Source organism: Desmodus rotundus, chromosome 2, assembly GCF_022682495.2.
Source record: "Desmodus rotundus isolate HL8 chromosome 2, HLdesRot8A.1, whole genome shotgun sequence".
In the NCBI taxonomy this organism is placed as follows: Eukaryota; Metazoa; Chordata; class Mammalia; order Chiroptera; family Phyllostomidae; genus Desmodus; species Desmodus rotundus.
Window position 1 is genome coordinate 146,461,909 of NC_071388.1, and position 114,710 is coordinate 146,576,618.

The 114,710-nt window shown below is 38.3% G+C and overlaps 1 protein-coding gene across 6 annotated transcripts; it reads right to left on the reverse strand.

Annotated features, from left to right (window-relative positions):
• Nucleotides 1-37,642: 37,642 nt before the first annotated feature.
• CYTIP (cytohesin 1 interacting protein) lies at nucleotides 37,643-102,406 on the reverse strand. Of its 6 annotated transcripts, none has more exons than XM_045187427.2 (11): nucleotides 102,268-102,406; nucleotides 100,692-100,793; nucleotides 93,729-93,832; nucleotides 63,671-63,830; nucleotides 57,049-57,098; nucleotides 56,773-56,827; nucleotides 53,282-53,384; nucleotides 52,973-53,066; nucleotides 50,135-50,204; nucleotides 43,629-43,695; nucleotides 37,643-41,025 (listed from the first exon to the last, which is right to left on the reverse strand). In XM_045187427.2, exons 4-11 carry the CDS (start codon nucleotides 63,824-63,826, stop codon nucleotides 40,559-40,561), a joined length of 1,062 nt encoding a protein of 353 aa, XP_045043362.2. In that variant the 5' UTR covers nucleotides 63,827-63,830; nucleotides 93,729-93,832; nucleotides 100,692-100,793; nucleotides 102,268-102,406; the 3' UTR covers nucleotides 37,643-40,558. The 6 variants fall into 6 exon arrangements, with proteins under 6 accessions (XP_045043362.2, XP_045043364.2, XP_045043363.2 ...); XM_045187429.2 differs by lacking the exon at nucleotides 102,268-102,406 and adding an exon at nucleotides 101,942-102,223; XM_045187428.2 differs by lacking the exon at nucleotides 93,729-93,832.
• Nucleotides 102,407-114,710: the final 12,304 nt, after the last annotated feature.

Consider the following 114,710-nt stretch of genomic DNA (forward strand, 5'->3'; position numbering starts at 1 on the left):
TGAGGTTGCTGTGCTGGCTTGGCCTCATCTTCCTCACACTGGCTTCCTTCCTTTCACCACCTTGCCCTTTTTCTGGGTCACTGCACATCACAGCCCAAAGAGGCAGCTGGGGCATGATCTGGGACTGCCCCAGCCACCTGGGCAGGGAGACACAGGGGAGGCACCGCTACTTCTGTGTGAGGAGAGGATCCAGCAAACCAGAGAAGTTGCAGATATGATCCTAATCCCTGTATTATGTTCATGGTTTCTTTAATGCTCTTTTTAATTTCTACCACAGACAAAATAGGAAATAACAAGGAAACAAAAAACCTGAGAAGCTTTGCAAATATCATCTAAAATCACTTTGAGACTGAGTTATCAATTGAAAGAATTAGTCCTTTGTGAACAGTGATTCATCTCAGTAGGCAAGAGCTGTGCGTCTGATTTAAAGGTTGGGTTGAGAGGGTCAAAGAAAATACGAAATCCGCATGTGATGGCGCTCAGAGAGGAGAGAACGGGGGTGGAGGGGGGCGTGATGACTCACGACACACGGCTCAGAAGGCCAGGGTCAGCTTGAACTCCCAAGAAATAGCTGTTGAATTGAATTTAAAACTAACGAAGTAGAACTTTAATTTAGTACTTGAATAGAAACTAAAATAATTCTAGATAAGAGTACATGCTGTGAAAAATAGAGAAAGAATCAGAGAAGGTGTCTGGTGTTTCCATTGAAAAATTAAAGACAAACATAAACGTTTTTTTGGATTTAGGTGACTAAAACAATATATCAAGTAAAGTCATAAACAGTGAACTAAAAATTTTAACAAAAGAGAATAGAAAAGAGGAAACGCTGACCTTTCTATGGGTCAAATGCATCGCTTTCTTTAATAGTCATCATAACCTAATGAGATAAATATCATTACCTCTAATTTATGGATTAGGAGGCTGTGATTCTAGAAGATTCATAATGTCCATGCGGTCACAAAGATAGCTGTGTTCCTACAAATGTTGATGGAGAGTCTACAAAAGTAGTTATATGCATTTTTGAAATGCAGTTTATTCTATTTCTCTCTTCTAGAGATTAGGCCCTGAAACTCATGTAGAGATAAATCTTTTAACCACTTTTTAACACATGACTTCTTAAACTTACAACATTATGGGAAGTGCGTGTGTTCTTACTACCTTCATGAGCCCATGAATATTCTACAGGAAGCACTTTGGGAAAGACAGAGAAAGGCTGTAACATGTAGAGCTAAATCAATAAGACTAAATTTAATATAGATAAATTTAAATCTAACATTAGATACTTTGAAAGTCTGATTATGCAAGGACAAAATTCAATCCCACAGTGTCTTTTAAAATGCTCAAGAGAAACACTAACATGAATCAAAAGATGATAAAGTTAAAAGTTAATGAAACCCTAAGCTACATTAATAGAGGTATACTGCCCATATCAAGGGAGGTTAAGGTATAAGTCTGACTCTAGATGAAACCTTGAACTAGAATGCTGATAAGTTAAAAGAGAACCAGACATAGACAATGCAGTTTAAAGTCTGGAAACTATGTCACATGACATTACTGGGGAATTTGGACATATTTTTATTAATGTCATTAGTTGGCTAGAGTTTTCGGCTGCTGGGATGTGGTAGATATCTTCCCAGAGTTAAAAGATTGTCATAAAAATAATGGTGCAGACTTAATTGGTGTGTTTCTATAGTCCTAAACTAAGACTAACAAATTATAGTTGCAAGAAATTAAGTTTAGGTGTAACATATCAAATGATTCAATGAGCTGTCTCAGAAGAAAATGGGCTCATGAAAGAGGAGGCTGGTTAGACAAACTCTTGGAACTTGCCAAAAAACAGAGTCATTTTTCCAGTTTCCTCACTTAACAGGCTTCACTCTGAAAATGCATTAGTGAAAAAGACAGTCTCAGAAACCTCACTGCTGTGTTTAAAAAAAAGAAATAGGAGTTTATTTACTGATGTCCAGAATTTAATGACGCCCTCAGTTATCAAACACCTGTTCTGTTGACCCCGCACAGTCACTGACTGCTCGGAACTGAGCTTTGCGGCTCTCACCCATCCCACCACCGACTAATTTCTTCCCTTCTCACGGCCTCACCTACTCGTGGCTCCTAATGCTTTAAGGCAAGAAAACCCACCCCATGCCTTCTCCTCACCAGTTTCTTTCTCTGCTGTTTGGCTTCTGACATCTCTGCCATCTGATGATTTTCTCTACGACTTAACGTAAAACCTCCTGGGAGATCCTCGTCTTGGCTTGGCCTGCCAATGCCTGGTACAGTGCATCACTGCTAGATTTCTCTCACAAGGCTGTGTTACAGCTGCTTCCTCAGGTAGTTGCCTTTGGACCAGCTACCCAGCCCCAGTCTACTCAGCTGGAATCCGAGTGATGTAGTCACATGGTACAAAACATTGCAACCTAGATGAAAAAGTTCTTAAGGAGGGATATAAATGGCAGACACTTTAAATGTCCTGTCCCATATCACCATCTGTAGAAAGGGGCTTCTGTTTTATATGAGAGGTTAAATGAGATCTCTTTGATAGTCCCTTCCAATGCCAATATTCTATTACATTAAAACACGACTCTAAGCCATTATTTTACTTCATATTAATACATTAAATTTTAGGTCTTATGGATGTAATAGGTTGACTAGTACCATATTTAGTACAGGGTAAAATTAAACATAATATTACTTCTTCCAACAGCAGCCTCTCATCCAGATCATTTATTAACAAGTGAGACCAAAAAAAGAGAAATGAGAATAAGATATAAATATACACAGACACGAGAATCAATTTTACATGTTCCACCCTGGCTCTTACTTGCTGAATTGAAGCAGATTTGAATCTTTTTCAGACTCGGTTTCCTCATTTGAAAAATAGAGAGACTATCACCTGACTTCAAGGTGTGGGAATCAAAATTTATAACATAACTATGATAGTTCTTTATACATTGCAAAAAGATCTGTAATACCCTTAACCAATAATTCAGAAATAAAATCACAGAGCTTCTCTATGTTAGGCTAACAAAGTAGTTTCTCTCAGGCAACTGTAGAGTACTTTTTGGTACTCAGAATACAATTGAGTATTTGGAATTTTCAAAGGGGCAAAAAGTCTCTGGCATCCTTCTCTCTGATGAACTTGCCACAGCCACGGCTCTCATCCTTTCCTTCCCTATATTTCTATCATCTGATGCCCCTTAATGATTCATAAGTATAGAATCACCAATTATTCTATATTTCATATTAATCTCTATAAACCAAATTGAGTTACAGCTCATTCAATAAATCTTGGAGGAAATACCTAAGAGACTGTCATTTCTTGTTCTCTAGCATAAGCAAAGATAATAATTAAGATCACATGACATATCACTAAAATAGATTTCCCGTGTGGTTTCTGTCATACACGCAGCTAAGCTTTTTTTGTTAATGTTTATTTTAATGTACTACATATTTAGCCTCTGGGACTCATTTTGCTGAGTAGCTGGGAAGCTGCAGTAAATTCTTGGTTACTAAAACGACAAGTGGATGAGTTATTTAAATACCTTTATGTTCATAACAATAAATTTGTTTGAGACCAATCTCTCTGTAGTGGCTAACTCATGAAGAGCTCATGATCTAAGTGGAAGATGCCCTGCACCTTTTCTCCCCCTCAATGCATGTCTCTTTTTAGGTATTCATTCGACATTTATTGAGCATCTACAACGTGCCAGGCACTGTTCTCAGGGCTGAAGACACTACAGTCAACAAGACAGATGAGTATTGTGCTCTCACAAACTCACACTTCTGCTTTAGGAAGGCACACAGTAAACATGGCAATACATTAATAGATAACTCTAGATGGCGGTAGGTGTTACAAAGAAAAAATGGGTAGTAAAATATAGAAAAGCATCAGTGATGGGGACGAGGGAGAGCTTGTTTAGATTGGGTGTTTATGGCGGGCCCTGAGAAGTAAGGAACTGAGTGAGGAGAAGCTTACCACTCGAACACTGGAACTTCCTTCGTTAAATGGTTAAAGCAGAGGGAACCACAATGGTGAGCATGACCCGTTTAAGGAAGAGAGGCCAGTGTGGCTGCAGCGCAGAGTCGGAATGTGGTTGGAAATGTGGTCAGTATGATAGACAACAGCCAGATTCTGCAGGGACACGTGCACCAACATGAGGAGTTTGATTTTCATAGAAGTTCAATAGGAAACAATTGGAGAGTTTTTTGGAAATGGCTGATAGGGTCTCATTTACATTTTTAAGAGTTATGCTGGTTATTTGGCAGATGGAAATGGAAGTAGGGAAATCATCTAGGTTTTTGCAACATTCGGTAATGAAGACAAAAACTGCTGGTGGTTTGGACTGCTGTTGCAGGAGGGAGGAGAGAAGACGCAGTGACTGTGAGAGGTGGTCAGATTCAGGTTATCTTTTGGAGGTGAAACCAATTTTTTTTTGATATGACATTGTGAAATAAAAAAGAATTGAAGCAAAGCAGCAACTTCTGTACTTTATTTCTCAGTCTATTTTGTCCTGGTCTCTCCATTGCATGGTAAGAATTCCAAGTTGATATTAGAAACAGAGTTTCCATGTAACAGAAAATATGAGAATGAGAAAGGATATACCAGATATTAGAGAATCACAGAACAATGGATTGGGTGGCCCCTGCAGAAACAAAAGTACTGTCCCTGGCCCTGTGGTCAATGTAGGAAGACCAGGGATTCTGGGTTTGTGAAATTTTCCACCTCCTTCCTCTATTATAACAGGTTGCCTTACTTCTGTCTTTACATTTTATACAAGACTATGAAATGTGCGCAATAGTTCATTAAGCACCACAACCCTATTATTTAATTTCAATAAAACTTGGTCAGCATAGATGTAGACAAGAGAAAACAAAATCAAAGTGAAAATATATGTAGAAGCAAAGAGGATAAATGAAATAGAGGAGAAAAGCCTGAAACATGCCTGGAATTACAAAGAAAATTCATTTCTAATCATCAGGTCCTATGTACTTTCAAACAGAGGAAGTTTTGAACTGAGTTCAAAAGGTGGCCAGGACTGATAAAGTGTCCTTGTTAATAGAAAAAACTTGAATTGAGTACTCGAGGGAGGCATATTTGGAAGTCCTCTAATGAGCTGCTCAGTAGAGGGGGAAAATCTGAACTTAATCTTTTGGTTTAATAAGTTATTTCTCTTGGTGAAAGTGGAGTTGACTGAACCGACTTTTATGGAATGCTGAAAGAAAAACTACAAAAACTCCGGGCTCCCAAACACTGCACGTCAGGCCTTTCCCTTCAGTTTGCTTCATCCTTGCTGTTGACTAATCTAGGAACTGTATATTAGGCTGACAGGCAATGCAAAGGTCTGAATTCATTGCAGAGGGAATTTGAAATCATCACATTACATCTTTCAGAGATTTGTATTCTGGAGGTGAACAGTAACAATCAAGAGAAAAAGTCCACAACCTCTATTTTTATTACAGCGATAATACCCCGGACCCTTTGTACTTAGTGGAAAAATAGTATGGGATCTCAACGCTAAGTCCTTAAAGTGAAAATATCATTACACAAGGCCTCCCATGGAAAGCTTCTGCCTTGAACTTCATGGTCCTTGGTATTTTGGTAAACCTAGATTCATAACCTTATAAATGATGCAAGGGAATTTCAATACAAACATCATGAAAATAGACTTAGGTTGCAGAAAATTTTATAAAGCCTTACTTCTATAATTCTCAAGGCAATTGTAAGCATCCAACTTTACCAGCTCATTACAAGAAATAGCTCAGTTTAGCCATGGAATAAGGAGCTGAAAAAATTTAAAGTTTCAGAGCTCTAAACTCTTTTAACTCATTTTTTTAATGCTTACAGAAGATATTTTGTCAACATGAATAAATAAAACAAAGTGGTACTTGAGTTAAAATTGGAGGTCTCACTTCACTAAGTATTTATATAGAACTTTTCATGGTAAATGGCCAAGGTAAATTGGATAATGGGTCTGAAGGGAAGGACACATTAGTTTTGGTGATATGAAAGTAAAGAACATGTTTTCCTTTTTTTAATAATCAGCAAGTATCAGTGAACATCTCTAGAAACAATATTTTTCATTATCAGAGGAAAAAGAACTAATATATATGGATGGTTACAGGAAATCTGTAAACAAATAACGTCAAAAGCAAGATCATGCATTATAGCTTAATTCAGGTAAGTAGGCCGCTTTATTGGAAACTCATGTGGTATTAAAAAAAAAAAAGCATGAACATCGTAGTAAAAAAACGACATGTTTGTAGACATACTTTATCACTTACCAGCCAGGTAATCTTGGGCCAGTTACTTTACCTTTCTGACTCTCAGTGTCCTTAACTGTAAAGTTAAGATTCAAAAATTTATCTCATGGAGCTATTGTAGGACATAAGATACCACCTTTGAAGCACCTGACCTATGGTAGATAGTATCTAGAGTACCTTCACATCTAATTCACGGTGCCATTGCTAATATGTAACAAAATTTTATCACTTTGTATTTAATGGCAACCAGACTCTATTCAAGAAATAAGAGAACTATAAGAATTCCTTATTTATTTTCCTTTTAAATACTGCATCGTCCTCTGTAATTACATCAAGCCATTTTATCAGGTGGCAATGAATTAACCACCTCTTGACACAAATACACTTCTTGTTGGCCTGGATCTCAGGACAGAAGATAATGGGAAACTTGCCCCTTTTTTTACAGGCTAAAGATAAAGAGAATAAGTTAGAATAAGAGGCTTACAAGATCAGCAATTTCTCAAAGACATTTTTAAAGGAAAGATCAGAGTTTCTACAGAAGAGCACTAAATGTAAATTTATTTTAGGTAAATTTTATTAGTTTGGAAATAATGACCTGACATACATTATTAGCAATATAATGTAATGTTATATTAGAAATATTATGAGCTCCAGCCAAGATGGAAGCATAGATAGAAACTCTTCGCTTCCTCACATGACCAAAAGAAAGATAACAACTAATTTAAAAACAAAACACAACTAGAACTGCCAGAAAGTCAAAATGCATGGAACTCCAACAACCAAGGAGTTAAAGAAGAAACATTCCTCCAGACTGGCAGGAGGGGTGGAGATGAGCAGCCACGGTGGAGATAACACAGGGCAAGGTGGCAGGCCATGCAGGTGATGTGGGGGCTGGCAGATAGGGTGCTCCCACATTTGCATGTGGATAAACTGGGAGGAACAACAGAGGAGCAAGATAGGCCTTGGAACCCAGGGTTTCAGTGTGGGGAAATAAAGCCTCAAAACCTCTGGTTATAAAATTCTGTGGGGATTGGGAAGGCAGCAGAATATCCCAGTCTCACAGGAGAGTCTGTTGGAGAAGCCCACATGGTCCTAGAAGGAATACAAACCAACCCACCTGGGAATCAGTACCTGAAAGGGCACAATCCACTCATGGGTAGTGAGGAAAATGATGGAAAGTGGGGCGAGAGCTGAGCAAGCAGCATTGCTCCCTCTGTGACCCCTCCCCCACAAACAGCACCACAACACACTGACGGAGGTTTCCCTGCCCTGGAGAATACCTAAGGCTCCAGCCCTTACAACATAACAAGTGAGCCAACATGAAGAAATATGGCCCAAATGAAAGAACAGATCAAACCTCCAGAAAAAGAGCTAAGCGAGGAGGAGAAAACCTATCAGATGCAGAGTTAAAAACACTGCTAATCAGGATGCTCACAGAAATGATTGAGTTTGGTCGCAAAATGAAGGAAGAAATGAAGGCTATACAAAGTGAAATAAAGTAAAATATACAGGGAACCAACAGTGAAGGGGAGAAAACCAGGACTCAAATCAATGATATGAAACAAAAGGAAGACGTAAACAACCAACAGGAACAGAATGAAGAAACAAGAATTCAAAAAAAAATGAGGAGAGGCAGGGGAACCTCTGGGATCATTTTAAATGCTTCAACATCAGAATCATAGAGGTGCCAGAAGGAGAAAAGGAAGAGCAAGAAATTGAAAACTTACTTGAACAAATAATGAAGGAAAACTTCCCCAATCTAGTGAAGGAAATAGACTTCCAGGAAGTCCAGCAAGCTCAGAGTCCCAAAGAAAGTCGACCCAATGAGGAACACACCAAGACACATAATAATTAAGTTATCCAAGATTAAACAGGAAAAGAAAATCTCAAAAGCAACAAGAGAAAAGCAGAGAGTTACCTACAAAGGAGTACCCATAAGACTATAAGCTAATTTCTCAAAAGAAACCTTTCAGGCAAGAAGGGGCTAGAAAGAAGTACTCAAAGTCATGAGAGGCAAGGACCTACATCCAATATTATTCTATCCAGCAAAGCTATCATTTAGAATGGGAGGGCAGATAAAGTGCTTCCCAGATAAGGTCAAGTTAAAGGAGTTCATCATCACCAAGCCCTTATTATATGAAACGTTAAAGGGACTTATCTAAGAAAAAGAATATGATCAAAACTATGAACAGTAAAATGACAACAAACACAACTATCAACAACTGAAACTAAAAACGAAAAACAAAAACTAAGCAAACAACTAGAACAGGAACAGAAACGCAGAAATAGAGATCACATGGAGAGTTATCAGTGGAGACGGAGAAGGGGAGAATGGGGGGAAAATGTACAGGAAATAAGAAGCATAATTGGTAGGTACAAAATAGACAAGAGGAGGTTAAGAATAGTATAGGGAACAGGGAAGCCAAAGAACTTATATGTACAACCCATGGACAGGAACTAAGTAGGCGGGGTGGGGAATGCTGAAGGTTGGGGTGTGCAGGGCGGACAAGGATAAAGGGGAGGGAAAAAAAGGACATCTATAATAGCATAATCAATAAAATATGCTTAAGAGTTTTTAAAAAATATATTAATGTCATCTGTAATTGAAAAAGATTTCAAAAATAAGAAAGTAATGATCTGAGTTATAAAAACTCAAGTAGGCTTATGTAAAAATAAAGAGAAGCCTTGGCTGCTGTGGCACAGTGGGCTGAATGCTGGCCTGCAAACCAAAGGGTCACCAGTTCAATTCCCAGTCAGGGCACAGGCCAGGGTTGCAGGCCAGGTCCTCAGTTGGGTGTGCAGGAGAGGCAACCACACATTGATGTTTCTCTCCCTCCATTCCCCTCTCTCTAAAAATAAATAAATAAAATCTTTTAAAAAATAAAGAGAAACTTGAGAACCAATAAAACAATTTCTCAACATTTACCTTTTTAAAAGAGTTGGGGAGATAGGTGACAAGTGTGGCAGTTTTAAGCATAATTAACATTTATTGAATCTTTATTATGGACCAGGCACTACACTGGGAGCTTACATTAACGATTTCATTTCACCATCCGACAACTGTGAGGATGCAACATTTTGATCTCCAATTTAAAAATAAGGAAATAGTTCTCCAGGTCCATCCATGCTGTCACAATGGGTAAAATTTTCTTCCGTTTTACAGTCAAGTATTATTCCATTGGGTAAATGTCCTACAGTTGTTTTATCCATTCGTCTACTGACGGGCACTTGGGCTGCTTCCATATCTTGGTGATCATAAATAACGCTGCAATGAACTTATGGGTGCTTATGTTTTTTTCAAATTAGTGTTTCGGGTTTCTCTGGATAAGTTCCCAGAAGTCGAATTGCTGGGTCATAAGGCAGTTCCATTTTTAATTTTTTGAGGTATCTCCATACTACTTTCCACAGTGGCTGCACCAATCTGCATTCCCACCAATGGTGCAAAAGGATTCCCTTTTTCTCCACATCTGATGTGGACACTGGCCCACAGTGTCCGCAACGTTGTGGCCGAGAAGAGACAAATTCACACAGTACTGAGTCCTGCGGAGGAAAAGGGACAGCAGGACCACTCTCTCAAGGGGAGAGTGCCCCACCCTTGCCTTGACAGGCTTTTATTGTATTTCTGGGCACATTACATTGAAGATGGTCCTCATTTACTATGCACAGGTTTGCTTTAGGTGGTTACTTTTTACAGAAAACAAAGGAAAGGATGTTGCTAATTACATAAAAGGAAGGATATTTGCAAATGTAAAGGGAAAAGTGGTTAAACTGGTTACACTAGTCCTTGAGAGGTTTAGCATAGACTTTAGGAAGTTACTTTAAAGATAGGCAGTAAACGTTTGCTGCCTCAATTCAAGGTGAGGGAGTTTTAGCAAAAAGCAAGTCTCAAAGCTGCCTAGGTACAATGCAGGCTTGAGTCCCCACGGGAGAACTTATCCATGGGCCTGGGTCCTGTGTGCCAGACCTCACTTTCCACTGACCTTTCCAAGTGGGAACTGGGCCCAGGCCATGCCGAACGGTCTCCTATACACATCCTCATGAGCACTTGTTGTTTGTTGATTTATTGATGATGGCCATTCTGACCAGGTGAGGTCATGTCTCATTGTGGTTTTAATTTGTATTTCTCTATGATTAGCCACGTTGAGCATCTTTTCGTGTATCTATTGGTCGCCTGTGTGTTCTCTTTGAAGAAGTGTCTATTCAGATCCTTTGCCCATTTTTAATTGGATTTTATTGTTTTTTTGATGTTGAGTTTTGTAAGATCTTTATAAATGCTGGATATTAACCCCTTATCAGATGTATGAGCAAATATGTTCTCCCATTCAGTCAGGTGTCTTTTCATTTTGTTGCTGGTTTCCTTTGTTGTGCAAAAATTTTTTTTAGTTTGATGTAGTCTCATTTGTTAATTTCTTCTTTTGTTTCCCTTGCCTAAGGAGATATGTCAGATAAAATATTGTAAAAAGCAATGTCCAAGATTTTACTGCCTATGTCTTCTTCTAGGATTTTTATAATTTCAGGTCTAGCATTTAAGTCTTTAATCCATTTTGAATTTATTCTTGTGTGTGGTGTAAGAAGGTGGCCCAGTTTCATTTTTCTGCATGTATATATCCAATTTTCCTGACATAATCTATTGAATAAACTCTCTTTAGTCCATTGTGTGTGTTTGCTTCCTCATTATGCTAAGTGAAATAAACTAGTCAGAGAAAGACAAATACCATATGATTTCACTCATGTGAAATCCAAAGAACAAACTGAACTAACAAGCAAATAGAGACCAACTCATAGACAGCAGGCTGACATCTCTGGTGGTGGAGGGATCTAGCAAAAAGGAAAAAAGGACTCACGGACATGGGTAATAGTGTGGTGATTACAGGGGGAGGGGTATAAAGGGGAACAAATGGTAATGAAAAAATATAATAAAAAATAAAGACAAGAAAATAAGCCAATATTATAGAATTTTCAGAAAGAGAACACCATCACCTGACTCCAAAGTCTAAGTTCTTAACTACCTCAATCCACTCATTAACAACACTGGTAAATCTCACGAATTTCTGCCCCGACATTACCACCTACCAATCACAGCCTGCTGGTGTTTAGCCATATTTTATGAGATTGAATTCTTCAAAAGGAGCAGTATGATATGGGATGCAGTCTTACACTTTATTCTTTTCTTAAAGAGCCCATGAAAGTCTCCATTTCGGCTTCCTACTTTTTCCCCAAATGAATTTATAAACAAAACTACTCCATTTTCTTTTTCTCTTGCAAATAACACTAGGTATGAATTTCAGGAAACGGTCCAATTGACTCTCACTTTCAGTAAAGATAAGAATTATTTATTGTTTTCATAGCCAGCATTTATCGAGTGCTTACGATGTGCCAGGCATTGTGCTAAGCTCTATACATAATTTACCCCATTAACCCTCGCAGATCTCTACAGGTAGATGCTACTATCATCTCCGTGTACAGCTGCAGAAACCGAGGTTTACCGCACATCACAGTGTTAGAAAAAAGGGACAGCATTTGTTTCCATAGTTATGTGACTACAAGCCCAAACTTATAATTATTACAAAATTAGATTAATACCACACTCCACTAGCTATTTTGGGCAAGACATACAAGCTCAATGAGCCACTGTCTGCTCACAAGAAAAACGGGAGCAATGATAGGACTGGCTCTGCGAGTTAGATGACCATGTGGGGTGACTTGTGGAAAAGTTTGAAGAGTGCTAGAGCACACACAAGAAGTGTGCATTTATTACATAAATGCTAAATAAAATTTTAATTCTACCCAGCAATGTTCTCACGAAGCCCCAAGCTGCCATAATGACCAGACAGAGGAGCTTCATGGAACAACCTGAACCTGATTACATACTGCTAAAAGGCTACGGTTGGTGGCGGTTATGTTGCTTGGATTTGTCCATTGGCTCAAACTCCACTCTCCACGTAAACTGGTATCTGAGTTCTATGGAGAGAGGAGGCTGTTGCTGAAACCTCCCACAGTGTTTCTGTACCCAAAAATATCTATAAGGTTTTCTCAGATTGAAATGAAAAGGCAAGGTGTCACTTTTTTATTATCGAACTAACATGGGGGAAAAGATTCTTCTAAAAATGTTCTTCTGGGAAGAAGTTACTAGTGTATGCAGTTTTTATCTTGCTTTGCTGTTCAGGTTGGCCACCTTAGATGGCATCTCATATCACACCACGTCAAAGGATTATCCTGCAGGATTACGTTGAAAAAAAAAAAAAAAGCAGGCCTTGCATTTAGCCTTATCCTTCTAACATTGCTTGGTTTGGAATTTCAGGAAAATATATCACATTAGAGGCATATTGATACTGTACTTTTCCTTGGAATCTACCAAAAATACAAAAAAAGAATTAAATGGGGAAGAACATTACAAGTTCTTAAAAAGGCCTCTAAAACAAATGTACAAACAAAAAGTCATGGGGCACACCCCACAATTTTCTAGCAATTCAGTAAAATGTGAGCCAAAATGAGAGAGAAAGCTATAAACTTATACATCTTAAAATAAGCCGGAGAATCACTGAAGACTTTTTCAATGGCAATTTTGTACAAAACAAGGAGGAATAGGGAATGGCAGGCCACAAAAAACCTCGAGGTATAGCCCTAAAAATGTCAAAGTCAACCTGTTGTAAATAGTATAAGACGAATTGCCACTGAAGCTGAATATTTGACCTCAAAACACCATCTGGAGGTAACATGAGGAGAAAAATAAAATGGGAACAAAGCCTAAACTTGCAGTTAAAGACAAGTGCAACCGAGCAGAAATAAATCCGGAATGATCACTTTTAAAACTGTGGTAAAGCAAGAGGCTCTGCTGAAACCCAAGACGACCTCTGACAAGTTCACCTGCCCACCCGGAAGTGGAATGTGCTGAGAGGTCAGAAAGCTGTGCGAGTTGATGAGGACCTCTGAGGCAACATTCCTGATCTAAAGCCGTCCACGGCCCCCGCTCCAGCCGGCGTTGTTTGTCCCCGCTGCTCCTCATCAAAGTGCAGGTGCACGGAGTTTCCTCATTCAAAAAGGCTAATAAACAAAAAGATTCCAATGTGAGACTCTCAACCACAAGCTACAAAAAATGTTTAAATGAAAAAAAGGGCGGGGACTATCAAGTTAAACAACATGCTAACAACTAGAAGAAAATTAAGCTACACTACTCTATGCTCTTGTGAAATTAATGGCATCAGGAACTCTAAGGGACTCCATGAAGAGCTACAAAGGATCAAGAACACACCAAGGAAGCAATTCACCCTGGCTAATAGTCACCAGAAACAACAAATTGTATCATTAAGATCTTCAGATAATGGAACCATCAGATACAGAATAAAAATAACTATGTACTAGGTATTTTTCAAAATAAAATATTATTTTTTAAATGAGCAGTAAATGAGAGAGTATTAAGAAATGATGAAAAATGTAAAAAGAACCAAGTAAAACATTTAGAGAATGTAATTATTGAAATTAAACATTCAGTGGGTGGATCAAGTAAGAGATTAGACACAGCTGAAAGGACAATATGAAGAAATTATCAAGAAGTAGTTAAATGTGAAGAAATCAAGATGGAAACACAGTGAAACTAGGAGATGAGAAATGCAAAATAAAGTTTAAAACACAGACTCATAGAATGGAATTATCTAACATGCATCTAATTACATAGTTAGGAGAAAATTAGAGAGAATGAAAAAGAGGTGATATTCAAGAGATATAGCTGAAAAGTTCCCAGAAAAAAATAATAAACTGATAGCAAACATCTCAAGAGCAAAAACTGAATAAAGAAAATCATGACATAAAAGCTTTATGTGCTGAGAGAAAATGCTACATGCCTGTAATTATGAACCCAGAAAACTTTTATTTCAAAAAATGGGAAAAAATATTTTTATGTTAAAAAGAGAGTTTACCATTAGACTTTCATTAAAAGGTTTTCTAAAGAATCAATATTAGAAAGAAAAACAGTAAGAAATTAGTAAAGAATAATTTTACTTTTTTGATATGGTCTTTAAATACTGAGAATAAATACTGTCTTTACAAAATAATCATTGTTATTATATTTAACTTGTATGGTGAGCAGACAGGATTAAAATACTGCAAAACAACACCATACAAGTCAGTAGAAAGGTGATTAGAGAGTTAATGGGTATATCTTTACTTTCTTCAAAAGAGGAGGTAACTGTTTTCATTAATTCAGAAATTTCTGGGTTATTGAGTTCACATATTACAAGTTTGAGGGTGTCCATTAAAAGAACAGAAATAGCATATATATCCTTCAACCCAACCCAACAGTGTGAAAACCAAGAACAAAATCCATTTATTTAAACAGAAGCATTTTTAAAAGAATAGAAAAAACAAATCAATAACACAATATAAAATAGTAGGACAAATATTAATAAATGAAAAATCAAAGGACTGGCAAATAAAATAAAACTAAATATTCCAAATATAAAATAGACTTTCTAAGAATGGACTTTTTAAAAATGTATTGAGTTTAGAAACAGAGAGGAAGGGAGAGAAAGAGAGAGAAACACTGATATGTCGTTCCACTTAATTTATGCATTTATTGGTTACTTTTTGTATGTGCCCTGACTGTATTGGACCTGCAACCTTCGTGTATCAGGACGATGCTCTAACTAACTGAGCCACCCAGCCGGGACTAAGAATGAACTTTTTAAAATCCAGCTATATTTTGTTTATAAGAGGTACATCAAAAAATAAATATTCAAGAACATTGACAGTGTGGAAAACATAGGCCAGGCAAGTAATAACAATAAATGCTTCTGTGATATCCATATTAATATCTATATTAATACTAGAAATCTGAACTTTAATACAAAAAGCATTATAGAGACAAAGATATTTCTTCATAATGATAAAATTTTCCAGTCATCAGAAAGATACAGTAATTCTAACCATTTATACATCTAATAAAATAGCTGTTAAATATATAAACCAAAATTTTGTTTAGACATAAGAAATTGACAAATCTAAACACCTGTCTCAATTTAATGGCCAAGAATAAAAAATTGAATTACATAAAAATCTGCAGCCAGAAATTAGAGAATACACATCTGTTCGAATACATGTGAAGTAAAAAGAAAAAAAGTTGACCGTGTAACAAGGTAAAAGCAAATCTCAGCTACTTTTAAACAATATGTATATGCAAACCTTATTATTTGCATTGCAATCAGTTAAAAATAAATAACAAAAAGATTAAATAAAGTATCCCTTACATTTGGAAATAAACACAATTTTCTATAGCTCATTTTCAAAATAAGCAACCCATGACGCAAATTTAAAATATTTAGAACTAAATAATAATTTTTAAAAATACATATCAAACATTTTTCATACCCCATGGGATGCATCCAAACTAGTAATTTGAAAGAATTGCATGGCCTGAAATGATTACTGTAGAAAATGTAAACTTATCATAAGAAATTAGAAATATTATAGTACACTATGTTTGAAGAAAGTGATAGGAAGGAGAACATTTTAAAAGAGCAGAAACTAATAAATTCAAAGACAAAAATACAATAAATTCACAAAGATAAAATTTACTTTTTAATAAAATAGACAAGTTTCTATCAAGGTTGAAGGAGGAAAAATAGAAAGCGATAAATAAACATATTAGGGTTTTTCAAAGGTAACAACTAAAAATTCAGCAGAGATTAAAAAATAAAATAAAACATACTATGAGGAATATTCTGCTAAAATCTTAAAAAATTTAAACAACATAAACAGAGTTCTAGATGTACATAAACTGTTAAAAATGTCTGAAAAGACACACAATTCTTCAATAATCTTAAAATTAGTAGATAAAATCAAAAATAAATTTAGTTCTTTTGCAAAGCAAATAATGGTCCTAAGGTGATTTTACAGTTGAGTTCCACCAACCCTTCAAGGAACAAACCCTGTCAATCTTACCACATGGCTGTAAAAGGAAGGAAATATTACCCTTTGTGACAGCAGGGATGGACCTGGAGAATACCATGCTTAGCGAAGTAGGCCAGTCAGAGAAAGACAAATGCCATATAATCTCATTCGTATGTGGAATCTAATGAACAAAACAGAACCAGAGGCATGGATACATGGAACAGACTGAAAACATTGGAAGGGAAGGGTTGGGGCATCTGGATAAAAAAAAAAGTGAAGGGATTAGCTAAAGAACATACATGCATAGCCCCTGGACACAGACAACAGTGTGGTGAAGGCAGGGGTCAGGGGAGCAGATATGGGAGACATCTATAAAAGTGTCAACAAAAAAAAAAAATTTTAAGTATAATAATAGCCCTGGCTGGTGTGGCTCAGTGGATTGAGTGTGCTGGCCTGAGAACCAAAGGATCGCCAGTTCGATTCCCAGTCAGGGCAAATGCCTGGATTGCACACCAGGTCCCCAGTAGGGGGCATGGCAAGAGGCAACCACACATTGATGTTTCTCTCCCGCTCTTTCTCCCTCCATTCACCTCAGTCCAAAATTAAATAAATAAAACATTTTAAAAATAAAATAAAGTATAACAATGATTTTTTTTAACTCTTCAGGACAATAGAAAAAGAGTGAACACTACTCAATTCAAACCCAAGGCTAGTTTTACCTCGGTAGTCCACAAAGCTACAATGAGACAAAGGAGGATGATTCAGATAAGTATATGGACCTTCACCAGTACTGAAAAGTTGGGATAACCTTAAACTTCAAATGGGATAGGGAGCACAGAGTGCAGTGGAGGAGTGGTTGAGTATCTGCAACCAACAGGCAAGCAATAAGAAAATCAGAAAACCATTAGCATGAGCGAGGGCAATACCAATGAACAGGGGACTCTCATTAAGATCAAGTTAATATGCTAATCAGAAGAAACAAGTTAAAATATAATTACTAATTTCAAGGTGATGTCATTAAATTTAACGGGTTTTAGACATTAAAAACCTAATTCTGAATTTTACAAAAATAAGTGGATTACTGAATAGAAAAATAAACCTTGATTTGTAAAGGAACACCTTTATAAACAAAACAAAAATGGAGAAGAAAAATAGAAATTGGGAGGAAAAAAGAAAAAGACTTGGAGAAGAGACTACTAAGATTTTTAAACTACAAAAAGTGGGAATGTAAGAAAAAGAGAAAAAAGAGATGGAGTAGAGGCAATAACCACAGAAAAAAATAGAAGCACACCATTATTGAAATGAAGAAGATGAATTTTTAAGATCAGAAGATCAATTTATACAAGTTAATAAAAACACATGTCAGTCACTCTCCTAGTCTGATTTATAGAGAGAAATTTTTAATTTTAGGAACACGTGTTGCAAAAATCCCATCAAAGGAGAACAAACTGGCTTTGGATTGTTTACTCTCAGGACTAGAAGCCAAAAAGCAAATATTCATTACCATCTTGAGAAAGGACTGAGATCCCACAATGCACTATGCTACCAGTAGCAGAGCATTCACCTGAGAAAGCAGAGACATCTTCATATGTCAAAGGCTCAGAAAATATAACTCTGATACAATTTAAAACATCACATAGCCAAGTATCCCATCTGGCATAATTCAGTTTAAGTAAATATATTAAATACTAAGGATTTTAGATATTAACACCTACAATTTAGTATGTAATTTTTCATTATTTTTAAAAGTACAATTAAACATATAAATGACCAGATAAAGGCCTATAACAAAACTCACTAAAGTGTTAACAGCAATACCTCTGAGGAACTAAGAGTAAACTGGGAACATTTTTAATTTGATTTAATAAAAAACATAAACATTGTTCTGTCGCTGCAAGGCTCGTGAATGTTGTCCTTTTCGAGGACATTCAGTAATCCGTGTGTGACTAAGCATCTTAGGTTCTCTCTTCTGGCACCTCACGAGGGGATTCTGCTCTCATAAAGCTGACATTTTCAAATTCTTCTTTATTTCCAAAATAAGCCCAAAGGACACAGACATTTCTATGGTTTTCTAACCTGATAGCCAAGTTTTTGCCTCTTCCATGTTTTGTGATACATACAGAATATTTTTTATTATTTTTAAGGCAAAATGTCAATAAATATCTTTAGACCATTTTTACTATTTTCTTTCAATCTTTTATACCATCCTGCCCAGTTTCAGCAACAATTTTTTTAAATAGCAAGTACGATTGGGAACAAAAACACCCAAACCTTGAATAGCATACTCCTCACCTAGAAGGAGCAGAAGTCGCAGGCACAGCAGACGTGAATGAACGACGGAACAGAGAGCTCGAGTCAGTCTAGTGAGGCAGATCAGCACACAGCTGTTAAGAAAGCCTGTACTGCAGCCCAGAAACATGAAGTACATGTGGAGAAGCAGGGAAAAATAAGGCTGAGAGGGAGATCACGACTATGTTGTGGACAGCGTTTACAACTCTGCTAAAATTTTATCGTCAATTTGGTCAATAATGAAGTATTATTGCTTGGGAAATGACATGATCGGCAGTTCATTTTAACCTTAGGAAGATTAATTTAGCAAACGTGTAGGGTGAGAGTGAATAGGCAGAATCTGGAGTGAGAGAATGGATTGTTCAGGGAGTTTCTCCAATAACTGAGATTTAGGTCAGAAGTTGCAGATGATTGAGCTAAATACAGCTGGTAAATACATTTTCTTTGGCTTGCACTGTGTTTTCTAAAATTTAAGATTTAGTTGTCTACATTTTAGAACCCAGTAGACGATATACAACTTAATGCAAAATAAAAATAAAAACCGAAAACCTGGAAAAAAATCCACTAGAGCAGAGTGGCAGGCAGCCTCCAGCCGCACAGCCTTCCTCGGTGCCGCCTCTCACTGTGGTCCTCACACTGACGCTCTGTTGATTACAAAATGATCTGCCTTTTTCCTGGCCCACACCACGCATTTGTGCATTCTCCTTGATCTTTGTAATCATAGGAACAGAAAAGTTCGTTTATTCAAACAACTGACATACAGAGAATGGAGGGGAAATGGAGAGGAAGGATTAGAGAAGTAGATTAGGAGCAAGGAATTCTGGTCTGAGGAAATGGCTGAGGGACACAGACATGGTATTTGAAGTTGTGGCAGAAGATGAGAATCCCAGGGGAAAGAGTATCTGGAGGGAAAACTAGAGAGCAGGGGACAGAACTTAAGAAATGTCTCCATTTATGTGGCTGAAGGAAGAATTAGGAAAGGAATAATCAAGAAGGCAGGAGTAGAGTATTTCATAAAGGTAAGAGTCCTAACACAGATATCATCAGCTAAGTGTTAGAGGTTGAAGACGACAGGTTTAGTAAAAAGCCATAGCGTTGTTCTTTAGGAGGCTGTCAATGACAAGAATGTCTTCTATTTGAGTGATGGTGCAGAAACTTGATCACAGAGGATGAACCAACTAGTAATTGGGTTAGAAGAAAGTGAGGACAGTAAACGGGGGAAACACTTTTGCAAGAAGATGGATTGCTAAGAGAAGGAAAAAGATACACAGCAGCAGATTGAAGGGAAAATCAGTGAAGAAAAGATGTATATATACACAGATGCATGTATATATGTACATATGTATCTACACACAGGTATATGTACGTATATATATATATACATGTAGATATACATGCATATTAGAGGCATGTAAAATTATGACAAATTTCTCTAAGTCTAGAACTGGCAACTACAACTCATTTTGTTGTTAAGGGAAGAGTCACTAGAGTGGCTCTTCAATTAGCTAAATGTAACACACATGACAGCCGACTGCCCAGACGTAACAACAGGACCTTCCATCAGCTAACAACTGCTGTCCTTGGTTTGCACAGTTCGACACCTTTGGATGAGAGTCAAAGAGCCAAAAACGAAACACCAATCCCTTTGTTTAAACTCTAGAACTAGTTATTCAAGACCTCTGAAGAATTGAGATTGTCCTTAATTAGTTCCACTAACAGGAAAATCTCATAAAGGAGCTTTCGCCAGAAGGTGAGTAGTCTTAACTCATGGTCTTTGCTCACTACCAGAACCTTGCTAAGCGTGCACAGAGGGTTGCTCCAGTGTGAAAATGAGACTACAGCTCCTTCCAGTTCAGCCATCCAATCACAAAAGGAGTCTTGAAGACAAAAGACTGCACTTGTGAATGAAAACTAGAAAAAACAAAAACAAACAAACAAAACCCCCTGCCGTCTTGGGAGCTCCCATTCTCTTGGCTAGACTGGCTTCTTTCCAAGAAATACCAAGATTTTGAAGGCTCAGGACCAGAAACTGTGTCAGTGCCCTGAACTCTGCAGGGCAGGATTTCAGTGATGACATTTTGTGACAGCAATAGAAATAACTGAACCTGGGCCCACTGGTGGCTTTCCAGATTCTCCATCTCTCTTCTCAAAAGTCTGGAAGCAGAACAAAATAGGTCCCCAAAGTTCTCAGGGATTTAGGGAGGAAGATGGAACAAGGTCCATGAATGATAGTCTCCTCTTGTTTAAGTTGAGCGAATCAGGAGCTCATAAATTAATTCATCCATTGAAGAGGTATAATCTTTTTTATGCTTCTTTTATAATCTTCTTTTTTATATCTTCTTTAAAGCAGATCTAACTTGTTAAATTCCAAATAAGAAAAATAAAAATGTTTTATAGGTGTGGCAGAATAAATCTGTGGATAAGCAAAAAATATGAGAGGTCTGAAAAACGGATTTATCGCAGTCAGTACCTCTACTCAGAAATAGTGCAAAGGGAAAGAGACACAAAAATCACTGCAGGTAAGAGAACTAAGAAAAGTTTTTTCAGATGGGTTCCACTTCATTGGAGTAAGAGTCAGAGTTGTTCACCAAAAATGGAAGAATAGTTAAGGTTGGAGAGAGTAAAGATTTCACACACTATGGTGAAAAATCTAACAGGAAGTTACTAGGAAGTAGCTTTCTTCTAAAGTCATTTTTAATAGTTTTGACATTTCTCAATTTTTCTTATACTTCTTTCCTTACCACTCAGAGTTCAACCCTTTACCAATACCAGAGCTAGCAGAGAAATAGTAAACTTCTAGGGCAGTGTTTCTCAAAGTGTGGTTCCTTGGCTACTCCTGAGAGACCATCTTGGGAAGCTTGTTAAAAAGGAAAATTCCTGAACCCTGCCCAGATCTGTTTGACAGACTCGTTGAAATTTGATGCCTGAGGATCTGCTTTTTAGTAAGTCTCTTAAGTGATTTTTTGTTTTTCCATTTTTCAAATTTAATCTTTCCTATATATTTTTCCATTACCAATTAGTCCCCTTACACCTCCCCGCCAAGGGGACTCTTCATGCAGCAAGCCAGCAGTTGTCTGAAGACTGCTGTTTCAGAACCTCTGTCTTACTTAGCTCATGTCTGGTCCAGTGAGGTGTAAGCGTGACTACTCACCCACATCCTGTTTTTAATCAGTGGATCTGCGTGTAGTTTTGAAACTAAAATAAAAGTGTCGTGCACTGTGGTGAGGAAATGACAACTGTGTCTGCAAGGACAGCTAGTAAGGATCAGACCCAAACTCATTATCATCTTTGATGTTTTACCAGTTTTTTTATTTAAAAGAATACTTAAAATTTACTTAGTTATTGACGGTCAAGGATGGTAGAGGCACTATAATGAAGAAATTGCATAATTATAAACAGTGTTGTTTAGTCAGTTATTTTCTTTCTCATGTTGTACATTATTTAGCTGAAGTAGTGATGAGATTTGAAGATATATTGACCTACTAACTTAATTCTGTGCATTAAAGGGTCAAGGCAATTACAGAATTTCACACTCCAAATAGTGCAAATGCTAGCCCTCTTTGCACTTTCTCTTTGGCGTTGCCAGTTCATTAGTGTTTGCAGATTCAGAAAGGAAACAAGTGTGATAATAATGCAAGATACTCTCTTCAAATGGCCATTGGGAAAGAAAGTGGGTACCATCCAATCTTCTCTGCTCTTTAATCTGAGCATGAACAGTTTCATCAGCAATCAATTTGTAATCTGACCAGGATACTCTAGGGTCATAATCAGCAAACTGACACTGTTGTAAAGAAAAGGAAATATTTCTTCAAAGCAAGGTGAATTGCTTAGATTAACAATTATGTAATTTCATTTATTACATCTGATTTAATGTTATAAGTGAAGTTCTTTGCACTTTTTTCCAAAAGAGTTTATGAAAAATAATGATCACTTTTCTAAATCCTGTCTGAGTTAGATGGCTCTTAACATATATTGCATATCCTTTTTTCTCCTCGTTTCAGGAGAGCAACAATATATATTGTTCTTTCGTTCAATTACAGTTGTTCCCATTTTTCCCCAGTTGCTCTCCCTTGCCCTGCGCACACCCCTGCTCCCACAGTCAGTCCTGACCCTGTAGTCCATGTCCGTGAGTCCTTTATACATGTTCCTTGACTGGACCCTTCCCCTATTTCCCCCATTCTCCCCTCCCCCTGCCCTTCTGTTTACCATCAGTTTGTCCTTTACTTCCATGTCTCTGGATTGATTTTGCTCCTTTGTTTTATTGAGTAAGTTCTGCTTATAGGTGAAATCATATGGTATTTGTCTTTCACTGCCTGGTTTATTTCACTTAGCATAATGCTCTCCAGTTCCACCAATGCTGTCACACAGGGGTAGTATTCCATTGGGTAAATGTACCACAGTTTTTTGATCCACTCATTTACTGATGGGCACTTAGACTGTTTCTAGCACTTGGCTATTGTCAATAGCGCTGCTATGAACATTGGGGTGCATAGGTTCTTTTGAATTTATGTTTCAGTATTCTTAGGTTATAATCCCAGCAGTGGAAACTGGGTCAAAATGCCTTTTATTTGTAGTTTTTTGAGAAAATTCCATACTATTTTCCACAGTAACTGCACCAATCTGCATTCCAACACTGCACTAGGGTTCCCTTTTCCCCACAACCACAACAGCATTTGTTGTTTGTTGTTTTGTTAATGATGGCCATTCTGACCCATGTGAAGTGGTATCACTTTGTGGTTTTAATTCTCATCTCTCTGATGGCTAGTGATGTTGAGCATCCTTTCATATGTCTCTGGGCCCTCTGTATGTCCTCCTTGGAAAAGTGTCTGCTCAGGTTCTCTGCCCATTTTTTTTTAAATTGGATTGTTTTTCTTCTTGGTGTGGAGTCATGTGCGTTCTTGTATATTTTGGAGATCAAACCCTTGTCTGAGGTAACATTGGTAAATATGTCTGCCCATATGGTCAGTTCCCTTTTTATTTTATTGATGTTTTCTTTAGCCATGCACAAGCTTTTTAATTTGATGTAGTCACATTTGTTTATTCTTTCCTTTATATCCCTTGCCCTAGGGGACATGTCAATGAAAGTATTGCTGCGTGGGATATCTGAAATTTTCCTGCCTATGTTCTCCTCTAGGATTTTATGGTGTCATGACTTATAATTAATCTTTTCTTCATCTTGAGTTTATTTTTATGTATGGTGTAAGTTGGTAGTCTAGTTTCAGTTTTTTCCATATACATGTCCAGATCTCCCAACACCATTTATTGAAGAGGCTATTTTTTCTCCACTTTATGCGATTGCCCCCTTTGTCAAATAGTAATTGACCATAGAGACATAGGTTTATTTCTGGACTTCCTATTCTGCTCCATTGGTCTATGTGTCTGTTCTTATGCCAGTACCAGACTGTTTTGATTACAGTGGCTTTGTAATATAGTTTGATATCAGGTATTATGACCCCTCCTACTTTGTTCTTCTTTCTCAAAATTGCTGAAGCTATTTGGGGTCATTTGTAGTTCCATATAAATTTTTGAAATATTTATTCTATATCTGTAAAATATACCATTGGTATTTTGATAAGGATTTCACTGAATGTATGAATTGTTTTGGGTAGTACAGACATTTTAATGATGTTAATTCTTCCAGTCCATGAATATGATGTATACTTCCATTTACTTGTGTCTTCCTTAATTTCTTTCTTCAGTGTTCTGTAGTTTTCTAAGTACAGGTCTTTCACCTCCTTGGTTACATTTATTCCTAGGTGCTTTATTTTTCTTGGTTCTATAGTGAAAGGGTTTTTTTTCCCCCCTTATTTCTGTTTCTGATAACTTGTTGGTGTACAAAAATACCTTTGATTTCTGAATATTGACATTGTATCTCACTGTGTTGCCAAATTCATTTATTAGGTCAAGTAGTTTTTGATGAAGTCTATGGAATTTTCTATGTACACTATCATGTCATAGGCAACAATAACAGTTTTACTTCCTCCTTTCCAATTTGGATGCCTTTTATTTTTTTCTTGTATGATCTCTGTGGCTAGAACTTCCAATACTATGTTGAATAGAAATGGTGAGAGTAGACACCCTTGTCTTGTTCCTATTCTTAGGGGGAAAGCTTTTAGTTTTGCCCATTGAGTATGATGTTGGCTGTAGGTTTCTTGTATATGGCCTTTATTATGTTGAGGTATGTTCACTCTACTCCCACTTCGCTGAGTGTTTTTATCATAAATGGGTGTTGTTCTTTATCAAATGTTTTTTGCAGTATCTATCGATATGATCATGTGTTTTTTGTCTTTCATTTTGTTTATGTAATATATTATGTTTAGTGATTTCTGAATATTGTACCATCCTTGCATCCCTAGGATGAATCCCACTTGATCATGGTGTATGATCTTTTTAATATATTGCTGGATGTGGTTTGCCAATATTTTATTGAGGATTTTAACATCTATGTTCATCAGCAGTATTGGCCTGTATTTTCTTTCTTTGTTGTGTCTTTATCTGGTTTTGGAATAAGGATGATGTTGGCCTCATAAAAAGAGTTTGGGAGTCTTCCTTCTTCTTGGAATTTTTGGAATAGTTTGAGGAGAGGAGTTAGTTCTTCCTTAAATGTTTGGTAAAATTCTCCTGTGAAGCTGTCTGGCCCAAGATTTTTATGGGCCTGTAGTTTTTTGAACACTGCTTCAATTTCACTTGCTGTTATTGGTCTGTTCAGGCTTTCTGCTTCTTCTTGATTCAGTTTTAGCATATTATATGTTTTCAGAAATTTGTCCATTTCTCTCAGGCTTTCAAATTTCTTGGCATATTGTTGTGCTTTCTGACAATCTTTTGTAGTACTTTCTTACAATATTTTGTACAGTATTTTGCCATGTATAATGCGTGCATTTTTGTCCAAATTTTTTAGGGGAAAAATTAGTATACATGGGTAGTACTAATTCCATATCTATATAAATGTTTTTAATTCTTTTATTTATGCTTATGCATTAAAAGTGTAATTCTAGAAAGCAATAACAAAATTTGTAAACAAAATAATACCCTGGAATATGATAATTGGTTTTGTTTCTAAATATAAATAAATAAATAATTGAATTTAAAAATTAAAACAAAAGATTTTTTTTCCTGAAAGTTTGGTCCAAAAACATGGGTATGGATTATTCATGACAAAATGCAATATTTCTGTGCTATGGGTTGTAATTTCTCCTCTTTCATTTCTGATTTTATTTATTTGAGTTCTCTCTTTTTTTTCTTGATGGGTCTGGCTAAAGGCTTGTCAGTCATGTTTATCTTTTGAAAGAACCAGCTCTTGGATTCACTGATCTTTGAATTGTTCTTTTAGTCTCTATGTCATTTAATTCTGCTCTGATCTTGATTATTTCCTTCCTTCTACTTCTTCTGGGTTTTTTGTTCTTGTTCCTCCAGTCTTGAAGTTGTAGGATTAGGTTGTTTATTTGAAATGTTTCTATCTTTTTTAGGTGGGCCTGTATCGCTATGAACTTCCCTCTCAGGACTGCCTTCGCTGTGTCCCATAGGTTTTGGGCTGCTGTGTGTTCATTTTCATTTGTTTCTAGAAACTTTTTGATTTCCTTTTTGATCTTGCTGTTGACTCACTCATTGCTTAAGAACATGTTATTCAGTCTCCATGAATTTGACTGTTTTTGAGTTTTTTCCTTTAGGTTGGTTTTTAGTTTCAAGCCATTGTGATCTGAGGAAATCCTTGATATGATTTCAATTTTCTTGAATTTGTTGGGGCTTGTTTTGTGTCTTATCATGTGGTCTATCTTTGAAAATGTTTCATGTGCATTTGAAAAAAAATGTATTTTGCTTCTCTGGGATGAAAGCTTCTGTATATATCAGTTAAGTCCATTTCATCTATAGTGTTGTTCAATGCCACAATAGCCTTGTTGGTATTTTGTTTGGAAGACCTATCCATTGTTAACAGTGGGGTGTTAAAATCCCCTAGTGTAAGTGTGTTGCTGTATATACCTTTCTTGAAGTCCTCCAATATTTTCCTTATATGTTTGGGTGCTCCTATTTTGGGTGCACATATGTTTACAATGTTTATGACTCCTTGATGGATTCTTTTCTTGAGTATTATGAAATGTCCTTCTGTGTCTCTTTTTATGGCCTTTGTTTTGAAGTCTATTTTGTCTGACATGAGTATTGCTACCCTGGCTTTTTTTTTCCTGTCCATTTTCTTGGAATATTTTTTTCCATCTTTTCACTTTCAGTCTGTATAGGTCTTTTGTTTTGAGGTGGGTCACTTATAGGCAACATATACATAGATCATGTTTTCTTAACCATTCATCTACCTTATATCTTTTATTGGAGCATTTAATCCATTTACATTTAAGGTTATTATTGATAGGTACTTATTCATTGTCATTTTTTCCTTTGTACTTGTGTTTTTCTCTCTCACTCTTTTTCTTCATCTTCTTACAGCGGTCCCTTTTACATGTCTTGCAATGATGGCTTGGTGGAGGCATATTCTTTGAGCCTTCTTTTGTCTAGGAAGATCCTTATTTGGCCTTCCATTTTAAATGAGAACTTTGCTGGGTAGAGTAGTCTCAGTTGCAGGCCTTTGCTTTTCATTACTTGGAATATTTCTTGCCATTCCCTCTGGTTTGTACTGTTTCTCTTGAGAAATCAGCTGCTAGCCTTATCAGAGCTCCCTTATATGTTACTTTCTGTTTCTCCTTTGCTGTCTTTAAGATTTTCTCTTTGTCTTAGAATTTTGCTGCTTTAATCAGGATATGTCTTGGAGTCGGCCTCTTTTGGTTTATCTTTATTGGGAACCTCTGTGCTTCCCAGACTTGCATGACTTTTTCTCTCACCAAGTTAGGGAAGTTTTCTGTCATTACTTTTTCAAACAGGTTTTCTATCACTTGATCTTCTTCTTCTCCTTATGGTATTCCTATTATACAGATGTTATTACACTTCATGTTGTCCTGCAGCTCCCTTAACCCCTTTTTGTTCTTTTTGAGTCTTTTTTTATTATTATTTTTCACTCTGGGAATTTTTTCTATCTTGTCCTCCAGCTCACTGATTTGATCCTCTGTTTTATCTAACCTGATTTTAATTCCTTCCACTTTGTTTTTCATTTCATATATTGTATTTTTCATTTCCTCCTGGATCTCATTGATAGTTCCTATGTACTTTTTCATGCTGGTGCAGTTTGCAGTAAGTTTCTTGAATGTTCGCTGGAATTCCCTGAAGTTCTCACTGAGCTCCTTGAGCATCTTTATAACCATTATTTTTGAACTCAATGTCTAATAGTTTGGTTGCCTCCATTTCATTTATCAGTCTTTATTCCTTCCTTCATTTTGATTTGGGGTTATTTCTTTGTCTTCCCATTTTAGGTGACTCTTCTCATTTGTTTTGGTTTGTTATATTGCTCTACTTTGAGTTCCTGTCTTCATGGCGTGATCTTCTGTGGTAGGAGACGTGTGGGACTCAGTGGTGCTCTGTTGATCACCTGAGCTTGATGCTGCTGCACTGCCCTTTATGCCTTTTATGTGGGTTCTCTGGTTGTAACTGGGTTTTGGTTGTTCTTGGGTCTTCTTTGGTGGGTTCTTCCCTCCAGCTGACTGACTGAGAGTCACTCCTCCCTCCACGTCTTGTATACTGTTTTACAGGTGCTGCCAGAACAAAAACCAAACAGCCCAAGAAAGAGACTCACACCTGCAAAAATAAACCCTACCCGCAATTACAATGTCAACAGTAAATGACCCAATATTAATAAAGTTGTAAAGAGATTAAGACTATTATAAGAAAGGAAAAACAAATATGAGAGGACTAGCTGAAAGAAAAGATATTTTGTGAGGGTAGAGGGAGGGGCAATAAGAAGAGTAGGGAATAGAGACAAAGAAAAATGGGAAAGAAAATAAAATTTACTTAATAACTAAAAAGGGGAGGGGGGAAGGTGGAATGGAGTAAGAGAAGTGAAGCATATATTATTAGGTATTAAAACCAAAATTAAAAAATAAACATATTATATATTGTATATATTATATTTATATTCTCTCTATATATATAGATAGTTATATATTACATATATTCTTTCTCTAGAGAGAGAGGGGGAATATATATATATATATATATATAGAGAGAGAGAGAGAGAGGGAGAGGGAAACTGACAACCACAACAAAAAGATTATATATATATGGACCAAACTGCAGAAATTGCTCCACCACAGAAATATCAACAACCAATGAGCTAAGAATTATATAAGTGGGATGGGAATAAGAGGGCAAAAGGAAAGACAGAAGAGCTTAAGAAATGTGTAAAGGAAAGAGAAGTTATTTTGAGAGGATAAAGGGAGAAGGAATACTAAGAGTGCAGGATGAAAATCAAGCTAAGACGGGGAAAAATTGATGTTTAAAATGAAAAAAAAAAGAAAAGGGTAGGAGGAAGGCACAAAAAATGGAATAGGAGAAGGGAATAGTGAAATTTGAGATTTGCAATACAAAGATACTCACTATCTAGAAATAAGATTGAAGAGCTGTAACAACAACCACTTATCCACAAACCACAAGCAAGGATTGATAAAGATGGAGAGAGAATAAATATATTTTAAGAATGGGAGAAAGAATGTGAGATGACTAATGACAATCACAAATGGTCTTGAGAGGCTGGAGGGGTAGCAATAGTAAGAGTGCAAAATAGAAACAGTCATAGCAAGAGAGAAGATAGAATTTAAAACAAAAATATGAAGAGAGAGGAAGGAAGGTATGGAGTAAGAGAAGAGAAGAGCAATATGTGAGATTTGAAATAAACTATATTATAAAACCTGGTGCTATATTATGCCCAGACGTGAAGGACATGAAATCAATGTTAAACAGCTTTGCAGGAGAGAAGATAATGCCCTGTTGTGCCCGTCTCTATTTTCTCCACTCTGCTGGGTTTAGTAAATTGGGGCCTAAGGAGCTGTGTAGCGTGTAGTGGCTGGAGAGTAGTGTCTAAAGAAGGGCCCTATCAGTGCTTTTTCTTCTTTCCCCTAAGGAAATGTACACAGCAGGAAATTCCTGAGCCGGGCCTCACCAAGCCAGAGTCTGTAATCCTACAGGTAGGGGTTGGGTTTGTCTGTGAAAGGTTCTGGCTGGCTAGAGCAAATCTCAGGCATTCAGCTCCTGCCTTCCAGAGCTGAGCCTGCGGCTCTCTCACAGGAGGTTTGTCCCAAATTCTCCACTCTAAGCTGCCCTCTCCTCCAGAGTCATGCTGGGTCAGATCATTCCCTTCCTTCATTGTATTCTCTGCCTCTTGAGTTTTCGGTTAGCAAAGCCGCTGTGCCCCTCCTGCATGCATAGGTGTATGAACCTGTGGCCCTGCCAAGCCTTGGGACTTGCCTCAACTCACCTTTTAAAAGAGTTTCTGTATGGTTCCCACTCTCTAGCACTGGTCTCTGGGGATTCTAGTCTCCCCGTGCTCCCTCTCCCCCCAAAACACAGTCTCTCATAGTCAGGGCTGGCCACCCCTTTCAGAGCCTCTGACAGTTTTAGATAGAGTTTCTCTCTGAATCTTCCCCAAATGGCCTTGGGAAGAGCCTCACGGCTACACTCTAACCTCTAACACAATGTAGCATATACAGTACACAATGTAGTGGCGGGTGCTAACCCCTCTCCCTTCAGAGATTTTCAGCCGTGGGCATGCCTGGTCCTGCCATGCTGTTTCCAGAGCCTGTACCTCCCAGGCCTTCTCTCACCACCCCAGTAGCTCATGGGTCCTGAGCTGATGTACAGCTTCCCCAACTCTGTGCAGCCAGCATGCTGGGCTGGGCAGCTGTGGTGGTCTGTTTAGAAAGCCCAGGCCATCAGCACGCTTGGGTTCCCCACTGGCTGTCTGGTTCCTGCGTACTTCTGCTCAGTCCCCACTTTCTCGTCTGTGGACATGCTCACTCACAGATGCTTTCACTCACTTTCTGCTCTGTGTTCTGACTTCAAATCTAGTCAATGTCTGAGGAGATGAACGGAGCTGCCAGCTACTCTGCCACCATCTTGGATCCTCCAGAAAGCTGTCTTATTTCAGGATCTGTAAGGATTTTTAGAGAGAGAGAGAGAGAGGAAGTAAGAGAGAGAGAGAGAAAAACATTGATGGGAGAGAGAAACATTGATTGGTTGCATCCCGTATGGACCCTAACCAGGGATCTAACCTACAACCTCAGTATGTACCCTGACCAAGGTCAAACTTGCAAACTTTTGGTGTAGAGGACAATGCTCCCACCAATGAACCACATGGCCAGGGCTATATTGCATATCTTTACTTTAGAATTTACCAGACTCTAATATAAGTATTTGTCTTCTGACAGAACTCTTAAGTATTGTCATGAGGGATTTTTATTTGTTTTGAGTTTCTAACACAGGTCCCACTGATCAGAATTGGTTCAAAATCATTCATTGACTTTTGGATGATTAAGGAAACCAAAAAAAAAATTGAACATTTGTACTCGTTTGCCCACCAAAAATCTTGTCCCTTTAATAAATATTTTCTTTATCTAGTATGTGCATATATATATAAAGGAGAATTGAGCATGCCACCAGTAGTGAGTTAAGTTGTGCACATAGGAAAGGCTAGTAGACAATCTCACAAAATATATCACAAAATGGCATTCATTACCAGGAGGAATTTAGTAGTGGTAGGTTTCCTCCTCACTGTTACACATTTAGAAACTTGATTCTGTCAGCATCATTATTGTTCATTTTAATCTGTTTTTCCTCTCTGGTAGCTTTTAAGATTTTGTCATTGACTTAAGCTTTTCATGGTTCTACTATAATGCATGAGTATAGCCTTATTTTTATTTTCCCAGCTCAAGACATAAATTTTCTGACTATAACAATGCATGGGTTTCTATCAATCCTGCTAATTCTCAATCATCGATTCTTCAAATATTACCTCTCTCTCATGTTCTCCTTCTCCCTCTCACCTTTCCATCCTTCAAGAATGTCCATTGGATGTGTACTGGACCTTTTCATTCTCTTCTCCACACTCTTAACCTGTTTTAATACTTTCACTCTCTTTTTATTTCTCTCTACATTAAGATAATTTCCTATATCTTTCAGTTCACAAATTTTTCAATATGTATGTATCATGTGTTGTTCCACTCATTAAAATTTAATTTCAAGACAATATATTTGTAATAAAAATATATTTATGTTTATTTAAATTCTCCAATTTATATTAATATATTTTACTCCACTATGGTTTCTATTACTTCTTTTTATTATCTTTAATCAGCTTCCATGTCCTTAGTTTTAATAAACTTTATTATTTGGAAAAGATTTAGATTTACAAAAAATTTGTAAAGATAGTACAGAGGGGTTCCGTATACCTTGCACTCAGTTTCCCCTATTATATTAGTATGGTGCATTTGTTATAATTAATGAAGCCATATTGATACATTATTATTAACTGAAGTCCATGATTTATTAATAATTTTTCTTACTTAATGTCCTTTTCTGTTCCAAGATGCCTTTCAAAACACCACATTATATTTAGGCATCGTGTCTACCTAGGCTTCTCTTGGCTATAACAGTTCTCAGACTTCACTTGTTTTGATGACCTTGACAGTTTTAAGAAGCACTGGTTGGTATTTTGTAGATTTTCTCTTGTGATTTGTCTGATATTTTCTTGTTATTAGACACAGGTGTGGGCTTAGGAAGGAAGACCATAGACATAAAGTGCCATTCTCTCTACATCATATCAAATATACATTATCAGCATGACCTGTCACTGTTGATGTTGACCTTGATCACCTGGCTGAAATAGTGTTTGTTGGGTATCTCTGCTGTAGAGGTACCTTCTTTCTCTCCTTTCTATGCTGCACTTCATGGAAAGAAGCCACCATGTTTAAGTAATGGGGAACTATACTCCATCTCCTTGAGGGTGCAGTATCTACAAAACTTACTTGGAATTCTTCTGCATAGGAGATTTGTCTCTTCACCCCATTTATTATTTATTCAGTCATTTATTTATATTATTATACATGGACTCATGCATGGATATTTATGTTATATTTGGGTTATGATCTAATGCTCTTTTATTTATTTTGTTGCTCAAACTGTGGCATACATGGCCATTGGATGCTCATTCAGTTGGCTTCTGTGTCCCTTTGCTATATCCCCATCATTGTGAGATTTTGTTTTGTTTTTGTTTTTTAAATGCTTCCTTATATTCTGGCACTACAAAATACTCCATGCTCTTCTTGTACATTTTATGCCCCAGTCATAGAATCCGTCATTTCTCCAAGGAACCCTTGTTTCTTTTATTGGAGAGTAGAATTAGAAACCAAAATCTTGTTGTTAGGAGTACTCATTGCTACTAGGGTATCAATGCTTCTAAGACTTCTCAGCTGACAGAACAAATTAATATATGTGTGTTTATTATCCCATATATATAACATATTTACAGATATTTTTCTATGTAATCTGTATCTACATTAAAATAATATTGAATGCACGCTAATGTTTTCAACTCTAATCCATTTCCATATGGATTATTCTAGCCTCTCCCCTTGCTTGTCAACTCCCACTCCAACAATAAAAACCTAGCTCCCATCATCAATCATTCATTTACCAACAGTTGAATTCCAATATAGAGGTAAAATAGGATCAGAATGGTTAACTGGAACCCCATGGGAAACAACTTTTCTAATAGAGTACAATGTTTATGTTTAAGACTCTAATCATTTTCAAAGTTACTTAGCTAAGCTCCTTTTCCTTCTACTTTCTTAAGTAGGTTGTTTCATAATTAGTAATACAGTTAGTTTGTTTTTTCACATTTTGCATTCCATCCTGGGATTCCCCCAACCTACTAAGTGGGTTTTGGTAATTTGCATATATTAAGAGTCATGCTTTGTACCACAAAGTTCTATAGGTTTTCACAAATGCATAGGGTTATGTATCCATGATTACAATATACACAATAGTTTTACCACTCTTTTCTCAGTCCTTATACGCTGCCATAACACACCACAGACTGGATTGCTTCACCAACAGAAACTTACCTTCTCACAGATCTGGATGCTCATTCGGGTTCCAGTCCAAGATCAAATTTCCAACAGAGTTCAGTTTCTGGTGAGATTTTTCTTCCTGGCTTTCAAATGGCTATTTTGTCTCCAAATGACCATCCTTAACCCAAAGATTCTGCTAGGCAGTTAGCTTCCAAAACTGTGAGAAAATAAATTTCTGTTGTTCAAGCCACTCATTCTGCAATATTTTGTTTCAGTAGCCCCTGCAGACCAAGACAACTCTGTAAAACTTGCCAGTGTTCCATCTATTTAACCTTCTACACACACACACACACACACACACACACCACTCTACCCTACACTCAAACCCCTGAAGACAACTGGTTTCCTTACTATTCTATAGTATTATCTCCTCTGGAATGTCATATGAATGCAATCATACAATACAAAGCCCTTTCAGACTAGCTTCTTTCACTTAGCAGCAAGTATTTAAGATTTATCATGTCTTTTCCTGGCTTGATTGCTCATTTCTTAGTGATTAAGTAATATCCTATTGTATGGATATACCACAGTTTGTTTATTCATTAACCTATTAAGGGATATTTTAGTTGTTTCCAATATTTGGTCATTATAAATAAAGCTGATACAAATATTTGTGTGTGGGTTTTGTGTGAAAATAAGTTTTCAAATCAGTTAGGTAAATAGCTAGGACCATGACTGCTATATCATACTAACCATATGACTTTGTAAAAAACTGCCAAAATGTCTTCCAAAGTGGCTGCACTGTTTTTTATTGCCACAACAATGGAAGAGCTTTCCTATTGCTTGGCATCTTTGCCAGCAGTTGGTATACACAGCTTTCTTGTTGTTGTTGAGATTTTAGTCATCCTAATAGCCACATAGTAATATCTCACTGTTGTTTTAATTTAAAAATTCCCAGTGGCAAATGATTTTGAGCTCTTTATTGAACGTATTCACCATCTATGTCATCTATGTATCTATCACCTTTGGAGTTGTGTTTATTCAGATCTTTTGAACATATTTTAATTAGGTTGTTTGTGTTTTTTTATTTTAAAGTTTCTTTTCATAGTTTGAATACAAGTTCTTTTACAAGTGTGTTTTGCAAATATTTTATCCAGTCTGTGACTTTTCTTTTGATTCTCTTAAAAGTATCTTTCTCCAAGCAGAAGTTTTAAATTTTAATAAAGTCCAATCTATCAACTTTTTTTTCATGAATCATACTTTCAGTGTTTCTAAAAATTCATCACCAAATCCCAATGACATCTAGACTTTCTCCTATGTTTTCTTCTAGAAGTCTTATAATTGTATGTTTTACATATAAGTCTATGATTCAACTCTGAGTTAATTTTGTGAAATGTGTAAAGTTTTGCATATGGATGTCCAATTGTTCCAGAATCATTTGTTGAAAACCCTATCCTTTCTTCATTTAACTGCTTTTACTCCTTTGTCAAAGATCAGTCACTGACTATATTTACGTGGGTCTATTTCAAAGCACTCTGTTATGTGTCAAATATCTACATATCTATTTGTTTTTGCCAAACCATGCTGCCTTAAGTTTGTAGATTTATTGAAAGTCTAGAAAGTGGGCATTGTGATTTCTCCAACCTCTTTTTCCACCTTCTCCTCTTCCAGTTTTACATTGGCTATATAAGGTCTTTTGCCTTTCCATAAAAAATTTAGAATCAGTTTGTCAACATCTACAACATAGTTTGCTGGTATTTTTATTAGCATTTTACTAAATCTATAGGTTAAGTTAGGGAGAACTGACATCTTAACTACTGAATCTTCCAATCCATGATCACAGAGTATCTATTTATTTATTTATTTAGATTTTCTTATATTCATTTCATCAGTTTTAGTGATTTCCCTACATAGATCCTGCATACACACACACACACATACATATTGATTGTATCTAAGTATTTCATTTTGAGGGTAAATGGCATTATTTAATTTCAAATCATAGTTGTTCATTGCTAGTATACAAGAAATCACTTGACTTTTGTATAATAATCTGTATCTTGTGACCTTGCTATACTTACTTGTTAGTTCTAGGATTTTTGTTGTTTTTGGTTCTTCAGGGTTTGCCACATAGAGAACCATGTCATTTGCACAGAAAGACAGTTTTATTTCTTCCTTCTCAGCTTATATGCCTTTTATTTCCTTTCCTTCTCTTAGTGTATTAACTAGGATTTCTAGTGCAATGGTGAATAGAAGTAGGGAGAGGATATCCTTGGTTTGTACCTGATCTTAGAAGGAAAGCATCCAGTTTCTTACTATTATGATATCAGCTATCAGGTTTTTTGTAGATGTTCTTTATCAAGCTTTGAGAGATTTATCCTCTATTCTCTTAGGAATAAAGGATAAATCTCTATTCTTTGTTCCTATGTTTTGTATTTGTTCAAACTGCTTTATTTCTTAAGTTATGACAGTTCTGTTATTTGCCATATCTCCAGACCTTTGCTCATCATAATTCATTTCCTTTTATGCTTTGTAATTTTGATTATGAGTTTCATTTTGTTTGTTTTTTTGGAATTCCTGTCTTCTGCTCATAAAGACACACTAATATAGAAACGATAAAGTCCAGCATGCCAATCACTATACATTCAGATTCCCTGAGCAGTATTTGAAAGCAAGTAACTAAACCCTAATATTCTTTTTTTTCTTTTTTTACTTTATTTTTATTGTATACACTATTCTAGAGGTTCCCATTTCCCTCCCCTTTGCCCACCTCTCCTTCCCCCTCACCCCCCCTTTCCTCTGGCCGTCACCACACCATTGTTATCTTTGTCTAGGGGTCATGCCTATATGTTCTTTAATATTCTCTTAAGATCTTCTGTCATTTCATGCACTGGAAGACAAAGTTGGGAGTTATTAACAGATCTGGATTCAGTTTCCTACTCAGCTTTTTGGCTAGTTATACAATCTTGACCAGGTTATTTAATTTCAAAGATCTATAATCTCGCCATTTCTTTATAGAACAATTTAAAATGGTAACATTTACCATTTATTTTTTTAATTACTTTATTGTTGTTCAGTTACAGTTGTCTGCATTTTCTCCCCACCACTGCCACCCACCTCAACCAAACGCACCTCCCTCCCTTGCTTCCACCCCCTTGGTTTTGTCCATGTGTCCTTTATAGTAGTTCCTGAAAACCCTTCTCCCCACTGTCCCCTCCCCCCTCCCCTCTGGCTATTGTTAGATTGTTCTTAACTTCAATGTCTCTGGTTATATTTTGTTTGCATTTATTTTTACTCAAAAAAGTTTAGAGACACTTATTATCTTTATATTATCAAATTTGTGAACTCCTTGGATGGTGCTGATCTCCACCTCCTGATATTCATGCCATTGCCTAATCCTTGCTTCCTGTAGCTGACAAAGAGGACGTGGCAGCTAATAGGCTGTCCCTCTGCAGTTTTGGCAGCTAATAGGCTGTCCCTCTACAGTTATGTTCTGCTATGTGGCAGAAGTGATGGGATGCCACTCCTGTAGTTACACTGCTATTATTTAAGAGTTTGTCTTGCTTGCAGTCTTTGCTTCCACTGTTGGTTTTATAGCAAGCTGCTATGAATCTTATGGCTACAAGAAAATGATTCTGACAACCAGAGGGAGTTTAGTAGTAAATCCTTTTCCCAGTTAATCCTCCAGGCAAGAACTCAATCCTGGGTGACACCTTGATTGCAGCCTTGTGAGATACTGAGAAGATCCAGCTACTCTTTGCCCATACTCCTGACCCACAGGCTTTGAGATAATGTTTTAAGCCTCTAAGTTTGTAGTAATTTGTTAAATAACAATAGAAAGCTAGTGTAAGTGCAAAACCTCAAATAATAGGCAGTACCTTCTGAGAACTATAAGAGGTTCAAAGAGGTATCAAGCATTCAACCCAGATTTTTAGTTTTTATTTTATTTTATTTTTTACAGAGAGGGGAAGGGAGAGAGAATGAGGGGGAGAGAAACACTGATCCATTGCCTTCCATAAGCACCCTGACCGAGGATTAAACCCGCAACCCAGGCCTGTGCCCTGATAGGAATCCAACTTTGACATGTTTGTTTGTGGGAAGACCCCCGCCAACTTAGCCACACCAGCCAGGGCTTACCCTAGATTTTTAAAAATTTGCATTTAAACCAACCATTTCATTTAAGGTAGGTGGGGAAAGAGCTACTGATAGAGATGAGAGAGAGAGAGAGAGAGAGAGAGAGAGAGAGAGAGAGAGAGAGAGAGAGAAAGGTCTGACACGGAACAATAGCATACTTTATTTCAGAACCATAACAAACTTTTTATTGCCCATAGTTCTGTAGGAAATGGATATAAATTACCAGCAATTTTGTGATCTAAAGAATTCAATCATTGTTATGTGTTATTTACTGTCCTTGGATTATATACATCCATAAATACTTATGCTTTATGATCAGTGCACATAAACTGTGTCCACATTTGATTTCCTCAGCACAAATGATAATTTTAATACTGTTTGCATCAAGCAACTAAGACATAAAAGTATTACAAAGTACAAAGTGATGAATAAAATTTTATCTCAAAAAATATAATTTCCACCTGTTTGACATGGTGATGCTCCTTTAACCACATGACCAAAGCAATTTCCAATATCCATGATTCAAATCTGGTTTAGCAGTGCTGTCCTAGAACATGCATTTCCATAACAAATCATCAATTAATGAAATTCACCAGCCTTACATATATGACAAGTTTGGGGGTTAAAAAAACACTTCACTTTTCAATTCTTTTCTTGGCAAATTGCATCAAAGTGAGTCATTGTTGCATCAGATCAGAGAAATGAAAGCCAAAGCCCTATTGAGACCACATTGAGTCTGAAAAATTATTTTGTGAAAATTTACCCACATTTCCACTAAATAGCTAGTTTTCTCACAACTTGTGAACACACAAAATTTGTCATACCCTTCTTTCCTGTACTTTGGTTTAAAAAGTGCTTTTCTTTATTTCCAGAACAAAGCTAACTCTTGACACTAATTCTTTGTATCACAAACTATAGCGGAACTGGCTCTGCCCCCTTCCTGTGCCTCCTTGGGCTTGCTGTTTGCTATAAGAAACAAGCATTGCACTACATTCAGTACTAAAAGCCACAAGAAAAGTAAGTGACCTGTGGTCTGCTCTCCCAGACCTGGGGTAGTTCTCAAATCATTGTTCACATTGTAGAAGACTTTAAAGTCATCTTTCTTCAAATATATGTGATATTTCTTCCCCCTGAACTCCATGAAGTAGGATTAACAGAAAATGCTGTATTCATGCAAGCGTATCTTTAACATGATAATTCTAGTCTATGATAAGAAATAAGCACTATCAGTCAGCACAACCCATGTGCAAGCCTTTGTTGAAAATAAATGTATTGCTCACCACACAGTTATAAATGTGCCTATATTGGAAAACTTGTTTATGGAGACCAGGAGAATCACCCTAAATGTGTGTCTGTTTTCCTCTTTACCAAAGACAATATCCTTAGTCCAAGCAGTATCTACAATTGCACATTTTATGTATTCTTGCAGGGGTGGGGGGTGGGGAGTCCTGTGGCCTGTGGTGATAACTACACATAACCGGCAAAAGAGTAAATAATATCTAGGGAGACAAAGATAACAGGCTAGAGCCAGGAAGAACTGGCTTCCAATTTCAGCCCTGACACTGGCCAGGGGAATTTCTCCGAATTTCTGCTTCTTTATCTGTATGCCTAACCCCTATCTACACGGTTATTTCAGGGATCACATGAAAATCATTTTTCACCTACTGGGCACTCCGTAAACGGCAGGCAGGACTGCTATTGTTCTGTGAAATGTGGTGCGCTCTGCTTTTCATATCAGTGATTCTCAAGCAGAGCCCACAGGATGTTTCTGAGTTCAAAGAATTAAGAGAGCAGGTCTCAGTTATAAATTTCTTTCATTTTTATTTTATTATTTATTTCTTACCCTACAGGCTCCCTTACCCTCTCCTCCATTTTTTCTCAAATGACTCACTCTTCACTCAGTTTGTTTAAGTGTAGCAGTTCTACTCAAAGTCAGCTGTGAGATGTCTGTGTTTCTCCCAAACATGCGTGTGCGTGCACACACACACAACTTAAAGCCAGGAAGGCCTACTTGCTGCATTGTCTGGTTTACCTGCTCTGGAGTATATGGAGTATATGAGCAGCTGTATCACCAGAAGAGAAAAATTATGGACTTTAACGAGCATTGAATAAAAATGTGATTGACTGCTAGAAGTAATGTCATACCAACATAATTAATAGGCTAGAGAGTGTTAAAGCAATTACTATTTAAAATACATATATAAACTGAGGAGTAAGGTGAAAAAATCTACGGGAGGAAAAACCTTTCTTGACTCTAAGTTTTCAAATTTTAGATTTGTTTTTTAAAAATATCACAAAGCTGTAAGATCTTGAGAGGTCTATTCTTGTCATCAATATTTAGGCACAATAAAAAGTGAATTGAGTAAGAATACCATTCCCATCCATTTTCTTTAGGCTACCTATTTAAAAAAAACTTTATAATAATCTTCCTCTGCACCCACCTTAGACAATTTCTTTCCATGGATCTCATGAAACTTAAATCCTCATTTTAAATATAGTTCCTGCGTTATTTCCACAGTGGATGTGAAAAGGGCTGATGATCATCTTTGTTTACAATCCTTGATAAATTTCAACAGAAACATTCAAAATTGCCTATTTTTAAACCTCCCCAGAGTTTACTGAGTTTAAGCTAACATAAGTTTTGATACCTACCTATTAATCTACAGAAGGTATTCCAAATAATTATGTTGTCATTCTCTTATTTACACTTGACTCCAAAGTTCTCAATTTTTCACATGGACAATCTACAAAATAAATATTACTCTCGCCTTCACAGGCAGCATTAGAATGAGCAAGCACTTGTGCTAGTTTGTCATTTTATCTACTTACAACTTTATTTCCTTACTGTCTGCTTACAGCTTGAGCTGTTCTGGTTGAAAAATCAAGAAGCAAAAGTAATGATAGAAAAACTTTAAATAAAGGTCACTATTGCCATGAAATGGGAGGTCGGTTTTGCAATTCATTTGCACTTTCCCACTCAGCTGGGTGGAGTTGACCTAGAGAAGTCCAGAAATATTTATGAAATAAGCTCATAGGGAAGGCATCCCAGCCTGTCAGAAGCGACTCTCTTCCTCTTCCACAGGGCGGTGAAGGCCAGGGATGAATTTCAAGAGTTGTTTCCGGACACTGCCCTTTCTGCTTTTTCGGGGCAGGGTCCCAAACATGCTTGAGAAGTTGCTCTCCCACAAGGGGGACATGGACCCACTGCTGGCGGTGCTAATGTTCCGGTTCTTCCTCGAAGATGACCTCTTCAGAAAATCGTCCCCATCCTTGAGGAGAAAGCACTCGTCGTCCGTGCTCGTCTGCCGGCTGAAGGCGCCCTTGCTGGAGTCCTCCGACACGCACGTCTGGTAGCCGTCCTCGCTGTCCAGCGTCAGCGAGCTCAGCCAGCTCTTACAGCTGCTCTCACTGGACAAGCGGTGGCGGTCCGGGGGCGCTGGGCCTGACCCGGGCAAGTTCCCAAACAAAAGTGATTCATCCGTGTCCATGTTGTCCAAACTTGGGCAGTTAGCTGCGTCACCTGGAATGCAGAAAACAAAGTCTGCTGTGGGATGGCTCTGCCATCACTTCCTACAAGGAAATATACCAGTTTCCCTTCAAAGGGTATAAGAAATAGTAACGGCAAATAATAGTTTTCACTGAGCCTGACTTGCAGGAGTGAGTGACTGGTGATGAGGCCATCTGATAACCTTATGGGAGGATTCCCCGAACTATTGTTCCTGGCGAACCTGCCGTGGAAAAGGGTTCTATGATCAGGAAAATGGTGATGCTAGATTAAATAAACTTAAACAAGGGTCTTCATATGAGAGCAGTTCAGTTCTTCTGACTCTCTGCCAGTGTGACCTGTGCATTTCTAAAAGGAGCATTCCTTAAACTGAAGTGACTCTTCAACCTTTGACTAAAATTTACAGAAATGGGGTTCCAGAGAATATCCTTGGGGAAATGATGTCTTATGGATTTTCTCCATTTATTTCCTCTGATTTTTAACTACTATCTTTTAACAATTGTAAAGTTATTATAGTATCATTTGAAGTGTAGGGGAAACACAGTTATAAAACCTGAACCTGTATGTTCATTATAGAGAATTTAAAGGTGCTTAAAACAGAAAGGATATCATCCAACCTCAACACTCCAAGTTTCTTATTAGAATCTGTAATATTTGAATGCTCTGGAATGGTGCTGTACCCAGAGAACAGCCCTGCCCTCAAAAAGTATTAAGTCATTTGAAGAAACTGAATTTTATCTGCTTAGCTGAATGTTTTCACAACCTACGTCTGGGTTCTCCAAACTTAAATTTTGATTGCATGCTAACATCCTGTCCTCTCGTGCTTCTACACTGGCTGGTATACTGCTAAAAGGAAGGGGAGTGTCTGTAATACTGGCCTGAGAAAGCCCCCTGGATTCGAGTCACAGATCTAAAATGTTGGAGAAAAAAATAATTCCAGAAAGTTTCAAAAAGCAAAACTTGAATGTGCCATTGCACCAAGCACTATACTGAACCCACATAAATGAAGTGAATATAGGCATACCCTGCTGGAGCATATATATAAATATATGTTGTATGCAAATTCTACAGCATTTTGTAGAAGGTACTGGAGCATCCTCAGATTTGGGTATCCACAGGGGTGGATCCTGGCCCCAATCCTCCATGGATGCCAAGGATGACTGCAATTAGACTTCGACTACTTCAAGAAAAGTAATAGAACACTGCTCATTCAGAAACAGTTCCACTTTGTGTTGATTATTTCTACTGCTGCTCTCCTGTGTCCTTGGCTGACAGTGTAAAAGGAGACTTTATTTTCCTTTTGATCTGCAGGGTGGAGAATGACCAGCGCTCAGTGACTAATCATATTTTTTTTCCTTTTTGTTAATACAATCTACTTTATTTCATCTTGCAATGAGTTGATTAGAGAGCAACTGTTTTGTAGAATCATGCCCTGAATATTTATTCTAGGTCTAGAAAAAACTAAACTAAAGAAGAACTCCTTCAATCTCTCAAAAAACATGTACAGCAATGGCTTCATGAGGAGTCAGTCTCCTTGATTCTGAACTAAGGACCTCATCTCTACAAGGCCATTCCTATAGACTCCCAGAACGAAGCCCATCTCTACTCCAGAATGCTCAGAAGTGGAAGCAAAGTTTTTCCAAACCTTCAAGTCTACAGGAATCCAAGAGGTAGATAAATGTTGCACCTCTGTCTTGCTAGCAATCTTCACACCCCCCAAAATATCTATTATGAATTTTTAAAATAAGTTAAATACATAAAAAGAGAAATAGCTCATACATATGTTTGATTAAAAAACAACTTCAACACAAACCTCCAAGACATACATTAGTGTCTAATTAAAAATTAAATGTATCTTTTTCTGTAAACAGATTTTCATGTTGACAGACACCTAGGTTATAAATAGTGATTGTAGGCATGGTATTATATGAAGAAAATAAAACCTATATTTTACACCCACTTAGCTAGTGGTTTCAATGAATTATTTATATATATAAGTTCATTCTTCCGGTTACACTATTCACATAGCTAATGTCAAATCAAAAATTTTAAATTCACCTCTTCCTTTTAGATTGTACACATAGAAATAACCAAGAATTTACTGTTATAATGACCATTCACATTTCTGTCTTGGGTTTGGAGGCCATGAAGGAGCATTTCTCTCCACCAATGTAAACTACACAATTTGAACAAATGATAGGAGCTCTGCTTCAGAAGTGTGCTATCATTCCAGCTCAAGAGTTTCTCAGAACTCTCAAGCCCCTGAGCCACGAGCTTGCTCAGGAATTTCATTCACCTGTTGAAATCAGGCAATTGTTCCAACTGCTCGTCTAGAATCTCCAGGTGACTCTTGCAAATGTGGGCACACAGGTGTGTGTATGCATGGTTTCATGTGCACAAGTGTTGTGTGTATGGAGGAGGGGATGTGACTTGACTTATTCTCCTCTAAATATATACATTTCATTATATGTTTCATTACAAAAAAACACAACCTGGTATTCTTTATCCATGGCAGACAATTTTTTCTTGTAATGATGATAATCTCAAAGCCACTTAGAGGCAGAAATACTGAAAGGGTAAAATGTTAGTGTGGTTTCTGAACAGGAAATCATATTTACCATGAAGCAGGCGCTGTTCCTGTAACTGCAGAGTTCTGAACTCCACCCATTTCTTCTTCAGGTTTTGCTGAGAAAAAAAATTGTGCAAATTATTAGGAAACCTCAGTGAAGATAGCAATTTACTTCTAGGTGTTGAGATTTGTCATTAAAATTTTTCCTTTCTCTCTAGCACTAAAAACCCCTCCCGTTCATTTGAAAGATTTTTTTTCTGTATAAAAGGGGGATATTGGGAATACTATTTTCTCAAGAAATAATCTAGTAGCACCAATAAGCTGAAACAATGACGTCATTTCAATAGAAACAATAAAAACAGTAGACAGTAGAAACACTGGCATGTATTCATTTTTCATTTAAAAAGTATTATAGAACCAATCCAAGATTGCTTGGATCTGTGTCCATTTACTCTCTGTTCAGACAAGGATCTCCATTCTGGGCTCCCCTCATAGGCAGGATGAAATGCAGGAGAAAGACAAAAACAGAACCTAATCGCTGGAATTATCATGAGGATTAAATGAGTTAGTAGGTATAAAATGATTAGAACAGTGACTAGATCTTAGTAATTGCTCAGTAAACACCATCCTCATCCTCTAAGCCTGGAGCACTAAAGGTCTTTTCTGTTAGACATATTGTTACTTTCTACAATGAAAAGGGGAAGAAAATCTTAGAGGCTTCCTTGGAAGGCTAAACTTAGAGGTTTCCTTGGAAGGCTAAACTTAAAACATGGCTAAGCATCCTTCCTCACAGCTCAACTCATGACGACAGTAGCTCAGGGTGGGAATAAAGTGGCTGATGTGATGATCAGGACGGCAGGTGAGGCCTAGACCAGCCCACACACTGGGTGGAGGTGATGGGAACTGAAAGCCAAACAGGCTGAAGGCAACTGACAAGGCAGTGCCAAAGGCTCCTTCTCTCTCCTTCTCTTTGTTCTCTACTCCACCCCTTCCTTTGCTATTTCAGGTGCCCACAGCCAGCCTAAGCAGGCAGGCACAGCTCAGCTTTGCCTGCGGACACCAGTGCCAGAGGAAAGGCAGCCCAGTTGGAAACAGCAGATAAAGTATGAAAAGGAAGAGAAAAAGAAGTACATTTAGAAGGGGAAAGCCTAAGGAAAAGAAAATAAATGCTTAAGGGGAAAATGGCTGTTGTCTCAATTCAGGGACTAAACAATCACAGAGCAGGATTTTCCAATCCTTGGTAACGGTAGCATTCAGCAGCAATCTTATGGTTGCTAAAATAATATGCAAGCAATAAATTCAAGCCATAAAATGCCCAGCTCCACTAATTTCTTGTTCTTTCTGTAGTACAATGAAGTCTATATGGCTATAAGACTGCCAGGCTACAGATATCACAGCTGTTATCTGGGTGAACTTTTCATGGGTCACATGGAGGTCAGAGTTAGGGAAACAAGGACTATAGAACTAACAAGATCTGGCCTATATACCAACTCCTTTCTTCTTTCTCAGAGAGGTTTATCTCCTGCAAGTGTATAGTCAATTAGGGGAGCACAAAGCTAGCTTGACAGTCAAAACTAAATACATACAGAGGACAAGTTGTATTTTTGCACCGACTTATCCAGTAATACAAAGTCAGGGCTTGCCACATACTTAATTTTGGGGGGAAAAAAAACAAAGCTTTTAAAATACCTAATCTCTTGATCTTGCCCAGTCATCTAAGGATGCCGTCACTTAAACCAAGAAAATACCAGTGTAAAGAGCAAATATGTCAAAGTGACTAAGAGTTTTTAGTCTGTATGTAAACTTCCCTATTTTTCCCAGTCTGGTTCTGGCTGCTATTAACATCACAGCTGTGTATTTGGACAAATTTAATCTCTCACCATTAGAAGACAATTAAAGCACATGGGAGATTCAACCATACTGGCCACACCCTTCACTGTGCTGAGGTCAGTGCCTGGTCCTTAGCAGCAGCTCTGTAAATACTGGCTGAATGAGCCTATAAAAGAATGGCTTCCTGAAACAATTTTCAACTATCACAAACTATATATTTTTAATTGGCTATATTTCCAATGTGTCCAATCTACATGAAACACACAAAAAGCTAAATATACCCATGGCACTTTGCTATTTTTGTTGCGCTTCCATGGATAACATGCTATTTAATTTTCCTAACTGTCCAAAAAAAGTTCCAGATTAGAAAATAAAGGTTCAATGTAGCAAAATATTTCCCAAGAGCTACAAACCCAGTAAATAACAGAGTTAGAAAAAAGTAAGTCCCCCAGCTAGCCCGTTGGATGTCCTATTTTCATGCTAAACATTTGAATCATAGGTCATGAGAAAGGGAATCCCTGAGAACACGATGAGACTTTGAGGAACAGAATGCACACTTACGTAGGACACACAAACTAAATGTCATCGTGTGAAGGGAAAGCCAGCCGGGTCCCCGTGATAGGTCAGACCCATGAACTGGAATTCTCATAATTTCAAGATTAGAGAAGGGAGAGAAATGCAAGATGGTAAGCAGGAAAGAACCCAAAGGTCTGCTGGACTCGGAGAAACAGAAAGAGGTAGCAAGAAATTTGGATCTTATGGTGAGGTATATAGTTTAAATGCACTTATGCAGCACAGGCCAGAGACAAGTCTCCTGCTTCAGAAAAGAACTTTGGCTGAAGCTCCACCAGAATGAAAAGGAGTCTGGGAAAGAACCTAATGGTGGCTGTGGCTCATGGAGAGCTATGGCTGTACCTAGGAGGGACAAGAGCACATAAGTGCAGCCTCATGACCTGAGCCAAGCAGCACACTGACCCTCCAGGGAAGACATCCAAGCTGCTAGACCTGGTTCTGGATTGGGAGCCTTGAAGTGTATAGTGGAGGCAATTGCCCCACTATCATGCTGAGTGGAAGAGAGAGGCCACCATACAGGGGAAGTAGGCAATCTAAACTCCAAAACACCCGCTGGAGTTTAGTAACAAGGACAACAAAATTGATAATCAGTACACAGATTCTCTCCAAATAAAATGAAAATAAGGGTGTCCAAAAAAGACTCTAAAATCAGAGTATTTACAATCCTCTGAGAGAGAAATAATATCAATGTTAATAAGAAATTTGAAACAAAAAAGAACAGATAAAAATGAAAATAGCTATTTGAAAATCAAAAATTAACTTTTATTAGAAAGAAAACATTCTATACAGAATACAGACAACATTACTGAAGCTAGTACTATGGAATTCAAAAAGAACATAAAAAGATATAGTAATACAAATATGAAAGAATGGTTAGGAAGCTTGGAAGGTAAATCAAGAGACTCTAAAACACTATGTCTAACAGGAACTGCAGAAGATAATTCAGGGAATGGAATGGTAGAGAAGGTACAGTTGACCCTTGAGCAATGTGGGATCCCCTTCTACCCTGGCACAGTGAAAACATGGCATATAAACACTTAACTTTGGACTCCCCACACTTAACTGTATAGTCTACTGTTGACCAGAAGCCTTTCCAATAACATAAACAATCGATTAATGTTTATTTTGCATGTTATATGTATTACATATTATATTCTTACAATAAAATAAGCTAGAGAAAATGTTATTAAGAGAATTGTAAGGAGGAGAAAATATATTTACAGGGCTGTGTTGTATTTATTGATGCCTTAAATTTACATCATCTGTTTACAAGATGAAAAAAAAATCCATGTGTAAGCGAACCCATACAGTTCAAACCCATGTTATTGAAGAGTCAATTGACTGTTTGAAGAGATGAAGCTGATACTTTCCCAAAACTAAAGAAAGTCACCAGTGTGCCCAGTGCCCAGATTGAAAGGGCACTGAAAATTCAAAGTTCTAAGCAGTATAAATTTAGAAATGAATTCAGACATAATCACATTGTGGTGAAACTGTAGATTGGTAAAGACAAAAGAACAGCTTAAAAGCAACCAGCAAAAGATAAAAGATTGGCACAAACTGAAATACTGTTTTTTAACTTTATTTATTTTTTAAATTAATTTGAGAGAGAGAAAGAAAGAGAGAGAGACCACTTTGCTGTTCTACTTATTTACGCATGCATTAGCTGTTTCTTAAATGTGCCCTGACCAGGGGTTGAACCCACAACCGAAATACTGCACTCAACAAGCTTCTAGAGAGAATTACCAAGAAATAAAAAGATGAGAAGGCATGAAAAGTAGTACAAATAAAAATGGGGATGTAACCAGTTGTAATAGAAAACAAAAACTGAGAATAGAATTTTTATTATAAATGCATGTAATAAATTGAAAGTTTAAAAATTTTTTAACAAAAACATAATTCAATAACACTGGATCCAAAAAATGCCCCCAAAACAGAAAGGCTGAGCAGTCTCATAACTAATAAAGAAACTGAAACAATTTAGAAGTATCCCCACCAAAAAAAAACTTCAAGCCCGGATGACTAAGATACTCCCCGGCTCACGCTGAAAGGGCAGTAAATGTGACACCAAAATTATGGAGTGACAACTTGAGGGGGGAGGTACAGGCCATTCTACTTGTAAAGTGAAGCTACCCTCAAGTATCTAAAGAAAATACTAGCAAATCAAATCTACAAATATATATTTTAAAAGACTATAAATTACGATCAGATTGGGTTTGTTTTGGAAATGCTAGGGTGGTTTTACATTAGAAAATCTTCAAATATCACTCATCATATTGACAGATTTTTTTTAATAAAAAATGAGAAGACTATCTTAATACAGGCAAAAAAAAGTATTTGGTAAAATTTAGTATACAAGCCCTATAAATGCAACCAGCAAACTTGGGGTAGAAGGTAGCCTCCTTAGCCTGAAAAATATATTCATAGAGAAAACTCATTTCTAATATGAAAGAGTCAACAGAATTCCCTTTAAAGTCAAGAACGAAACCAGGATGCTAACAATTATAGTGTAGATTCATCATTGCACTGTAGAACCTAGCCAGTTAGTAAGAAAAAGGACTGAATGTTGTTTTTCATCTGTTACCTTAACAGATAATTATTATCTTTATAGAAAACCCAAAATATATAGATAATTTATTAGAAATTATACAATTTAGCAAGGTGTTTGAACATGGTAATAGCATAGAAAATTTATTTTACATACCTATATACTACTCTCAATCAAAATATTAATTTTTAGGTAAAGAAACTATAATTAGAACATACTCCTAAGTCATAAAAGAGTAAATCTAACAAAAGATTTGTAGACTCTTTTATTTACTTCAAAAACATTTTCTGATTTATGCATACAATTTTACATATATTTTGTTATGTTAATTTTTATGGACTTCTAAATTTTCTTAATAAATATAATCTATTAATTTAAATTGTTTAAATTTATTATTCTTAGTTTTTAAACCCAATAGTCTTGCTGAACTCCCTTTATTCTAATAAAATGTTTATAGATTCCCTTAGGTTTTTCTGTACAGATATAAATAATACTATCTGTAGATAATGAAAGTCTTGCCCCTTAGTCTCCAATTATTCAACTGTGTTTGAAAAAAGAAAAGCAAAAACCATAAAGATGTCAATTGATCTCATTTGTTCTATAAATGAAATTTAATTTCTATGGAAATATGAACAGAAAAATTTTTTCAAAGAATTTTACAAATTCATTTTAAAAAATAACAGGGATAAGTGAAATAAGATGTTGACAAAGAAAACAGGACTTGTTAATGAATCGGGTTGGGGGAAACAAATGCAAAATAAAATATAAATAATACATAGTAACTCCACCCTCATGGGCTCAATAATTTAAATTGCATTCTTCATAAAGAAAACTAATAAATGGCAGCTATTGCTAAACAAAGCCCTAGTGTGCAGCTGACTGTAGTAAAGCGTGGGATCCTTGCTTGAGGGGTTGTGTCAGTGCCGTGCAGAGGGCAGCCCAGGGACAGTGTCCCTTGGGGCTGGAGGAGCCGTCTGGACTTCAAGGCCTGGCAGAGCCTCAGCAGTCTGCTGAGATTTTTAAGATTCTCAAGGAGCCACCCCAGGGAATTTTTGTTTAACATCCTGCATTGTGCGCTATCTCCTAAAAACTTTATTTTTCCTTCTCCAAAATTGGATAGTGAGTGTGCCAGTGGAAACAGATTCAAGAACAGCCACAGGAGTACCGGAGATGATTGTTGTAGTAAGAATGAGGCAGAAAGGAAGGACACAGAGGAAGATAATAGAAAGCAAAAAGTCCATGTATTTCTGCCCACACACGCAGCACTTGAAAAAATGACAAAAAGACCAGCTCCTCCTCCTTTGTTTCCCCCCAAACAAAATGTAAATCAAGACAGATGGGTGCTTTAATGAAAAGTTCTTCAACTAATGTGCCCACCTTATGGTTGACTTTCTGAGCCTGAAAGACACTCAGAAGGAGGAAGGAAGTGATTTGCACTGGTTTTTGAAATTTAATTTTCCTGCGAAGCTAACTCTATGGCTCTTGATAATTCAACAGGCTAGACTCGTCATCCTCAAGGGCCATCTAAATTCCTCAAACAGATCTTTATTCTACCACTCACACGCTCAAGGATGAAACACGTACTTCACTGTATTAAATTAAATTACCTTTAAAACTTGCAGCTTTGTTTCGAGCTCGGCTTTTTTGAGAATTGTTGTTCCATTAAAAGTTTCTACCCTGTTTTAAGAAAGAAAGGAGGGGAGGGTATTAGCATGAGTGAGTCATTCAAACAAGTACCATCCTTAGGAAGTACTACAATTTGAGCGCAGACTAGCCTTAAATGTTACAATTCTCCTGGCACTGCAAAGGTCTGGACCTAGCCCAAATCTTTTAACAACATTCAGAGATAGAAAATAGGAAAAAGAAAGAAAGAAGCAAACAAACAAAAAACCAACTCCACTTGAGACGGTCACTGAAAGATTCCGGCTAATTGGTAAATTGTAGCTCACTTTACGTAACCCACTGTGCAGCAACCATGCTTATTCTTTGCTAGAATCTATTCTTGTGGGGTCTGGCTGAATCGCCCTATTGTTTAGTGAATGTCTATTGGACATTTACTGTGTGCACACTCTAGACACCATGCTATGCAGGAGGAGTATGGCGGCAACAACAAGCACTGGGACTTTACACAGTGGCATCAACATGCTATTTCTTGAAATGGAAAAATCTTTCCCTCTCCACGATGCCAGGAACCTTTATTCCTGTAAATTGCCTTAATTTTGGAAGTAGAACAAATAAAACCAGAAGTACTGTAAGATAATAATCTTCATATGAGTCTCTTACCTCAAAATCTTTTACGTTCAAAAACTTTAATCCCACAATTATCAGTTTAATGGTATTCTTTCTCCCTATACCTTTCTAAAAATAAAATAAATAAAAAAGACTTGTTCTATCCTGAGTGATTGATTTGTTTTGTGGACACAGATTAGAGGCCTTTATTTTGACTACTAAGCCATCAATCTGAATAGGATAAATTTCAGGTGTGAACCACACACCTATGCATTTTTGAAGTATTGGTTCAAATTCCTTCTAATAAATAAGCTGTTAGTCTTGAAAGATGCAAGAATTTTTCAAGGCATGGTAAACTAACAGCATTAACGTAGAGATAAATTTTCCTCAATTTCTAATAACATCATACCCAAGATAATGAGATGATAGCCAGCCAAGACATTATCTGCTTTCTCATCAGGGCAGTCTTGATTCTGGGCAATGGTGAGAATCCCTGCAAATCTGTTCCATTGGGATTTGTAATGTTGATCTGACCTGCCCAAGCAATAAATATCTATAGGCAGAACCTCAGGCTGAGACTGGTTGCTCTCTTCAGTATTAGTAGACTGTCTCTCACTTTCCTGATCTTTGACTTTCCAACTATCTCTACCCATTACTTCTTAATTTTCTGCCTGAGGTCTGCTCACTGTTACCAACCTTCTGGTGGTAATAGAGGACTGAGCCTAACTCCATGGATCCCATGAGTTCACAATAAAGAGAAGCTTCAATCTGCAAAGTAAAAACCATATAGAGTCCAAGAGGAAATGCTAGCAGTTAGACTCAGTCCTTTATCACCATCAGTCACTTTTACAACTACTCCTAGACACACCCAAAACATCCTTTGAAGTTTTAGACTAGAATCATTGGAGAATGTCCAGAAGATTTTCTACTGGCAGCTTGCAGTGAGCAGCTGTGATGTGGCTGAAGAGATCTTGGCATTCAGAGTAGGTGGTCATGTTCCAACCTTGTGACTTACTACATGGTTGATCTTAACTAAACCTAAATTAAGTTTCAGTTACTTGACTTATAAATAGTAATAAAACTAACCTCGTCAAGTGGCTGTGAAAAACAAATGAGAAAATATAGGACCTACCTTAACGAGGATTAATCCTAAACTATTTAGCTGGGCTGGTAGACCCATACTCTGCCCCAGGCCAACTCCCTATCTTCATCCTTTCTTATATCATGCCTAGTTCCCCAACCCCCAATTTCACTGGCTTTCTTTCTCTCCCTTGGATGTGCCAAGCCCATTTTGACAACTCAGAGACCTCTCTCTTTACCTTACATGCTCTCTTATGAAGAATTAATATAACCATCCTTCTCTTCAGTTAGGTCTCAGCTCAAATTCCACCTCCTCAGAGAGGACCATTTTAAACACCTAAGCTAAAGTATCAGCTCTTCAACTTGATGTTTTATCCCATTTATTATTGCACTTTCTTTGTAGCAGTGATCAATAATTGAAATATCAAAAATATTTATTTCTGCAGGTTTTTCTTATCCATCTCCTTCCTTCTCCCCTGAGCCCATCACAGTACTGGAAACATAGTATTTGCTCGAGAATTTTCATTTCAACAAATCAATGAATTCCATCTTTTAACTAAGTACTAAAGTCTTGTTAAGTTCTAGGGATAGTATAGTTGAAAAGTAAGTCAAATCTCCAATAGGGAAGACGATGTCCCACTAGCGAGTTTGGAATAGTAGCAGGTATGAGTGTGTGTGTGCAGGGTAGAAAGGGTGGGCCGGCTTTGTTCTTCTTTCCAAATAGACCACTAGATGAGAAAAACAATTGCCTTGTTGTATAAGACAAAAAACCTCAACCTTTCTGACCTTTTATTTGTTCTAACTACGAGACTATATCAGCCATGGAAATTGGGCCATTTCCTGTTGTTCAAAGAGAATGAATGCCAGTTTAATTGAATTTAATATTGAAATTGTGTAAATGTTCTCCCTGCTACTCAGATGTCTGGGCTGTCAATGTCCTCTGACTTCAGATGTTGACAACATGTTCAAGTTTGAGGAAACCTTGAAAAACTAAAGGAACTGATAAAAACGTCTGTATCCAATTCCAAAGTTATGGCGCATTGCCGCCCTTCTGTGATCCTGAACAATAAGTCTATTCATTCACTCAACAGGCATCATGAGAGACCGTAACATTTTTGAGGCAGATGGATAGTTACGTTAGCATGTTTCCTGACGATCTGATCAGGTCAACAACTTGCTTGTGGGTAAAGCCTTCTGTGCCCACACCATTGATATTTGCAAGGACATCACCTGGGAGATGCCAAGAAAAAAACGAGCGTTAAAGAGGTTGGTTAAATAATCTTTCCTGACATGCAAACGAAGAAAAACAAGCAAGCCTCAAGCCTTAACAACATAAAGGCGCTAAGAAAATGCAAAGCAACAATAGTTTCCTGACCTTCCCTATCAAAAAGTTTTCTCTTCTTGCTATTTAAACAATTCTTAACATTAGGATAGTTATCAGTTACCGGCTTGCAGGCCAGCACAGTGCGCTGGGCTGTCCTCCTGGATCTTGCAGATCAGAGTACACAGCTCTGAGGAGCAGGTGTTCTGGTTCTGGAGCCTGTAAGTCTGCAAAAGTTAAAGTGATACGTAATTACTATTCAAAAAAGCTCAAAACCTAGTCGTCAAAAAAATGAAATAGTGTCAGTTAACATAAGAGGTATAATGGTAAATGCAAAGAACAAATTGGAAAGGTTTTCCTGAATATAAATTAAGTTAAGTATACCGATTTTACAGTCTTACCAATCTGCAGCCAACCCCAGTCATTTAAAAAAGTATGCCTTGAGGAAAAAAGGTGGGAAAAGATTGGATCAAGCTTTCATATTTTCAGGTCTATGAGGCCACCTCATGCTAACATTATTGCATATTTATTGAGAAAAATTAAGCTTGTCATTTCCCAGTGGGATAAAACAATGGTGGCCAAGAGCAAAGAGAAAGATGTGCATGAGGATCCCCCATGCTAAAGTACTCACGACCGGAGTGGACAAAACAGTACACAGCAATGGAGATATACCATCATGATTATTTACATTAGCATTCTGCAGATAATGACAATCTGCCCTGCATTAATTCAAAAGTACTATGATCCACTTGCCTTGAATACTCATTGGTTCATTAATTACCTAACTAAATTAGAAAAAGTTATGCTTTGCCTCTTGCCTCAATTTGGCAAAAGCAGTTGGTTTTTCAAATTGTACCAAGAACACTGGATAAATGTTTGCTACATAGAGTGACCCAATGACTTATAACTAACACGTTTTTCTTTTTCACACAATTAAATTATGAGGTCTAGTTCCATCAAGACTCAAGATCGCCATTCTAATTTGAGTAAGTCTTTTAAACATCTGATTCCTAAGATTAAACCACATTCCAATACTGCCTCCGTATGGAGAAATTAATGTCTGATGGTCATTCCTTCTTATTTACCAGAATTACAAGCTCCAGAACCAGAAGTCAGTCATGTGCAAACAACTTCTAGAAATTTGACTTTGTTAACCTGTATGGGATTTCTATTCACTCACGAAGGCATTTAGAATCCCCATATCTTAAGGTAAAATGGAACTTTAAGAGCATGTACTGTATTTTCCATCTCTGTCAGAGACCCTGAACAGTTTTTCTGCCAGGGAGCCTTCTTGCCACAGCCCAGACCTTTCCAGTGATGGGAGAGTGGCCTACTGTATGTGGTACGTGAACCAAAGCTATAACAATCATCACGTTGAGAAACCACTGTTATAACAACTGTATTAGCCATGAGAACCTGCCCTCTATGTCCAGTGAGCAAAGTGAGTACGGTGAAGGGGCGATGTTGATTTATGTAGTTGGAATCTGTGTATCTTTGCCAACAGCTTAAAATTCCCGGGTTAGAGATAGGGAAGTAAAGGCAGAAGTCCCAATGTTATAGAAAAAAGAAAGATAATAAATTGAATCTCAGTCTCTCATTCTCTCTCTCTCTCTCTCTCTCTAGTCTGTCTTCTGTTCTCACTTTTAATGACAAAACAGTCATTAGAGACACAAAAGTCACATTGTCCTTTCTCATGCCCAGTGATGCTCATTCTAACACTTGTCATTTGCTGATCTTCTATTAGTACCAGGCACATTACTAAATATTTTATATGTGTTATTTAACTTGAAATTCCTAAAAACACATAAGGCAAGCACGGAGAAAACAAAAAGGACTCAGGTGTGCCTGAGTCTAGAGCCTGTGTTTCTAGCATGTTGTATGATCCTCACTAACAGCATATGAGTAGCACCCATGGAAAGTGGACTTGTTCGCTTCCAACAAGCCCTTCACTTGGTAGACCAGGACCCAAACAGTTGTTAAAAATGGGTGCACAAGATGGGCACATGAGGGTCTATCTGGTCTTCAAAAAGTTCCCACGGCATTTCTCCTATTTGATGACTATGCAAATCTTATAAGTACTAGGGAAGAGATACGGTATGGAGCGGGTACTGGAAAGTGCGTGCCAGAAAGAAATGTGCAGAGGAGTGGGGTCCTGCATCACTGAGATAACGTGTGTGCTCCAGTTCAGAGGTGAAGCCATTAGCCCACGTTGTGGTACAAAGGCTCACGGTGCTATTGCCTGTGACCTACTAATGATAGTTTTGACTCTTGCTCCGGGTAGAATAAGTGTTTATGGTACGGGGGGAACACAGAGGAGCAGTGACATATCATACAAGGGTGAGAAAAAAATCTTAATCTGTCACTTTAAATAAGAGTATGTGAGTAGTCACTGATCCTGTTTTCAGTAGCAATGGCTGCACATCTTTGTGCATAATTCTCACTTAAAAAGAAGCAGTCACAAAAAGTACAGTCTCTGCAATAGAACAGGGAGTGTTTTGTGGGAATGGGAACTAAGTACTATGCTTTTAAAACCTGATGGAAGAATTACACATTTCCCCAAATTTAAAAATAGAAGAGTTCAGAAAGCAGAAGGTATCTTCTTTTCTCCTACAGCCTTCTCCCTGTTCATTGAAGGTAGAGTTCCATTTTGTTTCTTTATTTATAAAGCATTTTTACTTAGCAGCTTCCTGTTCCTTATCTTAAAATACACGCTGGCTTTCCAATTGTGGGTCTGACACTTAACCACACAAGTTTTCTGAAAGCAGCACCAAAGCTAAGCCCTGAGAGATGATATGCAATGAAAAAATAGGATTGTGCAAAATACACCTAAAAGAAACACAAAAGTATAATGGGAAAAATGGTTAATACCTAAGCTACTACTGTTGCAATTAATTGCACTAGATTTCCTTTGACCTATCTCACCATCTTTATAAATATGGCCATTAAAAAGCAGACAGCAAGTAAGAAATGAAATTCTTAGGCTATTACATAGAAACCTATAGACCGTATTCCAAATTTCCTAAAACATGCAAGTAGAGCAATGCTCTTAAGTGTTTCAAACAATAATTATAATGTGTCATCATTGATAAAATGTACAAATTTCTCATAAAATAAAATCCTTAGTATTTTTGAAATGTAATAGGAGCTATTTGTGAATGCATACAGCCCTTATATACAAATATATATGCTTTCATGTATTTCTTGAATATCAAACTATAGATCTAGAATCTGGCTGCAGTATAAAAAATGATTATGCAAACACATCAGGAATGAAAATATACAAAATGCACTTTTATAAAGAGCATTTCACTCTTTTATTTAAGACCTGGCTGCTATCAAGCATTTCCGATTAGTCTCTGACTTACTGGAAGGCCGGAGCCACTAAGAATAGCGTTGAGCAAGTCTCAGGGGCCTTTATTTTATTTATATGCTTCAATGTCTTCTTTCCTTGACGGTATCAAAAACAATAAAGAACTACCAAAACAACGGCGCATTGAGTGAAAATCACAGTCCCCATCATCCTCCGATCCCGATTTCCTTCTTTCTTTGCAAATAGCCTGATACTACTAGCGCCACCATCTTCGTTACAAGTCTGGAAAATTTGAAACTGCCCACCTGAATTTCAAATCCAAATGTTCCATTATCCGGCTTTTCCACAGTAATAAGCTTTCTGTAATAAAAAATAAAAAAATGTAATAAAAAACTATGCATGAGGATCAACGTATCACATTTGTCACATACTTATTTTTAAAACTGTCACAATTTAAAATAGCTGACATTTATGTAAATTGTGGTACTGTAACTCTGTGCGTGTGTGTTATCAGTAAGTCTGGAGAGCTGTGTTCCTACATATCTTGGTGAGAGATCAAAAAAATAAATGAATCTCTTTACCTTTGAGACCAGGAAAAGTCACCTAAAGAACTTGATCTCGACAAAGCAAGCTGAAAAATACAACAAGCACACAGTTATCAAAAGGTCCTTAAAACACATCTGCAAATGTTCTAAGTCACAAAGGACTTTGTTCTTTACCACCTCTGGCCCAGCTCAAAGAAGGTGAAGGCAGTAGTTTCCATTCTTGAGTGATGGCAAAGGAGAGCTGGCAAAGGGAAGTTCAGGCATTCTGTTTAAAAGATTAAAAAGGGCTCCGATAATAATACACTGTGGCAAGAGTTAATGTAATGTGGCGAAACTCCAAAGCTTCCCAAAAGAACTTCATATCTAATCTGTATTAAAAATAGCCTCTGAGAGATTAACCATAGCAATTTACAATCACACTGAAATCCAAAGAAAAATAACACCCACGGAATGGCATATAAAACCCAAATACTTAATAGTTTTTGGAGATGCTGATGAAATAATTGTGTTTATTATAAAATACTTATTTTAACATGTTACTTTTTAAAGCAGGTTAAAATAATCTCTAAAGAACAGCAATACAACTCAAGTAAAACCAAACACTCAAACCCTCAGTTCTGTTTATGATTTATTTTTGTGATAGTTTAGGAAGAGTGCAGTGAGATTTCCAGCCAAGAAAGGAAAGGAACCTCCAAATGGTATAAATGACAAAAAGAATATCACCCTTGCTCCATGTTTTGGAAAAAGATCATGTAAACATAAAATTCCAAAATACAATCAACCATTGTAGATTGAGTAAAAGTTAACAAAAGGTTGCATCTTGTTTTTATGTGTTCTTCTAAGTGATTAAAGTGTGTTTTTGTGTGTATTTTGTTTATTTGTTTAGAAATTAACAAATATTAATTAGCCTTTCTCAAGTGCTGGTTTAGGGGCCCAAAACATAAGCTTATGCTACTAGCTAACCCCTGATGTTTAACTGTCAACTTAATACATAAAATGTCAGCAGATCACTACATAATAAGTCTAAACAAATATAAACAATAAGTAGAGGATGAAAACTGGAAGAAGAAAAACACATAGAAGAGATTAATGCACAAAACAAATCTTCATTAGGCATTCATTAGCAAAGAAGTCTACACCACTATAAGGAATTTGAATTACCCAGTACCAAATGCCTACATTCTGACAAATGTTCCAGAATGGCTCAGATTCCAGAATTTTGCTCTTGGCCAGTCAAGTTAATGTGATGGAGAGCTGGTCTCTTTCCACTGAGATGATACAAATTAATTACATTTTCCTTTCTTTCAGTTCTGAACCTCAAGTCATGTATATTATCCTAAAGACTGTGATAGGAAAGCTGAGACCCAAAAAGATTCTCTAGAGTTGAAAAAAAATACTTGTTTTTAACTTTTAAGGACTGACTGTGGAAGACCTACTATTTATATTGTTTATTTCAGCCTGATTTTGTACTGAGAAGTATCAAGAGAGAGCGGAGACCGTTCAGTTATGTAGTAGACCAACTTCTGGTGGAGGACAGCAGTGAACTTGAGATTCCCAAGCATTCTCAATCTTTCCTTTATACTGTTACTCTCGTTTTCTTAATTTTTTCTCATTATTTGCATCCTCTTGGCTTCTATCCTTATTTCAGATTGTAAGGTACTTAGGTAGGTCACATCCAATTACCTGTAACCATAACTAGGGTTTATATCTGAAAATATAACTCTTGCTATCAATATTCATCAGATTAGTCATAGCATTGACGGGAACCTCAAGAGTTCAGCTGGTCTACCCTCAACCTACCTTCTATATCAAAAATCATTTTAGAGAGATCAAAATGTTCTAAGATCAAATCAAAATGTTCTAGGATCAAATCTAAAACCTTTTAAATCCACAAGACAAGTTGAAACACTGTATAGAGAAGGAATCTCCCCACCTGTCTCCTGCTTCCTTTCCTATATAGCTAATTGACTTGTTGAAAATGAAAATATTTGCCTAGCACAACGTGAGAAGCATAGCAGATACTCGGTTCCTATGGGCTGACTAATTTGGGTTATCAGTGACACAGAAAAAAATCAGATTAAGTCAAATTATAAATTAGTTTCCATTCCAGATTAGCAATGAGCCTGTTTTAGGCACCTAACATTTAAATAAAAAACTATTTAAATAAATTAGGCTCCATCAAATTCCCTGACATGTGCCATATCTTGACACAAAGCCTACTTGCTTTTGATCAGGGCTGTCAGACGGAGGTGATGTGGAAAGGAATGTGCTCAGGGATCGACCTTGTTCACACACCAGACTATCTGCCTGAGTGAAAAGAAGTATGTCTAAGGTCTTATCAAAGGTCTTAAACTTTGGGAAAGGTCTTCCCTGCAGCCCTTTCCCCAACATGAACAGTCCTGTTCTAGGATCTAACTAGCAGAGTCTCTAGTCCCAGACAGCCCTTCCGAGTCTTTTCTCATTTTTTCTCAGGGTTGTAGTGATGGCACCAAAACTCATGAATGAGGAACTGGTGTGCAATGAACAGCATATGCTGGCAACAGCTGTCTTTTATTACACATTAGCTAATATGAGAAAGCTAGGTTTAGCAATTTGGCAATTCACTTGTGACTGCTGAGTACACAGAGCTCTTTAACCTCTTGCTAGCCACTAATATAAAGATGCCTGTGTTGAGTTTATGATCCCTCTTCTTTCAGTTTTAGTCAGATGACTTAAAAATCAGGCATTAATATTCAAGATGTAATTGTTCCTGCTATCCAGAGATTCACAATGCCCTTTTTCAGTGGGAAACCAAGACCAAGCACTTTAACTGTCAGTTTGCGAAAGAGGGATGACCTGTAGCTCAGCCAGAGAGGCTGCCAGGCTCAGAGGAGCTCAAAGGTCAATACTGCAGGTTCTTCTGCTGTTAAGTAAAACAGACTGTTACTTCCTGGTCCCCACTCTGTGTACTCATTTCCTGAAAGTGTTGGGGGAAGAGAGAGGGGGAAGTCACTTCTTCACAGATGAGGGATTTTGTTTTTATTTACACTTCCAAAACCATGTGCTCTGCTCCCTTTCCAGTCCCCTGCCTCACTCTCCCCAGTTCCTCCATGAATACAGCTTTCTTTCTTTTTCCTTTTACATCAGGATTCCTAGGCTAGCAGGGCTGCACAATTGATTCTAAGATAGAGCAAAATAAAGGCACTGAACTCAATTGCTTAACTGGCAATTGCCCCTAAGGAAACCAAAGAGGGTCGCTGCTTCCCAGGGAAGTCTCATTTGGGCTTGCGAACCTCTTTTTCAGGAAGATCTGTCAGAGCTTGACTCCCAGCGTGCAAAAATATGGATTAGAGAATAGTTTTCCAATTCTTTTGTGTTGAAATTAACAGTTCTCTACCAAAAAGATTTATTATTAAATGAGCAAAATACCTTGTTGCAGTTAGGGGCACTTGAGCGTTTGGTAACAGATGGGTGCGCGGCCACAAACTATGTGAAAACTCCAAGGGCAGAGCCCATCCCAGAAATACTCACATCACAGAGCTGAGCACTACATCCTGTATCTGAAGTTTTAAGTAAAATTCCCCTTCCAAAAGCTGTCTGTTTAGTAATGCAGTTGAACAAGATGGGTTTGAACTGTGCAGGTCCACTTATATGCAAATTTTAAAAAATACTGTAAACGTATTTTTTCTTTCTTATGATTTTCTTAATACTTTCTTTTTTCTAGCCTACTTTACTGTAAGAATACACTATATAATACATACAACTTACGACAACGTATGTGTTCATCAACTGTTTATGGTCTCGCTAAGGCTTCCCATCAAAAGTAGGCTATTAAAACTTAAGACTGGGGAGTCAAAATTTATATGCTGATATTCAAGTGTTAGCACCCCTAAACCCCACATTGTTCAAGGATCAACTGTAATTTGATAACCAAAAGAAAATCAGGCCAAGAGATTCAGTGTGTGATAGCACTAATGTATATTTAAGCTTCTCCCCTTTCAGGTCCCTGGCCTTACGACAGCATTTGGTAAAAACTGTTTGCGAAGAGCAAGCCTAGTCCCGGGCATCACAACTTTTCTAGACTATCCTTATGCTCCCCGGTCTCCTTCCTCCAGTGTTTTCCTTTGCAGGTATTTTTTTTCTAAAACCATGTTCAGAAATAGAAACTGCACTAGGTTGTCTGTCACCTCCTACAAATACAAGTGCTACGATAATATGCACACACAGAAATCTATTTTTAAGAGATTCTGAGTGTAACACCCAAATGATTCTGAAGATTAATCTGAAACTGCAGGCTAACTAGATGCAGCTTTGCAGAAACCAAAGCCAACAATATCGAGAATCATGAATTGTTGACGTCAGCCCTGAAAGGGGTGAAAATAGCAGTGGGCAGAGACACACCTGCTCGTGGCCTCACAGAGATCCTCTCGCCTGCAGTTCAGTCAGTGCCAAATGGGTGATCAGTCGCTAAAAACCTGTTCAAGGAAATGCACACCCTTTTGGAAAATTGTGAAATGTTGGGATAGACTTGCGCCAAATCTCACTGATGACAGTTGTATAGAATCAGAAGTATTGTGTACATGAAGTTTTGTTTTGCTTTTATTTGCTTAAAAGTAATTCCCACAGCTGTAAGAAAAAGCTATTTGACTAGGAGGCATCCACCATGGGAAAGAACGAGAGAAAAAGGGGAAGAGAAGACCTAGAAAAGATGAGAACAGACAAATAAATGAATTGGTGTTGGAATGTGTGTGTATATATGTGTGAGCATATATACTACACCCACGTGAACAGACATACATACTTGGGTGCATTTCATATGCCTAAATCCTTCTCATTATCTTCTTCCAACCACCTCCCCCTGATGGCCTTTCTTCATTTCATGCTATCTTCACTCAGCCTTAAAGACCAGATGTCACTCCTCTGTCTTCATTGCCTTTGGTATTCAAAACTTTGGGTCTCCTCTCCAGCCCCTCCATTTTTTCTTTCTCTAACTAGTGCAAAAGTTGCTTTCTCACCACTAGTCCCCACCCACTTACCAACAGACCGCATTTCTAGAATAAGGTTCCTAAATTCCTTGCCTGCTCAAACACACTCAGTGGCTCCCTGAGCTGCTCAAATCACTGCTTCCTAGGGGAAGTGTCCATGTGTTTTTGCGCAGCCACTTAGCTCTGAGGTCTCCCTTCACCTCTCACACAGACACTGGGTCCTCCTGGCCCAGGAACATGCCATTACCTAAACATCCCTTAAAGGTCCCGAGATCTGTGCTTCAACATTAATTATTCCCTCGTTCTGGAATATCCAATATCTGGAATATTTCTCCTCCAAGGTTATATCAAAGGCACATAGTTGGATTCAAGCATTTATGCTTTTACTTTGTATAGCACCTATTCCTTCTGCCTACTTAATCGTAAACCCAATAAGGACAGGAAACATATTCTTCTCATCTTTGTACCTCCTATACTGTTCTTCACCTGAAAACTGGATAAAGATTTCGGCACTTCCCAGAGTTGCTTTATTTTCACACAGGTAGTAAATCAATGGACACACTCATCATTAAACTAAACTTAATGTCATAAAGTCATTTTGGGATTGAAAAGATGGATAATCCAAAGCAGCACAAATGATGTTCTTGGTGTCATCGGTGTGAAAAACCCCAAGGAGTCAGCCATACACATCCCTGAGAAAAGCGATGCTGCTGCTCCAGCTCCCTAATCCTGAAATTAGAAGGCTGAAGGGAGCGAGCACGTGATGCACTTGCAACGCTGAAGGCCAAAATACTATGCTTTCCAACGATTCCAAGTATTTTCGGTACAAGTGCTATATCTAAACTCAGGTATGCACTTGGGGTATTATAGCAGGTTATATAACTGAAGGGGTGTTATGCTTTTAATTTTTTTTAAACTGGAAGTCAAAGAGTAAAAAAAAAATCACAAATTCAGTTAGACATGGACTTTTCCAAATGTGTTTCTCTCACTAGGGAAATCCTTTGCAGTAAACATAAAAATAATAGCATAATTATTGAGCATATACTATATTTCAGTCTCTGTGTTAAGCACTGCATGTTTCCTCACTTAAGCAGCAGAAGAGCCCCATAGGATGCTTCTATTATCATCCTCACTGTGGAAAAAAAAAGAAATCTGAATCTTAAAGGGGCAAGTGACTTGCTCAAGATCCCTCCGCTATTAAGTGACTGAGCTGGTGTTCAATCTGGCACGTACTTCACCAATAAAAACCTTGTGCCCATGCCTCAAAGCTGAAGATAACTTAGTCCCCATGACCTGTCCTCAAAAAATGTGCTCTCCTTTGATGATGAACTGAAATGCCTCTCCATGACCAGGAGCGAGGCCACAGGGAAAGAATCAATGGGACACACACAGGGAAAAAATTAAGAATTCTCATATTGGGCTTTAAGTTTGATGTGCTTAATCATTTTTGTTTTACCTAAACACCTCTTCAAATGAGAAAAGCAACCTTCTTTTAAGTTTTGCCATGACAAAGAAAGTTTGGTTATGGTCTTAAAGTTTCAGGCTAGTACCTAGTACTGGCTGGGCTCCTCACCTCCTTCCTCACTCCTCTTAGAAGTCTCTGAAGTAACGTTTCAGTATGAAGTCCGACAAACGTATCACTCTGCTATCATCAGAACATGAACACGCTAAAAGTTACAAAATAGCAATCATACCTGCTTTCGTCCCCGAGGCAAAGTAGCCACAGTGTCAGCCAGCATTTGAAGCCTTCTGTTATCATCCATGGAAAAGTTGCCAGTGAGTGTGGGGTAAGAGCTATATGCCGGGCCAGTGCAGTAGTCCACCAAATTGCCATTGCTGCTCTGTTGCATGAGCCTTTGTAAAGACATTGTGAATAAAGATCACTCCAGCTGGTACATGGCTGAGTGGCCTGCACGATGGGGGAAGCTAAAAGTAAAACCCTCTGACAAGTAATCACAAGTAGCAAAGCAGAAAGAGCCCATGTGACTTCTGTGGTTTGAGGTACTTGTTACAGAAACCCTATCTTGCAGTTCACTCCCCTTTTGCAGTGTTTTTTCTTTCCCTTTGAACCTAAAGCTACTTTTCACTATTAAAAAAGAATCAACTTATTTTTCTCTCTTCAAACAGCCAGAACTCTTATGCGTTCATGTTCTATGGCAAGTTGTGTTCAAAACACCATCTGCCCTTTTTTTTAAAAGGAAGAAAGAAAAACTTCCCCTAGTTCTGCCATTTGTTCCCCATCCATTTTCCTATTTAATACGAACAGTGCAATGTAAAAGCCAGGGTGTGCGAACATTCAGTTCTCGTGAATATAAGCAAGAATTACAGGGTCTGATCATAATGTTCTCTCACAAAGTCCTTGTAGTGTACTTTCCCCAAAGTACACTGTAGCTCATTAATGTTCATCTGAAAGACATTATATGTGCCACTCGGGCTGTAACCATTCAGCATTCTCCTGGTTGTCCTCTAACTACTTTGTCCCGGCTAACATTATCCATCATCTTTACAAGGAACAAGGGGCGGAGAAGACCAGCACATTTAGGGCACGGAGTTGGCCATATTTTACAGCGGACTTCGCTGCAGCATCAGCAAGTGGTCCTGGGGGAAGAACAGAGGGGGCAGGAAACCAGCAGGCAAACCCCGGCGGCACAAGGATGTTGCCAGTTGTCCTAGTGTGCGCATATGGGCCAAAGACACTATCATGAAGTACTCGAGATCCAGATACTTTTCTTGGCTTGGGGTGGGGACGTGCAGTTTTGAGAGCACTGCTTTCAGAGGAGGAGCGAGGGGTGTAAGCAGAAGGGGGAATCAAAACAAAATTCAAATAGAGAAGTTTCAGATCATCTGAAAAGTAAAGTATGATTTTCAAAATCATTTTGAGGGTTAATAGTAGAATTTAAAAGAGTTAGAGACTCTTTGAATGAAAATGGAAGTCAAGGTGAATTCAGCTCAAGCAGAACCTGCGAAATGTAAAAATAGTAAAATCTTCTGAGTTAACAGCGCTTTACAGGTGACATATTCTTTATATAAAATAGTCCACACTTATCACTTGGTACAAAGCGAAGTATTACTATGGAGTTCTGTTTTAAGGAAGAAGAATTCAAAAGGAAACACTTTAAAGAAAATGACTTTAATTCTCTGTGAACTGCCCTATCCATCACCAAATGCATGTACACCCAGCAAGGATGCTCTCATCCACCCCCGAGTAGTCTAAAGGCAAGGATGCAGGTGAAAATCTGCTGTCGTTTACCAAGGTATGCTTGCAAAGCACCGTCAGAGCCTGGATTACCATTAGCCCGACTCGTGTTCATTCAGGTAGACATGGGAGGAAGTGGATACTCAAAAAATAAGGAGGATTCCTCTGTGTCCTTCTGATTTTAACTGTTGACGGGGTTTTTTGTTCATTTTATTTTAGGTTATTTTTCTTTATTTGCATAAGAAGACTTTATTTGTCTTCCTGGAATGTTACAGAATTTTATGGTTTGGGTTCGCTTATTCTGTTTATTTTGGCTTTTTGCCTTACTTGCACAGAAGCCTTTATTTAGCTACCTAGCCTGATGTAGAAGGTGGGTTTAAGTCACACAGATAATATTTGAATATTTTATATTTGAATTTATATAAGGTAAATTTAATTTGGTAAGGTTACTCTCATATATGAGAGCCCACTAACTGTGACAACTGCTTTGTCTTATTTCTCTTTTGTTTGAGTGACTGGTCTGGCGGATGAGTGTTCCCTTCTTCCCCATGCAGTGTGGATCATTGGGATTCTCAGAGCATCCCCCCTAGAGGAGTAGCCTTTCAGAAAAGAATAAACTAAAACCCTACAATCAGGACTGGCTCTGGAAAATAACCAGCTCAGGAAAGGGGGGGCGGGAAAGTCATGAAGTCCCTGTATTAGAAATCCCAAAGTGGATGCAAACAAATATGAGCTTACAGTTGTGACATACATATTTAAAATAGCAGACATGCACACAAAGCTTTAAACCTAATATGAATGATAGTTAACAATACATCATATCCATTATGTTGTTAACACAAGGAAACAATTTTCTAAACTATTACAGTTTCATCCAGTCAAATCATGAAGCTATGCATACATTACTGTGTCATCCAAGAGATTAAGCCACTGAATTCATCTGAAACCTTAAGCAGATCATATAGATCACTTTTTTGTGAATCTGCTTGGTAAGATAATTTCAAACCTTCTTTTAAATGTAAAAGTAAATGTCCTGATACTTTCATTTGGTTCACTTATTACATAGAATCTTCATTAATTGCATTTTTAAAAATTATGCCTTGACTGGTGTGGCTCAGTGGATTGAGCTCCAGCCTGCAAACCAAAGGGTTGCTAGTTCAATTCCTGGTCAGGGCACATGCCTGGGTTGCGAGCCAGGTCCCCAGCAGGGGGCGTGCGAGAGGCAACCACAGAGTAATGTTTCCCTCTCTTTCTCCCTCCCTTCACCTCTCTCTAAAAATAAATAAACGATATGTATTTTTTAATTCTACTTTTTAATTTACTTTGGGTTTAAAGAGAGTACTCTGAGCATGGAGGGCATATGAAAGAGGGGAATCTCTAAGAGGGTCCATGTTGAAGGTGTAAAGTACAGTAGTATGTGGTCACTTGGAGATGATCTGGATGTGGATAGGTTTTTAAAAGGACCTTTGTTTATGGACTTCCCAAAGGACTATACGAAATTCTCTGTAGGTGCAGACAAGTTTGATTCTTTAGGAAACAGTCTACAGTAATTTTAAAACTGCACTCCTCGGACTGTAAGGAGATCCTTTGAGTTACCTGGAGAAGGAGGGAAGAGGAGGACAAAGAAGGAGGCATGGGAGGAGGATTCTGAGATTGTGAGCCCTGATTTCAGCCACAGCAGTTCTGCTTTTAATTGCTTTATAGTGTGTTCTTCCTCATACCACATGGTTTCCTTAGGTTACAGAATAAAAATTGAATTAACAAACACTGTGCAAAGAACAGTACCCTACTTAGTCCCTCTACAGGAAAACACCACACCACTAATAAGAACCCCGATTTCAACAGACATGCCTCTGTTTTGAAAGGCTAAAAATCCTAATATTAAAAATTCTCTTTAAGCATAAACACAAAGTAATGTGTGTAATCAGTAGACAAAGGATCCCTAATTCTGAACATGTCTAAAACTATTTTAAAACAATCTCTCTCTATGAATTTATTAAGACAAGGGTGGAAAGGGTTTAACTGAACTAAGGTACATGTGCATCCTAAGAGAATTGTTCTATGTTGTGGAGATAGATGTCAAAATAATTTTAAATATGTAAAATAACAGCAGAAAATATAGAATATTTTAGTAAGATTAGGTTGGGAATGGTTTTCCTAACAATACATAAGTATGCAAAGGTGTTTAGCAAAATAAAGATTAAAAACTTCGTTCAATGAGAGCTCTTTGTGCATAGGTTAAAGCTAACTGGAAGATAGCAAGAAATTATTTGTGATATACAATTGATTAAAGGCTTTTATAAAGACTTCTTAAAATTATACTTTGCAGAAAAGTGTTCTTGAAAGGAGCAAAATTTATGAAAAAGATAATTTAAAAGAAATGTAAATCAACATATTTATTAAAGGATATTAAAACATATTAGTAAGAAGAAAAGTAAAATTTCAACCAAAAGCTAGACACTGATTTTTGTCCACCAAATAAACAAAAAATAAAAATTGGTAATTTCCAGTGGTGGAAAAGTTAGAAGTAAATGGGCTCTTAGCACTTTGTAGAAATATAAATCAATTAAACTTCATTAGTAGGGTAAGTTGACAGTATTGAAATTTGAAACATGTATGCCAGGAAGTCTACTTGTGAGGATTGCCCCTACAGAAGTACTCTTACATGGGTGGAGAACGGCACAGAGTGTCCCTGTGGCGCTGTCTGTAATTGCGAAAAATGGAAGCGTTAATGTATCATTCAGAAGTGGCGAAAGCTTGTAATAATTTAATTTAATGTATCTGCACCCATTAGAAAATCTAAAATAAACAGTTATATGCATAAAGTCCTTTAAAACGCAGTAGGGGAAAGATAGAAAACGACGTGCATAACATGATCCCATTTATGTTTTCTTCTTAAAGAAAGATCACGTATATATGCACACTAACATGTGTAGACATAAAAAAGACTACACAGACATATATATATATAACTTGTTGATAGTAACGTCTTTTGACTTTATAGGTCTTCATGCTTCCATTTCTGCTTACTGATGAGAATTAGTCACCTATCCACTGGATGTTTGGTGCTTGTGTATACCCACTGATTCTTCTTAGTGGGATTTTTTCACCCTTTTAGGTAATTCTTTCATATTTCCTCATCATTTTCTCCCATCCAAGTAAAATGTCTCCTCTGAAAGGACTGCTGAAGTCTCCACAAAATAGTATAGTAAAGGAGAGTAACCCAATTATGAGCCACTAAATTTTATGGAAGTCAAGGGCATTGATTTGTCCTATTGAAATCCACCGTTTCTAAAAAAGCAGTTCTCAACAGCTTCATTCTTTCTCATTAGTCATTTATTACCTCTACCCTCCCCACCCCGTACACCGAGTCCCAGTGCAACACTTAAGTCTTTTATCAAAATTTAAGATAAACAAGAGACAGTCAGTGCTCCCTCCACTTCCCTTAGCTAACACCCTGCGTCACCCTCAGAGGCCAGCTTTTACTTAAGTTGCTCAATGTGTCTGGGCAGTGCCACCCCACAGAATTAGGAAAGGTCTCAGGACTTCACAACGTTACTTCTTAAAAAGCAAGAAACTTGTTTGGGACTGGAATTCTGCGTAAATACTTAGAACAACAAAACACCCACCTGAGATCTAGGTGATTTCTCCCTGGCCTTTGAATAAAATCTAAACTCCTTACTTAGCCTGTTGTTTGAGGTCTTGAATGTTCTAGTAGCTCCTTTGACCTCATGTCACACCATATCCAGGTCACACTGACGTTCCTCACACCCCTAAAAAGTTTCCAATCTACATAAAGTAATACAATCTGTAGATAGTTAACCATAATAAAAGGAATAGGGCCAATTATTGGTTTCTATCTGTTAAGGCTTGAATTATATCTCCCCAAAAATACACTGAAATCATAAACCTTGGTACCTATGAACCTGACCTTACTTAGATAGGCTCTTTGCAGATGTAATCAAGGTGAGGTCTTGTAGTGGGCCTAATCCAATATTATGACTGGCGTCCTTATAAGAAGAGGAAAGTGCCATGTTGAAGATAGAAACACATGAATAACACAATGTGATGACAGAGGCAGATTTGGGGTTGGAAGCTTTGCAGGTGAAACCAAAAAACACCAAGGATCAGTGATCACCCCAAGAAGCTAGGGCGAAGCAAGGAAGGATTCTACCCAGAGTCTCAGAGGGAGCATGGCCCTGCTAATACCAAGATTTCAGACTTCTAGATTCTAGAACTATGAGAGGAAAAAAATTCTGTGGTTTTTAAGATACTAAATTTGTGGTAATTTGTCACAGCATCCCTAGGAAAATCACATAATATCCATTCTTCTTTATATTTAGAGGTATTGATAAAATTGGAATGTGCTGTCAATCTCAAGAACAGATTATTTTAATTTGCATTTCTCTGATGATTAGTGATGTTGAGCATCTTTTCATTGTCTATTGGCCATTTCTATGTCCTCTTTGAAGAAGTGTCTATTCAGGTCCTTTGCCCATTTTTTAATTGGACTGCTTGTTTTTTTGGTATTGAGTTTTTTAGTGTATTATAAATTTTGGATATTAACTGTTTGTCCAGTGTATTGGTGAATATGTCCACCCATTATGGGTTGTCTTTTTATTTTGTTGATGGTCTCCTTTAATGCGTAAAAACTTTTTAGTTTGATGTAGTCCCATTTGTTAATTTTTTCTTTGTTGCCCTTGCCTGGGGAGATATATCTGATAAAAAATTGCTATGAATAATGTACAAGATTTTGCTGTCTATGTTTTCTTCTAGGATTTTTGTGGTTTCAGGTCTAACATTTAAGTCTTTGATCCATTTTGAATTTATTCCTGTGTGTGGTGTAAAAAGGTGGTCTAGTTTCATTTTTCTGCACATATCTGTCTAATTTTCCCAACACCGTTTATTGAATGAACTATCTTTAGTCCACGATATGTGCTTGCTTCCTCTATCAAATATTAATTGATTATAAAAGTGTGGGGGTTTTTTCTTGGTTCTCTATTCTGTTCCATTGATCTACATGTCTGTTTTTATGCCAGTACCATGCTGTTTTGATTACTATGGCCTTATAATATAGTTTGATGTTAAGTAGCGTGATTCCTCCAACTTGGTTCACCACAATGAGATATCACTTCACACTGGTCAGAATGGCTCTCATCAATAAATCAACAAACTGGTGAGGATATGGAGGAAAGGGAACACTTTCGTGGTGTTGGTGGGAATGCAAACTATTGAAACCACTGTGGAAAGCAGTATGGAAGTACCTCAAAACTTAAAAATGGATTTGCCTTTTAACCCAGCAATCCCACTTCTAGGAATATATCCAGAGAAACAAAACACTAATTAGAAAGAACATAAGCACCCCTATGTTTATTGTAGCATTATTTACAGTCTCCAAGATATGGAAGCAGCCCAAGTGTCCATCAGTAGATGAATGGATGAAACAACTATGTGACATTTACAGAGTGGAATACTACTCAGCCATAAAAAAGAAGAAAAATTTACCCTTTGTGATAGCATGGGTGGACCTGAAGAACACTAAATGAAATAATCCAGTTAGAGAAAGACAAATACCATATGATTTCACTCATATGTGCAATGGAATGAACAAACTGAACTAATAAGCAAAATAGAGACAGATTCATAGAGAGCAGGATGACAGCTATTGGTGGGTAGGTTAGGGGGTGAAGGGATTGAGCAAAAAGGAAAAAAGGACTAATGGAACTAATGGGACAACAGTGTGGTGATTGCAGGGGGGAAGGGATATAAGGAGGTTAAATGGTAATGGAATAAATACAATAAAAAACTTTTTGCAAAGGAGCAGGTGCTTATTCAACACCTCTTTGGTCTAGATATTTACTCAAAACACAGTGAAAAGTCTGAAACAACAAGTATTGAAATTTCATGTACAAATATATGACAAAGAATTATGCTGAATTCAGAATCAGTGGTACTTTCTATTTAGTCAAACATTGTAAACATTGTATTTTCCTAATAAACTGAGGCCAGGGGAGGTGCTGGAGCAAAAGGTTGTGAAATGAATGACTTAACTTGAGAGTTTGACAGCTGGCTTAGTTCCCAAAACAGAAGCCTGGGGAAAATTGCCATAAGTCCGGGCACTGAGTTTCCAGAGGGAGCCAGTTAGGACTGCTCTCTCCTCAACAACGGAAAAGTACAGAAGCTACTACCTTCCTGGGCAAGCACTTGACCGTGTGGTCCTGCCAGTGTCAGTCAGAGAAGGATCCTTTGCTCTTGTCAGGCAAAGATTCTACTTAGAACTACTGATTTCCAATGTTGAGCAAACCTCTCAACTACCACATGCACATCCATTCACACCTCCGATTGTAAAGAGGGGTTGAGATAAAACCAGTGAAAGAAACAGAGCATTGAGTAAAAGACAGGAGCAATGGCCTAGGCTCCAGCTGTTGTTTCCTTCCCTAGCTCTACCACCTACCAGCCCTGGGGCTTTGGCGAAGTCAGGGCCAATTTGGGGTACATTTCTTCAAATACCCAATGCAGGGAGAAATCCCACATCATTGTGAGGATCAAATAAATGACATAGAAAATGAAAAAATCTTTAATGTAAAGTATTATAAAAATCTAAGGGTTTACAAAGATCCCTGTAGAATGCTATAATTTGACACAAATTACACTCCCCTGGTACCATATTTCTAAACACCATTATGGTCCAATGACTTTATGCACACCAAAAGGGTGGTGCCACAGTGCTGCAAATCCAGAGAATGCCATCATTTCAGCTGCAGAATAAATGTCAGACTCCTCCACATGGTTTGCAGCACCTCCCGGACCTCTGTCCAGCCTCCTTTTACAGCTGCATATATGTTCCTGTGTGTGTCCCCTTATATAAATACTGCTTGTGAAGGGAGTAAAACAAACTGGTTCAGCTTGTACTCTTAGGTCCCCGATCAAGTAAATTAATCTGTGCTTCACTGTCTTCATTTATGCAATGGGACCAGTTATACTACATATCACCAATATTACCAAGTAAAACATAACTGTACTCAGCACAGAGTAATTGCTCAATAAATGCTGCCAGTAATCGTTAATATTAGTGGTCATAGTTTTCCCTCCAGCTGCCCCTTCTCCCAAGCACAACTTAAATGCTACATCATTAATGAAGCCTTGCCTGATACCTCTAGGCAGATATGAGCATCACCTCCCCAGAGCATCCAAAATACCTCTCGGGGTTCTCGCTCATGATGAATCACAATTTGTCTGGTTAAAATTGTGTGTACCTGTCTTTTCCTCCTTAGTGAATTATGAGCTCACCTCTCTCACTCCCACTCGAAGACAGAATTCTTTTGTCATTTATTTTTGTATCCCTCTAGCACTTAAAAGAGTGACTTTCTCACAAAAGCTGCTCAGTAAGCGTTTGATGAATACATTCATAATCTGCCCAAAGCTCTGGCAGATGATTTATTCTCCCTCTGATTCTTTACTTTGGGCAATGTAACTATCGGATAAATGATATTTATTGTGGTTTTAATATTTAAATGTAATTTATGCTTACTGGATTATTTGGCTTAATTGCAATGAGCATAGAATAATTTGTAGTTTGAAAAGAAAAACTAATACAGTAATAATATACATTTTATACTTCAGTTATTTGATGACAAGGTGCCATCAATTGCAGTATGCACCACTAATTTACTAACTACTGTTTTTCAATAAAAACTTCCACATTAAATGGATGCATAGGTGGTAAGATGCATCCTAATTTCAGAAATAAAAAAGTGCAAAGACATGCATCAGAATTGAAAAAATGCAGTTAGGGCCTTCATCCCCCAAAACAGCCCCCCAGGGCCCCAAGATGTACACACATTAAACCAGACCTGCCCAGTCAGTCCTGTCAGGCAGAGCACAGCTTCCTGTCTCTTTTGTCTCAGGCTTCTCTTTTACTATTTGATTGGGCCTCACGTTTTGTTACTTCTGCTTCTAGAACATCCAACATCTATCTCCTTCTTTCCCTGACCACCTGCATCTTCCAAGCCCCAGGTGTGACCCTCAACACAACAATAGCAGGCAACTGGTCTCCCTATATAGAGAAACCCTAACCTAACTCTTCCTATCCAATCATGTCATACTCCCTGCATTCAAAGTCACCTACAATCTAATTCATACACAACTTTCCAGTCTTAACCTTTAATCTAAATAATCATTTAGAGGCTCCAAGACATACTAGCTTCCTCCCAAGAATATAACTAACATTGTCATACCTCTGCATTTTTGTTTAGGCTGTTCTCTCTTCCTAAAACCCCTTCCCAATTCTTATTTAATGAAATTCCCTCCACTGTTAAGAGCTGAGCTCAAATGCCACCTCCTCTGTGAAACATTCCCTGTTGACAACAGCCAGAATGTCCTATTACCACCATTGAAGTCCTATATAATTTAGTATCTGCCCCCTCTTGCAGCCCTTGACATACTACCATACATCCTAGTTATTTCTTTGTATGGCCAATCTCTTGTTAGGCCGGTAACCCCATTTAATATATATTTGTGATTCTAATAAGCTTAAACAACATCTTGGTTCAGTAAAAAAAATATATCAAATAAATCAATATGATTTGCAGAGCAGATATTTCAGTTGATTGTATGTCACATGGAGGTTTTTGAGTGACACGGAGGGAGTCAAAGGAGATAAAAAAATTACTGACATTAAGAATTTTATTTCGCCCTGGCTGGCATAGCTCAGTGGATTGAGCACCGGCTGCAAACCAAGGGGTCACTGGTTTGATTCCCAGTCGGGGCACGTGCCTGGGTTGTGGGCCAGGTCCTCAGTGGGGGCCACATAGAGACAACCACACATTGATGTTTCTCTCTCTCGCTTTCTCCCTCCCTTCCCCTCTCTAAAAAAATATAAATAAAATCTTTAAAAAAATAAAAAAATAAAAAATAAAAGAATTTTATTTCAAGTTCTTTCACATGTTCATTCGGTGGGACACACAAAAGTGGGGCTGAGGGACACTGGGCATCTTTAGGGATGCACAAGAAGGTAAAACAGCCATTGCCCCTGACTGGCTGCTTTTGTTCAGACCAAGCAGAACAAGTGCAAAGTGGAAATGATAAAATGCTAAGTATTCTTGGGGATGAGGAGGAGAGCACTAGAGTGTATGAAATCACCAAAACACTGGTGTCAGAGAAAGACATCATTACCATTCTACAGGAAAGAGAGAAGAGAAAACAGGCCATTTTACAGGAAGAGATCAGGAAGCATTTTATGTCTTTCCTGCTAGTGTTACAACTTGAACAGATATGCTCTGTAACAGGGAGAATCTCTGTCCCACCCCGTGTTCTCCCTAACACTAGAGAGGAATAAAGATGAAGTCTGTGTAAGAGATGCATCTGGAGAGAGACAGTCATCACTGGCCAGAACCGATTAAAATTCTCACTATGGACTTAAAGAAGCCCACTCATCATGACTAAGCTACGAAAGGAAAGCATAACAACTGCTTCCCAGAGCACGTGTGAAGTGAGGAACAAAGACAGGAAAATGTATAACTGACTTCTGACCGCAAGCTAAGATACTGAATGAAGGAAAAGCAAAATTGCATCATCTGTCGTTCCTATCTATGATATGATGAATTCAACTCCAGAATCGGTGTTAGGACAACCCTCACGGCCTGGGAAACAGATTGTTAATATTCCCTAGCCTTTCTCATGCTGCTGTATTTCATCTTCCTGAATAATAGTTAGCAGAAGGGCCAAGGGTGTTTGTCACATATTTTGTCTCACTCACACACCTGGCAAAACATTCTGTGCATATCACACACCAACACATAGCCAAATAGAGAATGCTTCCTTCCCTCTTCACTGAAGAAAACAGAGCCAAGGTTTCGCTCCCAGAAACAGGGGTTGCAAGGCAACTTTTTGGCCAGGCTGTTGACTCCCACCTCCCCCTAACTTAGAGAGTCAATTTACTAGCTGGCTTTTAGGGTAGATCTTTAAAAACAAATGCTTTTTAAAATACTCTTTCTAAAATGCAGAGATAACATGAGCAATGGTGTTCACTTTGATTTGTATTCCAACGACTAGAAATTGATGATTTTAAAATATCCATGCCTCTGAATTTTTCAAAAAGTAAAAATTCTCTTTACTATAAAATGGTTTACAAGTGTGTAGCATTATTGACGGGTCACTCTCCACCGTGTCCCTTGCTTGCTGTCTGCTATCCTTTGCTTAGCAGTTTAGCTTTTGGCATATAGTTCAAGCAACTGGAAAACCAAAACCTAAATCAGTGAACTGGGCAGGAAAAGCAGCAAATTTGTATGGAATGCTGGGAGTGTTTAGGGACACACTAGGAGGTAAAATGGCTTCTGTCACTTTCCAGTGAACCACCTTGGCTTTGTGAAAATTTCCCTTTTTGTCCACTTTTGAAATGTAACTTTCCTGTGGGCAGGAGTCCTGTGGACTGCAGGGGACCTTTGGACCGCATCCTTGTAGTTCTTGCTCAGCAAACCCTGAGGTCCTCTCTGTCAATCTCCAAGTGAGTCGTAGTTAATTATTTACTTGATTCCATGGCTCTTGAATGATTTGGTGCAGAGAGAAATGAAATTCTGTGTTATTTGCCTTTTAAGTACTGCTAGGCTGTTAATTTATTTACTTTAAAAAAATTTTTTTTGATTGACTTTTAGAGGGAGAGGAAGAGAAAGAGGGAATAAGGCAGAGGAGGGAGGGAGAGAGAGAGAGGCATAGATTGGTTGTTCCACTTATGTATTCATTCATTGGTTAATTTTTGTATGAGCCCTGACTGGAGATCTAACTCTCAAACTTGGCATATCAAGATGATGCTCTAAGCAACAGAGCTGCCCACCATGGCTAATTTTATTTAGTTTTATAATTGTTTTTTAACAAGGTTTACAAATAAACACACAAAATTGGCATGCCAACCTGGTTTTAAAAAAAAAGTAGGGCAGGCTGAGAGGAAACCAGTGGACTCCCTAGAAGAAATTGTACTTGGCACTGATATTTCTATTTACACTCTTGTTTTTCTTTTTTACTGCTGATATTTGAACACTGTTAAGAATAGCCAAGATACAATGGGCTTTGAAAAGAGAAGGAAAAGAAGATAAGAATTGAACCCAAATGTCAACATCATAGATTAAATAAAATTTCCCCAAATTCTGAATGTTTTATCCTTAGCTTTAAAAATATTTTATTTTTTTCTTATCAAGATGAACTCCATACTCTGCACATTTCTTCTCATTCTATATCGCTGGTCAATAAAAAGCCATAATAAAGTTTGAGCTGAGGACCTTTATAATTAACCAATATAATGCCCACATTTTACTGATATGGATGATTTCACACAAAGAGGGGAATCGACTTTCCTGGAGACACATGGTCATTGGGAGCAGCTGTAAAACGTGTCACCGGCCTTCTATTCCAGACCAGTGATCTTCCTACTGAGACACACTGCCTTTCACTGAGAAGTCATCATTAGAAACTACTTTACCCTTTTTTCATCTTTCCTCAAAAATTCAGCCCTCTAAACTTTCAATCATTTTTATGGTCTCTCAACTAATCTTTAAGATTTTGACATGGCATAAAATAAGACGCAGCTTTTCAAAAAAAACTTAAAATAATCCGTTCATTTGTTCATAATGGCATCAAAAGTTCCAGTTCTCCAAACTTACAATTTTTCTCTTCTTCCTTAGTAAAAATAATTCTTTGCTGCTATTTTCTGACTTAAGACCAAATTCTCATACATATTTCTGCTTTTGCTCTTTTCCTTCTCCTTTTCATTGCTACAGATCAGATTGCTAAGATTTCTGAAGCCTGACACAAGAATCGTTTCGTACTCAGTCCTGCTGCCTACTGCTTGTCAGCCGTCCATCATTTCAAAATGAATATGTAGGAATGTAATTCACAGTCCTGGCAGAACAAATTTTTTAAAGACTCTAACTGATTTACAACATTTTACCAAATTGCTAGAAATATACTCTGATGAGAAAAAATCTTCAATGCTAAAACATAATTATAGAAAAGCAAAAAAAAAAAAAAACACCTTTTATTCTTTAAATATCTGGAAAAAGTCCAAAATAAAACAAATACTGATTTTTTTTGTCTGTTCTAAATATAAGATAATATCAGATTTCTTTTGTGCTTGGTTATTTGGGGTGGGGTAGGAAAGGAGATACGATATAGAGTCAGTCTAGGTAACTGGCTTTGACCGGTGTGGCTTGGCTAATCGAACATTGTGCTTCAAAGTGAACTGTGGCCTGTTTGATTCCCAGTCAGGGCATATGCCTGGGTTGTGGGTTCAACCCCTGGTCAAGGCACACAAAAGAGGCAAGTGATCAATGTTTCTCTCCCTATCCTTCTCCTTCTCTCCCCCCTCTCTAAAAATAATAAATAAAATCTTTTTAAAAAATCACAGTTACTGGAATTTCATTGGAAAATAAAATATAATATATTAAAATAAAATATAAGTAATATATTTTATTTTTTAATGAAATATTTTTAATATTATTATTTTATAAAATAAAATATATTAAAGCAATACAAACCCATTGTATTAAGGTGTACACTGGATCAGCATGCCTTTTTTCATGAGAAGGAAAATTGGTGTGGATATGAAAAGAATCTCACACTCTAATTTTTTCTCTTGAGCCCTTGCTGTCTCTGGTGGAAAACTAGGGAAATGCAAAGTTAACTTAATAAACAAATAGTACAGTTTAAAAACCACATATGTATATTGCCACAGGTTTTTTGTTGTCATTCAACATTAGTCTACCTTACAATTGGAATTTGGAGAAACCATCACATGAACATCTTAAAAAATTTTGTAAAAATTTTGTAAAAATGTGTGCCTTTTTTCCTCTTGAAGAATAAACTGGACAGAAAGAGGGGGTAAGAGGAATGTGGAAGAAAATAAGGGGATAAAGGAGAAGGAAAGCAGCAGGAGGAGAAGGTTGGAGGTTCTTCCTTAAGTTATGTGAAGACTTTCAGAAGGAGAAAGATGAATCTAATTTTTTAATTAAATTTATTGGACCAATTTTTATTAACTTTATAATTCATGTCTTTCTTCCAACTGCCCCTTCAAATTATCCACAACAAGGTTTATTTAGAATCACAAAATTTTAAAAATATGATTACAGTTAAGAACATCCTGGACACAATCCCATTCTTCTGCTTCATTTTACAGACAAGGTACTTGGGTAGAATCAGGGTATTTGCTTTTCCCAAGAACTCACAGGAAATTATTCTAAATAAATTAGAGGAAAAAACTGATTCCAAAACAAAATGATTCTGGACAAAGGGCGGGCGAATGGTCCTCGAGATCAGCTTACCAATAATTCATAACGGAATATTTAGAAAAGACATATTGTCTGTCCTCGAGTGTTCAACCCCATTCATGTGAAAACACTCAAACTGAAGGACTGAGACTGTCCTTTATTAAAGTTGTCACAGGAGTCTCTCTTCCCGGTCCTTGGGTTTCTTAACTCGAAGAACTAGAGCTGAACTGGTTGGTACAAAACAAACTTCCCCCACCGAGTTTATTTCATGTAGAAACAATTTAAATATGAAAAATAGCTTCGGAGTTCAGAAAGCCCCAATTTTACTTATTCATAGGTTGTGAGCAACTGAAGAAGATTCAGAGAAGCAAACAGGAGGAAGCCAAGGCTTGAATGACAGGGTTTGGCTAGAGCCTGAGGACTGGCCTGATAGGAGTCTTTTTATGAAGAAAGGACATGACTGACATCATCAGATGTCCAGGCAAGAACAACCTGATTATGATTCTTCAGGTGCCTACTTGAGGCGGTGATATCCAGAAAGGAAAGGCTGTTCAACATTAGCATGTATTGTCAAGGGAATTTGTGGAGTGTCTTTTTCTGAAGTTTTACAAAGTTAGGCAAGGCCACAGGGGAAGAGGGTTGGATGAAATGCAGTGACTATGGATAAGTACTGGGCGTATGAGAACTTAGTATCATCAAGCACCCCTCTAGCCCTAACAAGTCACACAAAGAATCAATAATGTGGAAAATAAATAAATAAATCATATTTTCTTAAATAAAAAGGAGATGCAATGAAATTGCCTTAATCCCTCTCTCTGAATTTGCAGAAGAGAACACAGTTTATATCTACAGGGATTGGAAGATACTATAAAACATTATCCGTTGGTGGGGTCACAGTTCCTGCCAGAGTAACCTAATTGTCTTTGACTCAGTTTTAATCTGGGTGGATGTGGTGAAAATGGCTGATGTTGCTTAACAGCATTTTAGAGTTGGTGTTAAATATAGAAAATTCACAAAAAAGATTCTTATCTATAGAGGAGTGGAAAACATTGTTACACATGATGAAAGAGTCAGACAGAGAGACAAAGGTGGGAAACGGTCCCCTTCCTGCCACATATTTCATCTGTGAACAAAGCTCCCACTGGCTTCAAAGGAAGATCTGTACCCAAAAGACATAGTTAAGTGCCTTGGGGACTGAAAAGCAGGTCCATTATGAATAACAGTATCAAAAAATGTGTATATTGCCTGAAGGTAGCGATGGAAAAATGACACACTATTCAAAACTGAAAACAGGATAACTAAACATTGTTACAGTTGCAAAGAGAATCAGTTGTGAATGCTACAACTTTTAATACAAGAGAAGAACACTTTGAAACAACAAATCACAAGAAGATTTTTTTAAATACAGCAGTTTTATGACTTCGACATGCAATTTTCTATGACCCTAATTCTTAGACTAGCCTACACATTAGCTGGACCTTGTCAACATAGATACAGATGGAAACACAAATTGATGGTCTCATTTCTCACAAACAAACCACGCAATAGACCTTACCTCTAGAAAAAGATGAGGAACACAAAACTAAAAATGGAACTGCCCTTTGACCCAGCAATTCCGCTGCTGGGATTATACCCTAAGAACCCTGAAACACCAATCCAAAAGAACCTGTGCACCCCAATGTTCATAGCAGCACAATTTACAATAGCCAAGTACCGGAAGCAACCTAAGTGCCCATCAGCAAACGAGTGGATCCAAAAACTATGGTATATTTACACAATGGAATTCTACGCAGCAGAGAGAAAGAAGGAGCTTATACCCTTTGCAACAGCATGGATGGAACTGGAGAGCATTATGTTAAGTGAAATAAGCCAGGCGGTGAGGAACAAATACCATATGATCTCACCTTTAACTGGAACATAAGCAATAGAAGAAAAAAGCAAACAAAATATAACCAGAGACATTGAAGTTAAAAACAATCTAACAATAGCCAGGGGGAAGTGGGGTGGGGACAGTGGGAAGAGGGGATTACAGGAACTACTATAAAGGACACATGGACCAAATCAAGGGGGAGGGTGGAGGTGGTGGAAGGAGGGGGGTTTGGCTGAGGTGGGGTGGAGGGATGGGGAGAAAAGGCACACAACTGTAATTGAATAACAATAAAAAAAAGGGAAAAAAATAAAAAGATGAGGAAAATAGAGGCATAAGGTATATAAACAAATACTTAAAAATTTCTCGTGTTAAACCTAATCAACAAAACAAGCAAACAAGCAAAATATAAGCAGAGACATTGAAATAAAAAACAAGCTGACACTAACCAGGGAGGGGATAACAGGGAAAATGGGGAAGGGTTGTCAAGGAGTATGTATAAAGGACACATGGGCAAAGCAGAGTGAGGGGAGAGGTGGGGGAAAATGGAGACAACTGTACTTGAACAACAATTTAAAAAAGGAAAAGAAGAAGAAGAAAAACTTTTCCAATTTTGTGTAGATTTATCATTTTAAATTTCAAGTTAAAAGTAGGGGAAAATATTATTGCTCTCATTCATTGAAAATGAGTCATAAACATGTTTTGACTGTTTATTTTATTGCCCTTGAAAATCACAAGAAAAAATAAAGGCAACAAAGCCCATCAACTATTTGATTAAAAAAATTTCTCATGTCAACACATTGGGTAAACAACCATTGGCGTTACTACATATGTAGCATTTATGTCTACATGAGTTGTTAGAGTTGATAAGGTCTAATACACAAGAGTAATCGCTGTACCTCCAATTTTTAAGGAAATAGTCCTAATGTCCTTCGACAATTTTATCTCTTAAATATCCTTTAATAAATCACATTTGAATTTTTTTACTTAGAAAACATATCAGAGTAATTAGACATTTTCACCACACTAGCTTTATAAACTTTATATACAGAAAAACTCGAGTTCATGGGCTAAATTAAATTTAACTTCTTCCCAGAGAGAATCTGAAAAATCAAATTTGAAACAACTTTTACCAAAGGCCTACTACATACCTGGCTCTAGGCTAAGGGAAAGAGATGCTGAAGTTATTAAAACCTCATGTCTGTCCAAGTCTAGTCAAAGATCAACATGCCCACTTCCTCAGAGTACAAGACAGAAATGACACAAAACACTTCAAGAAGATAGAACACAGAGATTGATTTCTTATTGAGATTGGGGCAAGAGTTGCCTTTGAAGGAAGAAGACAAATTTACAGAATCAGTATGATTTCAACAGATATGGCAGCCGCAGAAGAATTAACATTTCACATGTGAATGAAAGTATAAGGAGAGCCACCAACAGGAGAAAACACGGAGAAAACTGATCAGAGATTGATAAAATCCTGGTATTTCAGGAGTGTAGGCTGCTTAGTAATAGGTAGCTACCAAGCACCTTACTGGGGCTGGTTCAAAGGGTTGAATACATGCTGATAGAAGGAGACTTGACTTTGGGTGGGGCACCCACAATGCAATACACAGATGATGTATCATATAGGTGTATACTTAAAGCCTATATAATTTTATTAACCAATGTCACCCCAATAAGTTTAATAAAAATAAACTTAAATTTAAAAAGTAATCAAAGGGTAGTCACTAATTATTTTAGCAGAGACATAAGTTAATTAAATGAAAATTTTAGGAAAGTTGACTGGGCAGTAGATTATAAGATAACTGTACGGGAGAGAGCTAAAACCCAGTTCAACTAACACCGTAATCTTAAACAATAAAGGCTTAAAATAAAGCAAGGTCAGTGGGGAATGAGGGAGGGAAAGAGCAAAAGCCAGAAGCACTGGAGACGGATCAGCAATTGGACCTTGTGACCACTAGGTGTAAGGAAAACTGGGAGAAGGAGTTGATGATGATGAACCATCCTGGGCAACAGAAAGGGTGAAGATGTCACAGGCAGTGATGGCAAAAAGCCATTTCATTGCCACGGCTGAAGTCAAGCTCCAGCAAAGTGCTCTAACTCTGAGGTCCAAAAATTAAATCCCATTGGAAAATCTTATCACACACTACAGAAGTCACTTGCTGTGGCAGGTCAAGAAATCTCAAGATTCTGTAGCTTTCCAAAAACAACATTGGGAAAGTCACACTGAATGTACTCCTTGAACTCCACTAGGTAATTGTCTGACAATCTCTTCAGACCAATGTCCAGTAAAAGAATCTGACCTCAGCACCAAAGGCTGTCATGAAATTCATGTTTCAGCTGCTTCCTCTTCCTATATCAGACAACCCCCGACGGTTACTGTGATGTCATACTTTACCAGTGAATCTTATCAGAAGGGGAAGCACGTGGACAGTGATGAGTACGCAGCTAAAGTTTGGCCTTTAATGTCCTATTCAAAAGTAATGATTTAAAACAGTTTAAATGTTAAAAAGTAATAAACTAAATGAAGGGGAAAATGGAGTCAAGCAACACTATGAATGCCCACTGGGATGGAGAATTCAGTATAGACAATGTGACAGAAAGCTCCTATGAGTAGCCAAACATATTTAGCCAAAAATATTGACCTTGTTTCTTCGATAGAAGTTTTCTAAATACACTTAACTACGAGTGCACAAGCTGTTTTAAAATTGTATCTCTGGTTCTAAGCCCAGTAAACCACTGAACCTTAATGATTGTTTGCTCTAACTCTATTGAGGGAAAAATGGGGGGGGGGAAGCAGAGCCCTGGGACCTTGAATACCCCAGTAAAAACCGCTGTGAAGGAAGTATGTGCACTGCTGATGTCTGCGTCCATGCTGCAGGGGATGACGGTAGGGGTGTGGTGGAGACTGTTCCCAGGCTGGCTGGTCTGAGTCAGGTGTATCAGGTTGAAGTGATGCAGTGCCACATGAGCGCACGTGTTTTAATCAATTCCTAGTGAGCCGAGGAGGTTGAGAACTGACTGAGGAGACCAAGTGAGAAAGTATGAAGATCAATATAAGGGAGAACACAGAGACACACACAAAAAAGACAAGATATAACAGGAATGGGTTCCGAAATGAATTTTGTGAATGGGGCCTTTAATCCTGTCTCCACCTTTCTCTTAGGCACGGCTTACTTTGCTTTGCTTTGTGTTCTTCAATACAACCTCAGCTGGTGCTACAGCCCTAGTCTCAATAATACCAGAGAACCAACATCAAAACTACCAGTTTTTCAGGCCCTGCTCTTATAGGCACTTATAAAATTCATTCCCACAAAATCCAAGCGCAAACAAGGTTCAGCTTTCACACGCCACCCTCATCATTTCTACCCAGAGTTTCACCTTCATAATAATTTAAGTACTGCCAAACATGCAGTGAAGGCATTGGAGCAACTCAGGTGAGCTTCACCAGAAAGGGAAGGACACTGACGGTGGTTCTTAGAAGATGCAGCTCCACGCACCTGCTAACCTGAAACTCAGCATTGCACCAGCCCATTTCCCCTTAACAATCGAAATGGCACTTCTCAGAAACCTCCTGGACAAAGAAGAAAGCTCAAGGCATCTGCTAGCTACCCCAGGGGAATTATTTTAGAAATACTACTTTTAGTCACCCCTAGCAGTTGTTCCCAGTGAGATTTTACACCCTGGATCTTGTTTTCGAGTTAACAGGCAGCATCATCCCAAGCATGAGCCACTACCTTCCCTCCCTTGTTAGCCCAACTTAGCTGATAGCTTCCTCCACCTAATCCTGATTCAACAATTTAATTTCCTGGACATTCATTGAGCATTTACTGCATACTAAGCTACGAGATAAAGGTCTAGACCAGCGAATTTTCAACTGGTGCGCTGCAAGGATTTTTAAAACATGCGATACCTGACTAGTCAGGGGCACGGACCTCTTTTCCTTTAGATTGTCAAGTAAAAAAAAAATGACAACAGCCAACATAACAATAGTCATCCAGTGTGAATGAATCAATATTTTACCTATTTTTGTCAGGTCAGGAAGAAAAATATTTTTAATATATATTATATAGAGTTTGAGTAGTTAGTATGTGTGCCATGGGATGAAAAACGTTGGAAATCCTGGTCTAGACGTAGAGGGATGAGCCTAAGATAATAAAACACTTGCAGCAAATAGTATTTTCCAAAGATGGCCTCATCAATATAGCCCCACCCACACACTCTTCTTAACAATGTGATTTTCAAGAGTCTGGATATACCTTCTCCACCTGAGTCTCAGTAAGTCTGCGACCACTGCAGAAATAAAACTACGTGACATCCAAGGGTAAGTTCTAAAATGCAGTAGAGCCTGTGCCCAGTTTCACTGGGATGCTAGGAACTCGGCCACCATGCTCTGAGGAAGCCAAGCAGCTACATGGAAAGACCATGCACAGGTGTTCTAGCCACCGAACCACTCAAGGTCCTAGCTGAGAGCAGCATCACACACCTCACCCATGAGTGATTGAGCCTTCAGACTATGCCGGCCCCAGCCTCTGAAACACCAACGGATGCAGAGTGGAACAAAGATGAGATGTTCCCACTGAGCCCTGCCCAAATTGCAGACCTTTGAGCAAAATAAATGTCCTCATTAGTTTAAGCCACTAAGTCTTGGGGTCATTTGTTACTTAATAACAGACAACCAGAACAGTATAGAGAGCAAGACCTCAGAGAGCTTACAGTCAATTCAGGGAAGTAAGCACGCTCACAAATGACTATAATACGTCAAGGTACAACACAAGTGCCTTAAGAGATCCACAAACTAAAATAAGTATGTAATATATTTATATATTCTGGTTCGTACATAGACAATTTCTAAATACATTAAAAATTGACACTAGTTACACCTCTGTGGAGTAATCCTTGAGTTTAAGGGAAGAAGACTTCTTTCAGTCTCTTTCTTGGTATGTTTTAATCCTTACATTATCCATGTACTTCTGTAATTTCAAAATCAGTTTAATTTTCTAAAAATAATTATAAATTAAGAGAGAAAGAGTTTTTAAAAAAAGCACTGCAGGCCCCCCATGAGGGTGGTACTTCAGGGGCGCCCTGAGGACAGTATGAACCAAACGATGGGCGATAGCTGTGTTTTCTCCCTCTGTGCCTGCTTTCCCATCTCTATAAACACAGCACCAACCTCACAAGGTTTCTGTGAAAGTTAAAGTGCTATAGACGTACTTGACAAATCCTAAGCACACAATAAATGTTAATTAAAATATCTAAGAAACCCCAAACTGCTGAGCACTGGCATGGCATGTGGACCAGGGACCCATGTGGCAGAAGTGGACTGTTGCTTTAGGATGAGAAACATTCTCTGTTCTCCCTAGATTAAAGGACTAAAAGGAACCAGCATTGTCAGGTGAAGTTGCAAGAGACGGTAAACGACATCTTTGACAACATTGTGAAAACTTCTGCAAATACCACACTGACTTACATTTTCCAAAATGTTACAAGACCACTAAATTAAAAACTTCTTGCCCACTTCCTCATTCTGCTTCCCCTTCGTGACTTTCATTGGGTGTGACAGTGGTCTGCACATTACAGATGACTGCCAGCCATGGGAGGCATTGCTCAGTTATGTCAAAGGAAGACTGATCTTTCCATTGTCCTCATATATAGTTTTCTTATTCAAATTATACAGCATGGGGTACATCATTCGAAAGATGAGGTGGGGCTGTCTTCCCCAAAGTACCCCATGATCTAAAAGGTGGTAAAAACATGATCTAGCTCTAGAGGTATGAAGGGTTGGCGTGGTCTAAAAGAAATGGATAAGGTGAGGCTGCGCATGGGATTCATGATTCGAGAGCATAGCCACAACATTTTCAGAACTGACAATAAGTTAGCTTAAGTTGTGTGCATTTCAGTGGAATGGCGTCATCGTTCTGCTTGCAAAGTCAAATGAGTAATGAGCAGTTCCTCTCTGACTCAGGGACTTCTGTTTTTTCCTGTTTGGTTTAATTCACTCAGGTATCTTAGAGACACATGAAATATCATTTCAGCTCCTTAAAGGTGTCCATACTTGATTTTTTTTTTCTTTCTTACAAACCAGGAGTTTCACCTCATTGAAAGTTCTGGCATTTCAGGAAAAATTTTCTAGCTCCATTTCCTTTCTTTAACTTAGAGATGTTATCAGCCTCTCAAATCTAAGAGAACACTCTCTGCTCACAATGAATTAGACAACAAAAAAATACAAAAGCCTTCCAAGCACAAGAGAAATCATGCTAAATGTGGTCAAGAGCTAATTTGCTCAATTTCACTAAAATTTAGCCACTTTAAATCTCTTTGGGCACAAACTGGGTGAGAGTGAATAAACCAAGAGATTGACTAAATAACAAAACTCGCTGATTCCGTCACTATGTAGTGAATATAAACAAATGTGCGTGTGAACTGTAATGAATATAAAGTGTGGTCTGTACAAATTGCATTCTCAAAAGTCTCCCTGATACATTGGATGGGATTGTATAGGGACATGAAGCATTCCTAACTAGCTCTGTAAGAAGTTTTTGAAGGGGAAAAAATTATGTACAAAAATTTTGTGACAACTCTTAGCTGGGAGTTCTGAAAGCTGATTCAAAGCTGGTTCAAGCCACCAGGGAAAAAAATGTACACAGGATTTATATCATGCAGTAATCAGCCCCAGCCTTCTTCCAGTCCATGTTCCCTTTTATTTTCCCATTGTCTCTGCCTAGAGAAACATTCGGTAAAAGAAAGTGGAAGGTCATGTTCAGATAACAATGAGCCAATGATTCTCTCTGATATCTTGTAGTAGCCGTTTATCACAAGCCTTTAGCAAAAGGGTTGCTTCAACAAGAAGGCTGCCCAGTATAAGATGAATAAGGTCTGAGGACCTAATGTGTAACATGTGACTATAGCCGATAACACTGTATCGTACAACTGAAATTCGCCAGTAGAGTAGAATTTAAATGTCCTCACTGACAACAAAAAGAGAGGTAAATACGTGAGGTGATGGTTGTGTTAACTCAGCGAGGGGGATCCTTTCACAGAATACACATATATCAAATCATCATACTATACACTTTAAATGTCTTACCACTTTATTTGTCAATCATATCTCAATAAAGCTGAAGGAAAAAGATAAAGTCCACTGAAGTTGACATTACCTTATTTCAAAACAAGAAATAGAACCGCGCAACCCCATGGCTCCTGGCTAAATACACCTTATGTTCTCAGCCGCCCAGGCCATACCTCTCTCCACCACTACAAGTGCCTCTTCAGTGATCTTGAGCTGATGGGACATTTGCTGTAACTGACTCTAAGTGTACCGTTAGTCCACACTTCCTTACCCATCTGCCAAAGCGCCCCAAATATGTGCAAAGGCATGCACACTCACGCACAGCCCCTTACCTAGCACGGAGAGTAAAAATTTCAATTTGTTTTTTGTATTCTTTAGTATTTTATGTACTCTTATAAGTTTAAATTTTTTCATAAAGAGATGAGTTTTTTAAAAAATACGAAAACTTTTGAGTATGCCAAAGCATCAGTATATTTGCAGGTTACACAGGAACCGTGGGTATGAATAATGCCAATCTGATAATCCAAGCACCTCTCTGTCTCTCCCCAAAAGGGGTAGTTTCAACTACAGTATTTCAGATCATTTTCTTTCTTTTTTATTTTTTGGCCAATTAATGGCTCTAAGCCCATAACAACCCATGCTCCGCAGACAGTACAAACAAAGGCAAAACAAAGCAAAAACAAATCAGAAAACTAATTCCTGGTGACACTGCTGCCCCAGGGTGGAGCAGGCAGCGCTCCTCACTGACTGCTGACCGTGGAGTCTCACAGACTGGCTTCTTCTACCTGGGACTCACTTGCCGTCAGGAAGACCCTAAAATATGTATATTGATACCTTAATACATAATGCGATGGTACTTAGCTATGAGGCCTTTGGGAGGTAATTGAGTCATAAAGGTGGAGCCTAAGGATGGAATTTTGTTTTGGTTTTGGGTGCATGCGTAGTGGTTAGACAATCATATCGCTTACAAAGTGTGTCCCCCAATATTTCTGGTACCCAACTGGCACCATATAGTTATTACAATATTACTGACCGTATTCCCTGTGCTGCGCTTTACATCCTCGTGACTATTTTGTAACTACAAATCTGTCCTTCTTAATCTCTTCACCTTTCTCACCCAGGCCCCCAGTGCCCATCCCCTCTGGCAACATCTCTGAGTTTGTTTCTGTTTCGTTTGTTTGTTTATATTGTTCTTTAGACTCTATATATAAGTGAAATCATGTGATATTTGTCTTTCTCTCACTCACTTATTCTACTTAGCATAATACTCTCCAGGTCCATCCATTCTGTCACAAATTGCCAGATTTCATATATTAATTTTTGATGCATTCCATGCCCCAAGAATAATATTCAATGACCCAAAGTTTCTTAAATTCTACGAACCTCAGGAAACTCACCCGTAAAATGTAGATAACATGTTTGTTTGCTCAGAGTTGTTTTAAAGATATGAAAAAATGGCTAGGACAGTGCCTAGAATATGGCCTCCCCAAAAATAAGCATTAGAAGTAGTGGTACGAGGAGGAGGAAGAGGGGAAGTGGTGGTAGCAGAAGTTCTAGCACCAAAAGTGGTGGCAGTAACAGTAGCTGCAGCTGTAGAAGTACCAGTAGTTGTTACAGCAGTGGTAGGAGTACTAGTAGTAGAACAACAACAAATAGTAGTGGTAGTAGCATAAGTAGTGGTGGTGGTGGTGGTGGTAATGGTAGCAGCAGAAGTAGCAGTGATACTAGTAGTAGTAGCCACAGCAGGAGAAGCACGGATAGTACTGGTAGAACCATGTTGTAAGGCTCTCTCTTTTCTGTGGTTTCCGATAGAATGAAAGCTCCCTCAGGGCAGCATCTCTTTCCTCTTTTTCACTTACATCTCTAGCACCTAACAGAGCGCCTGGCATGGTTGGTGCTGTCTCTCCATTTGCTAAATGAATGAGTGAGTGCGAGAGATAGAAGCCATGGTAGCAAGGTTTGCAGTAAAGGTTCATAGCAACAGGGATTCCAAGAGGGAACAGAAGGGCTCATGTGACAATGAGTAAAATCCCACGTGGATACAGCTCCTTCTAAAGACACTCAGTGACTCCAGAGGCATTGAGCCTACCTGTGGACCTTCCAATTTTAAATTCTGGTTGTGACTTTTATATATATAAAGCAGCAAACTCATAGCCGTACTACCAGTAGGTATGTACCCACTGAAAGATGAACTGGCCTAAGTGACAAGATGTTCCTGTAAATAGGAACAACAACATTTGCATTTGAAAATTTGGCATTTGGGGTATAGTATGTGGTGGCAGCCAAAACTGCCTTCAGGGAAAAAGTGGAGATGGGAGACGAAAGGTGAGAGTGGAGGAGTGTGAATTCATATGCATCATCTTCTTGGCTCAGCAGAGCAAAGCGGCAACACAATGCATATGCCATGGTGATTAATGCCCCGGGACTCAGTGACACCACGCTTTGTGGCTCCAACAACCAGAATCGCATCTCCTGGGCAGATGGAGAGCCCCATGGAATCTTACTGAGACTGAGGGGGAAAGAACATGCTCCTCTCTACCTAAAACAGTTCAGTGATGACTCAATGGAAAATACAGCTTTACTTACTTTGTTTCTGTTCAAGTTTATTAGACATAAAACATTATGTTCATATTTCAACCAAAGTACATTGATACCTCCCAAAAAGGAAGGAAAGTGGTGTTTTCTACCATGCTTCCCTAAGAGGTCACTCACTGCTGGAATTTGGGATTAGGTGGTGGTAGGCAGGCTAGTTCCAGGGAGGTCAGGAAGACAGCCTAGAGTAATGGGAAAGGAGCGAAAGCGTAAACTGGATGGTGTGGACCGGGGATCCAGTATGCTGAGATCAGTCATGTAAGGGCCCAACTCTGGAATGGTTTAACTATAAACAAGAGGTTCACATGAGAACTGAAAACATGGGGAAATGGATTCTCCTGGCCATGGAGCAGAGCCTACAGGCAAGAGATAAATGCATCCAATTCCCAGGGGTAAAAAGCATTTAAAGAAAATGATTTGAGCTTCAAACTCCTCTAAGACATTTTAGGAAGTCCAATTCAAATGAAGGTAGGAAGAATAGATAACTTCTGTATGTTTAGACTATAAAAAAAATACAAGCAACAGCTAATGAATAAATTACATTTACTTTTGCTGCTGCTTCCGCTACTCCCCAAAACTGATACTATGGCACTTATTGGAAAGTTCACGGACTTAAACGAAATAAGGAGAAAATGCTAGAGACTCATTTCCAAGACTCATTCCTTTGAAAACATCTTACTTAACCAGACACTTTACAGGTGACACTGAACATCTAGGTGACATCTGTGAAAAGGTGAGTTTGCGCATGGAACTGGTTTCTTTCAGAAAAACACTGGCTTTTATCAGCATTTCCCAGGGGTATCTCTTCCCAAATATAGCAAGACGCAAAGGTCTGTCCTTTTAATTCTTCTATTGACTCTAATGATTTGAAGATGCCATTCAAGAGCATTAATTGTTCTAATATTTTTATTTGCTTTAAGCTCCACCTGGCTTTGCCCTTATTTCAGATATGAGATTATATCCATGTGCTCCTCACCATTTTCAATGATCTGACTTTTTAGTTTCTGTTTTGCCCCTTGTATTCTTTCTTTTATTTTTTTATTTGATACACATTTCTCCCAATTATTATCTGATTGTTTTAGGCATTTTATAAAATACAGAGACCCCTCCACCACCAATAGCCATTGTGAACATTTGCCACGACCCTTCTGGTCCTTCTTTGTTATTAAAATTTTAACTAGATGAGACAATTTTGCTTAAGTTACTATGTATCCTCTACTGTACCAGGTAAACTGATATCTAATAACCATTTTATTTCCTCACTGAGAACTACTCACAATATGATTTTAATTGTGATGTAATAGTCCATCCTATAGCTAGCTGTACCATTTTTTCTAGTTATTGCCAACTAATCCAATTTTATTAAATATTAAGTTGTTTCTAACATGTCATTATTAGAAATAATGGTGTAATGAATACTGAACATAGATCTTTGTCCACATTTTCTTAGAATCCATCCTTATATAAAAAATATTTTTGGTTTGAAAAAAATGGCTGCTTTTAAGGCTCTTGATGGATATTGCTAAATTATTTGCAGAAAGGTTGTACAAGAAATCATCGATCTTGCAGAACTCCTGACAATCTTTATTATAACCAGTTAAAAATGTTTGTTAATATGTGCTCTGTGTAATATGTTACCTTATTTTTGTTTTGATTTGAATTTTTGAAAATTTGTCTTTCTCATATTATAAAAGAGGATATTTTCATACTTTGTTAACCATTTCTTTTTCCTTTTTTGTGATTTTTTAGATACATTTATTTTTTTAATCACATTTTTTATCTTTGAAAAAATATTTTATTTTTTCACAATTTCTTAAATGTGTTAGTTGTTATCTTTTCATTTTGTTTGTGACATACAGAATTTTTTTCTTTTATCCATCAATCTTTTTCTCTGTGATTTCCTTAATTGCTTTTAAGTTTAGAAATTCCTTTTCCATCCAGGGTTCAGATAAATATTCATCTATATTTCTTGCAAGTTATTTTGGTTTAACTATTTATATTTAACTCTTTAACCTACTTGGAGTAAAATGGGTAATAATTTTCATGGTGGGGGGAATCCACTAACCTGAATTTTTTTTGATCTGAATAATAAATTTCCCCAAATAACATTATAAAATTACCACCCTCTGTCTCACTGATTTATAGTGCCTCATTTATCTTATTAAACTTTTCTATAATCTAGTTTCTATTGCCAGCTTATTTATTTTTTATTACAATAGCTCTGATTTTCAGCTAGTACTCTGTTGTTCTTACTATTGTGGTTCTTTGCAACCCAGTAGAAGGATTAAAATTTCTATTCTGGAACCAGAGCACGTGTTTTCAGACTTCAAATCTACTGCTTAGAGCTTTCTGACAATGGGATAGTTATGGCCTCTCTGTGACTCAGTTTCCCTATCTGTGAAATGGGCATACCAATATTACTTCCACTATAAGATTGTTATGAAGAGTAAATCGGTTAATTAAATAAAGAGCTTAGAAGAGTGCTCGGCATGTAGAAACTACCACAGAAGTGTTAACTAATTATTATTTTTGTTGTCATTATTCTATGTCAGTAAGGTAAGTTCTTATAACCTAATCTTTCAAGATTTTCATAAATATGTTACTGTTTTTCTTTCAGGTAATCTTCATTTTCAAATGAAAATAGATTTTTTTTCTGGTGATAAAAAGTACATGTCAATTATAAGAACATTTTGCAGAAAATGCATAAAGATAATTTAAGATTACCTATAATCCACTGTCAACATAAGAAACATTCGAACCTGTAGAGAATTTTTGTGAGTTTATTTGAGCCAAACTGACGACAATTACCACTGGGAAGCAAAACCTCAAGAGCTGAGATAATGATCTGAAAAATGGCAGTTTAGCACCTCCTTTTTTATACATTACAATCAAAAGAGGGGATGTAAGTGAGTTCCATGAAACCCACGGGTGATATATTAGGGAGGCAGAAGGAAGCAGAGTGAGAAAACCTTAGGGACTTGATAAAAGGTAAAATGATAGACACATACTTCTTTTACATAGGTGAATATAAGATAGTTAATAGTCAACAATTAACATAACAATAACAATGAAGGGATTTTTGGCTCCCCCTGGTGCAGCGCCTGTGCTTTGAGGGATCCTGAAAAAAAAAATTGGACATTCCAAAGAGGTACGTTACCTTTGTGTAGACACAAAAGGGTAACAGAAGGCTCAGTTAAGGTAAAGACTGACCTTTGTTAGGGAAAAATGCAGGCCTAGGACAGGACTACCTGCCATGAACTGCTTTTAGTCAGAAAGTTTTAATTTCAGACCATCCTATGTGGTTACTTTCCGTCTCTGAGTGTGAGAGGCTGCCACTCAGGCCTCCCTTCAGCCTGTCAGGTTTCACATGTGGCCCTTTTTTTCCACACCATCACCCAGAGATACATGTTCTTAACACTTGGGTAGAAAGTTACCAAATATTCACTCTTTCTTAGTTGTGCAAAACCTCTTATTCTGATATGTAGGTAGTCTGAGAGCCCAAGGCCCAGAATGGGTATTTGTGGCTAAATGTGAAAGAATAACATAATAGACAAATGTCAGTTTTACTCAAGTAGCTAAATTTCGCAGAACTCTACCATGTCTTAACTTGCTAGCTTCAATTATGTCTCTCTCTGTTTCTTAGACCTGGTTTGAAGACGAACCGAAGTTGTGAACACAGAAAAGAGTGTTCTAAGAAAACAGAATCACAACTTCAGGGGACTGCTGGTTTTCAGGCAGCAATGAGTCACTGCAGAGTTACATCACTCACAACAGCAAATGTGGTGCAGAGTTCTGTGCAGCCTGCGGGAGCTCCAGTATCAAGGAGAAGGCTTCCGGGAAGAGGCTGCTGCCTAGTCATCTCAGGATCGGTATCTACGAGTATAAGATGCAGACAAGAGATAGAAGACTGAACAGCACTTATCATTTGCCAGGAAATCCCTGTCCAAGGGATGCAGTCATATAACAAAACATCACTCAGTCCCACACGAAAATGAAGTTAATCTGTTATCCATTTAGAAAGCAGTTCTCTATTTTGGCTACATTTGACTTTTTATAATATTCATAATATAAATTAATTTCTAATAGACTTTATTTTTTAGAGCAGTTTTAGGTTCACAGACCGCTGGAACAAAGGACCGAGTTTTCGTACACTTCTTGCTCCTACACGTGCACAACCTCCCCCACCATCAACCTGTCACACCAGTGGGTGTTTTGTAATCAATGAGCCTACGTTGACATGTCATTACCACCCAAGTCCATGGTTTACGTTAGGGCTCACTTTTACTGTTGTATATTCTTTGGGTTTTGACAAATGTATTATGACATGTATCGACCTTTGTCCTATCATACAGACTAGTTTCACTGCACTGAAAAATCATATTCCACCTACTCACCCCTCCCTCGTCCTAACCCTTGGCACCCACTGCTCTCTGCATAGTCTCCATGGTTTTGCCTTTTCCAGGGTGCCATGAAGTTGGAATCATACACTATGTAGACTTTTCAGATTGGTTTCTTTTACTTACTAATATGCATTTAAGGTTGTTTCGTGCCTTTTCATGGCTTGGTAGCTCATTTATTTTTAGTGCTGAATAATATTCCATTGTTTGGAGGCTCCACAATTTCTCTCTTCACCTACTGAAGGACACCTTGGTTGCTTTCAAGTTTTGGCAAGTATATTTTTGACAATGGTCTTTTATCAGATATGTCTTTGCAAGTATTTTCCCTCAGTCTGTGGAAAATACACATTGTCTTCTCATTATCTTAATAGTCTAACATGTGCAAGTTTTCCTGTGAACCTCGAATTGCACATTAGGGCTCCAGGACTGGGGTAAAGAAGCTGCAGAACTAAGAACTGGAGCAGCCATCTCTCTCAAGCCTTACTAAGGGACAGGGAAGAGGCTCTGCTGCTCTCAATTGTCACCAGCCTGTGCCCTTCCCTCCCCCGGTGGAGTCTAAAGGGAAGGCTGGAGTGGGGAAGGGAAGTGGGAAATCAGCAACGCTGCAGAGCGGCCTTGGTGAGGGTGGAAGGGAGTGATGCTGCAGGTTTTTCTTCCACTCCCCAAGGACATGCCTGTCACCACCGCGCCAAGTACAGGGGCTGCCAAGAGAGCCATTCTTAAAGCCAGGATGGGTGCCTATAAGACAAGAACACCACCTTGTCTTTTCCAGCTTCGACCTCTTCATACACAGTAGCCTTAATAGTCCACCCCCTATACCTGTCTGAACTGAGGAGAAAAAAAGAGACGTGAAAAAGAGGCCGCAACCCTGGGGCAACCCACAAACTGAGTCCTTGGCCAAGTGATCTCAGGCTGCAGAGGTTTGGTTTGTGTTTTCCTGCCTCATTCCACTACTGAGGCCTGAGGGCTGGCTGCGGAAAAAAGAGCAGACCAAGTGTAGGAGGCTGGGGATGTTCTGTGGATAAGATCTTTCTGGGCTGGATCTCTCCTGTTAATGACTGTGCCTGGGGAAGACCCCAGGAGCACTGAGAACTCTCAGACCTCAGCCTGCCAGTCACGTGACCCAGGAAAGAGTCGAAATCTTACACAGAGGAAGGACTGTTAAATGTGAGAAACCTGTCCTTTTTCCTCCTTTCTCCCTTCCCCAATTCCCCCAGACAGCAATAGCCTAGAAGAGGGAGAGAAAGATATACTGTATACCCCTGGGACATTACCACACAATTATCCTTCTGATCCCCAAATCCTATATTTAACCTAGGATGTCAGATAAGATAGTTTAAAATAAATTGAAATTGAGTTATCGTAATGCAGAGTTAGTTGTGCTTTTGTTTTTGTTTTTCTATAGGAAAAAAAAAAAACCTGGCTAAAAGATCATTGTATATATCTAAGGAAAGGGGAACTTTGACAAAGCTTAAGTATTTTGGAGAAGAAAAAAAAATGTTACTTTCATGCATAAGCCCCAGGCAAGTGTAGACTAGTCAGTAAACTCCCTACTCAAAGTAAACAAAATAACATGGTATCACTGATGGGAGAAGGGCTCCGCTAAAACGGTCACAAGTGAAAAGTGAAGGAGGAGGACACGCTGCACTGTATTTTTGATTAATAATAGTGCAGCAACCCTGCATCCAAGAGCAGACTGCACGAGATTCCGACGGATGCTCGCAGCACAGCAGATTGATGGTGTAGTAAAGGAGAAACATGGGTTTTGGAATTAGAACGGCCTGGATTCAAATCCTGACTCTGCTATTTGCTGCCTCTGTGAGCTCTCAAAATCCTCATGGAAAAGGGCCACAGCACAAAATCATGGGCGAGGGTGGAAGCAAGGGAGGTGGGTTTGGCTGGGGTGGGAGGGAGTGGTGGGGGTGGAAATGCAGACAACTGTAACTGAACAATAAAATAATTTTTTAAAGAAAGAAAGAAAAGGGCCACAGTAATGTCTCTTAACAAGGTTAGTATAAGGATTACAAGTGAAACGTGACTTTTGGGGCTGTTGATTTTTTAAGCTGTTTGTTGGGACTCAGAGAGAACCTTTGACCCTACCCCTTTCCTGCCCAAGAGATTCAGATAGAAAAGCCTGCTCCAGAAAGGGGAGCTTGGGGAGTTTGCCTCAGCTTAATTTGGATTACGTATGGTAAATAGAAAAGCTTCAGCCCTGATGGGTGTGGCTCAGTTACTTGGGCATCATCCTGCAAAGCAGAAGATTGTTGGTTCGATTCCTGGTCAGGGAAATGCCTGGGTTGTGGGTGGGTTCAGTCCCTAGCCGGGATGAGGAGGAGAGGCAACCGATCAATGTTTCTCTCTCACATCAATGTTCCTCTCCCTCTCTTCCTCCCTCCCTTGCCTTCTGTCTAAAAATAAATATATAAAATCTCTAAAAAAATACAATTCTCTTCAGATTAAAAATAATAATCATCAAAATAAAAAGGAAGCCTTCAGGCAGGTGCCTATTAGCTAGATGCCCTCCATGTCCCATTGCTTCTGAGTTGCTAGCAAGGGTTGTCCTGCATATATGTCCCAATTTGCCAATTCTCACTTCTGAAATAAGACCCCACCCTGCCCCCCACCATTCTCCTTTGCCCAGGACATCTTATAGACCCAATTTTACCTCACTATCTTTGGAATTTTCAAGCCTATGTGAATTCTCCATGTGCATGCATTAAAACTGATTTTTTCCCCTGTTATTCTGTCTCTGTTAATTTGAGAATTAGTCCAGCCAGAAGAATTTAGAAAGTAAAAAGGAAAGCATTAATATTTTTTAGCCCCCACAATACCTACCAGATGATAGGTGCTTAAAAAATGGTGGCTACTATTTTCAGTATATTTTCTACCATTTATTTATCATTACCATCTATTGTCACGGTTATTTACCAGAGAATTGACAGCACTGGTAAAAACATAGTTAAGTTGAAATTGCAGCTTATGTAAAACAAAACAAAACAAAAATCACAACACTAAAACATTCATGGTTCAGGTTAAACAAAATTCCTCATAACAGTTGGCATTTGGCCTAGCTTAGGTACCCTAGGTTAGGGACTACTTCCCAGGTGAGAAAAACATAAAAGCGTTGGGATGCAGCCTACTTTCCATACTTTACCACAATGTATCAGGACTGGAAGGTGACTTAGGGAAGCAAAGCCCACAGAACCTAAATGATTTGCCTGAGACAGTCCGATCCCACCTTCTCCCCACTGGTCCTTCATGCCCCCCCCATCTATCTATCTATCTATCTATATCTATATATATATATATATACACGCTCGTGGGCTCTTTCAGGGCAGCATACAGTTAAGTGCCGCTCAACGTCATCTTTGTCTTTTAAGGAAAGCAGCTAACTAAGGTGTCAGTCCTGTTTCCTCTGCTCATCTTGGGAGAGCACGTGGCCACAGCCACATGCAAATCAGCCAGCTGATCCAGTACAACCTGACATCGCACTGAATTACCAGACAAGGATTTCATTTAATTACAGTCTATCTGAATCCGTGGTCCCTATCGCCTTCCTCCTTGACCATTTTCCTCTCATTCCATGTCGGGCGGGTGGCAGATATTGTTAGTAGGCAGCCAGTTAGATATTGATGAAAGAGAAGGGAGACAGACAGCTAATTAAACTGGATTAACTAAGGAGGGGAGCCTCACACACTCCAGGGAATCACCGCATCCCCCACCAAAGGAACGCTAATCCTTGAGTTGGCAGGAAGGACCAACCAGTCTCCCCAGGGGAACAGCCAGCCTTTCCCCAGATTTCCAGGAAGAATGGGAGAGTGGGGAACAAACTGTGAGGGGGAATTCCTCTGCAGAGACACGCAGAGTAGAAGCCAAGGTGGCGCAGGGAGAGGTCCTTTTACTGTGAGGCATGTTTGGTAGAAGCCCAAACGGTGGCCATAAGGGGAGGAGGCAAATTTGGGGGAAAGATCGGATAGGAAAAGGGCACTGGCCTGGGAAGATCCAGAAAGGAGACTGGATAGGGAAAGGCCACACACACAAGCCTGCAAAAATCCGGGAAAGAGACTGAGGAGTTTTAAAGAAAGCCTGCTCTCTCTCAAGCCTAAGGAAATATAATCAAAGCTCAACAAAGGCCCGTCTGGACAGCACCCACGCTTGCTCACTCAGGCCAGGTGGCTTGGGGACAGAGACAGTGCTGGACGAGTGGCATCTCGGATGCCAGGCTAATGGCACGGCAGCTCTAGATCCTGGCTGTCCTTCTGGGCTCGCTAGGGACATGTGTGGGTCTGCGGCCTCAGAAGCTGGACTTCTTCCACAGTGAGACAGAGCTGAGCCACCTGGTCATGGGTGAGACATCAGGCATGGTGTACCTGAGGGCAGTTGTTTGTTTTCGCTCCAGTAAATCTCGCCACTGTACCTCAAACCCTCGTATGCGAGTAACCCTGAAATGCATTTCCTGACATACTGTGGAAGAATCCTATTGCCTCCAGCAACAATGTGAACAAATTGTCAAATTGGATACATTCCACTTTGTTCCCGTTTAGAAGTTCTCATCATAGTTTCCATGAGAAAAATCAATTAAACTGTTGATTTAATTGATTCCCAAATAGTATTTAATACTATTTGGGAATCAATTGTAATTCCAATTAAGTATACCATCTGGGTTATTCATTGTCCCAGGCGTGTCTCCCATCCTCATGTTGGCTCATCTTCCAGTCTAAAAACTATCTTCAGACACTGGCCCTGGACCCCCATATCTAAGAACAAACCAGCCTCCTGGTTAGTCACTCCTTGTCTCTGTCTGCCCCAAACCATTGTACTGGGGGCTTCACAGAGGGCTCATCGCGGACATTCCCCTTTGTGCCCACCTTGAGCTGACGTTCACGAAGTGCTTTATCATACGCCACTCTGCTAAGGGCTTTGTATGCATTGTTTTCATAAGTCCTATGAAGTAGGCAGTATGTTTCTCCTCTTTTGAAAAGGATGAACTTCAATCTTAGAGAAGAAAAGCACTTTGCGCAAAGCCACAAGGAATTCAAGCCCAGGTCCATGCGACAGGCACTGCCTCTCCATCCAAGCCTCTCTGAGTCTCAGAGCCAGGCTCCTGGTGGGTTCTGAGCCTACAGTCCTCTGGTGAGATAAACAAGCTAGAGAAACACCACACATTTCTTTTTCCCCAAAAGTGAGGTCTTCCAACAACTGTAGCTTTTACAAAATAAGATTTCCAGGGACTGCCCCCCAACTTCCTGAATCAGAATCACTAGAGATAATACCCAGGGGCCAGTCCTTGAACACTCCTCCTGTATCAAAGTTTGAGATCCAGTGCCCCGTTTTGTTTTGTTTTTATCTTCTTTGACACCAAAAGTGTCCTTTCATAAAGCTTTTCTGGAAACAATGCCCTGACCCCTGGTGGTCTAACCCAAAACTGTGACTCTGCCGTGAGGAGACTGGAGGACATACTCTGTGATAAGCTCACCGCTTGCCTTCGGCAGCAAATCATTTGATTAAGCTGTAGCTGTCTCTGGCTGAGCTCCGACCACCTTATTCAGGCCTATGTCACAGCAAGCACATCAAAGCAACTAGTTAGCAGAACTTTGTTGGTAGCAGCTACAAAAAAAGATAACCTCTCCAATCAATAAATATTTATCAATTGTCTATTAGGTGACACAGAACTGGGAGGCCAAGATTCCTGTTCTTAGAAAGGTTAGTATAGATATAAATAAGGAAAAAAATCATTTCTCTATCATACATCCACACACGCATGCACACACACGGAGTAAGTTCCATGAGCTGTCTCTCCAATCTTCCTTAGAATACCGTGTTTGAGTTTAGTGCATAAACAACTTAAACTTGGCTTGTCACCAATCCCTCTTCTTTTCTTTTTACTAAGAACCTTTAACTTTCTCGACCAATCTCTTTTCCTTTCTCTTTGCAATATCACACTCCTGTATTTATTGGACCGTTCTGGTTATTATCAAAAATTGTCTGGATGTCACAAACTCAGCATTTGACATGATAGCAGACCAATGTCCATTATCAAATCCCCTCACCATATGATATAAGAAAAGATGGAAGAGATCTAGTACCAAGAATAACTACAGTAAAATCACGAGTGGAAGTCCTGAACATCTGGGGGGGAGAACCCTAAGAACCAACCAGCCAGCTTACTTATGAAACACTTGAATAAAGAATTCCCAGCAATAATTTCCTTAATATTTTATTCATCATAATATATAACACTACATTAAAACTTCGTCACATCCTCCACTCTCCCACATCAAAAAAATAACAACACATAATGAGAATCGACCCGCACATTGCAAACCCACACTTACCATAGGCTAACTTTGGTTGGCAAATCGCCGGCAATGATTCCTAGTTACCAAACCAGAGCATGTGAGGTTTTGCTTCTTCTGTTCCAAGTGAATTCACAGCCCCTGCAATGCAACAGGACACTGACCTTCAGCGAAGGAAATTGGATCTCACTCTAAATCATGCTGCCCTCCTCCTCTTTCCTGAAGGGGGCTCCCACGTACTTAGTGCAGGAGGGCATGGACGGCCTGTCTGGTATCAAACACCTTACAAATAAAAGAGAAAAACCAGCCAAAATTCAATAGTGCCTACGTGATTCACAAGCTCGATCCAAATGGAAAATCGCGGTTCTTCATTCTGTAATGAATCAAGTGGAAAAACAAACCATTTTTTATCTGGAGCCACTTCCAAATAAATGTTTCATGTGTGGCTTTTATGGGGACACTAAGCTTTCAGAATTTCAAATACAGCTTACTATAGTCGAACTACAAATTTTACTAGTCTTGATTTTGTTTCCAGATTAATAACTAGTGCAATTGAATTGGAAGGAGGGTTCCTTCCATAATTTCTTTTCTAAACAAAATGTAAGACTTAGCTAACTTCATCTGTCCGTCTCAATCCAAACTTACCTGAGTTCTTTTCTTTGAAGCAAAACAGACATCATTTACATGATGTCTGTCATTTTAACAGAAAACCATGTTAGCTTGTGTCCACATACCATTCATTGCCAGTCCCTAGAAACAGTTTACAGAGACAGCAAATTTGCCACATGTAGAGCATATAAATATGCATCATGAAAAAGTTCCCACACACACAAAACCTCATGGTTTGGTCTGGAAACAAGTCACTTCAAAGTTGTGGAGAATATGACCTGTCCCTGCCTCAAAGACAAGATCTGCCACTGACACGCATTCTAATGATTCTGCACCTGCAGCCAGGCCTCTATGTATTGAGATATTTATTATGCACCATCAGTTGGAAGCTAATATAACCTCAAAAGGAAAAAAATATATTGAATTTGTTCATAAAGAACAGCTATTCTTAATAGAAAACAGTTTTTGTTTTCCAAATCACATTTAAACTATTTAATTATTGAGTTCCTAGAAACAAAGGCAATTTTTATAACAATAAATACATTGGAAAAATGCAGCCTGTGATTATCTGTTGTGACATGGAACCCCTTTATTTGCCATCATCAGATATCTTAAAAATTGTAGGGAATGTAATCATAATATTTAAAATATTTACCCATGGGAAAGGAAATGTAGCTTACCTTACGAGTTCCTTCTAACAAAATTACAGTAGTTTCTGCCAGTGTATAGCCGAGGTTTTGCATTCTGTTACTTTAGAAACCAGCTGGTTCGGCACATCCTCCCAACTGCCTAAGTGACAGCCTCCATCTCCCCTTCGGAATTTAGTTCGGTGTGTCCTCACCTATCGGCCTGTCTGTCCAACAGCTTCTTCCGTGCCTGGCCAAGAACTTGCATCCCTCTATACACCAATCACTCTTAGAGTCATTAAGTTCAACCTGAATTTTGTTTCCCCAGCATCTCCTGAGAGGCCTTAAAGAAGGCGGCCTGGTGTGTGCTTTGTCCTTACCTCTAGTGCAGGCCTGGAGGTGACTGAGAGAAGGCAGTAAGAGCGGCGTGGCTGCCCTGTGGGAGATCCTGGCCCAGCATGGAGCTGGGGGAGGGCACAGTACTGGCAGCTGGAGGAAGAAAAGAAGGAATAATTTGTGTGCCACTGCAAACATGATATGGTGCCAAAAAAAAAAAAAACAACTTTCTTTTTCCCAAGCACTTTGCAAACATTAACTCAAGAGACCAAGTAGCTGTAGAACAATTATTAATTTACTGTGCCCTTCAGATAACCACTGTAAGCAAAGTCACTAGGAAAGCAAGTCTATGCATTGTTTTGTAATGCCTCAGGTATTTATTGAGGACCTACTATGTGCTGGATACTGAAGGAAGAAGAGCAGACAAGACGCACAAGGTCTGTGCTCCCACATGCTCTCACACCAGTCCATGCCCACTTGCTCTCTTCGTCAGGGCAGTAAGCACTTGGCTACACTACTCATTGCACTCATTTACACTTTGTTTTACCCCATATCATTTAATGGAATGTGCTCCATTCTTCAGAATATCCATAATGTGCTAAGTGCTGAGCAAACATACAAAAAAATTTTTTTAATTACCTGTAACTCTCATTACAATGATAGGAATTGAAGAATATCAATTCAAAGTGCTTTCTTTTAAGAGGCTATACCAAATCTTTATTGTGAGCAATCATTTCTCTTTAAATGTCTGTAGAATTACTAGAGGTGGACAAGGAGAGTTAAGATTAGAAATAACATGCCAAGCAGTTTATATAAATAATCCGGCTTTAAAAAATGATTAATCACTGAGCAAGCATATTTGATGAAGTAGAGAGCCTTTATCCACAGGTCTTCTTCTGACCTCTTTTTTATTTTCTCAACAAAATGTCAGGTCAGATATAGAAGTAACTTATGCCATTTCTACGTCCTTCCCCTCAGGCAGTGGGCACCAGATATTTTAGGGTTATTTACAACTAACTGGGCCAGGCTGGTGACTGCTTTTTAGAAATGCATGACTTTCTGATGAATCAAGAGGGATTTAAGCTGTTATGTTTTAAAGATGCTAGATAAGGATTCTAGTCTGTTCTGGGAGCCAGTAACCCAACCCAGTTTGAACCAAACATTGAGGCTGCTACGGTTTTCACTCAGAAATTTGCACATATTTTAAATGTCCTAGAGAATTATACCACACCTAAAGTCCAACTTCCCTCCTTATTAACACATCCCTGACTAAACACAATATAATAGAGGTATAATATTGATCTGCCAGTCAAGTATATTGGTTAACACACATACCCAGGGAAATTCAAGCTCTATATCTTATCAGTTAAACAGCATCTTCATTTGGCCCCAAACTACCCTTCCAGCCTCAGCCTCACCTCCCTATTACTCTAGCCTCCACGTATTTTCAGAATTTTTACTCTCATGCTTATCTGGTACCCTCTGCTTTGAAGGCTGCTCCCAACTCACTCCAACATGGGCACCCATAAACACACATGCACACACAAGCACACACATTTTGTCCGCCTGGGAAATTTTTCATTCTTCAAGATCAGATGACATCTTCTGGTTATTTCTTCTCCAATTTCCACACCACTAGCTTATTACATACTTATATATGTAGGTATCTAACTGAAGCCTAGTATCTCTTGTACAATGATCACATCTTATTCCTCTGTATCTTCAGCAACTACTTTCAAATCTCTGTTGTTCAGTTTCCCACAAAACATCAATATAGCGCTCACCGAGGCTGGCCAGGTGATGGACTACGCTGGGTTTACTCTGCAGCTGAAAGCACAGATGGGATATTTACAACCCCTTATTAAGCAGAGCTGCTAAGGAAGGGAATAAAGGCAATTAAATAAATTATTAAGTTAAAAACATCTATTTTTTTAAAGAGCCACTACATTTATACCAACACCATTGTCACTCGGCTTTTCACTGTTCCAGGGGCCAACAACTCGAGAGCGGGGCCATATTCAACTCCAATTGCATGTAATGAAAGCAGAGCGTACTGAATTGCTAACGGGGACATGAAGCAACAGCAATGATGATTGAAACTGCGTAGGCCTGGTTTCAAACCAAAGAGGAGAACAGAAGAGAGGGGTAGGGAAGACCCTAGAATAAAGAGGAAAAGGGAAAAAGGAGGGATTGGATGGCTGTGAAATACTATCCTAAGAATTTATTTTTACCATTTTCATCCTTTTGAGAGTGGCAAATACACACATTCTTATAAACTGTACAGAACGTAATGATAGGCAGTCAAAGATAAATACTACTCAGTGAAAAAACTGTGCTCTCTAGAGCTCCTTACAAAAAGGACTTTAATAGCATCCTGCTTTCTTTCAATATGTTTAGGAAGGTTCCTTTCATTCTCTAAGTTTGAACTATTGATATCTGTTTCCTAATCTACCCAAAATAATTTCAGAAAGTCAATAATTGAAGACTGTTGCTCTGTACTTTTTTGTAACTTCTTATGGTACAGTGTGTGTGTACTCTTGTGTGAACCTATGCATAGCACATATGTTTAAAACCTCACACTTTTAATGGGCACAGTCAAGTGTTTTCACATATATTATCAGCTCATTTGATCCTCACAGTAACCTTTTAGGGTTGATATGGTGAAGAAACTGAGTCTCAAAGAAATTCAATATCTTGCAGAATTAATATACAAACGCCAGCAGTCTGGCAGTACCCCCAAGTTTCTTTCTGTGTGAATATTTTAAAAATCATTAAAGATGCAGCTTTGATTCTTTATATTTTTTTTTTAAAAATGCTGGCACTGTGTATTTTGCACCATGCTTCCTGAGCAAGGAGTATATGCATGATACACAACAATATTTTTCCCTGGACACTAGAAATCCCCTAAGAATCCACATGTTACTTAGGGGATGCATTTCCTGGTTAATTAGACCTGACCAACCCAAACACAAATATTTATTTTCAGATAAAACCAAAAACTTTCAACCTTTATTAATTCCTTAGCAGGCAATGTAAATTCACTTTTTCTGCCAAATCCAGCAGAGGGCAGGATGCTCCCACCAACAGCCAGCCAAACGGGGCAACTCCCCGGTGGAGCGTTCGGACAGGAAGGCAATCGTTTCCTCACCTGGATCTGCAGGCAGGTGCAGGCCTGAGCAGAGAGGAGGGGCTCCCTGCCCTGGCCTGCGAAATGTCAGAAAAAGTTTTGCTTTTGAGGCTGCCTCCATTTTGTTTGGAATTCATTTTGAAGATACCTGAGCATTAGCCAATTCCAATTCTCTTTCTGGAGTATCTTGCTGAGGAGGCTACCCTGGGGAATTAATTTCAATATAGCACATGAATTTCTATTTCTAGTTTCAGGCCGTCTCAGGTCACAGCGGGTGCTTACACGTCCTGTGTTGGTTTCCCCACCTCAGCCCGACACGCACCCACTCCCGCTCTGTGTTTTTCAGAACTCCTTGTTCTGCCATCACCGCACAGCCCCCACTGAGAAGGGTTAAAAACCCAGTGCCCACTAATTAAAATTCTCTCTCCCTCCCCAGGGCTTACTCAGGAGGCACCTCCTCCAGGAACTTTCCTGGAGATCTCGGCCGTAGCGGTCAACATTAAGAAACTTTCACCTAGTGAACTACTACATGGTTTTATATCAGGTCTTGGGTCTAGAGAGATACAACCTATTCCTTCTAGTCCAGATTGTAGCATGGTAAATGCAAAATGGAAGGGAGCAAAGATCACTGCCACGGTTCACAGGAGAAACTGACCAGTGCTTTTGGAAGTGGCAGAGTGGGGGCTGAGACAGGCGTGGCACGTATCTGTGTGTTTGTGGAACTTACATTCCAGTGGGGAAACAGACATATGATTATAATTTGGTAAATGCTGCACTGGCAAAGTGTGTGATGGTACAAAGAGCATTATTCAACTCGATGGCTCACATCACTCCCTTCATTATTTATTTGGCCTCATCTCTACTTACTCAGGCCATCACCTCTTCTAATAGCATAAAATCCTGCCAAGCTCTCCAGAGGGCTTCCCTCAAGCCCCAGACAGGACACAACCAGGATCCCACATGGCATTTAGTCCTCACGTCTCCTCAGTCTCCGCCCATCTGGGCCTGGTTCCCAATCTTACTTTTGTCTTTCATGACCTCGACACTTTTGAAGGGTACGGGTGGGTTGTTTTGTAGAGCGTTTTTCAGTTTGGTTCGTCTGATGTTTCATCGTGAGAGAATGGAAGTTAGGGACCTACGGCGAGAATGCCACAGGGAGGCCTCCGTGCCCTTTGCAGTGCGTCCTGTCAGGAAGCCCAGGACACCAGCGTGGCACATAGTGGACGACGACTTTGACCCCTCCGGCCAGTTAGTGCCTGCCGAGTTTCTTCACTGTGTAAGGGCACTTTCTCTTCGAAAGCAGTGCCTCGTGGTAAAATATTCTGAGGTTATACAAATGTCTTGTTTCTAATTATACTTTTGCCCACTAATTTTGGCATTCACTGAATCTTCCTTAAAACAATGACTATAATAATATTTGCTCAGTGGTGATTTTACATTTCAACCATTCCTTTTATATTTATTCATTGGGATTCTACTGTGAAAAAGAAAAGTCCTTTCTCCTGTATTTATTTATTTAGCCAGTTATCTGTTTTTATCAGTACAAACTCAAGATTTTGTTTTCTATTGCTTATAATCCAATATTATCATTGTGTGTTTTGTTGCCCAAATTGTCCCAGCTTTGGCACTTGGGAGCTACTACAGGTGAGTGTCTAATTTTTCAGTATGTGCCCATCATTTATTGAACACTTACTTTCTGGCACAAGATGAGCCAGGCTTATATAGCACTTTCCGCACAGCCCTGGATTCAGCCATTTTCCTGAAAAGTGGTACTTAGAATTTGAGTTCTAGGCACTGGGTACACTCATTGCTACTGGGGTGCCAATGCTTCCAAATGAACAGAGAGAAGAATTATGTACATGTGTACATACACAAATACATGCACGTCTCTATTTATATATACATGTACAGGGCTGTGTGTGCAAAACTAGATGCAGATGTGCATGTATATAAATAGATAGATAGACAGATAGGCACAGTGGTTGAAACGAATACCTTACATTCTAATCCACTGAGTTCATTTTAGCCTCCCTCTTTCCTTCATTGTCACTCCTTTCTCTGACAGTGATACATTGGCTCTCATTATACACAATTGATTTATTTATTTACTAAAATCTACAATATGCAGAAAGTACTTGAAGAATAATTAATACATATCTCTGTGAAAAACACACTCAAAAGAGTGCAAGATTTGTGTGCTGTTCTTTTGTTTTCAGCCTTGTAGAATGTATTCAAAATACTATTTTCCAATATTGCTTAGGTTTATTATTTTTTAATCCCATTTGTTATGGTTGTGGTATTCATTTTTCATACAGTTAAATTCATTGGTTATCATTTGTATTCTGTTTGGATCCCCACACTTCCTGGTTAATATTACCTATTTTTAATATCTAAAATAGTACTTGGTTCTAAAACTCAGAACTGTACAAGAGGTGTGCTTAAAGGAGTGACCCCACATGCCTTCTGCCCATTCCCACTCACTTTTGTGGGGAACCAGTACACTAGTTCTAATTTATCCTTGCCATATTCCTCTTGGCATAAATGAGCAAAAAATGCATACTCTCTTATATTTCCTTCATATTTACTTGAAGAGCACCACGCTATAGGCATATTTTGGCACTGTACTCTTTTTCACATCGAAGTATATCCTGGATGCCCCTACATGTTGGTTTGGGATGGCCTTCCTCATTCTTTTTTATAGCTACATGTGCTCTTCCTTGTGTGGATATACCATAGTTTATTCAACCACTCTCCTGTGTATGGACATTTAGATGGTTTCCCATAGCTTGCATTTACAAACAATCCTCCAAAGAAAATACATTGTGCATATGTGATTTGTACTGTGGGAGGTGTGTCTTCAGAATAATTTCCTAGAAGCAGGATTACTGGGTCAGAAGGCAAATGCCTATATACCTTTGTTAGAGATTTCTAAAATTTTCTTGGGAGTGCTGAACAACTATAATGGCTAAGACCTACCTCCAGAGGTTCTACTACAGTTGACTGAAGAGTGGGGATAAGAACAGATATCATTTTTGATGCTTTCTACCCCTTTACTGAGGTATAAATTCACATACTCTAAGTGTACAGTTCAATAATTTTTTAAGGTAAACTATAGAATCATGCAAACATCACCAGAATTGGTATCTTTTCAAAACTCTAAGCTGGTCCACTATTGTTGGTGCTTTTTGCTTTGGAGGCACTGCGCTTTTCCCACTCTGCAGAGCTCTGGCTGCTATAGGTCCAGTGGAATGTGTTTCACATTGAAGAAAAGCATACAGCTCAAAAATCAAGTCCTTATTCTTCCAAGTGTAATCAGAATCACTGGGCTATAAAGGCTGCATCTGAAGGAGTTCCAGCTAAAGTTATACACTTATTCAAATCAGTTCCTCTCCACTAGACTCTTGTGCTGAAACCATGTCATTAAACCATCTTTCCTTTGTGCCATCTTTAAGATTTTTCTCTTATCCATGTGAATTAGTCCCTTCTGTCCCAGGAACCAGCTGAGCAGAACCCTAGACATAGGAGAATATCTCCCTTATAAGATGGTCCTTTGAATGTCTCCCTTAAGAAGCACCCATACTCTTCCCTATATGAAGTGTCTAGCTAGCATAGACTCAGACTGAGAAATGTAGGGAATGGTTTCCTCAGGCAGGCAATATTTGAACCGAGCTTCAACTGATGACTAGTAGTTAACCTGGTGAAACACATGAAGGTAAGGAGAGCATGCTCCAGGCAAAGCAAGCAGCACATGCAAAAACCCCGAAGAAGGATAGGCTAGGAAATTGTTGTGACTAGTGTACAGAGGGGTGATGGAGGAATATATTTCTGTTGGGTTGGCCAAGAAGTTTGTTTGGTTTTTTCCGTAAGATGGCGCTAGTAGCGCTTAGTTGTCTTTAACTTCATCAGAAACAGTTTTATTAGATTGTATTGTGACAGCTGTCACACCAGCATGCATTTAAAAAATACTTCTCAAAATTGGTGAATTTTTGTGTAGCCATTTTAATTTTGAAGATGGAAGAAAATAAGCAACATTTTCAGCATATTATGCTTTATTACTTCAGGAAAGGTAAAAACACAACTGAAACGTAAAAAAAGATTTGTGCAGTGTATGGAGACGATGCTGTGACTAATCAAATGTGTCAGAAGTGGTTTGCGAGATTTCTTGCTGGAGATTTCTCTCTGGGAGATGCTCCACAGTCAGTCAGGTAAACCAGTTGAAGTTGACAGGGACCAAATGGAGACATTAATTGAGAACAACACACAGGGGATAGCCAACACAATCAAAATATCCAAATCAATAAAGTTATTGGTACAAATGAAAAACGTGTCTTTTATTTTATGGAAAAAAACTAAAAGGGATTTTTGACCAACCCAATAGATAAGACTAGACAGGCAGACCTGAGGCCAGATTATCTGGGTCCTTTTAGGCCTGAAGGATTTTGCTCCTAATCTTAAAAGCAGTGGAGACCCGCTGAAAAAGCTTTAAGTGCTGAATTAGAGGAAGATAAGGAGAATGGCCCATCATGATCACATTTACTGAGGAAAGTTCACTCTGTCCGCAGCAAAGAAAACAGGCTGACTGGCAAGAGTGGCTACTGGAAGACCAATTAGGAAATAAATGCTTTGAAACTGGGAGAAATGATTTTTTAAAACATTGGCTGGTGACTGCAGAGGTGCTAATACTGAAAAGAGCAATAGATTGACAGGACTTAATGACTGGCTGACTCAGAGGGCTAAGGGAGAAAGGTATAAAGGATGACTCAAGTTAACAGACTACACCACCCACTTCTCCTCCTTTGTGCAGTCATCTGTGGCCCTGCCCCATCATTTCGTATTATTTTTTTAACTCCTCACTATTTGTCGCTCTCTGTATCCTGCAATAATTCTTAATGATCTCACAATACGTGCATATAATCCTCCCATTATCCTCATTGCTTAGTCCTTGATTTCCTCTCCTTCATTCTTTTTGTATTTTATGTTACCTTACCCACCAATTCCCATGGACATATACTTGACCTTTCATTACTATAAACTGAAATCCCTCCATAGTCTCATTTGCAAAAACCCCTTCCAGTACTCCAATAATCCTTTGACTCTCTTGGGCCCTGCATTCCATTGATCCTACCGCAATTTCCCTGCCCCTCATCACATCGTGTGCTCCTTTTCCCTACAAAACAGCTTCAATTCTGTGTCATATATCCGCAACTCATTGAGGCCCCCTTCAATCACTAGAATTGGCCAAGCCACCAGTATACAAGTAAATGATGACCTTTGAAGCTGTGTAAAAGTAGAGTGTATGCCAAATATCTCCTGTTTTTCCCCTTAAGATCCAGTCTCCTTCCTTCTCCCACTATGCCCTGGGAAGCTGACCTGTGAGGACTTCATAGACAGAGCTCTTGCGCCCTCTGAGTTTTTAATGGTTCAACCAGTGGTCATCCCTGGCATGAAATAGAAGGGACAGAGGATAATTGAGTTCTGGATATTTATTTCACTGGCTTCATCCCTATGAATTCCCCAGAGATTGTCTGGGGCCCCTGTTGAAGTCAGTTTACAGGCCTGCTGTCGGGGACTCATTCCCCTTCCAAATTTTAGAAATTTCTTTTCCCACCCAAGCTTTCCCAGCCAGACATGTTAGTAGCTCCACTGTTGGTGGACCTGGGTTTTGACTGCACCAACCCAGAAGTTTTGATTTATATTTATTATTAAGGTATTACTGATGCAGTGAAATACACATGAACCAAGCAACTTTATAAATGAATGCACCTGGAAATCTCACATTCCAATCAAGATACAGAACATTTCCTTCACATCAGAATGTTTCCCCATGACCCTTTCCAGTCAGGGCCCTCGCTGCCATGACAAGCACTGTGCTGATACCCAGCACCATCGATTCCTTCTTCCTATTTTGAACTTCTGTAAATTAAATCACTGTGTTTTATTCTTTTGTGTCTTGCTTTTTGCTCTCAAAATCTTGTCTATGAGATTCATCATATAATTGCATCTGGACTATGTCTCCTTTTATTGCAGATGTTATTCCATTGTATGAAATACTACATTTGATTTCTTCATCTATTCACGGGCATTTGGGTGGTTTCTAGTTATTGGGTTTTACGCATACAGATATTATAAGTATTTTTGTACAAATTTTGGTGGGCATATGTTTTCATCTTTCTTAGATAAGTAAAAATGAATAGAATTGATAAATCACACGGATAACCTCTGTTTATATTTGTAAGAAATTGCCAAACAGTTTTCAAAGTGATTGAATGTTTTATAATCAATAAGCATTATAGCCCCAATTGCTCCATATTTTTGTAACATTCAGCATTGTTATATTGTCTTTATACTTTTAGGCATTTTCCTGAGTGTGAAGTACTATCTTATTGTGGTTTTAAGTTGCATCTTTAATATTGAGTACCTTCTTATATGCTTACTGGACATTTTGTGAGATGTCCCAGTCTCTGGCTCAGTGGCAAGGGAAACATTTAACTTTTTATAATTGAATTATTAAAATTCTTTTTATGTATTTGCCAATACTTTATTCAATTTAGTGCCTTATCTTTTCATTTCTGTGGATTAGAGGATACTATTGTATCTAATGTTAATTTCTTATTTTGAACATTATGCATATGTATATATGTGTATATTTTATATATATGTGCATGTGTGTGTATATATATATATACATATATATGGCAGATGGCAGAGAAAGAGAAAAAATATAGAAAATATGGTGAAAGGTTAACAGGGAATCTGAGTGAAGGGTAATCAGAAATTGTTTATACTAGCAACTTTTTAAATTATTTAAACATAAAGCTAAAAAAAGAATGTATGATCTTAAAGAAAAAACACCTTAGGAAGAAAGCCTTTTAATAAGAAAGAAGGTGTTATGGATCAAATGGCTGTGTCTCTCCCAAGGTCATATGATGACGCTCTAGTATCCGATGTGATGTTTTTAGGATGCAGGGCCTTTGGAAGATAATTGGGTCTAGATGACCTGTGAGTACAGCCCCTGTGACGGGATTAGTGCCCCGATAAGAAGAGGAGGGGCAACCAGAGCTTCCTCACTCTACCACATGAAGACACAGAAAGAGGGCTGTATGTGCAATCCCAAAAGAGCGTCCTCACCAGAAACTGAATCTGCCAGCACATTAATCTTGGACTTCTCAGCACCCAAAGCTGTGAAAATACATGTTTGTTTTTTAAGCCACTCAGTCAATGGTATTTTGTTATAGCAGCACAAACTAAAATAGAAAGAGTCATAAGACTTATTTGCTAGTGAGAAGTCAAGTCAGATAAGGACTGAAGTATGTTGAACAGGTAAGTAGAGGATAAATTGTAGAAGCTTTAAATGCCAGACTAAAGATAATTGATTGTTTTCCTGAGGGCAATAAAGATCCATTAAGAGTTATTACACATTGAAACAACTTGTGTGATGTACTGTTTTAGGAAGATTAATCTGGCAGAGGCATTCTGGGGGAGACAAGAGGCTAGTTAGAGACACCAATTAGTGTTATCATTGCAAAAACCCAGCAAACAGATTTGGACTTCGGTGGTAATAATGAGAATGGAAAGGGAGAGGTAGATACGAAAAGCATTATGATGAACTAGCTCTGAATAGGCTTTAGAAATCTATAATTTTCAAAAGCTCCCCAGAAAATTCTAAATACAGCCAGACATGGGATCTTTGAGACCAGAAGGTGTACTGGCAGTATATGGTGACATTAATGAAGACCTGAGCCCTGGGCACAGGAACTAGTGTGCAAAGGAGGCCAGACTGAGGCTGAAGGAAATGGAAGGCTACCATGATAAAATTGTAGGTTCAATTATTATAAGACAGAATACTTGAACAAAATGAAAATTCAAAACAATACATCTGAAGGGAATGTAATAAAATGGATGACTCTACATTGACTAGAAATAGAGCCAGAAGTTTGAATAGACCTGTTCAACATTGTTTAGTATAAAATATTTTATATATTTATTAAATTATAATGCATTTTAAGTTTTATTTTGTGTATTTTGGGGAGCATATGAATGGATACAAGTATTTGTAATACAAATTCTATCTACTCCTATTCTCTTTTTTCATCTCCCTCTTTATCCTGAGCTGTAAAAATCTCCTTTGCATATTTCCTAAAGAGTGAGTCAAATGCCTGATCCTAATACCTTAGTTATACACCGTATTCTCTGCAATTTCTGTCTTGAGCCTCCACAGCACAGCATAGAGAAATCCTTCAGTGTCAAACAGAATCGAAAGAAGTCACCCTGCCATAGTCAAGGGAACAACATAATTATGCTCCTCTCTCTCTCTCTCCCCCCCTGCCTCCTCTCTCTCTCTCTTTCTCTCTCACTCTCACTCTCTCTCACTGGACGCAAATAATCGCTAATAGTGAATACATTTTTTAAAAATTAAAGTTTGGCTAATCCAGGCCATTAAACACGAGCATGGTATTAAATGAGACCCACGAAAAGCACTTGCTGTGTCGGGTCGTCAATGAATGGTTTCCCGTTCTCCCACCCAACTCTGTCCACTATTTGAAAAGGTAAAGGCAGAAAACAACTCACAATTTTAAAATAAAGCTGATTTGTGTTCTATCACCAATCTTAGTTCTCCCCCAAGGCAACAAATTCATTTTTATTTGGCCGTGTTGGGATATAGTGTGAGGCAAAAGGAGGTTCACAGTTGTGAGCATTTAAAACAGAGTTTATTCTTGTATTATTACTTATTAATTATTGTATTATTTTCCATATGAACAATTGTAAACCTACTTTTGCCCCTCCCTGTACTACAATGTATAGTGTTTTCCAAAATGGGTGTAGAAAGGTTACAAAGTAGCTTTCAGGAATATTTTTTGCATAATGTGGGAGGAAAGAAAGAGTAGGCTAAGAACTGTGTGAACAAAAGTGTCTCTCCCACTAAGTCTATCAATTAGAGATTTCATAGTAGTTAATAAGCTGTTATTTTAAAGTCAAAGGTCTCATTAGGTAAAGTTCATCTGCACCTCATTTGCAACTGAACATCATTAAACAAATAATCAATTTGAGCTAAAATTCAAGGCAGAGATTTTGTGGTGGGGAAGGAAGTGTTAGAGCCTTTCAGGGAAGTAGGGGAACTGGTAGCTAGAGGCCCCAAGGGCAGTGAGTGTCTGAAACTAGGGGAAGAGATGGCAGGTGGCAGCAGGATTTCAAAAGATGAAGGGACGATGGTCAAATTCAGTGTTGACATTTTGATTAGAAGTCAGAGAACAATGGACATGTGCCACTCATATTCTAGCTAGACTTTCAGATGATTACATTAAGGTATTCAGACTAATAATAATAGTTTCTCTTATTTCCATATAAAAATTATAATCCTCA

What these genes read in the sequence shown, in the direction of transcription:
- CYTIP (XM_024579853.4), bottom strand. Translation starts at nt 63,844, where the DNA reads ATGTCTTTACAAAGGCTCATGCAACAGAGCAGCAATGGCAATTTGGTG. An exon ending in CTGTGCTGGCCTGCAAGCCG is followed by an intron (nt 53,067 to 53,281) that starts GTAACTGATAAC and finishes GGCATCTCCCAG; the next exon opens with GTGATGTCCTTGCAAATATC. An exon ending in GGAACAGCGCCTGCTTCATG is followed by an intron (nt 41,026 to 43,628) that starts GTAAATATGATT and finishes TCTGCATTCCAG; the next exon opens with GTGACGCAGCTAACTGCCCA.